Source organism: Mesoplodon bidens (assembly GCF_964165515.1).
Source record: "Mesoplodon bidens genome assembly, chromosome: 17".
Classification (NCBI taxonomy): Eukaryota; Metazoa; Chordata; class Mammalia; order Artiodactyla; family Ziphiidae; genus Mesoplodon; species Mesoplodon bidens.
Genome location: NC_138174.1, coordinates 1,604,392 through 1,730,887, shown reverse-complemented (window position 1 = coordinate 1,730,887; position 126,496 = coordinate 1,604,392). Strand labels below are relative to the sequence as shown.

At 42.5% G+C, this 126,496-nt stretch overlaps 1 protein-coding gene across 2 annotated transcripts; it reads left to right on the top strand.

The window, feature by feature from the left end:
• The first annotated feature begins 36,631 nt into the window (after window positions 1-36,631).
• MICU2 (mitochondrial calcium uptake 2) lies at window positions 36,632-119,534 on the top strand. 2 transcript variants are annotated; one of them, XM_081214533.1, is made up of 12 exons: window positions 36,632-36,881; window positions 66,324-66,468; window positions 80,794-80,825; window positions 80,929-81,004; window positions 88,320-88,367; window positions 89,329-89,411; window positions 102,072-102,137; window positions 106,859-106,956; window positions 111,685-111,856; window positions 116,036-116,144; window positions 116,576-116,733; window positions 118,572-119,534. In XM_081214533.1, the coding sequence occupies exons 1-12, from the start codon at window positions 36,678-36,680 to the stop codon at window positions 118,674-118,676; spliced, it is 1,296 nt and encodes a 431-aa protein (XP_081070659.1). In that variant the 5' UTR covers window positions 36,632-36,677; the 3' UTR covers window positions 118,677-119,534. The 2 variants fall into 2 exon arrangements, with proteins under 2 accessions (XP_081070659.1, XP_081070660.1); XM_081214534.1 differs by lacking the exons at window positions 80,794-80,825; window positions 80,929-81,004.
• Window positions 119,535-126,496: the final 6,962 nt, after the last annotated feature.

Genomic DNA, 126,496 nt, shown 5'->3' with positions numbered 1-126,496 from the left:
GCACTCGGCTTGCGTACGCTTGTCTCGCATCTTCCACGACTACGAACGTCCTCGGTTTCCTCCTCCTTCAGCATCACTTTCTCCATTTCTCGGTTTCCTTTGCCGCATCCCCCTCTGCTTCTCAGCATCCAACACTTGGAGCGTCCAGAGGCTCAGTCCCTGGGCAGTTCTCTATACTCCCTTCCTAGACGATTTCATCTCCTCCCAAATCGCTAAATACAGTCCAGGAACTGAGACGTCCCGAATTACCTCTCTGGACCCCCCTCTCCCCTAAACAATAATGTGTAACCAGCCCCTTCCCTGCCACCTCCACCTGACTGTCCAGGGGGCCTCCAACCCCCAACACTACCACTCCCCCGGAAATCTGGGCACCCAGGTATCTCCTGTCTCAGTCCAAGGCACCAGCATTCACTCAGCTGCTCAGACACCAAATGTGAGTCACTCTTCATCCAAACCCTAACAGTTCTACTTTCAAGACACATCCCAAACCCAGCCACCTGTCACTGTCTTCACTGATGCCACTTTGGCTTCACATCAGCATCCCCCCTACAGGCTGCAACGCCTGCCCCTCTGGTTCCTCTGCTTCAGCGTGTCATCCAGGCCACATCAACACGTCAGATCCTGTCACTCCCCTGTCGCTCTTACCTGCAACACCTGTGAGCGCCTGAGCCCCGACTTCTTCCTGACATCATCTCCTACTTCCCACACGGTCCCTCTGCTTCCCCAAAGCTGGCTCCTTGAGTTTCTCTAAGATGCCACGTACGTTCCCATCTTCTGGCTGACATTCTGCTCGGAACACTTTTCTCAAACACCCCATGGCTTTGTGGAGGTCTCCATGGAATCGCCATCCTCTTAGGGAGAAGTTCCTTGGTGACTCTACCTAAAACAGTGCTCTCTCACCCACTATCGTTAGTTTTTGTCACAATAATTATTACTGGCCAATATGTTTACAATAAACAAAATAGACAAGGCCCTTGCTGTCATGAAGCTTACATTCCATGCAGAGAGGCAGACAACAAACAAGTAAAGAAGGTAATTCTAGAGAGTATCGTGTGCTATCAGAAAATAAGAGTCCTGCAGAGGTGCCTGGGAGCTCTTCTTTCTAAGAAAATGACAAAAAGGAGCTGATCTTGCTAAGACCTGAGTGAAGAGAATTCCAGCTGTACAGAGTCCACAGCAAGAATGAGAGTGAAATGACTGAGGAACAGAAGGCCAATGACAGCAGCAGCATAAGTGCAGGCTGGGGTCGTGTCAGACGAAGGAGAGATGGGCCGGATCCTACAGAACCTGGGAAACCTTGCTGAGGAGTTGGGCGTCGTTCCAGGTGTGATGAACAACCATTGTGACCGATAATGATTCCCTCGAAAGGGTCCACACAATGGACAACACAGTGCAGTTACTTCACTTTTCAAACATAACAAACACTGAGTGGTGTTTAAAAACACAATGAAAGTCCTCTGGAATTTTATTAACTCTCATTATAACCAGTCTTTATCTTTCCCAATACTTCCTGTAACTCCTTATTCTTTCCCGAGACTATATTTTCCCCCTGGTTTCTCCACTCCCACTTGTCCCCAACTTAAGCTTAATTTGTAACCAGGAACCCACTGAGTCATCTGTCCATATTCTCTGCTCCATTTTTTCCACCTTGGCTCTTTAATAGGATGCTGAGCTTAATGGAACATTTATCTGCCTCACTGTCCTGTGCTTCTTTGTGATTCAACCGGTAATTACCAAGTTACCATTTTTATAACAAGTACCTAAAAACACAAGACATAGGAAGAATAGAAAAACTATAAAAGCATGGATTATATTAAGAAGAAAATAGTATTAGAGGTGTGACTTAAATTTCTAGAAGCCATGTATCAAACGTGGTGAAGGATGAGTGAAAAAGAAAAGAAGGGTAAAGAGAAAACTATTAACAAAGAAAGTAAGGGCATCTAACTTCCACTATCTACCTGCTAGCAAAAACTTCATACTTCATTAAAGAATTGCTTTTCCAATTAAATCAGAATTTTTTAGAGTAGGAGAAAATATCCAGAAAAATATTATTGAGTACATATTTTGTACAAGACATTGTACTAGAGTTTGTTTGGGACATGCATACAAAAAAGACAGGATTCTTCCTCTCTTTTATTTTTATACAGTCTATATTCATTTACATTTTTCTTTTCCTTTATTTTCTCCTGCATTTCCCTGCTTTCTTCTGGGAACGTTTTCCTTCTGCCTAAATAACTCTCTGTGGTTTTTCTTTCAGTGAAGCCTATAGGCCACAAATTCCTTCAGTTTTTGTTTGTTGGAAAATGTGTTCATTGCAGTCTCATCTTTTCAGATATTTTCATTGGGTATAGAACTCCTGATTCACAGTCCTTTTATTTTATTGTCTTATAGCTTCTGTAATTTCAGTGGAGAAGTCATCTGTAAGTCTTATTGTTGATACTTTGCAGGTAATGTGTCTTCTACCTCGAGATGTTTTTAATATTTTTCTTTTTGTCTTTGGCTTTTCAGAAGCATTAATATGTTGTGCTTAGACACAATTTTTTGTGTGTTTACTCTGCTTGGGATTTACTGAGCTTCTTAAATCTCTAATTGATGACCTCCAGTTTTGGAAAACTCTTGGTCATGTTTTTGAATATTGCTTCTTCCCTATTCTCTCTTTTCTGGGACTACAGGTATGTGTATGTTAGACATTTTTTGTTTTGTTTCCCATTCCTTTTCTCTTTGTACTTCAGTTTGAGTATTTTCTAATGGTCTCTCTTCCAATTCACTAATCCCATTTTCTACCGAGTCCATTCTGCTATTAAACCACTCACTAAGTGCTTAATTTCAGGTAATGGTTTTGTCAGTTCTAAAATGTCTGTTTGAATTTTTTTAAATAGATTCCCATTCTCTGGTGAAATTTTCCATACTTTCATCTGTTATTTCTATCCCCCTATATACATGTGTGTGTATATATATATATTCTTGAATATTATTTTAAAGTTCTTATCTATTAACTCCATTAGTTTTAGCATGTGGTCTGCTTCCGCTGTCTGGTTTTTATCTCTTTATCATCATTTATATTTTCTTGCTTCTTTGCATGTCTAGATGTTGTTGATTGTAGGCCAGATGTTATATATAAAAAAGGGGAGGATCCTGACGATGCTGAATTCCATTCTTTTGGAAAGACTGGGTGAGGGGCTGATCACCTGAATCCAACCAGGAATTGAGTTGGGTTGGTGCTGGGTTGCACTTTTAGGCAGACTCTGGACCTGTGGTTCACCACTGCTCCTTGGTGTGGGCCCCTGACCCCATGCTTCTGAAGAGGAGGCTGGTGGGTATCAGTTTCCTCAACCCTGAAAGATTATGGGAAATCTCTCTCTACCCTTCAGAGGTATTAAAACCAGCTCTCCAGCCTCCTGGCCCCAGAAAGTTTCTGAGTCTGAAGCCTCTCAAGTTTCCAGTTTGTCCCACTAGCCCCACGGGTGTTAAAGCTTTGCCAGTTTCTCTTTCCTTCACAAGGACCCTCTGCCTGAGGGTGTGAGCCTCAACCTGTGTCCAAAATCAACGAGTACTCCAGGGCCAAAAACAGCTGTCAGTCACCAGCTTAGGGCTTCCCTGGTGGTGCAGTGGTTAAGAATCTGCCTGCCAACGCAGGGGACACGGGTTCGAGCCCTGGCCCGGGAAGATCCCACATGCTGCAGAGCAACTAAGCCTGTGCACCACAACTACTGAGCCTGTGCTCTAGAGCCCGCGAGCCACAACTACTGAGCCCATGCGCCACAACTACTGAGCCCACGTGCCTAGAGCCTGTGCTCCACAACAAGAGGAGCCACGACAGTGAGAAACCTGCGCACCTCAACAAAGAGTAGCCCCCATTCGCCGCAACTAGAGAAAGCCTGCACGCAGCAACGAGGACCCAACACAGCCAAAAATAAGTAAATAAATTTATAAAAAATACATATATATATATATATATATATATATATATATATATATATATATACATAAATCACCAGCTTGCCTTGGAACAATGTCCCTGCTCTGTAATTTTAGTTCCATCTCGTTTCTTCCACAACGTTCTGTGTCTTTAAAGATATCGTTTTTGTAAGTTCTCCGGTTTTTCCTAGCTGCAGTAGGACGACTGTCCTGCCCCAACCAAGCACCTGCTATCCAAAAATATTGGTGAATTATTATGTCAAGGATTCTACCGTCTATTTCATAGTGTCTTCCAGTTTTCAAAGATCTTACACATCCACTATCTCAACTGAACCTTTTCCCAAGTCTGGGACATGGATAAACCTGGGCACCTGCCTCAAAGGAGTCACTGAAGTCCTACCCCCTGGGCATGACTGTCCATGAGAAAAGCCAAGAGGGCTTGTCCAAGTTCTTCCAAGACCTAGCTTGTCTGCACTGATGCTAACTTAAGGACATAAAAATAAATGAGAGGTTATTCACCAGGCTAAAAGCATAGCCTTCAACAACTAACTTAGACTTGCCAGCCTTCACTTATAAGACTGCATGAATGCAGACAGGTTCAAGGTGAAGGTTAAGGTCATCAGTGAATTACCTTCTTAGGTCTTCATAAAGGCGGCTTTACAACATTCATGAAACAATCACCTCAACCAGCATTTTCCACTGAGTTACTGAACAGAGAAAACAAAATCAAAAATTACATTCCAAATTTGTCTAAGGATATATATATGGCCGTAAAATTGTACCCTATATGAACCTCCTGGCACATTAATTTTATGAATTATGTTGGTATGTAAACTCACCTCTAGATAACTATGCTGGCTTCTCGATATTATAAAACAGAGAGAATATTGTTTATCCTTACAATCTCTCTAGAGAACTTTACCAAGCTAGCCTTGTAAGAACATGGAAAGCGCAGCATCTTTAAGCATCTTCTTGTAGATATCTTGGCCAACTCAACAAAGCCCTTTCCCTGGGGCACAGCGGCTGCTCTTTGGCTGAGCTGGTCCTCAGCATGGTGGTGAGCAGGATTTCTGCAGTAGCCTCTGAACGAAATCCAGAAAGTCTCTCTGCCCATAACTTCTCCCCTCACACTAATGCAATTAAAACCAAGCACCACCAACAACAAAATCAGAGGGGAAACGAGAGGGAGTCTTATTCATAAACTAGCCAGACCCAGAAGACTCCGTTAGTATCAAGTGGTGTGTGAGCATTTGTCAAGAATAATTAAATAGCATGGGCTTAAAGAAAAGTAAGAAAATACAGAGACACCCAGAACACTACGTCACGGTAGACAGTTAATGCTGGTGAGGCATTCTTATTTGCAATATACAGGAGCAACTTGAGGGCAAAGGAAGTGAAAGTGGTTTTTTTTCTTTCTGTAATTATTTTTTTAACATATCTTTTTGGAGTATAACTGCTTTACAATGTTGTGTTAGTTTCTGCTGTATAACAAAGTGAATTAGCTATACATATACATACATCCCCCTAGCCCCTCCCTCTTGCGTCTCCCTCCCACCCTCCCTATCCCACCCCTCTAGGTGGTCACAAAGCATCAAATTGATCTCCCTGTGCTGTGCGGCAGCTTCCCACTAGCCATCCATTTTACACTTGGTCGTGTGTGTATGTCAGTGCTGCTCTCTCACTTCGTCCCAGCTTCCCCTTCCCTCCCCGTGTCCTCAAGTCCATTCTCTACGTCTGCGTCTTTATTCCTGCCCTGTCAGTAGGTTCATCGGTACCGTTTTTTTAGATTCCATATATGTGCGTTAGCATACGGTATTCGTTTTTTCTCTGAAAGCATGTTTTAAACACCAGCAGTGGTCGATGTTTCCTTCTCCACAGTGCTGTAATTTGTTCATGTACGTATTTTAATCAACCGCCCATATTTGGGGTGTTTTCTTTAGTATGGCATCATTTACTTCAATACATTAATACACACAGGGAAAGGACAATAAAAAGTTCTTAGTATTTCTAAGTAAACCCTAATATGGAGAGAATGCTATATTTTGAATCAGTTCTCATGTGAAAAACTACAAGGAGATCCATCTGACAGTGCCATTCTTAATCTTTGAACATTTCTTTACCGATAGCTGAATTTTACTTATTTATTTTACTTTCTATCTTTCCAATTGGGTTGGATGCTCATGTAGCACTTTTTCTTTCGGTTTCAAGTACGTATGTGATTATGTGGATTTTGAATGGGATAGTTACCAGTGACTAACCCAAATCCTAAAAACCACGGCTTTTTCCTCTGTAAAAATCATTGGAATGTGAACTAAATTTGAAAATATAAATTGAAGCAAAACATCAATATTCACGCACCTAAAGAAAGGTGTGCTCCCCTTTGTTAAGTTGTAGAAAACCACTTACAGTATATGACAAACTATAGAATCAGATCCTGAATCTCTGACATACTCTTTTCCACAGAACAATATGCAAAGGAATGTCCCCCTACAATTCATAAACCCCTGTATCCACAAAAGGAAAGATAAAGTAAAATAAGCAAAATAAGACACTATAGCAAAGTAGAAAGAGGACAGTTCAGAATCCTGCCACCTGGCAGACAAGACAAGCTCTTTAATGGTCCTAAGACCAACTTCCTCATCTGTACAGTGAAGATGATAATAATGTTTGCCCCGTACTTGTTTTGAGAATAAAAACAGAGAGACCATGTAAAATGCCTGATACCTAAAAGAGGCTCAATAAAAGTACGTCTTATTAATAAGCAGAAATTAATTTTACATAAACAGTAAAGCTATTTTCAACAAAGGAAAAATAAAGAGGAAATGATATTTATGAAGACTAAGTAATAACAAAGGGAAAAGCAAAAAAAGAAAAAACCTTTTAATACAGTATGATCCCCACCATACAAACCCACGTTTGAATGGGGTAGGGGCTCGGGAGGGAAGCCTGGCGGACAAACGGAATGCCAGGCCCTGCTTGTTATGATCGTGAACTTGCCGAGTATTTGTGTTCTAGTTCACAGGCTTTCAGTCGTGTGCTTAATGTTACTTACATAATGAAAAAAGTTGTTTTTGAATTTTGAAAGCTAAATGATGCCCTTTCTCATAAAAATTACCAACTTCCTAGCAGAGACATTCAAAATATTGTTTTATATACTCCAGAGCTGTTTGTGTAATTGCTAACAATAATTTCATTCAATTCATCATTTATTGGGAGCCTGTGGGCCAGAGTCCAGAAGGAAACAAAATAAATGAGATAGGGGTTCTGTCCTCAATATGTCCCTTGACAATAACAATGGTGGTAGTTCTCTTATTGTAAATCAGCTTGTTCATTAGGCTTCCAGGGAAACAGAGAAAGAGAGAGAGAGAGTGGGAGGGGGAGGGGAGGGAGGAGAGGGGGAGGAGAGGGGAGGAGGAGGGAGGGGAGGGGGAGGGGAGGGGGAGGGGAGGAAGGTGAGGGGGAGGGAGAGGGAGGGGAGGGGAGGGCCCGGGAGTTTGATCGCAAGGCATTGTGGGGGCTGGCTTGGCAAATTCAAACTCTGCAGGGCAGGCCTGCAGGCTGGAAACTGTGGGGCAGGAGGAATTTCTTCTACTTCAGGGAAACCTTACTTCTGCTTCTAAGGTTAAATTGATTGGATCAGGCCCACCAGATCACCTAGGATAATCTCATCTACTTAAAGCCATCTGATCCAGATGTTAACACCACCTACAAATACCTGAGAGCAAGCCTGCAGGACTGTTGATTGGATAACTGGGGGCTGCGGCCTCTCCAGGTGGACACTCACACTGACCCCCCCCCTCAGGCACCCAACTTTGCCCTCCTTTATCTTCTCCTACTTCCTCATTTACTTAAACCCGCTGGTGTCTGAGCTCATGTCAGACCCCACCAGAAGCAGGGCTCTCGGGAAGCAAGATCCTTGCTAAGACCCTGTCTTCCCTCCCTAGGCCAGCTGGACACAACACTTGGTTGTTCGGGAACTTTCCACGTAGCTGAACTATCATTAATCAAACACGGTGTTGTTACTACACAGGTATAAAAGCTCTGTCACTGGACGGTGCTCTTATTCTGGGTAAAAACAAAGGCCATTGCTTTGATCCTGGCGAAACCAAGGTAGAGAGGAACCAGGAAAGTTCACGAACGGCAAAAGCCACTTCCTACTTAACCGCACATCACGTGCCAGGAGCCAACACTGCAGGCTCCAGAGGTTCTGTGATTCATTAACCTTTATTTTTACCTTTTTATTGGGCAGTCTCCTGTTTGCGCTTACTGGAGGCTGTGGTCCCTTACTTATTCACATAACCAGCCTTGCTCATGTCTCACGTGTCTACGCTGCGGCCGTTCTGCCCCCGGGGACTCTAGGCAAAAGCTGGAGACCTGTTTGGTGGCCACCATTGCAGTCGGGGGGGTGCGGCTGGCATCTACAGGTAGAGGTGCGTCTACAATGGACAGGACAGGACCCCATGGTGAAGGATTATCCAACCCAAATGCTACTAGTGCCAAGGTTAAGAAACCCTGGTCTAGCATGAGTCCTGCCACAAATTCCAATCAAGTTCCTCAAAAACTAAGGCTGTAAAGAAAATAAACTTGCTAAATTTTCTTAACTTCTAGTTTCCAGACATTGCTGACATTTCCCTTCAAGATCGTATTAGAGTTTTTAGTGATTTTGAAAGAGTAAGATGAAGAAAATATGTCTGCTTTGAAACTAGCTGAAACACACATGTTCTGAGTGAAAGTTACTGTTATTGATTGTAGTATTAAATCTTTAAATATGATCACATGTATGAGATGTCCACCACAGTGCTGTTAGTTTATCATGAAACATAATTTATGTTATTGATTTTTTTAAGTAACATATTTCAAGTGATTTATTCAATTTTCACTTATTCTTTAACAGAACCTACATTAAATATCACGTGCTCCTTTCAAAATCCATTCACCTCAAATGTGGAAGGAGAGGAAGTTTTCTAGATCATAAGTGTAGCATCCTCACGCCCAGTGATTCTAATTTACGTGTAATACATTTTCTGCTAACAATCCAATATATTTGTCACTGAGGGAAAAATAAAGGCTAAAAATAAACTGAAAACTGTGGGTTTTTCATTCCCCATTGTATTAATCAGGATTCTCTAAAGAAATATAATCAATATGATATATGTGAACCCTTCCTCACAGGACCGCAGGACATGATGCTCAGAGGTGAGAGGGCGCCAGGGGTCGTGCAGCCCAAAGCACCTGCCCCTTTAGCACCGTTCGTGGTGTCACCCTTCTCCCCAGGAGGCTTTCCTAACCTGTTCGTAATATTCAACTCTAGCCGATCAACATGGGTTGAGGTCCTACTAAGTGCACAGCCCCATGTGACGTGCTGGGAATTCAAGGCTGCATGTCCCCGCCCTCAGGGGACTCGCCATCACGCTGTCAGGTGCCAACTGGTGATGGAAACAAGAGTAGAGGGAGAACAGAGGTAGGGGCGACGGCCTCCCCAGGTCCCGCTGTCACCCCCTGCAAACCTCCACTAACTATGCCGGCCCCATGAACCCAGCCACTCCCAGTACCTGGCCACCTTTCCAGAGATGAAATCACCCAAGAGCATCCCACACAGTTCTCCTCTGGGAGATGCTGGCTGTACATCTGGCAGTAAGTAAGTAAATAAACAAGCATATAAATATACATTACACACACCTGCATAGGCGGGTGGGTACAGACAACACACCTGGAAGTGAGACCCAGCCCCCCACGTGGATGTCACGCCGCGCGTTCCTTCCGGGAATTTGCATCTGCAGGTCAGACACAAAACGCATTCTCTCTCTAACATGCAGAGCTGTGTGTGGTTCACGTTCTGTGTTTATCTCTCTAAGGCGATTTGTTGTTCATTTATGTTCAATATGTCAGGGCTGTTCCAGGTACGGCGTGTGATTGATCTCCTTGTTTTTCCCCTGCTGGCATCACACTCCACCCCTCCACACCCTCCAGTTTAGATTTCTTTCCTAGTTGACTTGTTCCTTCCGTTCTGTCCTCAGCAGAGACAGTCACTGCCCTCTTCGGATAACAATTCTTCGTAATCTGAATGCCATCAATAAGTCTCATTTCCACCGATTTCCTCATCCCATTTTCATTGTCCTCAATTTCCGACCTTACACTATGTCTTGGATTTTCTCTGCACGTCCCATGCAGTAGGACATGCTCCCAACACCCCCCTGGGGTGAGCCCTGCAAGTCAGGCTTTGTCACCCACATGTCCAAGTCCCCAGAAGGGGCTGCTTCTCCTCAAGAGGACCTGTAACCTTCCAGGCCTTCAGTTCCCCTCTCCCAACACCGCTGTGCTGGCAGGCAGGGTGCCTGACTACACTTCACAAGAGGAGAAGCTTTTGCGTTCTATAGGATCGTACCTATGGCTGCTTTCCAAAATGTGCCTCGTCCGCTCAAGGTATTTTATACTCGTCGGCCTTGACGTTACAGCACTGACTTTGAAGGTGATGTTTTCATGCCAAGCCCCAGCCTTGCCATCCTTGCTAAGTAAGCACGCCCTCTGGCACGATAGGTCAGCGAATGTGGACACCGGGTCAGAAACCAACTTTTGAGCAGGAGGCCAATGCTAACGTCTTCCTTGTCCTTTGTAGGTGATTATCTCCGCTTCACCTTTTGGGGCAGGTGGACCCTCAGGTAAAATACGAGCTCCCCCCTTCCTTTCCCTTCACTGTAGGGACGTTTGCTGTTGTTCCTTAGACCCTGCAGAAAGGAGAGAAAACCCTAAATGAGGGATCTGAACAGCCCTGAAGGCTCCATTAGACCTTGGCAGACACCCAAGGAGACCACCAAGCTTGCTTCTAAGTGCACAGTGTCTAATAAAAATGTGATGATGATTACTGTGATACATTTATTGAGCAGCAAAAATGCGCTACATTTAAAAATGGATGCGCTCTGTTATTCGTACCTCCTGATGGGTGTGTAGAAACTGCCGGCTCTTTATTTTCCCGAGTACTTGCATCTTGTTTTCCTGGCCTGATGACTGCCCGTGGCCACCATTCTGCTCACGTGCTGGGGTTTTTCTGTGGACCAAGGGCTGCACCTGACCGTCACCTCATGTCAGGACCACTTAATTGTGGGGTCGAGCTCCATTCTATGGAGTCAAGGATATTTACCCAGCCCATTGGATTTATTTTTTTTTTCTATTTCTCCAGAGGAAAGCATTTGTTTGAGCTTTCAAAGTGAGGAATTTGCTTCTTCACCCAGAGATCACACACACACACACACACACACACACACACACACACACAAGCACCTTCATATCCTGAATCCACTTCTGATTTAGAAATCACGGCAGGAAATCACTGCCCTCTCAGGCGAGCTCCCAATAAGAAATTAGTTCCTCGGGGAATTTCCCCCAACAACCATTGCTTTACAAGTACTTTATCAACTCTTAGGCAAAGTGTCTTAAAATACAGCAAATGTTTAACAAGTGGGAAACCACAAGTTGCGTTTCAAACCAGAAATAGGTGCTTTGTGAACTGCTTGCTTTCTCTAAATTCTGCAGTGAAAAGAATAAAACCAGTCAATAGAAAACTCTTGTTGTAAATCAGGTGAAGTCTGTTTTCCTTTGTGTCTTTCCTCCCTTAAAGCTGCAAGTCACCAAAATGACTCAGCCAAAGCAGAGAAGGACCATTGCAGAACCCAGCTGGACTGGGCATCTGCACCCAGCACACCGAAGTCCAGTTCTTTAAAGGTCCCCTCCTTTTTTGCACCTGCAATTATTTTCAGGCACAAGTAATAGAAGTTAAATTGGTCACTTGTGAGCTGAATTCAGCACTGACTCCTCATTTCGACTGAACAGGAATCATCTTCTAGTGAAATTACATTTTACGAGCAATTTCTGTGTCTGCATGTTACGGCTGAAACCAACCACCCTAAAGATCACAGCAACCGCCCTCTTTAAAACTTGGTAGTACACTAAAAGTATTTGTCATTTTCTCTCCTCCTGGCTTTTCTAAGATGATAAATCAACACCTATCACACATGCAAATTCAAAAAAACTAAAATAAATTCAAAGCTTCACATGTTTCATTCCCCCCCCCCAAAAAAGCCTGGATTTGAGTCAATAGTTACGCTCAAGAAAAATTCCTATAACAACAACAACAAAAAAACCCCAGCTTATCTCCAAATCCACCCAGTAAAAATACTGTCCTAATTTTTTTTTCTTAGTTGCCGTATTTAAAAATAGTTTGCAATTCATGCAACTCCTGTCTTTCTACACAGAGGAAGTAGTATGTGTGTCCACGTTACAGCAAATTTATCAAGGTGTTAAGTGCAGAAAAGATAAATGAGTGAATTCACTTCGAGAAAGAGTGACTAGACCTGAAGGTCTCTTCCCGGGAGGGCCTGGGGTGGGCAAGGGAGTCGCCCAGGATGCGAGGTTTAGGAGGCTTTGGTGAGCTGACCCTGCCCTGGAGGGGCCCCGAGCGGGAGGTCTGCTTCCTCCCTCCCCGAGTCGAGGTCACGCTGGGGTGGGCAAGGACGGTGGGACCCTTAAAGGACAGTGGCCCTCACTGCCAGGCCTGGAAGCCCCCGTCCGGTCCCCTTGTGGCATTAAACCCGTGATGCTGAGCTGGGCAAGTCCTTTAAGTGGGATCCCCGTCTCCTGTCTCCACTGCTCCTGACGAAATGGTGCAGGGAAATGGAGGAGTAGGCCCAGGGGCACAGGCTCTGTGCTTGTGGGGATGCAGCGATGCCTCTGGGGGAGGGGCAGGGCTCCGCAGGCAGAGCTCGGGGGTCTGTCAGTGCACGAGGGGGCAGCCAGGCTAGAGTCCGTCTGTCTGTCTGGGCTCTCTCGGGGGCTGGAAAGGCACCCCTGGACCCCCAGCCACTGGCGCTGGGGCACTCGTCGCTGAAAGGCCACCGTCACTCCATGAGGCTCATCTCTAACTGGTGCCCACGGCCTCATTGCAAGGGCCTGGCGGTCATTGTCGCCATCAGCGGGGCTGCCATCAGGCAGTTGCTGAGAACTTCCCAGAGGGGCTCGCTGGTGGCCGGGGGCCGGGGCTCACTCATGTGGAAGAGCGGCCGTGCTAATTCCCAGGCCCCCGGCCATTAGGGAGCGAAGCAGCTCATTAGAGGTCCTACCCTCTCAACTCCAATTACCCCCAGATAATGATGGACTGGGTCCCGCCGCAGACCCCCAGAGCCACGCAGCTCTCCCCTCACCCATGATCTCGTCAGCGCATCCTCAGAGCTCAGCCCCAGACCCCGGCCTCCTCCTAACCAGCTGGGAAGGGGGGCCCAGGGCTCTGGTCCCCATCCAGCACTTGCAGGGAAAGTGCAGGGCCTGCAGAAGAGTGTAGAAAGTTTCCCCCAGCTCCTCATCCTCAGAGCAAGGGGCCAAACCATGAGTCGCAGAGCTGTTAATGTCTCTTCTCTTTGCAGAAAACTGTACAAAACAAAAAGCCAACCCAAACCCCTCCCTGTGTCATATTAATTTAGGAGTAAAAGGTGAAGCAGGGAAGCCAAGAGGGAGAGAGGGAAACACTTCCCAGGAAAGCAGAAAATGGCATGAATCTGCTCTAAAAACAGCATCTTCACCAGGTACCGTGTGTTGGACCACTGGACAGAGACCCCTGGGCCTCAGGCACTGCTGTGCACATGCTTTTATCCAGGTGTCATCAAGTTTAACTTGTTTCCTCCATCTCTGAGCTGCTTAGTTCTCTATCTGTGTTGCAATTTCACACTGACTTTGGGAGCCACAATCTTGAATTTCCAGCTTTCCGGCCCCTCAAGGAGTTTGTGTTTGTCCACCTGTGTCCTCACCTGCAGCCCTTTCATTATAGCTGGGTGCCACCTGAAAAGTGTCATGTGACTCACATCTGACCCTATTAATGGAACATCTCCAGAGCTGTAACTGTGTAATCATGAGGAAATGTATCATTCCGTTGTTTCACTATCTTAAATGAATCAACTTGCTCTCTCTGTTATGTCAATATTCTTTCCAATATGCAGCAGCGCAATTGGGAGACTATTATTTTACTGACAGATCTTGTTCATGGGCACTGATGAAGGAGATATTTTCACCGATAACCCAAATAGCACAGAGCTCATATTTTATAGGGATACTGTTTGTTTATAGGGATGCATATTTCCTGATGTCCTAAACTAACATCCCAAAGTCCCGATGGAAAAAAATCACAACTGTTTGGAATGTAACAGAACTGTCAAAGTGACACGCAATCAGCTGTGCAAACAGCAAAACCTAAGTCACTCTTCTGTTTATCCTGTGCCAGGGTGAAAATATAAATGGTGGTTTCCAGGTGGAAAATAAAACCAAAGAATATAGGCGCCCCTTTGTGGACGGAGCCGACACTGCACGTCAGGATGGCTCGTCCACATCAGACTACCGCCCAAATCACGGGTAAGTTTTCCAAGACGTTCACCTTCCTAATTACTGCTCAGATGAACACGCGTCCTGCTAAGCAAGGACCTCGGAGCTTCATGTGCTGTGTAATCAGGGGCCTTGCCTCCCAAAGTCTCCTTAGCAGACCCACTGTGCGTCTCCAGAGCCCCAGGGGCTGCCGGCCCCCGTGCTGGGAGAGGTGCCCACCCTTTTGGGACACCCCGAAGCCGCCCTGGCCTTATTGCTGCACATCTAAGAAACAGGACCCCCCTGTCGAGCACTGTGCATTCACGGAAGCTTCATTACGTGGAAAAGAACACCTGACCTGAGTAAATCTCGTGATCCTTGTCCTCAGAGACATAACAGTGCTGTCCTTATGTTTGGAGGGGACAGCTGTTTGGGAGCATTAGCCGTGGGGCGCTCTGTCCTCGGCCCGTCAGTGCCGCGGGGGCAGCGGCCTTCTCCCCTTTGACTGTAGCACTCGGAGGCCTTGCTGGCATATGCTGGGTGCTTGGAAACTGGGTGTCACACAAATGAACCCCATTCCGATGTCTGAATTTGGCCTGCTAGAAGGTGGGACCTGCATGAAGGACTGGTCAGGCCTGCGAGGGAAAAGCTCCCTCCTCCAGCCACAGGGGAGCAGGGGGGAAGAAGTGCAGGCCGGGCAAGCCCACCCCCTGCCTGCCCCTTTGAGAGGGCGGCAGACTCCCCAGAGCCCCAGGGAGCAGGTCTGGCTGGGGCCAGAGAATGTGCCCCTCTAACAAGTTTCCAGGTGATGCTATTGGTCTGAGGACCACATTTGGAGAACCACTGATGGGAAGTGCAGTGTGAGTCTCACTGTTAGAACCTCCTGGAAACTTCTGAAAATGTGGTGCCCAGACCACCCCCAGGACAACTGAAATCAGAATCTCTGTGCCAGGGGCTCAAGCCCAGATAAGCTATCAGTTTTGATGACAGAAACACACAATAACAATGAGTCTCTTTATTACAAAGGCTCCCCTGACATTATCTCACTGGAACCACAGACAATCCCGGGAGAAAGGAAGGAAAAGGTTTTGGGGTTTTTGTTTTTTGGTTTTTTTTTGTGGTACACGGGCCTCTCACTGTTGTGGCCTCTCCCATTGCGGACCACAGGCTCCGGACACGCAGGCTCAATGGCCATGGCTCACGGGCCCAGGTGTTCCGTGGCATGTGGGATCCTCCCAGACCGGGGCACGAACCCCTGTCCCCCGCATCGGCAGGCGGACTCTCAACCACTGCTCCATCAGGGAAGCCCAGGAAGGAAAATTTTAGCTCAACTCGAGAGAAGAGCAGTCAGGTTATAAGTGGCAGCTCTTGGACTCGACTCAGAGGACTGGTCTTTTAAAAAGTCAACTCCAGAGTCAAATGCACTTGAGATGGAGGTGTTAGGAGGTGACGGAGATTAGCAGTGACACCTGAAGCGAAAGAGAACCAGGGTCCCTCGGTGGCCGATGGGCGCACAGTGGCCCAGCGGGCAGAGGAGGGGTGAGACACGCTTGGCCTCTCCCTCCTGTCTGTGAGTCCGAGCTGAGGACAGGGCACAGGCACTGTGAGAACCTGCCTACCACACAGCCCAGAAGAGTGACACCACGGCTGACCAGATGTGAGGTGTAGACACACCCCCAAATAGTGCCTCCCGAACCATCAGGCTGGTGACCACGAGCTACGGAGTTGACCTCCCTCTGACTTCCAGTGGGGCACCCGTGGGACAAAACATCTTCCAAAGACACTGTCATGGACATGTAGAGCATTAATTTCATATCACGATTTTTTATTGTCAGTCAAAAGAAGGGGGCCTCCCTGGTGGCGCAGTGGTTGAGAGTCCGCCTGCCGATGCAGGGGATACGGGTTCGTGCCCCGGTCTGGGAGGATCCCATATGCCGCGGAGCGGCTGGGCCCGTGAGCCATGGCCGCTGGGCCTGCGCGTCCGGAGCCTGTGCTCCGCAACGGGAGAGGCCACAACAGTGAGAGGCCCGCATACCACAAAAAGAAAAAAAAAAAAAAAAAAAAAAAAAAGAAGGAAACACATCTTCCGGTCACCATCCATTTAGAGAAGCTGGATGCACATTACACACGAATACATCCATAAAGACACATTAAGTAAAAAGAGAAAGTTGAAGGTAGGAAAGAAGTAAACAAGAGTTTGGTCATTCACAACCCGACGCCATAGGCTTCAGGTTTGCTAGTCTGTTCGTAGAATGCAACATTATTAAAGCCTAGTAACAAGATGGTGTTTAAAAAAAAAGTAAAATCTTTACCTAGAGGAAAGTCACTAACTAGGAGTTGGTAGGCCTGGGTTATTGCAAGATCAGCACAAAAACCAACCAGTCTCTGGGTTCATTTACTTCCTTTGTAAAATTAGAGTTAATAAAAAATTTCAAATGTTTCTCCCAAATCTAAAATTATATAATGCCTTTAACAATTGAACAAGAAATTTCAAATTTCACGTTTTTCTTTTCTTAACTCTAGATTTGTGTATCCAATATTTTGCCTTATTTTTACTGTATGTACATGAGTCAGCTATGACCCCACTGAAAATTAGTCAGTTGCAGGAGGGTCAACTCTAAAAAGAGCAGTAAATCCGTAGGGTGGCTCCATGACTTCCTCGCTGCGGGGGAGCACAGTCCCAGAGTCAGGGAAGATGACTGGAAACCAGACTCCCCCAAGTTCGGATCCTCGGTCGCTTTGCATCCAGTTTGGTGACTTACCCTTCCGGCTGCTGGGGAGAGTGAACGGCCTCACACCCAGAGCATCCTGCCAGCCGTGTGGCCATTACACTTAAGTTCTAAGAAAAAACTTTTTTTTTGCTAGTATATAAGAAATTTGCAGAATCCCATAACAAAATTTATCATGAAAAAAGAGTGTTTTTAATTTTCTGCTCAATTAAGTAGTCATTCAACAATAAAATTAACTTCCAGAGAATTCAAACATTCCTATCATTACATACAAAGGTCAAATGGGTCTTTTTCCCTTGTCATTAGTACAAATATTAGAATAATAATACCTTTTCCTCTATTCAGATGGCACCTCTTTTCCCAAGGAGTTTCATGTGTTTTTCAGAAGTATTTTCTTTAAATATCTTGACTACAGGAAATAATCCCAGTTAAAATATGATGTGTTTTATAGGAAACAATAATTGTGATGTAGTTTTACAATCTTAAACTTTATTGAGGAAAAAATTACATACACTTGTTATCTCCAATATTATTTTTTAAAGCATCACATTTTAAGCTAGACTTTACTATTAATTATTATTATTAACAATAATCATATTAATTATAATCATTAGCCTTTGGCAGCTGCTCACACGGAGGAACTAGAGACTCAATAATCTTCTCCAAGTTTAGCATTTTCACGCAACATATAATTTTGAAATACTGAAAACAGATTTAAACACTGGTAATTCTATGCTTGTGTCCTAATAGTGTTGTGACCTAACAGACTTCTTTCCTACTTAAATTGTTTCTTCTACTTAATAGCAATTATCCAAAACTCTGTAATTCACATTAGACTTAGATACAGAGACCCTAATAAATCTTACTGGACTTTGGAGTAAATATATCAATTAACATTGTTAATCTTGACATGATTTATCATGCTTCTTAATTCAGCTTATTTTAGAGCCTAGAGCCAAATATATATATATATGATTTACATATATATAAAATGTCATATTATAACACATGTTACCAAGAAAACGGTCAATAATAAAAGAAGTAACAAAATTAATAATTCTAATAAGAATTAACAAGAACTAATTCCACTACTGTTACACATCCTAAACTTTCTAGAAATAATCATTTCACCCAAGTACCATTATCAATACTTATCAGAGAGGAATCTGGAATATTCCTTTGCTTCAAAGGAGCAGTGTGAGTGATAACATGTGTGCCTTATAATTTTTTCCAAAAACCATTTACCTTTCTCAGTCCTGTTTGACCTGTATTTTTCCCAACGTCTTCCTTTATATTTATATATACTACTCTGTGCTTTCTCTACCCAAATTGATATCCACTATCATCTATTTCATTAAATTTAAATAATTCAAGCATTTGCTCTTGAGTAAATAACATTAGGAACTATCTCATATTCCATACACCTTATCAAAATTAATCAATTGAGTTTTTGGAAACTCAAAGTAGGATTTGTGACATCGCATGGCTCTCAAGTCTTAGCGCACTTGAGAATGTGCTGGGGCCTCCCAATCCGGTGGCATCACAGGCTAGAGAGTCTGAAAGGACAACTCACTGCGGAACAAATGAATTTTGCATGAAACACCACCTTTGCTTCAGTGCTGGGTTTATGGGACTAAGGTATGGTTAGTCGTCACTAAGGCTAACGAGTCTCTGGTCCTCCTTACCCCTCCCCGGGCGTATGGAAGACTGTATTCCCAGGTCTCTCCCCCAGTAAATGTGAGCTGGATGACAAGTGTCACCGGAGGGTTTACGGAGCAGAGTTTTGTGTAAAATTCTCTATGCTCGCTCTTCCCTTTACGTCATAAAGGCAGAGGCCTCCCATGGAGATAGCCTTTCACTTCTTTGCTTAGGTTAATTCCTAAGTATCTTATTCTTTTGGTGCTACTGTTCATTGTTCATGCACAGAAATGCAACTGATTTTTGTGTGTTGACTTTATATCCTGCTACTGCATTCATTTGTTAGTTCTAACAGGTTTCTTTGAAAACTTTAGGGTTTTCTACATGTAAGATAATATCATCTGCAAATGGACCTAATTTTACTTCTTCCTTTCTCATTTGGATGCCTTTTCTTTCTTTTTCTTATCTAATTGTTCTGGCTAGAACTTCCAGTACTTTGCTGAGTAGAAAGGGTGAGATGACATCCTTGCCTTGTTCCTAATCTTACAGGAAACACTTTCCATCTTTTACTGTTGAGTATGAGGTTTGCTATGGGATTTTCATATATGGCTTTAATTACGTTGAGATAGTTTCCTTCTATTCCTAGTTTATTCAGTGTTTTTACCATGAAAAGGTGTTGAATTTTGTCAAATGATTTTTTTCACATCAATTGAGATCATAATGTGTTTTTTTTCCACTTCATTCTGTTGATGTGGCAAACTACATTGATTAGCTTTCATATGTTGAACCATCCTTGCATATCATGAATAAATCCTACTTGACCTTGATGTGTAATTCTTTTAATATGCTGCTGAATTCTGTTTGCTAGTATTTTGTTGAGGATTTTTGCATTAACGTTCATAAGGTATATTGGTCTGTACTTTTCCTTTTTTGATTGTGTCTTTGTCTGGCTTTGGTATCAGGTGTACAACACTGTGACTGTGTTTAATACCACTGAACTGTACACTTAAAAATGGTGAAGGTGGGGCTTCCCTGGTGGCGCAGTGGTTGAGAGTCTGCCTGCCGATGCAGGGGACACGGGTTCGTGCCCCGGTCCAGGAAGATCCCACATGCCGCAGAGCGGCTGGGCCCGTGAGCCATGGCCGCTGAGCCTGCGCGTCCGGAGCCTGTGCTCCGCAACGGGAGAGGCCACAACAGTGAGAGGCTCGCATACTGCAAAAAAAAATAAATAAAACTTTAATAACAAATACTTAGTTGTACCTTGGGTGTTCATATTTCTTTAAATTTTGCTCTAAATCACATATCATTCTTATGTGCAATATCATAGAACAGAAGAGGAATATTAAAAATAATTGAGCCCTTACATGTTACCTTACATTTTCTATAAGTAAAAGGAGACTCAAAGGTATTAAATGAGTCCATTAATTGTTGTTCTCTTATTTTAATCAAGATTTTAGTTTAAAGAAAAACCTTAACAGCAGTTAGATTTTTATGTGGTGGTATGAAATTGAATTTAGCTTATTTAGAGAGAAGCCTTTGTTTGACGGTGGTTGGCACCAATCTGGTGACAAACACCCAAACCGCAATGCTTTTTAAGTGACATTTAAAAAGTAAAGCTTCATGAGTGCTAGCTTTGCAAATGGAAAGCTATAAAGTGACTACAAACATCTTACTGTAAGTCCAGTCAATTCTTCATCTTCATTGGGGTGTTTTTCCCCCCAGAAGACATTGTCTTGGACATCTAGGGGTAATCACACTTTTGAATACTTTTTAGGAAGAAATTAGGCAGAAAGTACGCAGCATCTTTTTTTGAAGTCTCGGATACCTAGGGTTTCAATGATCATTCTGTTCCTAAACTTCCCTCTTTTTTCTTTCCCAGAACTCAATAGCCAATTATATAATCAAAAATATAAAATCAATAACAAGGCTCCCTTCAATCAACAATTTTTTAAACTAGCCCCTGGGGAGGACTAACCCTTTTTTCCTTAGGATCCTAAGTCTTTTCTTATCCCTTTGGTGTTTTTCCATTTTATATATTTTTCCCTCTCTAGACACAGTTATGTTTAGTAAATAATAATGCTCTTGTTTCTAAGTGTTTTTCCGACAGGATAAATTTACTTTAAGCGTACAGTATTTCTACAGTATAGAAAGGCTGGGCATCACCTTTCTCTCTAAAATCCTTTCTTTAGTTAATAATATTCATCCCTAACTCTGACTGCTCTTCACAACTCCAAACATGCATTTTTCACCCCCTTCTGGACTTCCCTACATCAATGGTTCAAAAATACCAGAAGACCACAATAGATTCTCCATGGCCCCCTCACCACGTCCTTGCACGAGGCTCCTCCTGGGCACTCTGTTTTCCCTCCTCGTCAACATCCTGTCCGCTGCCAGGTTCTCGTGATTCTCCTTCCACCTGCGCCTCGATTTCCCCTGTTCTCCACATCCTCCACCCCTTTCCTAGGTCAGATCTTTACATCCTGACTCACGGACCATTTCAACAGCTTCCCAACTGACCTTCTGGTCCTCCAGTGAGACACTTTGATGATTCTCCATTAAATATGGAATGACGTCCAAATACTTCAATCTGGAATTCAAAGAAAGACCCTTGTCTTCTGGATCGTTCGACTTCTTTCCAGCCTTATTTCCACTTCACATCCCTCTAACCACACCCTCCTGTTGCTCCTTCCCCCAGGACCTGCCCGCTCTGTACAAATCAACACCTTTGCCCACGTATTCCGAGGACAACGTCCTTCAAGGAACAGCTCTAGCTGACACACTCTCCATCCTGAGTTCCCAGTACAAACTCCTGACCTCTTCCAAGGCCCTCCCAGTCATTATCAACCCCTCTGTCCCCAAACATTTGAACCTGGATTGCAGCATTTATCACATTTTACCTTATATCATAGTTATTTATATCTGAGTCTTTTTTCCACCAAATCGGAAACTTCCTGAAAGCAGGACTATGTCCTAGTTATTTCTGCATCATCCACAAATTCTAGCAAAATCCTTTATTCATAGTGGGTGCTTTATAAATATTTGTAAGAGGAATGGACAAACGTTTCACGAAAATCAGAGTAGATTAACCTATAATATGAGTCAGCCCTCTAGGAAATGTTAAGAGAAGATGCCCTGTTTTATAAATGTCTTATGTCTATGTATTGATTAACAAGATACTGTATGTTGCTACTGTGTGCTATGGAAATTAGTAAGACAGGAGAAAAGAGAATATTGGTTGAGAAAATCAGTTCCACCAAAACTTGGTTGAAGGCCAACGTAATGAAATTTACAAACCCTGCCCTATGATTTGTGCTCAGAATGCTGGACTAAACACTTATAACCTAATGGGGAATAGGCTAGTGTCCCTCGGAAGTTCTTTGGTCACATAATATATTTCTTCTTTGCTTTGGGGCTCAAAGAAAAGGGGTGACAGAGAGACTGAATGGAGAAGGGATGAGGCAAGGGCAGAGGAGGGCAGAGCGCAGGGTAGGAGGAGAGAACGACGGGCAGACGTGAGTTACAGCCCGCTCGGTGTCCGCGTGCTCAGCACTCTGCCCTCTGGGCCCCGGCAGTCTTTGATCTTCTTTACGGCTCGTCCCATCTGCTCCCTAGAGAAGCTGGAAGGACCAAGGGTCAGAGCAATGTTACTTCTTCTCTCGTCGAACTTCAGGCTCTCCCTGGAGCCCTGCTTCCTTGCTGCTTTTACTGGGGCTAAAATCAACGACCTGCGTGTATACATCTGTGTGTCTGTATTTAAACGGACTGCGGTGGGTGAATTGTGTCCTCCGAGAAGATGCTCCAGCCCTGGCAAGCGTGACCTTATATGGAAATAGTCCTTGCAGATGTAATCAAGTTAAGATGAGGTCATAGCGGAATAAAATGGACCCTAACCCAGGGACTGGTGCCTTTGTCATAGAAAAGAGAAGGAGGTTTGGACATGGACACACAGACACACACAGACGGAAGACAGCACGTGATGATGGAGGCACAGGTTGGAGGATGCGGCTGTAAGCCCAGGAGTTCTGAGGATTCCCAGCAGCCACTCCATGGGAAGAGGCAAGAAGGATTCTTCCCTGGAGCCTTCAGAGGGAGCACGGCCCTGCTGACACCTTGATTTCAGACTTCTGGCCTCCAGAAGCATGAGAGAACGTGTTTCTTATGTTTGAAGCCCCCCAGTTTGTGGTAATTTATTATGGCAACCCTAGGGAACTGATACAGGCCCTAAGGATGCTAAGTCCTCAGAGGGGATCTCAGACCCGAGGAGAACGCTATAAACGTTCTCTCCTCCTAAGATCAAACTTAATCCATTTGCCCAGATGGTTAGAGTGTGGTTTGCTCCACTTAGAACAGATTTTGTTATATTAAGTTCTGGCTGGGAAATTTCATTTTATTACTGTTTAAAATCTCAACCAGAAGAAAGAAGCTGTCTTGGGAGAAGAGAAGAAAGAAGAAGAATTAACAGATGCCTAGCACCTAGGAGGTATTTAATAAACACTCATCAAATGAATGAGTGAAGTGAATGGGAAGAGAATTATCAGAAAATCTCGTAAGACATAAAGGCAGAACCTCTGATCCACCAGCATAAAGAGCTTTCACAAGTTAATCGGAGTTACACAAGAACATGGGCTCATGACTGGGCGTGGGGGACCCCCAAAGTCAAGAGCAGTTTACACAGCATAAACTACGTGTAAAGCAATACACGACGGCACTGTAGAAAGCACTATACAGTCAGGGAAAGAAAGTATTTTCTAAGTGGATGGGTTCTGTAGTGTGTACCCACTGCTCAGGAAAAAAATGTAAAAAGTCAAAATAATTGGTTATGATGTGAGCAACTCATTTTATCCTTCTTCTCCCTTCCCCCCAAACTAAACCTGCCCCATTCCACTACCCTGCTCTCCAGCTGAAATGCTGTCCTTGAGCAATCTCTGTCTAGTTGAACGTTTCTTTGATAACTTCCAGCCACCACACGAATCAAGCTTTTCTTTCCTTTTTTGCCCCTTGCGTCCAACAGAACTTTCTGGGATGAGGAAAATGTCCTGTATCCGCACCGCTATCCCACACAGTAGGCACTAACCATGTGTGTGCCTGAAATGTACCCAGAGCAACTGCAGGACTGAATTTACATTTTTCATTTAATGCTAATTAAACAGCCATAAAGTGGCCAGTGTCTCCTGTATGGGACAGCACAGCTCTGGACTATTTTTGAGACAATCCCAGGCTTTTTCATGGCTTTCATCTCCTGCTTCCTCACCCTGAAGCTCCCCAGTCTAACCAGGAGACAGTGAATAGCCATCCATCTGCACACACTCTGCCTACCGGCCTCGCGATCTGCAGAATGTCCCCAGGCAGTGAAGAGACGGCCTGCCCCTGCCCTGCCTGTGAAGGGGTGAGTTTGGGGGGAGTTGATGAAGTTGCAAAGAAACCCACCATCCAGCCATTGGGATAATCCATTACTGAAAGGAATTTTATCACGAGACTGAATGATCCGGTTCCTCTTGGAATTTCCATCTGGTATTTGCAATGACCTGTGATGACAGGTAGTTGGCATTTCTTAACAGCTACTATGTACAGAGTGATTTTCTAGACACTCTATAAAAAGTAAAAAAAGGAGCTGGCCAGGAGGGACATTCAGCGAATTGGGAAAAATCTATCACTCAGAAAGAAATAATATACATTTTTTAAAAATCAGATGAATTCAAGTTATATTTATTGTTGTCTTACTTCTGTTCATTTGTCTCATCTACTGCTATAAGTGGGAGTTTTCTAAAGGCAGGAAACTTTCCAAGGGTGGTAGGGTCTTCCATGCTCAGTCTTAACCCTGCTGGTCAGGCTGCATCAGAATCTCTAGTGAGCTTGTTAGAAATGCAAGCTCCACCTCATTCCTGCAGAAACTGACCTGCATTTTAACAAGACATCCCAGTCATTTGTTGGCACATTACAGTAAAAAAGCACTGATCTAAACTATTCAGAATTGTCCACACTGATGCCACTAAATATTTGTTCTTATTAGAAAAATGGTAATCGGCTGGTCTTCAGCCAGTATTATATTTGGGGGGATATTTAAATCATTTGTGAAAAGCTCATCAATTGACTAATTAATGGTAATTTTATTTTCTTTTCTTATTGACGTATAGTTGATTTACAATGTTGTGTTAGTTTCAGGTGTACAGAAGAGTGATTCAGCTATACATATATATGTATTCTTTTTCAGATTCTTTTCCCATATAGGTTATCACAAGATATTGAATAGAGTTCCCTGAGCTATACAGTAGGTCCTTGTTGATTATCTATTTTATATATAGTAGTGTGTATGTTAATCTCAAACTCCTAATTTATCTGTTCCCCCTTCCCCCTTTGGTAACCATAAGTTTGTTTTCTATGTCTGTGAGTCTGTTTCTGTTTTGTAAATAAGTTCATTTGTCGTAATTTAAATTTGAGAAGTAGTATATTGTTGTGAGAAGGGTGCTCCACTGAGAGCAGAAAACCTGAGCTTTTTATTCTTGATGCCATCCTTATTTTGTGCTAGAACTTTGGGCAAGCCATTTATTTTGTTAGGTTTCAGTTATTTTGTTTTTGTTGTTTCATTACTCTTCATCTAAATATATGAAACTAGGGTTTTCTCCTTGTTGCTCTCAAACTGGGACCCACAGTCTCTTTGGAAGTTCACAAGAGTAGTGATCAGACCTCAAATGGTCTCTTGTATCTAAAGAGCTTGACGCTGAAGTCACACGTCTAAGCCCAGTAGGGTCACCCAGAACTTACTCTTCGCCACAACATCTTCATGGCCACCCAGGTTAATGTCAAGAGTTAAGCTGTCTCAGACATAGGAGAAATTCTCTCATTTTATAAGCCTTCCGGAATTACTACGGGAGTGATATTTAACAGTCTCCACTGTAAAAGAACCTAAATCCTTCCATCCTTAAGCTGTAGTTTGAGCCTGATTTCTCAGAGTCATGGGGATTAGGGTCAGCAAACCCCCTTCTTCGAACGGGACCCTTCACAGATCCCTTACCCGGATTAGCTGGCCGTCGGGGGGCCAAGCCTCGGGGACAGGCGCTTGTGGGGGGCGGGAGGTCGCGGAAGGAGGACGGAGAATAAGACAGAAATGTGGAGCCCCACTTCGCGGGGGTGCCCAAGGTCAGAGGCCTTCCAAATCAAAGACAAAAAGGAGGCTGGACCCAGGGCTTCTCGCTCCTGCTCTGTGGCTTGTCTGTCTTCCCTGGGATTTACCATGAATTGGAAGCCTTTTTTTTTTTTTTCTTTTGGTCCAGCTTCAGTGATTTCATACAGTCAGTACTTTGTAAAATCGAAAGCAGATCTGTCTCCAGTAGGGATACCTGAAAATGTTCCAGTCCCTCAATGTTCTAGGGACTTGGGGCTATATTTAGACACCACACTGCATTTCAGAGAAAATGTGGTTTCCCTTGAAGGGTCTGTCACACAGCCCTTACTTAAAACAAACATACTTTCAAGTTAATAAAAGCTCTACCTGCCGAGGCAGCGAATCTGGCTATAATTAAAAGGGAGGAAACATTTAACACAAGAAAATGTGTTATTTGGTTAAAGCATAAATACAAAAACCCATTAAAGGTGATAGCAACATATAATTTGTATTGCTGTTTTTTATTTACCGAATAAGATGCCGGAAAAAAATTGTTTTAACTATTAACTTACTATATTCTAATAACTTTTTTAATGTTTCATATAGTGACTGCAGTGGAGCCTGTAAAAATAACTTTAAATTCCAATGTCAAGTGGAGCGTGAAGATTTGGTTTCATTTTCAAAACTGCTCTGTTGAGAAATACGCCCTAAAAAGCAATTCTCATTTTACCCCATTATAGCTCCGACAGCTGCAGGATGAATTATAAAATGTATTTAACCGGGCTTCCCTGGTGGCGCAGTGGTTGAGAGTCCGCCTGCCGATGCAGGGGACACGGGTTCGTGTCCCGGTTTGGGAAGATCCCGCATTCCGTGGAGCCGCTGGGCCCCGTGAGCCATGGCCGCTGAGCCTGCGCATCTGGAGCCTGTGCTCCGCAACGGGAGAGGCCACAACAATGAGAGGCCCGCGTACCGCAAAAAAAAAAAAAAAAAAAAATTAAAAAAAAAAAAAAAAATGTATTTAACCGAATCTGAAATTTAGAATTTTGATCTCTGAGGAAAGTAGTTTTGAAGAATCTCACACATGCTAGAAAAAGGACTTAGAACTTTGATAAGGCTTCACAAAGAAAGAAGCACTGTGAAATTTTAACAAAGGGCACCTTTTTTATTTCACCAAGAATGCTTCAGATCTATACTATACAGTTTACTACTTTATATACTGTATTATACATGGATAAGTAATCCTTCATTCCTGAATTTGACACCCTCTGGATGCATTATATTATCATTTACAAAAAGATACTTCACATAAACAAATTCAAACAAACATTTGTTCACAAATAAGCAAATGTAACACACACACGCACACATACACACTACATAGTCATATATATTTGTCTTCTGGCAATTCACCCATGAAAACCATGCTTTCAAACATCGTGTATCTTTCTGATGCTGCAGGTAGCTCTTTAAGGAGTTACCGTTAACAGGGACCCAGAGCCTTGGAGATTTTTCAGTGCCTACCCCAGGGGACATCACGGCTGTCCAAGGAATGAAGGAACTGTCTGCAGCACCTCCTCTGTGTCCTGGCGGCCGTTACTCTAGCTGAGCATAGCTGCTGTTCCACCTGACGTTGGCAGGTAGATACGGCTATTGTCAGACTTCTTCTTCACTCACTATGAAACTCATCATTGCTGTCATCTTTTTTGAAAAAAAATCATAATGCAGCGTTTCAGTATCTGTTTCTCTGCAGCCATTGTGCTCTTGATATTTGCACTAGGGGAAACTATACTTAAACAATTCTTACATTAATAAAAAAATGTCCCACGTACTATCTCACTACTTTTCTCCTTTTACTTCATAAAAAGGTATTTAATGAAATTTGTAAACACTACATTTCTGCCTGAATGTTATTATGCTTCTCAATATCTACATTTGAGTGAGAAACAAAATGTTTCTTACAAAAAGATTGTAATACACACTGAGATCATTGGAACTGAAATATAGAAAAGCATATATGTCACAAAATACATGTGCACCATATAAATATATCTACAGTTTGTCTGATCTTTAATCATTTAATATTATAATATCCCTTCTCCTAACTTCTGTTCCATTTATTCCATCTGATTCCATTTTAAATTTAAAATGGAATTTTAAATCAACACATTTTTTGTGTTTTTTAAATCAACACATATACTAACACCTTTATTAATCAATCAACCAAGAAATATTTATTATGTGCTATTGGGAAGGCTACCAAAAACCTAGAAAACCTGTTACAAACTAGTGTATATTCTAACTGAAAAATAAGACAGATAACTGTAAAAGTCTCCATATTTCTTAATGTGTTCATATCAACTTCTTTACCAACAAGTATTTGAGGTATTTAAAGAAACATTAAAAGAGTGATTTATTTTTATTTTTTTAGCAAGAAAGTATGGCTCGCTGGCTCTCAACTCGTCAGCTCGGAGTGGACGGAAACCAGCTCCCCTGATGTAGCGCGGCCGGACCTGGTGGCCCAACGCCATCTCACCGCAGCTGCCTGAGTGGCCCCCGCAGAGGGAAACACTGGGGTTTGGCGGATCTATGAGGTTGTCTTTCCCACCACTGGGAACGCTAAGCTGGGAGGCTGGACTTGCTCCAAGATGCACCAGACCTTCTGTTCTCAAAGGAGAGGGTATACACCACGGATGACGCAGGAGCGAGATGTTAAAGCTCCCACGCGTTGCTTTCTTTCAGTCCAGCAAAAAGGTGGGAAGTCCCACAGTCCCTGTGTACGTGGCTCCGTGTCCCCCGGGCTCCTGCTTGGCTCTGCGATAAAAGCTGCCCTTTCCATCCCCCGGAGGCAGTGGGCTGGCTTTCTGGGCACGGGGGCGCAGACCCGGGCTGGCTCGGTGACAGGTGGGACTCTACGTAAATGTCACGGTGAAAATCCGGGCCACGCGGTCGGAAGCGCCGATCGTGCGATGTCCCCACTGTCTTCACGCCACCCCAGGCCCCAGCCGTGGGCTCATAGCTCATCCACGTGGGACTGCGTGTAAGCAGCCGAGGGCAGCCACTGGCCCACAGAGACGCCACCAGCCAGCAGCCCTGCCTAGAGTCGGCCATCCTCAGCGTCACCCCAGCAATCGGAACACACACGGCGGCCTCCGAGCCTTCCCCGCCCGGACTCAGCATTCACACCCTCTGCTTCCTGCAGCCCCTGCTCACTTGCCCCCCTGGCTCTGGACGCGTCTCCCACCCCAGGCCTCCTACTGAAGGCAGGTGGCCCTGCCAGCCCAGCCCTGCAAAACATCTCAGGCGCCCCAGGAGGCCCAGGGGACCCCCAAAGAGTAACAGCAAATCAGCCACTTGAGCTGGTGGGCAAGGTCAGAGGGCCCGGGGGAACCAGCAGGCCTGCCCCCCACCCCATGGCTGTCTCCCTGAAGACAGGCCTCCACGGTCACCCCTTCCCCCAAGGAGCCCAGAAGCAGCCCCATCCTGCCCCTGTGCCAGCTCTTCTACAAACCAACGTCCGCATCCTGAAGCCCACCCCCAAACGGGATGCTGCTCTGCACTTCTCTTCACAGACTCGGGTTATTGGCTCAAATTCTGAAGCTGTCCCCCTGGCGTGGCCAGGGCTGCTGGTTCTCAAGAGCCACCCGGCTTCCGCCCAGCTCCTCTTAGCCTCAGCGTCCCGGCCCTACCCTCCCCCCAGCACCCAAAGGTCACAGCTGAAGGCCTCACAACTGGCAGAGGTCACTGTGGTCACGGCCAGGAGGACATAGCCAGACCGAATCCCTCAAGGCCACCGGCGTCACCTCCCTGCCACCAAGCAGGTCCCCGACATGCCCAGCCATCAGTCTGCTGTCTCACGGTGATTTACTGGAGGGTCACTTGTCCCCCAGGCCCCACCCTCCCTGCCAGATCCGCAATAAGTCCCAGCACCTTGGGATCAGCATCATCTCAGGGGAACCACTGAATGGTGACCATCTCCGTGTGTTTTTCTGAGTCCCTGGAGCACAAAAGGAACTCAGGAAACCAAGACAAAGAGAGAAGCTTCTGGAGGGACCTGAGATTCTACTGTCAGATGACCGTCCTGCACCCTGCCGGCCTCCACTGGACAAGTCACCTAAGGCCACATGGTCACATAGCGTGGTAGCCTGAAGACAGAAAAAGAACAGATCTACCCTTGGGGGAAGGGAAAGCATAATGAAACTGAAATTTGTTTTATTGTGAAACAGTGAAAGTAGCAAAGCTTTTGCACTAACTTAACGCCTTAGTTTTTTACACAATGGAAGACATCTATGGTATTCTGGGTGTCTTGATCACATAAACACATATCACGGACTTGGAAATTTCTGCTGAAATCTTGCGATCGAAGAACATCCCGTTAGGTTTTTCATTCCTGTCCGTCTTCCCTTGCTCATCTGGACAGACGTGTCATCTTCCTTAACTCTTCTTCAGTCACCATCTTTGATTTGCTTGAGATGTGTGGTTTACAGTTGAAAAAGGGCAGAGGAAAAAAAAGTGTTGATTTTCTTTCTTGGTGGAATATACAGAACTTTGGAGACATTATAAGTGATTTGAAAACAATCAAATATCCCGGACATGCACCGTCTGTTTCATAAATGTGCTCTCTGGAGAAAATCCTGCTTTTTGCAACTTCAGACGTTGTGCCATCATGCTTTCACTAGTGCACTTCATCACACACAGACAGCTCTCCCAGGGATGTGGAAGTGTGACACACGCTTATACAAGACTTTTCACTCACTCTTCTTCTCTCCACTCCTTGGTGTCCCCTAACTTCCCAGCATTTTTTTCTCGGTGAAGTTTTGTGTGTTCATTGGATTACAAACATTATTAAGAAATACAAAACAGGGACTTCCCTGGTGGCGCAGTGGTTAAGAATCCACCTGCCAATGCAGGGGACACAGGTTTGAGCCCTGGTCTGGGAAGATCCCACATGCCACAGAGTAGCTAAGCCTGTGCACCACGACTACTGAGCCTGCGCTCTAGAGCCCACGAGCCACAACTACTGAGCCCGCACGCCACAACTACTGAAGCCTGCGTGCCTAGAGCCCATGCTCTGCAACGAGAGAAGCCACTGCATTGAGAAGCCCGCGCACCGCAACGAAGAGTAGTCCCCACTCACTGCAACTAGAGAAAGCCTGCGCACAGCAACAAAGACCCAACGCAGCCAAAAATAAATAAACAAAATAAACTTAAAAAAAAATTATTTTAGAAAAAGATTTTCTAAGTTAATGAAGCCAATTTAATCACACCGATCTCACTAAAATAATAACAGTTTTAGAGAGAGCAAAACATTAATTGCACCTTAAATAATAAAATTTAAGTTTTATAAATACTATTTCATCTTTTATCTCACCATTTAAGTTTTTATTATGTGATTTTTAACATTTAGTTGTAAATGTGTAGATTTGGGAAAAAACATACACAAATGGGGGTAACACACTTTCACAAGTTCTAAGCATAGGGGCACAATCCAATGTGTGGAGACCCCTGCCCATAACAGGGCACCGTGGCGGCAGGCTGTGTCTGCATCTTTAAGAGGTGGCACTGTGCTTGGCATGGATTCTACACTCAGTATTATTTGCCAAACGAAAAAAAAAGCCACTCTGGAGTGGCATAGAGTGAGAATTTTAGAACTGGAAAAATAAACTGAAAGCAATCTCCTCATTTTCCAACCAGGAGACGGAGGTTTAGGAAGGTTAAATCGCACAGCTAATGGAAGTATGGTGAAAGAACTGTTTTCGGAAGATTGATCTGACATAGATCTATGGGCTGCTTCAGAGGAGAAAAGGAGTAGAAGCAACAGTCCGTGGTAAGAGACGACGGCGATCATCAAAGCCTGCAGTGACGAGAGTGTGAGCTGGGTGATGGGGGGGGAATGAGAAGCAGAGGAGGATCTGAAAGACGTTGAAAATGCAGCTCTCGGCACTGCTTTGTCACTGTCAGGAAGATTTCATCTTGACCTATTTCTACACATGCTGGTATCAATCACGATACCCAGATATTTTTACCCATGGCCCCAAGCTGCACAAAAAAGACATAATTAGCAATTCTTTTGACTCATCTAGGGCCTCTGAGGATGATTCATACCCTCTGCTACACAATTATCCACCATAAATATAGATTAACCTCTGTCTATTCCAAGCAATAGTTCTTTATAATGTCCGTTCAAATACTGTTTATTACTACAGGACTGAGTTCAACATCTTTAACTTATCTGTTGAGACCCTCCATATTTTTTTCTCCTCCACCTAAGACAATCAGTCTTAACACCCATTATTCTGTAATATAACAGTAAATAATCTTTCAGAATCAGGATAGCAATTTTTTTTTTTTTTTTTTTTTTTTGCAGTATGCGGGCCTCTCACTGTTGTGGCCTCTCCCGTTGCGGAGCACAGGCTCCGGACGCGCAGGCTCAGCGGCCATGGTTCACGGGCCCAGCTGCTCCGCGGCACGTGGGATCTTCCCGGACCGGGGCACGAACCCGTGTCCCCTGCATCGGCAGGCGGACTCTCAACCACTGCACCACCAGGGAAGCCCAGGATAGCAATTTTTTTTAATCTTCCCCACACATGCTAGGATTAAAGATGCATTTGAGTTAATAACTTCATCTTTTTAAATGGAGATACGATAGAATAAATGCCTTCAATAAGAAAAGCTAGGTGATCTCTTTTGTTCAAGACCAGCAACCCAGAGAAAATCAAAGTCAGGTTGTAGGCAGGAAGGAAGATAATTTAGAGAAGTCCATGGGACAGTGGGCGAGAAAGGCCAGGATAAAATCTGGACAGGTGGAAGACAATCACTGGGCAGAGAGGGTCTGAGCTGCAGAGGAGGCCAGGCACGAGGTGGGTGGGGATGCCAGAAAGGAGGCGTGAATACCCCAAAGACAAACGTGTAGAGGGATCAGGAGAGCTGACAAGCGGTCCATACATTGGTGGAGATGATTGCATGACCCCCTAATGGCCCTCAAGCTACTCCAGGGCAGCCCTGAACCAGCCCTTCTGCTCCAAGCCATGGAAACACCCACCATATCTACCTCGTGCCCAGGCTGTCAACCCTAGTGTTCCTCCAGTCTTGGAGGATTCTACCTGTAGCAACCCTTCTGGCTTCCCAAGTTCTAGATCGTCTCCCCGCTTCCCTAGATACCTTCTCCTCTATTCAAGCTCTTCCTCCTCTGTTCAGTACATAGTTCAATGCCATCCTGCATTGTTTTGAAATTCAGGCTTGGACTCTCCAGTGAAAGTAATGCCCCTGGAGCACAGTTTTTCTTCCATATAAATTTTGTCCCTCCTACAGAAAATGAGCACAGAGTAAGTGAATTAAGAATGATACTTTGGGGCTTCCCTGGTGGCGCAGTGGTTGAGAGTCTGCCTGCCGATGCAGGGGACACGGGTTCGTTCCCCGGTCCCGGAAGATCCCACATGCCATGGAGCGGCTGGGCCCGTGAGACATGGTCGCTGAGCCTGCGCGTCTGGAGCCTGTGCTCCGCAACGAGAGAGGCCACAACAGTGAGAGGCCCGTGTACGGCAAAAAAAAAAAAAAAAAAAGAATGATACTTTGAAACGATCGGTGTTTATATTCTGTCTTTCTCCAATCACCATTTAAAACAGCAGAAATCTGATAGCTTTAGAAGCCGTTCCTTATTTGGGGATTGGTTTATAAACTACATGGTTGAAAATACATCCCAGCCAGGGACTTTCTCTACAGCTGGTGAGGAAGAAATGAACAAAGCCGGAGCCTAAAAAGACCAATACATTCAATGTGTTCAGACAAATGTCAGCAGCTGCCAGGGAAGATTTCATACTTAGAATGGTTAGTCGGCTAGAGATTGGCTCTATTATAAGAATGTGTTTCCTCTGCAAAAGAAAAGTTGGAACGCATTAAGTCTTAATGAGAGTTCTAGAGGTCTGGGCACATAACACACACAAAAATAATAATAATAATTACAAAGCACAGTTTTTCAAGTAGTTTCAAAGATTTTCAGGAAAAGAAAATAATTAAAAATGAGGCTTTTGTCTTGGAAAATAAATAACACAATAGTAATATTTCTGTATGTTTGATGCCCAAAGAATGGAAATCGGCACAGCAGTGCTTCATTTGTGCCGTCCTCACTTGGTGACATATTCACTCCTTCACTGAATGTCTAATATGTGCGGGGCATTGTGCTCAGAAAAATAAGATATCCTCGCCCACGAGGATGTCAAACTGTGGGAGAAATACAATGTTTTTAAAGACACCAAATGCTCTCATAGGATTATGCCCCTATTTGGGGCTTGGAACCATGACTACATGATAGATGCCAGCTTTCATTAAATGTGTAGAGGAACTGTGAATTAGGCGGCGTGTATACACACAACCACACAACTACATCTTGTAACTGTGGTTCCTGGAAATCAAGAATAAGCTTTGGGACTTTCCAGGTGGTCCGGTGGCTAAGACTCTGTGCTCCTAATGCAGGGAGCGTGGGTTCGATCCCTGGTTGGGGAACCAAGATCCCGCATGCCAAAAAAAAAAAAAAAAAAGAATAAGCTTTAAGGTAAGACGTCCAGGATGTACAAACATGTCCTAGAAACCCTATAATCCACAGGGACAGAAACGAGCTAGATGTCAATAACCCAGAAAAGCAGGACATATGCCGAGAGCTACCAGAGTCAGCAGAGGTGGAAAACGGACCAGAGGTCTACGGGGTCAAGTCCGGTAAGAAAGAGCGGGAAGATCTCCGGTTAGAGAGGCCAGCCCTCTGGACTCATTGGCATTCGGTCAAGCTCATTTGTGATCAGAAGGCAGCAGTGAGGCAAATCTTGAAGAGGGTAAGCTGACATCTGCGGTGAGTCTACAGGGCACTTGACTAGTCACTTCCTGTGGGACATCTCATGTAATCCCCCAACCCCAAACCCTGAGACAGTGTTTACAGTTGAGAAAATTCAGACTCGGAGAGTTTAAGTAATTTGCCCCTAATCACAGTGATCATCCCGGTAGAGGCAGGATGCAAACCCTGTGGTCTGGATCAGACAGCTGTGCACTGAGTCCCTCTACTTCCTGCCTGGGACGGACACAGAAAGTGGTTCCAGCAGGTGGGAAAAGTGAGGAAGCTCCAACTGCAGATCAGTTTAGACAAGCTGGCTAAGGAAAGGGAGCAAGAACGAAGGGCGGATCATGACAAGAGGATCCAAGGGATTAAGTGGTCCAAGTAGATTTAGTGTGGCACTTGTTCTTTGTTTTTGGTTTTTAGTTTGTTTTGCATAACTTCAAGATGGCAGTGATTATGTGATGAGGACTCTTGGCACCTTTGACATGGGCTGTAAGTTACTGCATGCCCCAGTAAAGCTTCTGATGGCTTAGGGACATTTCAGAGGCTGAACCAAGTTTATTAAGTAAATTTACTCTGAAAAGTAAAGACCAGTGAATGGAGGATCAGAGACTACAAAACAAAGCCAAGCCATCTGCCTCAGCTAAATCATTTATTATAATCAGTGGAATGGCCAGGACTGAGGTGTTGCCCAAGCCTGTGCTGGGGAAAACACCTGGGTCCCTGATGCTAGAGACATGGGGAAGGTGTGCTGCTGCATCTGACTCGGGGCCAGGTGGGATAATAGACACCATCAAACACTTTATTAGAAGACTTTAAAGCCAACACTCAGCAAATAGTGATTGCCTGAAGTAAAGAGACTGACTCTGCGAGTTCATTAAAAACTGCTTCACAGGTTCAATCCCTGGTCCTGGAAGATCCCACATGCCACAGAGCAACTAAGCCCATGCACCACAACTACTGAGCCTGTGCCCTAGAGCCCGCGAGCCACAACTACTGAGCCCACGTGCCACAACTACTGAAGCCCGCATGCCTAGAGCCCGTGCTCCGCAACAAGAGAAGCCACCGCAGTGAGAAGCCCACGCACTGCAACGAAGAGTAACCCCCGCTCGCTGCAACTAGAGAAAGCCCATGCACAGCAACGAGGACCCAATGCAGCCAAAAATTTTTAAAAAATAAAAAATAAATAGAATACATTTTTTAAAAACAGAAAATTTTATTTAAAAAAAAAACTACTTCGTCAAAGTTAGACGGCTGGGAAAGAACATGATTTAGCAAAAACCAAAGAGCAGACGAGAATGTAAGGACTGGAAGGATTTAAAAGACAGCGAAGACGCTTTTTTTTTTAAGTTCGCCAGTTTTGCAAGACAAAAAACGTCCTGGAGATGATGCTGGTGATAGTTGCACAACAACGTGAATGTACTTGATGCCACCGAACTGTGAGCTAAAAAATGGCTAAGATGATAGTGTTATGTATATTTCACCACAATTGAAAAATACATTTTTAAAAAAGTTTGCTTAGCTGCCACAGTGAGACAACAGAATACAATTTTTTTAAACCAGGTTGTGTCCTCGAGGTCTGTGCGGAAGCCTGTAGAGCTTGAGCAGCTTTCTGACTCAGGTAAGTGATTCGGAACGCAGCCCGTAGGATGCCAAGGCGACCCGGTTCCCAGGACCCACAGGGCGTGTCCGTCAGCGCCCAACACCAGGGACCCGGTCGCACCGCCTTGATCACGCCCCCCGGGAAAGCGGCTCCCAGCTCACCGCGACCGCCGCCCGGCGCCAGCCAGCCAGCCGCCTCGCGCGACCCCGGCCCCAGGCCCTCGACCCCCGCCCGGCCCTGGCCCCACAGGACACGCCCCCCCCCCCCCCACACACACACACGGCACGGCGATCCTGGTGCCACACCCGGCAGCGTGCCCACTCTCTCCCGGCCACTGCGTCCCGCCCCCGCCCAGGCCCCGCCCCGCCCCGCCCCGAGGCTCCGCCCCGTCCCCGCCCGCTCACAGCGCGCGGGCTCGGGGGCGGGGCGGAGACCGCCTGGGTCTCGCGACACCGCGGCCGCGCTCGAGTTCTCGGGCCGCCGTGTGAAGCGACGCGGACGCGGCGACTGGGCGCTTCCGCAAAAATGGCGGCGGCGGGAGGCTCCCGGCTGGCGGCCTGGGGCGGAAGGCTGCGGCGCGGGCTGGCTGCTGGCCGGCGGGCCTGGCCAAGCTCCGGGCCCGTGGCGGCGGCAGTGGTCGGCGTGGCCCTGGCGGGAGCAGGAGCAGCGTGGTACCACGGCCGCGTGAACATGGCGGCGCCCCAGAGCGGCCTCACCGTGGTAGCCCAGGTACGGGACGGGCTCCGTCCGGCAACCCCGCCGCGCCCCTCAGTCCTCGGACGCCCGGCGGGTGGAGGGTGCGGGTGAGGAGTGGGGTGCTGGGGCGGCCCCCGGCAGCCTGCGCCGCCCACCCGCGGGGACGGTGGGGGCGTGTCCCGTGCGCCCGGGCCCGCAGGTGCGCCCCGTGGTCCAGCTGTCCTAACAGGTGACCTTTTTAATAATAAAAGAGGCAATCGGCTGGTCGATGCTTGCCAGGTTTGATGGTCAACTGTCAGGAACAGTATCACCTGTCGTAAACCTTCATGCTTCCGCGGACTCTGAGTACCACGCAAAAGACGTTTCTTTTAAAACTACCATGTTTGAAAGTAAAGGTCATGTTCCCTGGTTCAATATCAAGTTGTCACGCAAAACATTTGAACATTTGAAAAAGAGTACTACTTTTTAAATATTTAAAGGACATTTTAATTCTTTTAAGTTTATGTGTGAATATTTTTGAAAATTAAAAGCAGTATTCTTTTTCTGTTGGTTAGATTTACATTATGCTTTTCTAAGTGCCTTGAGTTCTGAAAAACTCAACGGTCAGATAAAACAAAAGAGAGGAAAGCAGGCCTTGTGAATAAAAGTATAGGATTGATATACAGTATTTTTACTTGTATTAAATTAAGATGCCACAAAGTTAAAACAATAACTCTCCCCTCATTCTCATACCATTTCTGATTACAGGTGGAAGGATCTATCTAACGGTGTTTTTTGTGTCAAGCAATTCAGTTTATTATCCATCTTTGGTTTCTCTGCCTCTGTTCTCAACAGCTTAATTCATCCTGTTTAGTTAATCTTCCCAAGAGTATCACTTTAACCACATGACGTACGCTTCTTCAGAAACCATTAGTGCCTCGTGCTCCTAGGATAAAATCCACATTTTTAAATTTTGTCCTGCAGAGCCATCTGTAGTCACGCTCTGACCTAGCGCTACTCAGACACACCTTCTATCAAAGGGGTTCACTCCGTGTGCCCAGAAATGGCTTCAGTTTTACCCACTCAGCAATTTGTAGATTCCAGGTTCAGTCCGTCTGTGTCACTGTGTTTTTGTGGCCCACTGCTAGCCTGTTTGTGTTTTCAATTCCTGACAGGACACTGAAACTTTACACCAGTGTGGTGTTTTGAATTCTCCCCAGCTCCCTTCCCTCCCTGCAACCTTTGGTACTTTCAGTCCAGCTAAAGTAATACAGAAACCATTGTATTATCAATGGGTTTACAAGGTCTGTTGACACAGCATTGGCTTGATCTGCTGTTGGACCACTTTTATTAAAACAGTGGTTTTCGTCCTTTTGCCACCCCAGTGGACTTGAAGATGACCTCACCTTCCTCTCAGCAGCAGTGGCTGAATACAGCAGGAATTGAGGGGCCTGTAGTTTGAAAACTCCCTCCACCTTACTGACTCGGGTAACATTTCCCTAAGAGGGGGCCTGTCAATCCCGCCGCCGCCCCGGCCGTCAGTGCCACCGCCGCTTTGGAGCCATGTGTGCATGGTCGAGAACTACTGAGATAGATGTGCCCTTGGTACACTTATATGTATTATATAGTTATTTTACTTAGCGTTGCAAGGTGGTACAGTCTTCCTGACATGGACTGAATAATAGTGATAATGTCCTTCATTTTCAGTCATCACAGTAAGTGATTTCTCCAATAAAAATAGTGAATTTATACTCACTGACTCATACACTTCAGATTTCCATTGTGACCAGTGCTTGCATTTGTGAGGGTCAGTCAGGAATTAAGGGTAGAATTCAAGCTCATGAAACAGCAGATATGTTGGCATTTCCCTTCTTTCTTTCTTTCTTCTTTCCACAATTATTGAAGTGCTACCTCTGTGCCAGGCAGTATGCAAGGAGTGGGGAATTCAAGACACAGTTCAAGTGCTTACAGCTTGGTGCAGGGGCCTTTTTTTTTTTTTCGGTACACGGGCCTCTCACTGTTGTGGCCTCTCCCGCTGCAGAGCACAGGCTCCGGACGCGCAGGCTCAGCGGCCATGGCTCACGGGTTGCTGCTCTGCGGCATGTGGAATCTTCCCGGACCGGGGCACGACCCCGTGTCCCCAGCATCAGCAGGCGGACTCTCAACCACTGCGCCACCAGGGAAGCCCGCGGGGGCAGTTTTAATAGAGGGCGATAGGGGTGGTAAGTGCTGGGTGCTCTGGGGGCACCTGGAAGAGCCCCTCCCACAAGCTTGGGTTCCTGAGCAATGACCTGTAAACTGACGCCTGTGGGATGAATGGAGTTTGCTGGGCAAAGAGAGGGGGAGGAATACTGCACGCAAGGGAACAGTGTTGCAGAGGTCTGGAGGGAGGAGTTGGACTCAGTAGGATGAGAGCTGCACGCGATGAGGTTCAGAACAGGTAGGGGTGGCAGGGAATCAGGTCATGAAGACATTTTTATCCTGAGGACAGCAGGGAGCCATCATAGGGCTTAACCTTCATGGTCCCCCAAGAATACAGGCATAGAATTAAGGGAGTCTGAATTTAAATAGAAAAAGATTACATTTTTGTTTTCATTGACCTATAACTTAACATTTTCTTCAATTGTGAATGTAGGCAACTAGCTACAGAAGTATTAACAGTAACCGACAGTATAACAGCCTCAACCTCAGATCTTGTCCTGTTCTGATACAGTTGTGAAAGATATCTCAAAGAATCACGTCTTTGAAATTACAGTGCTTATTAAACATGCCACCATACCATGTTATTTAACGCATAAATCAAGAATTACACGTATTACTGTATTGCAGATTTGACTTGGACCTTTGGAAAGAGTATGGAGACTTAAGTGACTCCACTTTCAATGGATTGAAAGTGAGGTCGGGAGCTGTTGAAATAATTCAGGAGAGAGTTGGTGATGGCTAAATTAGTGGATGAATTTGAAAGAAGTTTAGAAGATAAATTTGCAGAGTCTAAGTTGCAGGAGTCTTGTGTAAAATGTCATTGTATTGTTTCAGAAAATATACAGGTTCTCCCCCACTATCCAACAGTAAAGCATTCCTATGAAACCTTTTGTAAGCCGAATTGGCATAAAGTGAAGGAGCAGTTAGGACATGTCTTGCTAACGGATGCACAGAATAAATGGAGATGAAGCACAGATGCTCACAGACGCAGTTCAGAGCTCTGGCATCTGATGCTGAGATGCTGAGTGTGGTCCCCAGGGCCGCTCTTGCTGCCTGGGCTGTGCACTGCCCCTTTAACGGCTAGCTGAAAAATAAAGGCTGAGCACTTTTTTCGATTTTTGCCTTTTTTCGTAAAAGCAAAAATCTTCTTCAGGTTTCTTTGGGTTAGCGGAAGCGGGTACGGTGTAGGTCTTTGGTGAATTTGGTGAAAGTGAAGTGGCCTGAAGCGGGGGATCCCTACAGGAGCCCTGAACAAGTGATTACATCTGGACAACAACATATTGCTCCTACAGATATCCTTTAGGGCATGACTTGCTTTAGAGCATGTCAGCCTGTCAGTTATTTGTATGTAACCTGCTTCCTCTGAAACATTTAAGTATATTTGAAAACTGTTCTAGATTTTAGTATTACTCTCTTTAAGTATTATTATATTTGATTCTGGCATAGTAAAATCAGATAAGAAATGATAGAAGGGAGAAGACAAAATTATTCTATTATTCCAGTCCATTCTGCTTTAAAAGGATAGCTGCATTCTAACCTTGATATATTAAAAAATATAGAAAGTTATTTCATGGAGAAACAGGAGCTCTAGAGTTTTCAAGTTGCAATGGCAAAATAATTTTCTTTCTGCAGGAATTTCAATACTATGTAAAAGTTTTTTTGCTATTACTGTATTTTGTTATTGCAAGCTAGAAATAATATATTGGTAAACCAAAAACTGATGAAAACAAACATCTCCATATTACTAAGTAAATCCTCGATGGCATGTAAGATCAGACTTAAGAGTAAAGCTTTTCTGAATCATTTTGATATTATAAATCCTTGTAAATAAGGCCTAAAACTGAGGGGGGAGAGAAGTAAAGAGAAAACCATAAGCCAAAGTTCAGTGCATTCCAGTTTGCAGATGACAGCAGTGATAATATTTTATTTGTTCTTATTGATTTGTTGAACGAGTATTTCATTTATTCTCTAAAGTTTTATAATTTTTGGCCTTATATTAATTTTCAAATTATATGTGATATTGAATATGTGTTTCCCTGACTTCATAATAGGATTGTTTTGGTTTGCTTTTTAATGAAAAATTTGTCCACCATGTTTAAGGTAAAGTTGTTTTGTATAACCTAGTCTATAATACTGTATAAATGTTTTTTATTCTAAATAAATCCAAATTTTTTATTCTGTAGATTCATAAGTGTCAGATTCCCTTTGATATGTTTATTTATATTTGTATTTATAAATCCTTGAAAGCGTTTCTTAACATTTAATTCATTTTTCTTTTCTTTTGTAGAACTTATCACTCCCTGCAATTATTTTATCTTCTTGTTTATTTTGTCTCCCCCGGAAGAATTGCCTCTTGTCTTTTTCATCTCTATATTCTTGGTACCTGAAACATTCACAGTCACACAATGGCACATAATAAATGTTTATACAAAAAGTAAATAAATGAACTGCACTATGTAATGAAGTGACCTTGTCTAACTTTGGTTTGATTAGTCTTTGTAGAAATAATAGGCAGGCAGTTTCTAGAAAGGTTCAGAATCAGCTCAGTTACTAAATGTCCTATGTGTACTCAATTACACACTTAGAGTCATAGAGACATATGCCATTTTCCCAATAGGAAACCTAAGTAAATAAGAAACCTTGCTCTTTTCTGCTATATCCCAAGAGCCTAGAAAAGAGTCTTGTGCATAGTAGGTGTGCTAAGTATTTATTGAATGGGTAAATAAATTGATGAAATCTATAATGAAACAATAATTGGTATACCTTTGTCTCAAAAGTTTAAAGGTGGGTCCATTTCACCTATTACTGTGTATGATATTTAATTTTTAATTCATATTGTTAATGTTTATATCTGTCTTTATGCAGCAAGGTTTTGTCCTGAGCTATCACATTAAAATATCAGAATAAATTTTAGAGTAAAATAAATTGCATTTTCATTCCAATTATTGAGATGCTTCAACTTGTAAACCTCAAACCAATTAAATTATTTTTAAATTTGGAAAATAATCCTGACATATGGCTAAAACCAACTGGATTAATAGACACTATATTTTGGTATTGTAGTTAAATGCATGACACACACTTTGTGTAGTATTGATTACACTGACTAAAGATTTAAATACAACAAGGTCTGTCTGTTAACAACTGGCTGAATTCCTCTTGGGGGAGAATGGTTTGGGTTTGCATGGCCAGTGTTTCCGTGAAGAGTCAGCCCCCTAAGGATGTGAGTGTGGCTCAGGCTCCGCGGGTGAGGGCGGGCTGCTTGCCTGAGGGCAGGAGAACTTGGAGCACACAGGCCAGTCTGGGCGTAGGAACGGAAGGGAGAGAGAGGCGTGGGACTGGAAAGGGTGTGTTCTCTTACAGCCTGCTGATCTCCCCACCTCCCACCCAGTCTAAAGTCTGGTGTATTCTCAGGGCTTAGGCAGAGTTACGCGCAACGCCTGTGGTTTAAGCAGAGGCGGCATCGGATGGAGCGATGCCCAGGAGGGGCGGCTGGAGAATGCAGTCCCTCCCGTTCCCAGGCTTTTAGCAGCACTCCTGGAAGGGGTTTTTATTTGTTTATCCTTCAGTTTTGTTGAGGTGTACTGTATATATTCAAGGTGTACAACTTGATGTTTTCTTTGTGTAACAGAGATCATCAGCACAGTCAAGCTAATTAGCATCCATCACCTCATGAAGTTACCATTGTGAGGTGTGTGTGTGTGTGTTTGTGGTTGGTGAGAACACTTAAGATCTACCCTCCTAGTAGACCTCAAGCATATGATATAGTATTGTATGTATGGTGTATATGCATACTCATTGTGCTGTCCACTAGGTCTCCAGGACTTATTCATCCTGCGTAACTGACACTTCTACCCTTTGATCAGCATCTCCCCAAGCCCCAGCCTCCGGCAACCACCATTCTACTTCGTTCTTCTGTGAGCTTGACTCTTCAGATTTCACAGATGAGTAAGCCATGTAGTATCTGTCTGTATCTGGCTTATTTCACTGAGCATAATGCCCTTCGGGATCATCCATGTTGTTACAAATGGCAGGACTTCCTTTTTCAAGGCTGAATAGTGTTCCATCTTGTGGGTAAGGGTGTGTATCGATCTTGTCTTTATCCACTATCTGCTGATGCAGACAGGTTCTTTCCATAGCTTGGCTCTTGTGAATAAAGCTGCAGTGGCCCTGGGAGTGCAGATGTCTCTTAGAGATAGTGATTTTACTTCCTTTAGATACATACCCAGAAGCAGGACTGCTGGATCATACGGTAGTTGTAGTGTTAATTTTTTGAGGGATTTTCCACAGTGGTTTCACCAATTTCCACTCCCACCAACAGTGCATGAGGGTTGCCTTTTCTCCACATCCTCACGAGCACTTATCTCTTGTCTCTTTGATAATAGCCATTCTGACAGGTGGGAGGTGATACCTCATTGTGGTTCTGATTTGCATTTCCCTGATGATTCATGATTGTCAGCACTGTTTCATATATCTGTTGGTCTTTTGTATGTCTTCTTTTTTAAAATGCTGATCAGATCCTTTGCCCATTTTTTAATCAAGGTTTTTTCGTTTTGTTTTTTTTGCCATCGACTTGAGTTCCCTATATATTTTGGATATTAACCTCTTATCAGATGTATGGTTTGTAAATATTTTCTCCCATTCCATAGGTTGTCTTTCACTCTGTTGATTGTTTCCTTTGCTGTGCAGAAGCTTTTTAGTTTGATGTAGTCTTGAGAATTTTTGCTTTTGTTCCCTGTGTTTTTGGTGTCATATCCAAAAAAAAAAAAAAAAAAAAAAGATCATTACCCAGACCAATGTCAAGAAGCTTTCCCTATATTTTCATGTCATAGTTTTACTGTTTTGGTTCTTACATTTAAGTCTTCAACCCATTTTGAGTTAATTTTTGTATAAGGTGTGAGATGAGGGTCCAGTTCATTCTTCTGCATGTGGCTGTCGAGTTTTCCCAACACCACTTTTTGAAGAGACTATCCTTTACCCATTACGTGTTCTAGGCACCCTTATTGAAGATCAGTTGACTGTAAATGCATGAATTTACTTCTGGTCTCTTTTTCTGTTCCATTGGTCCGTATTATCTGTTTTTATGCCAGTACCATACTTTTCAGCACCTGCTACTTCTGGTTTCATTACTGTAGGTTTGTAATAGATTTTGTAATCAGGAAGTGTGATGCCTCCAGATTTGTTCTTCTCACTCAAGATTGCTTTGACTCTTCAGGGTCTTTTGTGGCTCTATATGAATTTTAGGATTTTTTTTCTATTTCCATAAAAAATGTCACTGAGATTTTGATAGGGATTGCTTCAAATCTGTAACTCACTTAAGTCTGTTGCTACTGAGCGGGTGAGGACAGACAGTTGAGCTTTGGGTGTGGCGGTAGGGGAGTTGTTCTTAACCTTGACAAAGGGCATTTCAGTGAAATACTGGGGGCAAATTTAATTGGAATGTGTTGAGGAGAGACTGAAGTGAGGAAGCAAAGAAAGTGAATAGAGGTGCTTCTTTCTAGAAGTGTTGCTGTAAAGGGTATTAAAAGAGACACTGGCTGGGAGAATGATATAAGGGGGCACAAATTGGTCCACCTCTGGGGGGGGTGATTATAGGTGGAAGTCTTTGAGGAAGGAGGTTACCTGGAGTCAGACCCCAGGTAGAAGGTTGGGCTTTGAGACTAACAAGTTTTCCTCCTTCATCCAGACAGGAGTGAAAGCAGAGGGCATACTTAACCCTAGCAGCTGGCTGTAGACAGGAGACCCTGATGGTGAGCTGCTCTGGAAAACTAGGAGGTAGAATCAGGGAAACGTGGGCGGGTCAGAAGGGTCAGAGCAGTAATGACTGCTGCCGGAGAGAAAACCCAGAGAGGGAGGGGGTGACGGGTTAACGCGTTCATGAAGAACGAGAGCTTCAAGACAGTAGTTAGGATGAATATAGGACCACTGGCCACAAACTTCTGATGGCTGGCTTTTGGTGAGTTTTTCCAATGTAGCTAAAAAATCTTACCTAACGAATTATTTTAAAGAAGCCTTGGGCTTCCCTGGTGGCGCAGTGGTTAAGAATATGCCTGCCAATGCAGCGGACATGGGTTCGAGTCCTGGTCCAGGAAGATCCCACATGCCACGGAGCAACTAAGCCCGTGCGCCACAACTACTGAGCCTGCGCTCTAGAGCCCGAGAGCCACAGCTGCTGAGCCCACATGCTGCAACTACTGAAGCCCACGCGCCTAGAGCCCGTGCTCTGCAACAAGAGAAGCCACCACAATGAGAAGCCTGTGCATCGCAACGAAGAGTAGCCCCTGCTTGCCACAACTAGAGGAAGCCCACACACAGCAACGAAGATCCAATGCAGCCAAAGATTAATTAATTTTTTAAATGTCTAAAACAAAAGAAGCCTTGGTATTATGAGTTTAATGAGAAGAATATATTGCATCGTGGCATTTTAAAATTCTAAAATAGTAAGAGAACATCAAATATGGTGTTTCTTTGATATTATTATTATTATTATTATTATTATTATTATTATTATTTTGCTGTACGCGGGCCTCTCACTGTTGTGGCCTCTCCTGTTGCGGAGCACAGGCTCCAGACACGCAGGCTCAGCAGCCATGGCTCATGGGCCTAGCCGCTCCGCAGCATGTGGGATCTTCTTGGACCGGGGCATGAACCCGTGTCCCCTGCATCGGCAGGCGGACTCTCAACCACTGCGCTACCAGGGAAGCCCTTTGATATTACTTAAATTCACATTTTGAACTCATATTTTGTGAGTATAACCTGACTAAAACAAATGGTGGTCACAAATTTTAAATAAATAAAAGCAAGGAATGTGGATCATCATGTTTAAATAGTCAAACAGAAATATGTTAACTGGGAAAGCGATTTTGCAAGTGTCATTAGATGCAGGACTCTTTTTCTATTGCATATCAATGAGTATTTTAAAAGCTCAAATAATGTATTTAATGAAATGGAACTATTTTAATTTGCTATAAGAGCCCTGAACAATTCATAAAATTAAGTTGGCATTGCTTTCTTCTATTTCAAGTTGTCTGAGTATATTTGTGGTCATTATTTTTGTGAAAAGGGGAGGAAAGGACATTAGTAAGACATTAGCAAGAGTAAAACAATAATATATTGGAGTCTACTTGGTTGGAGTGTATTTGTGTGCCGTGCATTGGGTTTAACGATAGTACATTTAAAATTGGTATGCCGAGGGCAATGAACTTTATAGTAACATACAGAAGTTTAATAACCGTGAAACATTGTAAGCCTAATGAAGACTAAAGCTTTCTTGCAGCAGTACAGCAAGAATGCAAAGAAGTTTTTACACTTTATTGCCTCAGGTAAAAATGTCTCTAGAAACACATAAGTGATGACAAAGCTTTGATGTTAATAAACCCAAATGGAAGTCCAAAATCAAAGTGTGTAAATGGCCAGATTATGAAAAAAAGATGACAAGTTATACCCTGTAATGAGATGTAATTTGTGCTTTTGGCACAGCTATTTGTCCTGCATGAATGCGAGGTGGTCTTTCCTTCCTTGTGCGATAGGACATTCTTTCTGTATCTTACTGCAAGTCTGCGGAGGTGCTTTTTGGGGAGGGGGGACAAAGGGGCCAAGAACGGAAGAAAAGCAAATTGTAATGTAAAAGCAGAAGCATTTTTTAATCTGTCCTTTTGCAATTATATTTATTTAGCTGAACCTGAGTAAAAAATTACTATTTACTCTTATTCTATAAAGCATATGTTCTGGTAGATAATGCATTCAAATTAATGCTTTTGTTACTGTGAGTTTGGGAGTTTTATGAATTATAACAGTGTATAAACATATCTTAAGCCATCAATAGTAGCAGTATATGAACTTAAAATTTACATTAAAAAGCGGTAAATATTTGGTAAAGTAAGCCATAGCAGATATCTTCTCTTAATGTGCTCTCCATAAAAAAGATTGTTAAATGTTTCAGATTATAAATAATTTCAATATAGAAATAATACTTAATGGATCGTATATTTAAGCACAGCCTGGTCTATATAGAAACTTTTCACTGACATCTGTGAAAGTTTCATGAATGTGTGGTATGCAGAATAAAAGTTGTGATTACTCTGCATTAAGAAATACAGCCTTATAAAATCTTCAGTTTGTCCACATGTGTATTGTATGATTGATGTGCCTGTGCTAGCAGTTGTGCAGCTTCAGTGTTTCCTGCTACACAAGCGTAGTTCCAGGCGGCTCCCTCCTCTTTCCTCATCACTTGGCTGCTGTGCGCCCTAGACGTGCAAACCATCTTTAAAATTAGACAAAATGAGCCTTAAATAGGAAAGCACAGTTTTGTCACAAATTGTTTTATCAGTAGATATTCCAAAACAAAATATGATTGGCTTAGTCTGTCTGCTATTTGGGAATATCAGTCATTTTTCTCATTTGCTAGTATGCACAATTAGAAGATTATACATAATAAGAAAGTATAAATGGGTTAGTTTCTGTGTTTTTGAGTGTGTGCAGTGTATAAATGCCAAGAGATTAAATCACACTATTAGGTGTTTTAAAGACAAAATCGGTTTCAGTTTAAATTTGGTCGTAGTTGACCAGTTACGAGCCAGCTCAGATCAGAAGCAGATCCCTAGTAGGACTTCTGCCTCTGTTCAGACCCACGTTGGTGGGGCGTTCTGGAACGCTTGGATTTGCTCCAGGGCTGAAGTCAGGGTCAGGAGCCTGCTCTTGTGGTGCATCCTGCTCTGAGTGCGTGGCTTCGGCCGCTGCCGAGGAGAGGCAGCGAACAGCCTAACACCTCCTGACGTTCCTCCAGTGACAGTGCCGCTTGCGCTGGAGTGTGATGTGAAAGGCTCCGACTCCCCGAGTGAGCTACTTTAGTGTGCAGCAGGAGGGAGTGGTGATAAGGGAACATTGCGGTTTAACCAGGAACTGCTGCGGTAGAAAGACGACAGTGAGGGTTATCCTGTGAGCCAGACACACTTTTCTTTCTTAAAAACTTAATACTAACCATATTTTATTTGTAATTGAAGCTTGACTTTATTTAATACTGCAACTGTTTTGTTTTTAAAGTAGGACTTTGTATTTTATTAGTACTGCCATTAGGCAGTGATTAAATCCGTCTTCAATTACAGTCATGAAAAGATTGCTCCTTAAAACACTAAAGAAATGCTGTTTTATTATGGTTATTGAAATTTCTTGAAATATATTAGGAAGGGAGTTCCAGCTGTTGGCTCTTTCTTAATTCTTAAAGATTACTTACTTATGTTGGCTTTTTTCTTATTGAGATATGTGTATATTATAGAAAATTTAGGAAAAGTGGCCAAAAGAAACACATAAGAACCATTTTGCCTCTTCATGACTTGAAGAGACTAGTCACTGTTAAAGCTTTGGGTGTTGTATCTTGAGTGAGAAGGTTTTTATTAATAAAATAAATAATAATAATAATAGTAATAATATTATTATTAAAAAATAAATAATTTTTATTAATAAAACCCTTCTCACTCAAGATACAACACCCAAAGCTTTAACAGTGACTAGTCTCTTCAAGTCATTTAAAACTTATTTAAAACTTTGCAAGGCAGTGTTAAGGTATTAACAACTATCGTTCTCTCATGTTTTAGAAATGAAGCCAATGGCTGTGAAGTTAAGAAATGAGTGTGGGGGCTTCCCTGGTGGTGCAGTGGTTAAGAATCTGCCTGCCAAGACGGGAATAAAGACACAGACCTACTAGAGAATGGACTTGAGGATATGGGGAGGGGGGAAGGGTAAGCTGTGACAAAGTGACAGAGTGGCATGGACATATATACACTACCAAACGTAAAATAGATAGCTAGTGGGAAGCAGCCGCATAGCACAGGGAGATCAGCTCGGTGCTTTGTGACCACCTAGAGGGGTGGGATAGGGAGGGTGGGAGGGAGATGCAAGAGGGAAGAGATATGGGGATGTATGTATATGTATAGCTGATTCACTTTGTTATACAGCAGAAACTAACACACCATTATAAAGCAATTATACTCCAATAAAGATGTTAAAAAAAAAAGAAAAAGAATCCGCCTGCCAATGCAGAGGACACAGATGCGAGCCCTGGTCCGGGAAGATCCCACATGCCGCAGAGCAACTAAGCCCGTGTGCCACAACTACTGAGCATGTGTTCCACAACTACTGAAGCCCGCATGCCTAGAACCCATGCTCCATAACAAGAGAAGCCACCGCAATGAGAAGCCCACGCACCCCAACGAAGAGTAGCCCCCGCTCGCCGCAACTAGAGAAAGCCCACGCAGCACTGAAGACCCAATGCAGCCAAAAAATAAATTAAATAAGTAAGTTTTTAAAAAAAGAAAGAAAGAAGTGTGGTTCCAGAGAGGTCGTTCTAGTGACAGTGAGATGTCGCTGCCCTCTTGGAGACCACCTCTTGCCCCTGTCTCCTCGCTCTCCAGGCTCTTTTCGTCTGTATTGCTCTTTAGTTGTTTCTCTGTTAGAGGCTGTATTTATTATGCTTGCTTATATAGGGCAGTGCCTGGTTTGGGGAAGGCAGCCTACATGGCTTTAGCCCATATCAGCGAAAAGAGAAAGTGATGTGAAAATCAGAATTGTGCAGATACACATATAAGACTTTATTAAGACCAAGCTTTTATTCAAATTTTTTATACAACGATGATGTCCTTTAGTACTTTGCTTTATTCTGGCTATACAGCGGTTGTGAATTTTTTATTTTAATTAATATGCTTTAGCTGGTGGAAAATGTAAGACATTTTTAAAGGACTTGGAATTAATTGTTTTCTCATTTTATATTTAGTCCTGCTGGAGAAAACTTTTTCTGTTCAATTTTAAGAGTCCTCTACAGCCATGTGTTGAGAACGTATCATCTCAGAGTTAATTAACTGTACACTGTTCTAACATGAGCAGTGCTTAGAATTGGAGCTTTTTTTTTTTTTAACTAATTGTTATTGTTTTTTTTTTTTTTTTTTTCCCCGAACCGGGGCACGAACCAGTGTCCCCTGCATCGGCAGGTGGACTCTCAACCGCTGCGCCACCAGGGAAGCCCTTAATTGTTATTGTATTTTACCATATTATTACTCAGGTTTGCTGATTCATCTTTGTCATTTATTCTTTTTTTATATTTATTTTATTTATTTTTATTTTTGGCTGCATTGGGTCTTAGTTGTGGCATGTGGGATCTTTCTGTTGTGGCGCACAGGCTCTTCATTGCAGTGCGTGGGCTTCTCTCTAGTTGTGGCGCACGGGTTCCAGAGTGTGAGGGCTCTATAGTTTGCAGCACGTGGGCTTAGTTGCCCCGCAGCATGTGGGATCTTAGTTCCCCGACCAGGGATCGAACCCACGTCCCCTGCATTGGAAGGCGGATTCTTAACCACTGGACTGCCAGGGAAGTCCCCTGTCTTCCTATTCTTTGAATAGGTTGAGAATATGATAAAAGTTATGTACTGTCTCCCAAAAAGCTCATACAGTGTTTTCACCTATAATTTCCAGGAGTCACAAGCACCAGGAAGCATTGTAGTGTGGGGTTATGAGGCTCTGCTCTAAATTTTTAGGTTACATTCTTGTCACTTCTAGGTTCTTAGTATTTGTCCTTCTTTTTTTTTTTTTTTGCGGTACGCGGGCCTCTCACTGTTGTGGCCTCTCCCGTTGTGGAACACAGGCTCCGGACGCACAGGTTTAGCAGCCATGGCTCATGGGCCCAGCCCCTCTGCGGCATGTGGGATCTTCCTGGACCGGGGCACGAACCCGCGTCCCCTGCACTGGCAGGCGGACTCCCAACCACTGCGCCACCAGGGAAGCCCTGTCCTTCTTTACATTACAAAATGTTTCAGGTGTTATATCTAAAATTATTTTCAAGTAAACTGTTTTGATCCTGTCACTGCGTTACTCTTCGGTTTTGGATATTACCCTCAGATCAGATAATTTACAATATTTACCTTTACTTTATGGTATTAACTCTTCCCTTTTACCAGTACTTCACTTCTGTTCTGACTGTACATTCTCTTTTCTAGCCCAGTGTGCCTTCTGTTAGCCCTGTTGTACTAGCTTACCCTGTGTACACCTTTATAAATGTCACAGATGCCTTGGTCTATTACCACATCCCTCTCCTTTAAATCATAAAGATCCATTATCCAAGAAAGTGTCTTCAGGTTTATTCTCTTTACCCTCTAGCATGCGAGTGAGGTGGGTCATTCAGGAACTCAGAGCGTAAACTATGATTTCATAGTAACATTTTAAATATTGGTAATAATATAACTATATACAGTTTTTTTATTATAAGTTAGAAGAGTATCTAAACAACAGCCATGAATATTTAGAAACTAATTTTGCACTAAACAAAGTGACAAAATTCATCCAAGTCTTTAAATATTCAGAGTAACTCTTTGGGACTTCGCTAGCAATTCAAGTTTGGAGATTAGGGTTGCCTGAATCATTTCAGAACTTCAGGCTCTATTTTAGCCTACAAATATCTGTTCATTCTTTTTCCCTACTTTCTTCCCTAATCCTAGTTAAGATTCAACTAGGATTATTCTCTTGATTATAAAGAGCACAGGAGTAAATTCACCACCAAATAAATTTTAAAAGGGAAAGATCACCCAAGTGCTTGTTCTGACCATGCCAACCCTTAAATATGTATGTGACAACTATCCTGAACTATACGTTTTCACTGGTTTTGTTTCTCATATAAGATTCTGAAATTCTCAAGGGTGAAGATAAGGATTTTTCTGAAACATGCAACCAAAAACTTCGTATTTGGTTCAGCCCTCACTGTTGCCTGGGCAAATGCTAACAATTCTGCTCACTTAGTATATGATTCACTGGCACAGTTTTATCCTGCTTCTGCCCTGTACGTGAAGGCGAGATGTGGAAACTCGGGTATCCTCGTTGGATGCCACCTGTCGTTAAAGGCAGAGAAGGGTGGTGAAGTTGAAGGGAAAAGGGGCTGAACACTAGCAGTGCTGGCAGTAGAAGTGGGAAAGTGGAGATTCTCTTCAGCTTGTTTATTTAGTGGTTGTTTACTTTAGTTATGTTAGGTGATACCTTAAAGCAAATAGCAGATTCTATTATAGAATCTTTTAAAATCTTCACTGTTAAAAGTATCTTCAGAAATTACTAAATGAGAGCGTGGATGTCTTACGAGCATGAAATATGTCCAAAGAATCAGGTAAAAGCAAAAAGGGAGATTTTGGCAAGTCCTTGCCAGTTCTTAAACGATTTGTTCTATGTTCATGTTTTACAGATAAAAAGCAGAGCTTTATTGAACAATAAATTAATTTGCCAAAATGTGTAATCATATATGTGCATTACTTTTTGTATCATGTAATCTATGTATTACTTTATTTACCGGTGATTTAATTTTTAAACAGAAATGACATGCATCTTAGTACCTTTTTTGTGAAAGTAGTGTCTTTATGTGTTTTGTCAATGCTTGGTAAAATGTTCAGCTCATCCCCTGCTCATTTGCTACAAATACATTTTAATCAAAACTTTTATCTTAGACATACTGTATTGTTATGTCCACGAACTCCAAGCGGAAGCTGAAAAAATCCATTACAACCCAAACCAAACATGATATAAGGCCTGAAATCCATCAGATTCTTCAGATTTACAGACAGAAAGTGCACAGCAGCTGGTGCAGCGCAGTTTCAGAGCATCTGTTTCTGAGATTCCATGGCTTGTGCAATAGGCGCAAAATAAGCAATATCCTTTTGGTACGGTTAACAGTGCCACCCCCTGTCCACAGCTTTGCCTCTGTGCTCCTGTTATGAAGGCATTTTTAAAATCTAAAGTAATTAACAGTATGCAATAATTTGTGGTTGTAATAAGAGGAAATAATTGTGTGCACACTTGGGTGCACTTGTGCATACCTAGCTACCTAAAGATATTTTAATAAATTAATAGGGTTTAAAATACAGAAGCACAAAACCCTTTCGCATATTGGTTCAAGGACTGAAATCTATTTTTAAATTGTTATTTTTTAATATCACACTTCAAGTTTGGAATTGATTCCCATTCATAAAGATTCACTCATTCCTGGCACACTTTTTTAACCATTTAACATATTAACCAAAGGAAGGCATGCCGGGGGCAGACAGACGCAGTGCAGAGTCGCCAGGGCTTTGATAAGCGTTTACTGAGTCCTGTACACTCGCTCTAGGACACCCTAACCCAGAATGGACGCTGGGGGAGGGCTCTTAGAGGAGGGAGTACCGGAACCCTAACAAATGAAAGGGCCAGAAGCAGCTAACTGTCACCCCGCTTAGCTTTGTGAGGTTTAATAACCATCAGAAGCGATAAGTGGTTATTTAATCTGTCTTCTGGAAAGATGTGCAGCAAAGGTTTATTAAAGCTCATCAGAGGTAGCAAGGTGAAAACTGAAGCTAAGGACGCACCAGCAAACCTTGTCAGTTTCAGGAAAATTATGTTAGCAAAGACCAAAACTAAGGTTGACATTTAAAATTAGTACCGTATTTGTTTTGTACAAGACCGATTCATAAAAATAATAGTATCAATGGACTTTTAAAATGGAAATGTAACTTTCGTTTTTAATAGGAAATTGCATATCTGCCCCTTCCTTCAAGCTTTCATTATTTTTCCATTTATCTGAAGGTTTTCAAAAAATTTGTTCTATTTTTGGGATAAACTTTGTATGCAAGCAACATGTTGCTGTTTGGGGTTTTTTGTTCTTACTGTTTTTTAACTAATTCCAGTCTTTGACCAAATTTTGTGTAGGGTTAGGGTGTGGGGCTTAAGGGACTTGGTGGTAGAGAGGCAAACTGCCATCAGTATTCAGCCACAAGCTTTAAAAAGCCATCCTCACTATGTGCTTCCTGTAAACCGAGGAAGCATGTAGCGGGGACAGTCTTGCTGGGGACTGGGGGTATGGAAGCCTGAGCGGATCATGGAGAATGTGGGAGCACGGGGGGAAAGCAGTGCAAAATACTGTATGGATGAATCACTTTCCTTCTGGAATCCTAAACTATAAAATACGTACAGCTACAGACTGCAGCTGTTGCCCGTGGAGGGATGGGAGAAAGGCGAGAAGGGATCCTTTAATCCATCCCCTCTTCACTCCACACTGTGTGTGTTGTAGGATATGATATCCTAAATGTTGTTAACCCTCTTGGTAGCCTCTGTTTATGACTCAGCCCTTTGATAGCAGCACTTTCCCCAGGCATACTTGAAGTTCTCAGTTTTGAGGAGACTTTTTTGCATGGGTTTGTAAGGGTCCTGAAATTAGATCGTAGCTTATATCACAAAAGGCTCCTTGTTAGGCTCTGCTGTACTTCTCAGTTGCCTGAAGAAGAGAGATCACAACCGAGATAAATTTGCTGATACCAGACCTGTTAGGCGTCTTCTATTTAAATTTAATTATATAATAATGAAAAATATTAGTTTGGTGCATCTCTGTCTCTTTTTTTTTTTTAGTTCCCTGTGCTATACAGTAAACCCTTGTTGTTTATCTATTTTATATATAGTAGTGTGTATCTGTTAATCCCATACTCCTAATTTATCCCTGCCCCCTTTCCACTTTTGTAACCATAAGTTCGTTTTCTGTGTCCGTGAGTCTGTTTTTGTTGTTGTTGTTTGTTTTGTTTTTTATTTATTTTTGGCTGCATTGGGTCTTTGTTGCTGCATGTGGGCTTTCTCTAGTTGCGGTGAGCAGGGGCTACTCTTCCTTGTGGTGCGTGGGCTTCTCATTATGGTGGCTTCTCTTGTTGCGGTGCACGGGCTCTAGGCACGCAGGCTTCAGTAGTTGTGGCACGCGGGCTCAATAGTTGTGGCATACGGGCTTAGTTACTCCGCAGCATGTGGGATCTTCCCGGACCAGGGCTCAAATCCATGTCCCCCGCATTGGCAGGTGGATTCCTAACCACTGTGCCACCAGGGAAGTCCCTGTTTCTGTTTTGTAAACAAGTTCATTTGTGTCATTTTTTTAAGATTCCACATATAAATGGTGTCATATGATATTTGCCTGTCTCTGTCTGGCTTACTTCACTTAGTATGATTATCTCTAGGTCCATCCATGTTGCTGCAAATGGCATTATTTCATTCTTTTTTATGGCTGAATAATATTCCATTGTGTATATATACCACATCTTTATCCATTCATCTGTCGATGGACACTTGGGTTGCTCCCATGTCTTGACTGTTGTGAATAGTGCTTCTATGAACATTGGGGTACGTGTACATATCTCTCATTTTGAAAAGAAAGAAGTCAAAATGTCATGATTGATAAGTAACATTGGAAAAGTAACAGAGATTGGAATTTATCATTGTGGGATTTTCATGTTTGCTAAATGCTTAGTGCTCCTTTTGTACTTCTGTCTAGCATTCACCCACTTGTGTTAGGCCTCCCCCCACTAGAAAGGGGGTGTCTGTTCATGTGTCACTTTATACAGTGCTTGGTCGTAGGAGACATGTAATATTTATTAAATAAGTTGATGTTGAATGGTTGTAGGAGGAGTTCACAGAGTAGTACTTCCCTTGCGAGTAGGGCAGTAGGCTAAAGCAACTCCGTCATTTCTCGGGAAAAGCTTTACTTAGTTGTGATTGCAGTGAGTGATACTGATGAAGCTTCAGGAAGGTACTGAGATTTTAAGTTAGGGCTCTAGTCTTTTTTTTAATCACTTGAAACCTAATTTAAACTTTCTGGTTAGAACGTAAACAAAAATGTATGTGGTTATGATGTACCTCCTGAAAAGTAGTTATGGAGAAAGGGAAATGAGTATTCTGCTTAGCAATCTCATCTGGAGAGAGAAAGCTGTTACTGGAAGAGAAGATGCTTCTTTCTTTACTCATCAGCATCCCTAACAGTGGCCACTCCTCTTCTGACAGATTACTGTGGTCCTAGGGGCTATTTTTAAATTCATATATATAGAGAGAGGCATATGTCATTTCATTTTACTGTGCTCATCTAAGAAAAGCCACACTAGCTTTCTTCCCGTCTCTGGAAGGAAGTCTAGGCTAGGCCATCACTAGATGAAACAATATCCAGAAGCCACAGAGAATAGTTTCCAGAGCTCCCAGTTTTCCCAGGAATGACTTTTGTCTCCCTCACTAATACTCTGTCATTTTGTAGAATTTATCGTGAAGCATAGCTTATGCAGTGAATAGTTCTAATTTACTCTGGTGGTATTTTGTTTCATGTACAATAAGAACTCCCTGATTCAGAGTGAAATGGAAAAGTTCTGTCTAATGACTGAAAATTTCCAGTTGTGAAGTTTTCTTTAAGAAGAAAAGATATTCGTTAATTACACCACCGAAAGTTCAAAGACAACAAAACAATTACATTTTATCCAGATTACTGCAAATTCCAAAATAAAAACCCCAAATGAATAGGTTTTACTACATTTTGCCTGATGCAATGTATATCTTGGACATACTGAAAGCATTGTAAGGAAGGCCTTTTCTTTTACCACTTTTTTCATGAGAAATGTAGAGACCAAAGAATGTTCAACGAAGAACAAAACACTTTCCAGTTTGTCACTTCGTGGATAGAAAGTAGAGACAGACTGGTGAAGCACCTGTTGCTTTAAAGGCAATAAACGAGTGAAATGTTTCAACAGAAGTCATCAGCTTTCAAAGATCTCTTTGATCCAGTTCATATCACTCATTGCTCTTAATTCCTTTGTCACATTTGTTCCTGCATTACAGGTAATCCTCGAAAGCCATGGAGCATTTTACGTTTAACCAGAACCATGTGGACGGTTCTCCCATGTGGACGAGAGCTCCAATGCCAGCTTGTATTCTGCCCCTCCTTTCCCATCCATTTAGCTTTAGAGGCAGGTTTGAGAAGCAGATCGAGTGATACCGGGACGGGCTTATCCCCGCTCCCATCGCTTTCCACCCAGTCCCGGGAGGTTTAGGGGCAGAGCCCCCAGCAGACCCTCAGCAGTGCCTTGATCTCCACAGGCACATTCCACAGGCTCCTCCTCTTCCTGAGGCCGACAGGGTTGAGTCCAAGTAACTTAGGATATCTCCTTCGGGTAAACGTTAAGATTGGTACCGTTTGGTCCATTCCTACTGGAATAGGTCTCCTGCACTGCAGTAAATAAGTTGGAGTGAAGAGGGGCAAAACAAACTCTCCCCAGCCTTTCGGGTTGAACAGCTTGAGTATGTTACCCCCTCACACTGCTTCCATTTCCTCACTTAGTATACAAGGGTGATGTGTGTCTTTTAAGAATTATCTTAGAACTACATCTTGCTTAATCATTTTCTGTGTCCTTTTTTTGTATTATCTTCTCTGAGAACAGCTTTTAAGAGGTTGAATCCAGCAGTAAGGGCATCATAGTTCTAACCTTACTTAGATTTTCTAACATCTGCCTTATTTAGGTTTTCTGAAAGAACTAAAACTGACCAATCTCCCCCGAGGTCTTCTAGGATTATTCAGACCTGAGTATATTTACATAGGGCAGTGGCATAGGGTAGTAAGTTCAGGCCTTTGAGGGTTTCAGTGAGCTTTTTCCCACTCTGTGTTGGAAATGGTTGCTGATTTGTTCTCTGTCTCCCTGAAGTACAGCAGTTTTCATGTTGAATCCTTGGTGTCTGTCACACATGTGGATAGTCTTTTCCCTAAATGCTTTTCTCTGTGCTTTTCTTCTGCCTTCTATGTGATTTTTTTTCCTATCAGTGGTTTGTATATTTTCTGCAATGTTGGTTCTAGTCTTTCCTGTTTCTTAGAGCTTCTCAGTCCACGCTGGCATCTTTCGTCTCTGTTCCTCTTGTGCAGCTGGGCTGGCTCCCCTTCAGAGGCCTCTGCCATCTCGCATCTTACCTTTGCTCTCGGATGTTTAAAGTCCATCGATCACGTCTTTTGTTTCCTGTGATTTTTTTCTGCTTTCTTTCAGAATGTGATTTTCATTGTTGTTTCCTATCGCTCTTCATTTTCCCGGAGACTTTGGATAGGCCCGACGTCAGGTTTTGAAAAGATGGTCTGGCCAGGTATGTTCCTTGCCGAGGACAGTGTGAGTGTCTTAAGCTCGACCCCTTTCCATCTTGAACTGAGCACTCTTTACCGTTACATCAGAACATACGCTGCAGAGAAGGATGTTCGTAGTTTCCATGGCCTGTGGGTCAGTCTGCTGCCTGCGGGACTGGAGGAGGAGCGAGGCTGTGTCCTGGCTCTCCTCTGGGCGTTCTGCCGTCCTGCCACGCTGGGGGTTAGCGCGTCCCCAGGGGTGGGCTTTGCCATTCCCTCTGTCCCCCTGTTTGGGGTGCCTGCCCCTTTAGAGAAATGCCCTCGGACATAGTTGCTGGCTTTTTGGTCAGCATGCTTGTGGACGCAGGATTTTCCTCTGCCCAGCCGTGCCCGGCATCCTCTGCTGATGCCAGCCCTCCTTTGACAGGACGCAAGAGGGGTAAGAGGCACGTGCTGGGTCTCTAGTGACGTCAGCGAGTGACAGGGGTTTCCGGGGGGACTCCCCACGGTCCTCTCTGGCCTGCACATCCCTGCACTTGGGAGCTCTCAGTGACAGCGATACCCCTGCAGGTTAGAGGAAGTCACCTTCCACAGTGCACCTTCCTGCCATCTGCTCCACAGCTGTCTGCAATCCCAGTGTGAGGGGCCCCCGGAGGCGTGCAGTGCACACCCAGGCCCGGCTGCCCCATCTGCAAGGGATTCCAGAATCTCCTCCTCTCGTTGCATCACACTCTGAGGGACAAAGCTAGTTTTCATTCCTAGTACTGTCGTGCAGGTGGGTCAGCATTATCAGTATCTATCCATAGAAGATCTTTCTCGAACGAGTTTAGAGTGGGAGATAGGAGCCAGCATCCGCATGGCCGTCCTTACTTTCTGGTTTTCATCCTGGTTCTTTGTCAGGTTTTGGGACAGAGATTTTAAGAAGTTTTACTTACTGCTTTCTCATCAATGTATGGGGTTGTTTTTGTTTGTTTTTGTTGTTTTTAATGACCCTTTGATTTTATTAAGAGTTAACTCAGGAAGGTACATTATACCTTTTTCTTTTTTTAGCATAGAGAAAGGACCTTCCCAAATTTTATTTGCAAGTGGATTATCATATAGATTGAGAGTGAAAACCAAAAATCCAAAGGGAAAAAGAAAACTTGTTTTTTGTAGCAGAGCCTATAAAAGCTGGAGGTTCCGGGACTTCTCTGGTAGTCCAGTGGGTAAGACTCCACACTCCCAGTGCCGGGGCCTGTGTTCAATTCCTGGTCAGGGAACGAGATCCCACATGCATGCCACAACCAAGAGTCCACATTCTGCAATTAAAAAAAAAATCCCACATGCTGCAACGAAGATCCTGTGTGCTGCAGCTAAGACCCGATGCAGCCTAAATAAATAAATAAATATTTTTTAAAATTAAAACAAAATAAAAGCTGGAGGTTCCGAGTTCCTACAGTACTGGTATTCTCACCATACCCTTGAAATGGCCCCTGGAATTTAACAGATTTTTAGACGTGAATAGCAACGTTTCTTTATATCCTATATAAATTACTTAAAATTATGGTTTGCCTTATGATACCTTTTATCTTTGAAAGGAATTGATTTAGCCCTAGGAGATCACATTCAGATTTCTCTTGACATCCTGAGACCTAGGTGTCAGCATACTGAATTGCTATTTGTATAGATGCTTTTCCTGTAAGTGAGAGCTCATCATGACTAAGAATACACTAGTAGTAGGTTTTTTTTAAAGTGACTGTTAACAGTGTTGGAAAGATGAAAAGATTTGTATCCTGTGGTCTAATTTTATTTGACATGTAATAGTATTTATGACGAGCCCAAGCTATGTCTTCTTGTATTTTTCTGAAAGACACTGTGCTTTTACTCACAGTTCTAATCATTTTCAGTTTATATAAACGTGGCCCTGGTATTTTTATATAACATACATTCCACAAAGTGCTTTGGATATATATAGTAGATTAGAGAGTAATGCTGAGTTTATACAGCATCAGTGGGGTATGAGTTATGCCCTGTAAGTGAATCTTCCAGACAACTAAAATGACCCTCATAAGTAATAAAACATCTTTTTTTAATGCAAGATTTACATTAAAAACAGTTAAGCTACATTTTTAACAAAATGTTTCCTACATAATTAGCAATTTCTAAGTGACTGGAGATCATCATCACATAAATAGACCTAGTGGCTATTTATTGGTCGTCATAACATTGATTGATCCAGACTCTTGTGGCCAGGTCTGGCTTGTTTAGTTTTTCTCTCCTGTCTCACTTTCAGGCTGTAAGATCTCCCTTCTGCCATTAGTATACTTGACTCTAGCATTTGTAATGTAATGTTTCTAATATGCTGAGATTTTGAGACTGAAAAGCCAAGCGTATTGGATGGATGTATAGACTAAGTGCTGAATCATGGTATGAGATATCCTGCAGCATCAGCTGTGTACGTTCCAGTGTCTTCCATCTACGCTGGCTCTTGTGTGAATTAAAAGAAAATGCCCACATCCAGGACGGTCTTCCTGGTGCACTGTGTCTGCCCTTCTCCCCTTCTGCCCATTTTTGTCACGTCCCCCAGAGACCCTCTGCCAGCCCTCGGGACTGGCTGCAGCGTGCTTTGCTCTACTGTTGCTCCTGGTCTTGGCGGCTCCTCACGTTTGCAGCCCAGGTCCCGTTTCTCCTGGCCTGGGATGCCTTTGTGAAGTCTTCCAATTAACAAGGCAGTTAACTGGTCCTCCCTCTGCCTTCTCCTACAATTTTTTACATATTTCTGTTAGAGCATTTGTTTAAATTACAACTATCATGATAGTAATGGCTGACCTTCCAGAGCACGCAGTATGTGTATTATTTCATTGAACACACGGTTTATAAATTATAGATCCTTTAAGTAGATACCACTGTCTTCTTCATTTTACAGATTAGTTAGGGAGAAGTCACAGTAGGAACTTGGCCATGTGACAGAGCTGGGATTTAAGTCCAGGCAGCTTGATTCCTGTTTCCTCACTGTTCGTGAGTCAGCTGATAATTGGTCCGAGGTCACATACCTAGTGAGTGACAGAACTGGAATTTGCATCCCGGGTAGTTTGACCTTGGAGCCGGTGCTCTGAATTGTTTGTTTGCTCTCCAGCACTCCCTTTTGTGAGCTCCTCAAAGCCCGAGACCTCACAGTGTCCATCTGTATATCTTCAGAACAGTGACACATAACAGGTTCTTAAATGTTTGAAGATGAATTTGTGAACTTTTTCACCGCCTGCTATGGAGCAGTACTAACGGTACTAAGCTGGGCATCTGCCCTTGTGTTGTCTCAGACAGAATTTTAATACCTTGACCTTTGTTATTCCTCCCCATCCTCTGCATCCAAACTCATCCTCTCACTGCACTTAACCAAACTCAGAAAGCCGTTGCCTTTGCCCAGACTCAGTTTACCAAGCACAGCTGACCACAGATACGCCACATGTACACGTATCTGTGAGAGAGAGAAAAATGAGTGCCCGAAACCATATGGTCAGTTCAGGGAATACGCAAACAGCAGCAACAGAAAAAAAGCCACCTGAAATGTGCGGGGGAAGGAGGGGAGAGACAGGAGGATGTGGGCAGAGAGGGCACGCTCACGTGAGCAGGAGAGCACCAGGGGAGAGGATGGAAGGGTTGGGGACAGAGAGACAGGGTTAATTCTTGATGTTAAATCCATCCATCGGAGCTCTGATCATAGTGGTCGTACATGTGAAGTATGGCAAGAATAAACTTTATAGATAAACAAAAGATTCAAAATGCCAAACTGATCTTCCAAATTCTGTGAAGTAAGCATAAATATATAATACACATCAATTTGTGGTCCTTTAAAATTCAACTACTGTATGACAAAGGGGACTTAAAGAAAATTGATTTGTTGGTTCCTCAACTTGGAATTAGAAAGGCTCTGGCAATTTCAGAACAATACCCTTCTTTCCTCTGCGTAAAGTTTGACGTAGCGAAGAAATGTGTTCATAACATCCTACTTATTTTAAATTTTATTGAACAAGGGAAATAATACATGTCATTTAGGAAATGGACAACTCTTAGCCCAGGTCTTAAGGATGGCTAATTCTAGTTCTATTCTTTGTTATTCTCTAGAGCCTAACTTAAATCCCACTCTTTTCATGAAAACTTTCTCAACTGTCATTACCCACACTGCTTTCTCTATTTTCCTAGTTTATGTAATCCTTAGAGGAGCTGCCATAGGATAGTGGTTGAGCTGAGGTGGTCATATTGCCTCTGTGCTATCCGCGGACTTGCCATGTTAACCCAGGCAAGCTGGTTAACCTTGACAAGCTTTGGTTTCTTCTTTTGTAAAATGAAGCTGATAAAATGAAGTCTCCCATTAGGGTCATTGTGAAGATTGAGTGAGACCATGTATGTAAAGATTTTAGCACCCTACTTGGCATGTGTTTAATTCACATTAGCTATATTGTTAGTGTTTATTACTGTATTGTTGCCCCATTGATTAGTATGTGTCCTGTCTCTTCCTGGAGTGCCCTCACACTAGTAGATGCTCGATTACGTATTTACTTGGGAGGTCGGCGGATACGAGTTAGGATGAAGGGAAAAACTCTAGTAGTAAGAGGTGGTGACTTGGGGGCTTCCGCTGTATATTGCATAAGGGAAATGGTGGGATTAGTATCTGCACAGGTGATGGCCTCCAACTGAGGGCTGTGTCCTCAGTAAGCAGTGTGAGAGGTGGTGGAAAAGATGAGAAAAAGGAGAGACATTGCTAGTGCTGGCAAAAGGAGTTGCAGGATTTGGGGGTAGTAGAATAGGTTAATTTATACCACGAAGTAGCAGAAATTAAAGGTACGACACCAGGTTGAGTTGTGAGGATGTTAGTAGGGGGTCGTTAGATAGTTTTATGCCACATCGCCTACTGGTAGAGAATCGTGGTGGTGGGCAAATGTGGAGGTCATTTGTTTGTAAGTGACCTTCTAAATTCATGGTCTACAATTCATATGGCAGTTTCAAGCTCAGAAATCAACCCAGGAAAGGGAGCTTTAGTTTCGCCTCCTCTACCTTTTCTTGTTCATTGGGGAGGATATTTAACCAATATTGGAAGGGATGGCAACCCAATCAGCCATTATCTAAAATGGCACTTCCCAGGGGACTTCCCTGGTGGTCCAGTGGTTGGGACTTCACCTTCCATTTCAGGGGGTGCGGGTTCAGTCCCTGGTCGGGGAGCTAAGATCCCACATGCCTTGCAGCCAAGTAACCAAAACATAAAGCAGAAGCAATATTGTAACAGATTCAGTAAAGACTTTAAAAATATTTTTAAAATAAAAATAAAATGACACTTCCCAGAATAATTGACTCTTCTCAAGAATCTTCAGAAATGTTACGCTTATGCAAGTTATAGACGCATACAAGTATATAGAATATGGTAACTATGAGATGATGAGATGGAGGAATAGTTTTCATATCTTGCTGCAAGAGAGTGGGAGGTTTGCGTTTTTACTTGTTGGTCATTTTCAGTATAGGTTAGGACCAGGAAAGAGGAAGATTGCCACAAGATAGAGGACAGCATGAAAACCAAAAGATACATAGAATAACGATCCATCCTGTTATGAGAGCACTTGAAGAGGATAAATGAGTAATGGCCCCTTTTAGTTGGTTGAAGTTTAGAAAGAAGAATGTGTTTGTTTGCATAAAAGGGATTAAGTGGTTGATAAAAGGTATTTTTTTAACTAGTCATGAACAACTTAGATACAAGATAGTATAAAAGAGCCAACATTGGGACTTCCCTGGCGGTACAGTGGTTAAGACTCCGCACTTCCACTGCAGAGGGCACGGGTTCAATCCCTGGTGGGGGAACTAAGATCCCAGATGCCGTGTGGCATGGCCAATAAATAAATAAATAAATAAATAAATTTTTTTAAGAACCAACATTTATTTAAAGATTTGGAAATACATATACCTATTTCTGTATAGATTATTTACTTTTTAAAATCTAATAGACTATATATTAACATTAGTATAATAAACATAAATATTCTTTAAGCTAATAATGTATATATCCGTGTTTGACTTCTTTAGCTCTTCAACACACTGTATTACTCTTGTATCTAGGACTTTGCCAGTGCTGTGACATTTACTGAGAAGACTCTTACCCCTCTCCCTTCCCTATCCCATCTGTATACTTTCTGTAAATTCACTGCCAAGGCACTTAGTACATTCTAGTAGGAATTACTGTTTGTCTTGTTTACCACTGTTTTCCTATAAATACTATCCATTTGATAATAAATCAAAGGATAATTTATCTACTTCATGTATAAAATGTTCAGGAAATATTAATAAAATTCAATTTTCTGATGACTGAGATAAGAGTATGGACTCATACAATTAAGACATGCCCCTTGAGTTATTTTTATAGTAGTAATTTAAGGGGAAAGAAAAGGAAAGACATGAACAGGCAAGATCTGGAGAAGACGGCACCATCAGTGCAGTATTATTGAGTGTTCTGTATACGGCCAGTATTCTGGTAGGCACTCAAGGAAGCCAGTTGTCAAACTGGGGAGAGAGAATTAATACTGGTTAGAGGACTGAGATCAGCTAAAAGGAGCTGTTGACGGCTTTGAATTTGGAGGTTTAAGCAACTGGAATTGCTGTTTTTCCCCCTTTCAGTTCCACTCAGCACTTACTGAACATGACTTGTGTGTCAGCATGGAAAGGAAGCGATGTGTCCAGGAAGGATGTCCTGGTCTGATTTAGCTTGTTACCTTCAGGAAAGCGGTCTCGAGTGCCAGTGTGCTCTTGGATTTCACAGATGACACGTTCTGAGTCAAGGTTCCTATTTTGACCTTGGCATGTGTGCTGACTGGTATGTCGTCTTCTTCCAGTCTGCCTAGGGCACAGTGCCTAGCCGTGGGTAGGAGGATAGTTGTGGTAGTTAAGAGATTGAAACACTTTTGAGTCAGACACACCTGGTTTTTTATCCTGGCTCTGCCATTTACTTTACGGTTTTCATATCTACTGTTCAGTTATTCTGAGGATTAACTAAATAATCCATGGAGGGTACTTAACTAGTACAGTGCCTAGCACATAGTAAGTGCTCCGTGAAAGGTTAGCAATAAATATTTCAGTATCGTCTCTATCAGCATTTGGGCCAAGGCCCAGGTCCCATTGTCTAAGGTACAGATTCTGACAGTAACAATATCTTAGCCATTCTTTTTTTTTTTTTTTTTTTTGGTACGCGGGCCTCTCACTGTTGTGGCCTCTCCTGTTGCGGAGCACAAGCTCCGGACGCGCAGGCTCAGCGGCCATGGCTCACGGGCCTAGCCACTCCGCGGCATGTGGGATCTTCCCTGATCGGGGCACGAACCCGTGTCCCCTGCATAGGCAGGTGGACTCTCAACCACTGCGCCACCAAGGAAGCCCTATCTTAGCCATTCTTGTTCTCTTAGCACTGTGCACCCATGATGTCAATATATTCCTAAAATCAGGGCCACTGATCAGAATGGATGTACTTCATCTTTACATGATCTGCTGCCGTCCTGTCTCCCTGAGCTTCTCTTCCGCCATACCACCCTTGAGCACACCACGCTTGTTCCCGTCCCATGGTCTGTATTCTTTCTTTACCTCCTCCTTGGAATGCTCTCCTTCCAGAGCCCAAGCCCACAAGGCGTGCCTCATTTAGTCTCGTTGAATGTCACCTGTTCGGAAAGACTCTCCTTGTCCATCCTATTGAAAAATTACTTTTTAAAAAAATTTATTTATTTTATTTATGTATTTTTGCCTCCGTTGGGTCTTTGTTGCTGCACAGGCTTTCTCTAGTTGCGGCACAGGCTTTCTCTAGTTGCGGCGAGTGGGGGCTACTCTTCGTTGCGGTGCGTGGACTTCTCATTGCGGTGGCTTCTCTTGTTGTGGAGCACGGGCTCTAGGTGTGCGGGCTTCAGTAGTTGTGGCACACGGGCTCAGTAGTTGTGGCTCGAGGGCTCTAGAGCGCAGGTTCAGTAGTTGTGGCACACGGGCTTAGTTGCTCTGCGGCATGTGGGATCTTCCCGGACCAGGACTCGAACCCATGTCTCCTGCATTGGCAGGCGGATTCTTAACCACTGCGCCACCAGGGAAGTCCCGAAATGTTACTAATCACTTTCTTATCCTGCTTTATATCTCTTCATGGCACTTTTTAGTGTCTTACATTATTTTATACATTTATTCATTAATTGTCATTCTCCCGTTTGGGAATGCAGGTTCCTCAGGTTAGCCTCATCACTGCTCCATCTTCAGTGCCTGTGCACTCAGTAAATATCTGTTCAGTAAATGACTTCAAAGTTTGGAGGTTGTTATATCTAAACACTAAAATTACTCTTTAAAGATTATTGTAGAAGTAGCTAAGTTGGGGAATGATACTGAAAAAAATCTGCAATTGCAATTTCTTTTTCTTTTAGAAAAGTGTGGACTCTGGAGAGATGAAAGGGAAACCGTCTCCTCGTAAACAGCGCTTCATGCAGTTTTCCTCACTGGAGCACGAGGGAGAGTATTACATGACACCACGGGACTTCCTCTTCTCAGTAATGTTTGACCAAATCGAACGTAAGTTGTGTTTTCGTTTTTTAAGTTAAAAAAAAAATCAAATATTAGGGCTGAAAAACCTGTTTTTTAGAATTGGTAACAGCTTTTCTTCATTTTAATTATCATCATTCTTTGTACCATGTGTTTACTTAATTATTTAGACTTTCAACCCTTGTGACATTAAACTTTTGTTTATTTATTTATTTATTTATTTATCTAAGAAATAGTTGCTTTGTACGTGGGTTTTTCTAAAGAAAGGAAAAAATAGGTAAGTTTTTAAATGTCACTAATTAAGTTCTTAATAGGGTAACTAATTTATCCAAGATGTTACGTTTTGGTGGTGTTGATGTTTTAAATTGGGCAAAAAAAAGAAACTAGGTTAGAGCAATTAGGAGGGTCACACGGGGTGGGGTGGTGGTGGGATGAACTGGGCGATTGGGATTGACATGTATACACTGATGTGGATAAAATGGATGACTAATAACCTGCTGTATAAAAAAAATGTGATCAAATGTATTCTATTGGAAAGAAGCAAAAATAGAGCATATTTACAGTCTAAAATATATATATCTATATTTGATCTTTGAAAAAAATAATCAACAGAAATTAAAAATTCACCTTTGACCTTACTCAAACCTAGATCCCTCTCCTGAGTTAACTACTGGTTTATTATGTAGCTTTTAAAGACCTTTTCTAATGCATTCCTATGCTTCTGAATGTTTGAAATATTAAATACTATTTTGTTTTCTTGCGGTGGGTCTTTTCATATGTATGGATACTGGATGTATTTCTGGAAATTGTTGAACACACAGCTTTACTCTGTCTCAGATTGTATTTTAATCAGTGCAAAAAGTTGAAATATTATAAGGAACAATGCTTGGAATACCAAAAAAAAAAAAAAAAAAGGTTGAGGAGAGAGAGGGAGACAGACAAAGAGGGAGAGAGAACAGGAATCTTGTGTGGTCAGACTGGCTAAAAATTGAATTATTATTGTAACAGTTTAAAAAATAAGCTTTAATACCTATACTGTACTTATATAAAACTAAAACTTAATTTTCTTTCATCTGCTAAAAAGAGAAAGCTTCATTGGACTAATGGTCTGCTCTTGATAAGCTATTGTGAGAGGTTTCCGTTTTTAAGTAATCTGCCTAGAAAGTAACAATTTTGTGGTTTATCAAAATAATTTCCTGTGCTTTGTGTTATCTTTATCACCAGGTCTTTGATTACTTGAAAAAACCTAGTTTTCTCAATATTAAAGTTTTGCTCAGAACTAAAAAAAAGGAGGGTCATACAATAGAGTCATGATGCCACTGGTTTAAAAAAAAACCTGAAAAAATAGAATGAGAAGCAAAAATCCAAAAGCTTTAATTAAATAATTTTATTTTGTAGACTGTCTGCTCCCAGTTATCCCAAATTGTCAGAAATTCTTAGTTTTATTTATCTAAATCAGTCCCTTTCACTTTGCAGAGAGTAGACATGGCCTGGTCCTCTGTGCCCAATATTGCAGAAGTGTTCTTTGAAAAGTTCTTGGCTTCCTGACACCTTTCAAAGTGTGCTGACAGTTTTGCCCTGTGGATAGGTGCATATGGAACAGATGGAATGGGACAGGGCAAGGTGAGCTGGAAGAAGTGTAGATTGAATTTGGGAAGACATTATTGATACTGAGGGATGGCTTGAGCAAAAACAAATGATCATAATGTGTTCCAGGGACAGTAAGTTCACCAATCACTAGCACCAAAGCATGGCGTTGGGGGGTACTGAGAGATCAAATTGAAAAACAATAAGGACCAAATGTACAGAGGATTTCAGTGACGCTGTGCAACCACCAGAGAAATGTGTATTTGGTGGAGATAAGGGGACATCATCTCGAACCAGTGAGGGATCAGTGAAGGTTTATGAGAAGGAAAATAAGGTGGTAAAAATATATTTAGATTATTTTGGTACAGCTTCTGTTAATCTAAAACGCTAAAACAACCAATTATTTTACCAGCAAAACGGTTTATTTGGGAGGAGCAAAGAATTGCAGTTCAGAACGTGCATCAGTGACAAACCACATGCAAGTCCCTTAAAGCAAAGGAGAGAAAACTCTTTCATAAAAGAGAAGGGAAAATTGGGAGGGGCTGTTATAAATGAAAAGTGCACTGGAGGGAAGTGGGAGTTTGAAGTAGTGGCTTTTCATTGCCCGGCAAGGAGCACGTGTTTCTCCCTCTTGCTGGAGATGCAGGGTGTGTCTCCCTGGGGGTCGCATTGAGCACTGGAGGTGTGTGCACGAGCGCTGCCCTCCTAGCCTCCCGACTCCCTTGCAGTAACGTCTCCCTTTATTAGCTTTCACACTGTTTTGGACGGAAGCTTAACAGTATATATCAGAAACCTTTAAAATATTTACTTATTTTGTTGCAATAAGTTCCCTCCTAGAAAATTTGTCTAAGTAAATAATTGGAGAGATACAAAAAATTTTCTTTTAAAAAATAGTTTAGGGCTTCCCTGATGGTGCAGTGGTTAAGAATCTGCCTGCCAATGCAGGGGATATGAGTTCAATCCCTGGCCTGGGAAGATCCCACATGCCGTGGTGCAGCTAAACCCATGCGCCGCAACTACTGAGCCTGCGTGCTAGAGCCCACGAGCCACAACTACTGAGCCCATGTGCCACAACTACTGAAGCCCGTGTGCCTGGAGCCCGTGCTCTGCAACAAGAGAAGCCACAGCAATGAGAAGTCTGCACACCATGACAAAGAGTAGCCGCTGCTCTCAGCAACTAGAGAAAGCCCACACGCAGCAACAAAGACCCAACGCAGCCAAAAATAAAAACAAATAAATAAATAAACTTATTTTTTTAAAAAAGTAGTTTCGCCTCTTCAACATGTAAAGAGCTTGGACGTTGTCACTCCTGTTCTCACAGCACAAAAGAAGCTGAAAGATTGAAAATCAACAGCTCTTCTCAGATCCATGAGAGAATTGAGACCCCAGGGCACACAGAGCGAAAACTGGAGAAGGTAGACACAGAGAGAAGCCACCGCTGGAGCCACCATCTGGCAGAGTGTTATAGGAGCTGCTAGAGCCTGAGCATGGGCTACCTTCAGAGATAAAAATTTGTGAAAATCCACCCTGAGGGCCCCACCAGTCCTCACAGTGAAGGTCTGAGAAAAATCCTCTCCTGCTTCCCCTCAAGGGGAGGAGAAAAGTAACCATTTTGAAATTCCCAGAGCATTCTGTTCTCCTTAACAAAGCCCTGCACAAAAAGGAAGCTGTGTTACCCAAGTCTAACCCACAGCCTAACCAACCTGGGGAAATGGAAGAACCCAACTCCAGCCCCATTCCTGCCTCACTTAAGGAGGAAAAACAAAAACAAAAACTGAAAGCACTTGCGAAGATCACAGCCTAGGGACACGGGCTCACTAACAGACTGAGACCCATCATAGGATCTCCCCACACGTCACCACACACCATCAGTAGGGCTCCTATATAGCATGCAGATACAACTGAAAGAACTATGCCTCTCAGACCTTACTTAAGAAGGCTCTAGGGAGACAAAAACACAGCAGAGGAGACAAACCAGGACATTAGGAAGTTTTAGCTGCTGACATCTAACTACAGCAAACAGTGAACACAGCCTAATGCTAGCCAAGTAAACATAGAACCTCATACCAAAGGCCTATTTACTGCAGTAATGTTTACCCAGCACATCATATCTGGCTCTCAACAGTAAAATCAAGTGGCATGCTAAATGGCAAAAAGCGTCATCTGAAGAGGCAAAAGCAAACATGAGAACCTGATTCAAATGTAGCAGATATTTTGGAATTTCAGACCAGAAATTCTGAATAACCATAATTAATATACTGAGGACTCTAAAAGAAAGAGTTCACAACATATAATAACAGATGGGTAATGTAAACCGAGATAGGGGAACTCTTAGAGTCAAAAGGAAATGTTAGAAATAAAAAACTCTGTAACAGAGATGAAGAATGCCTTTGATGGTCTCATCAGAATAATCCTCTGGGCCCGGAAAATAATTGGTGATCTTGAAGATATGTCAGTCAAAACTTCCCAAACTGAAAAGAAAAAAGACTGAAAAAAACAATATTCAGAAACTGTGGGATAATTCAAAAAGTGTAACATGCCCGTAATGGCAATACCAGAAAGAGAAGAAAGAACAGAAGAAATGTTTGTAGTATTAACAGCTGAGAATTTTCCAAAATTATTAACAAACACCAAACCACAGATTCAAGAAACTCACAGAATACCAAGCAGGATTAATAAAAAAATAAACTCAAAATGGATACCAAGCAGGATGAATACAAAAATAAACTCAAAAGGCCTAAACGTGGGATTAATACTATGAAATTCCTAGAGGAAAATGTAGGCAGAACACTCTTTGACATAAATCACAGCAATATCTTTTTAGATTTGTCTCCTAGAGTAATGGAAATAAAAACAAAAATAAACATGGGACATAATTAAACTTAATAGCTTTTGCACAGCAAAGGAAACCATAAACAAAACAAAAAGACAGCCTACAGAATGAGAGAAAACATTTGCAAACAATATGACCGACAAGGAATTAATCTCCAAAATATACAAGCAACTCATGCAGCTCAATATCAAAAAAACAAACAACCCAATCCAAAAATGGGCAGAAGATCTAAATAGACATTTCTCCAAAGAAGATACACAGATTGCCAACAAACACATTAAAAGATGCTCAACATCACTAATCATTAGAGAAATGAACATCAAAACTACAATGAGGTATCACCTCACACCAGTCAGAATGGCCATCATCAAAAAATCTACAAACAGGGCTTCCCTGGTGGCGCAATGATTGAGAGTCTGCCTGCCGATGCAGGGGACACGGGTTCGTGCCCCGGTCCGGGAAGATCCCACATGCCGCAGAGCACCTGGGCCCGTGAGCCATGGTGGCTGAGCCTGTGCATCAAGAGCCTGTGCTCCACAACGGGAGAGGCCACAACAGTGAGAGGCCCACATACCGCAAAAAAAAAAAAAAAAAAAAAAAAAAAAAATCTACAAACAATAATTGCTGGAGAGTGTGTGGAGAAAAGGGAACCCTCTTGCGCTGTTGGTGGGAATGTAAATTGGTGCAGCCACTATGGAGGACAGTAGGGAGGTTCCTCAGAAAACTGAAAATACAGTTACCATATGATCCAGCAATTCCACTACTGGGCATACATCTGGAGAAAACTCTAATTCGAAAAGATACATGCACTCCAATGTTCATAGCAGCACTATATACAACAGCCAAGACATGGCAGCAACCCAAGCGTCCATCCACAGATGAATGGATAAAGATGTGGTCTACATATACAGTGGAGCCTTAGCCATAAAAAAGAAGGAAATAATGCCATTTGCAGCAACATGGATGGACCTAGAGATTATCATACTAAGTGAAGTAAGCCAAAGACAAATATCATATGATACCACTTATAGATGGAACCAAAAAAAAAATACAAATGAACTTACATACAAAACAGAAATAGACCCACAGACATAGAAAGCAAACTTTACCAGAGGGGAAAGTGGAGGGGAGGGATAAGTTAGGAGTTTTAGATTAACATATACACACTACTATATATGAAATAAATAACCAACAGGGACCTGCTGTATAGCACAGGGAACTATACTCAATATTTTGTATTAACCTATAAGGGAAAAGAATCTGGAAAAGAACAGATATATATATATGTATAACCGAATCACTTTGCTGTGCACCTGAAACTAACACAACATTGTAAATCAACTATACTTCAATTTCTTAAAAAAGAAAGAAAAAGAAAATACTTTGAGATGAATGAAAATGAAGACATAATACATCAAAAATTATGGATTGCAGCTAAAAGAGTGCTTAGAGGGCAGTTTACAACTGTAAATACCTATATTAATAAAGAAAAAGGTCTCAAATCAGTAACCTAACCTGTCATCTTAAGGCATTGGAAAAAGAAGAGCAAACTAAACCTAAAGCAAGCAAAAGAAAGGAAATAACAAAGATGATAGATAAAGAAAAAAGAGGCTAGAAAAAGTAGAGGAAAATCCATGAAACTGAAAACTGGTTCTTTGAAAAGAGGTGTCAAAAGTTGAAAAAACTTTAGCTAAATTAACCAAGGAAAAATAAAGAGAAAACTCAAACTATTGGAAAACGGTGAAAGAGGGAGCATTACTAACAACCTTAACAGAAGTCAAAAGGATCATAAAGGAATACATAAAGGATCATAAAGGAATCATAAGGATCCTAAAATATCATAAAGGAACACAGCGAACAGTTGTGTGCAAATAACTTAGATCATAGAGGATCATAAAGGAATACAATGAACAACTGTATGCAGATAACTTAGGTGAAATGGGCAGATTGCATTTTTCTCTCATTCTGTGGATTATCGTTTCACTCTTTTCATAGTGTCCTCTGATGCACAAAAGCTTTTAATTTTGATGAAGTCATATGTATTTGTTTTACTTTTGTTGACTATATTTTTAGTGTCATAGTTGAGAAAATATTGCCAAATACAAAGTCATAAAGATTTGCCTGTTTTATAGTTTTAACTATTGAGGTTAGGTCTTTGATCCATTTTAAGTTAATTTTTGTAAGTGGTGTAAAGTAAAAGGGTGCAACTTCATTCTTTTGCATGTGGCTCTCTGTTTATTATTTATTATCTAATTATTTTAATCTATTATCTATTATCTAATGATCTGATTATTCATTTGTTGAAAAGTGTTGTTTCTCCCATTGAATTGTCCTGGTTTCCTTGTCAATATCCAACTGAGTATAAATGTATAGGTTTATTTCCAAACTCTCAATTCTGTTTTGTTGTTCTGTATGTGTATCCTTTGCTAGTACCACACAGGCCTGATTACTATAGCTTTGGATTAGGGTTTGAAATCAGGAAGTCTGAATCCTCCAACTTTGTTCTTCTTTTTCAAGATTCTTTTGGCTATTCAAGGTCTCTTGCAATTCCATATTAATTTTAAGATGGCCTTTTCCTTCTTTCTTTTTTTTTTTTTTTGTGGTACGCAGGCCTCTCACTGTTGTGGCCTCTCCCGTTGCGGAGCACAGGCTCTGGACACGCAGGCTCAGCGGCCATGGCTCACGGGCCCAGCCGCTCCGCGGCATGTGGGATCTTCCCGGACCAGGACATGAACCCGTGTCCCCTGCATTGGCAGGCGGACTCTCAACCGCTGCGCCACCAGGGAAGCCCCGTTGGGAAGTTTTTGATTACTGATTCACACTCCATACTTGTTTGGATACATTCTTCACATTTCCTGTTTTTTACTGTGTTCCGTAAGTTTCATCATGTTGGTTTACAGTGTTGTTCGCATTCTCTAGTTCTTTACTGATCTTCTCTGTAGTGGTTCTGTCCATTGTTGAAAGTAGAGTATTGAAATCTATTATTGTCGAACTGTCTTTTTTCCCTTCAAGTCTGTCAGTTAGGCAACTTTTTAAAAGCATATAAAGAGTGAGATCCCATTTTTTCCTTGTTTATATATATGTATGAGTAAAATACAGTCTTGAAGGATATTCGCCACATTGCTAATGGTTCACTCTTACTTTTGGAATTACCAGTTTTTTTTTTCAAAGAAGCAACCTTGGGAAAGGACAGTTTAAATTTTATTTATTTATTTATTTATGGCTGTGTTGGGTCTTCATTTCTGTGCGAGGGCTTTCTCTAGTTGTGGCAAGCGGGGGCCACTCTTCATCGCGGTGCACGGGCCTCTCACTATCGCGGCCTCTCTTGTTGCGGAGCACAGGCTCCAGATGCGCAGGCTCAGTAACTGTGGCTCACGGGCCCAGTTGCTCCGCGGCACATGGGATCCTCCAGACCAGGGCTCGAACCCGTGTCCCCTGCATTGGTAGGCAGATTCTCAACCACTGTGCCACCAGGGAAGCCCGGAATTACCAGTTTTTGTATTTTCTTTTTGTCTTGTAATTTTCTTATTCATCAGCAACAAATATTTATTATTTGCATTAAAAAGAAAAAGTTAAAAAGATGTCTTAAAGAAATCTACATTTAGAAGGTGAGTGAAGCAAGAAGAGCCAGTTACAGAGATTCTTTAAATAAGACCATTGGCCACGGATGGCAGTGCAGTGTCATGGGAGCAGGAAGTGTTTGGTCAGTAGTGTGGGTGTCCAGAAAGATCCAGTAGGATGGGAATTGGGGAGAGGCTGTTGGATTTGGTCATCAGCATGGGTCACCAGGACCTTTGGTAGATAGGTATCAAGAGAGTGGTGGACAGTTAAAGAAAGAATTAGAAAGAAATGAAAATGACAGGTATAGATTGCTTTTTCTAAAAATTTTTATCTGTAAGGTACAAAACAGAGAGGATGATATTATGAAAGAAAACAAAGGATAATGAAAGAATTTTTTAGAAATACTTCATAGCCAAACAGTTCTTGTTTATCCGAAACGTTTGTGCTGTGACCTATATTGTAATTTATTCTAATTTTTTCATTTAGGGTTTCAAGTGGAGGTTGTAAAAGCTTGATTAGCAGAATATTAACATATCATATACTTGTAAACAGTATGTGTTAATGTCTGTTTTCTCTTCACCTGACTCAGTGGTTCACTCCTTTGACTTTCTCTCACAAACATTTGTATTTTCTTCCTCATGTAACATGAGCTATTTACTCTTGTGCTCAGTGTCATCAAAGAATTTTCCCCCATTTTATGTTCTTTCAAGAATTTTCCTGGGAGTTCCCTGGTGACCTAGTGGTTAGGATTCCGGGCTTTCACTGCCATGGCCCAGGTTCAATTCCTGATTGGGGAACTGAGATCCCACAAGCTGCGCAGCACAGCACCCCCCTGCCAAAAAAAAGAATTTTCTCCCATTTTATGTTCTTTCAATTGAATCGAACTTTTACTTCGCTCTACTTTGTTTTAGCCATAGGCCCAGGTTCTTCTAATGAAGTTCAAAGTTTACATGGCTTTTTCTTTCTTTCGTTGTTTTTTTTATGCAACCCTTGATTCAACCAATTTAGGTTCTTATAATGTTTCTACTTTATTATTCATTGGAATGCAGTTAAACTCTGTCAGAAGGCATTTAGCTAAATGAAGAATTGAGTAATTTTGAAGGCTGAATAATACATCCTTTATGCATATGATGTCCTTCATCTTCATTTTTCATCATGGATAAGAAGAAGAAGAATCTTGGTTGCATTCCTACGGATCATGATGAACAGCAAAACAAGGAAAAACAGAGCCAACCCAATGACCCGTGATCCTCATGTGTAAACAGAAAGAAAGAAAGCAGTCTGAAATGTATTAGCTCCTAAACTCATTTTTACCTGGTATTTATCTTCCTGGACTTCTTACAAATAATATACTTTATTAATAGTAATTGATGGTGCTTATTTGAACCGTCTCCCCATGCCTCTTTCAGGTGGATGCTGGCTGTTTGTTCTCCTTCATTATTTGTTAGGTTTGGGGGAGATCAGTGTCATCGTAATCCCTTGTTGCACACTCAGAAAACCATAAAAACGTGCTCTTTCAGAATTAGGTTATCTAGCTAAAACACCATTTCCCTTATTTAAGTTCTTTTCTATTGAATTCCAGGCTTTGATGCTGTTTTCTACTAAATGTCGTTAGCCTTACAGTACTTAGTCCTCAATTTTAGTGACCTTCGTTCTTATCATTCACCTCCCATGTCCATTACCTAGAATTGCTCCAGTTTTGAAATCCCAAATTACAGAATCCCACTCTCTGGCAACAATTTAATTATCTTTCCACTTTACCCGGGCTTCCCTGGTGGCGCAGTGGTTGGGAGTCCACCTGCCGATGCAGGGGACACGGGTTCGTGCCCCGGTCTGGGAAGATCCCACACGCCGCGGAGCGGCTGGGCCCGTGAGCCATGGCCGCTGAGCCTGCGCGTCCGGAGCCTGTGCTCCGCAACGGGAGAGACCGCAATGGTGAGAGGCCCGTGTACCGCAAAAAAAAAAAAAAAAAATGATGTAAATGTATTTCAAGAAGCGACTTATCAAAGTTGGCAAGGAGGCCAGTTTTAGGCATTTCAGGGCATCACATTTGTCTTCCTCTAGAAGAAATGCCAACCAGAGGTCATCTCTGGCTCTCACTGTTTAAATATTCCAGCAAAATAAACAAGCCATATGCTTTGTTGAAAGAAAATAGCACCACTGAATTTGCCTTCCTTTTTTTCCTCCAGTTATCACTTTTATTAGTGATATTTGGTAGCTTAGTTGCTTTGCTGATGTGCTATTTTCTGCCTTGATTTCCATCATAGCTGAGACTGGATTCAAGCAAGTGTGTAATCAGCTCTTATACCAATTCTAATATTGACGCTAAGTTGTTCCATATATTTAGGCGAGATGTGAAATGATGTAAATGTCTCTATTGTCTAATTTTTATGTGTCAGAAGTCCACTTATCTCTAGCAAAATGAAGTTGAATTAGATACAGTTAGCAGTGTTTTTATAGTTATGGTTATCAAATAACTTTATTTTGGCTACAGGCAAAGATTTATTTGACCTATAACAACACTTAATATGTATTGTTGCAGTTTTACTTACTTTAAGTATTAAAATGGCTGTTTGCCTGTAACAAGACGTGCTTGTTCCTGGTTTTTAACTTCAGAAATCCTCTGTAAACAGTGAAAACCACATGGTGGAATCTCCAGAGTAGGTGGAGACCTTCTAAAACACTCTACTTCTTGAGCCAAAATCCCATCATAGTGTTGAAGATTTATCCCTTCCCCTACCGAGAAAAGCTACAATGTATTTTCCATCCTTTCATACTGCACAGTGAAGCAAGGCAGCCTCAACTCTAGATCTGCCTTTTTTGCTGTTGTTTTTCCCATTCTGTTATTTTTATATGACAGCATAAATATATATGAAATAGCTATGAAAACAATAAGAATGCATTTCTTATGTGTGTGAAAGTATTTATGGCTGATTAGGGATTAATATCCAAAATATATAAATAGCTCATTCAACTCAATCTCAAGAAAACAAAAGACACAATTAAAAAATGGGCAGGAGACCTGAATAGACATTTTTCCAGAGAAGACATACAGATGGCTAACAGGCACATGAAAAGATGCTTAACATTGCTAATCGCCAGAGAAATGCAAACCAAAACTACAATGAGGTATCACCTCACACCAGTCAGAGTGGCCATCCTCAAAAAGAACACAAATAACAAATGTTGGTGAGGATATGGAGAAAAGGGAACCCTCCTACACTGTTGGTGGGAATGTAAATTGATGCAGACACTGTGGAAGACAGTATAGAGGTTCCTCAAAAAAATAAAAATAGAACTACCATATGATCCAGCAATTCCACTCCTGGGTATGTGTCCAAAGAAAACATTTGAAAAGATACATGCATCCAGATGTTCATAGCAGCACTATTTACAATTGCCAAGATACGGAAGCAACCCAGGTGTCCATCAATAGATGAATGGATAAAGAAGATGTGGTGTATACATACAGTGGAATAGTACTCAGCCATAAAAGAGAATGAATTTTTGCCATTTGCAACAATATAGATGGACCCAGAGGGCATTATGCTAAGTGAAGTAAGTCAGACAGAGAAAGACAAACACCATGTTATCACATATATGTGGAATCTAAACAGTACAACAAATGAATATAACAAAAAAGGGACAGACACAGATACAGAGAAACAACTAGTGGTTACCAGTGGGGAAGGAGAAGAAGGGGGGGGCGGCAATATAGGGATAGGGGGTTGAGAGATACAAACGACTCTGTGTAAAATGAGCTACAAGGATATACTCTACAGCAGTGGTCCCCAGCCCTTTTGGCACCAGGGACCGGTTTCGTGAAAGACAGTTTTTCCACGGACCAGGACGGGGCGGGGGGTGGGGGGGGGATGGTTCAGGCGGTGATGCGAGCGATGGGGGAGCAGATGAAGCTTCACTCCCTCACCCGCCACTCACGTCCTGCCGTGTGGCCTGGTTCCTCACAGGCCGCGGGGCCGATGCCGGTCCGCAGCCCGGGGTTTGGGGACCCCTGCTACAGCACAGGGAATATAACCAATATAATAACTATAAATGGAGTATAACCTATCAAAATTATTAATCACTATGTTTTATGTCTGAGACTAATATTGTACATCAACTCTACCTCAGTTTTTTAAAAAGGGGGGGGGAGAGGACTGGCAAAAAATGAATACATATATTTAAGTATATTTAATGTGTCTTTGTGTTGTTACTGTTGTCGGATGGACAAAGGTCATGCCCCTCGTGTAGCCGACCAGACCGCACCCCTCTTAAATCTGATACTTGGTCTCTCTCCTTGGGGAGCCCATAAACGAGCGGTCTAAAACCAGGCAGCCTGGGTGAGAGGCACTAAGAAACCCCAGCAGAGCGTTCTGGGTTGGAAACACCACAATCCCCTCTCTTACTCAGAGAAATGTTTATTGACTTAGGAGAAAGGAAATAAGAAAGACAGGGTGTTTTCCTAGGAGCTCTGCCTTGTCTTTTTTTTTTTAAACCTAAAAATGAATTTTCTGAAAGAGAGGTACCCCAGACTTTTTATCAGCAAAGGTAATTTCTTTTTTTTTCTTTTTTTTTTTATTAGTTTCTGCTTTATAACAAAGTGAATCAGTCATACATATACATCTGTTCCCACATCCCTTCCCTCATGCATCTCCCTCCCTCCCACCCTCCCCATCCCACCCCTCCAGGCGGTCACAAAGCACCGAGCTGATCTCCCTGTGCTCCAGCAAAGGTAATTTCTTTATCATTTTCTAATTATTGATTCCATTTTGAAAAATTTTTTTTGCAAGACAAGTTCATTTAGTACATGGATTCTCCATTTTTGATAATCAAATACATATACAGGTATCGGGCAGAACTTGTAGTCAACATGAAATAACCGGGTAACTTCTATCTATTTGATGATCTCATGTTATAATAGCACGTAACATTAGAATCGTTATTTGTCATTGGGTAACACTTAATAGTTTATCAATGACAAACAATTTTTCCAAAATAGTAACTCCTAAGCTTACAGACATGGTCATAGATGTTTCTAAAAATTATATAGTCATGTTCACAATTAATGTTTTAATTATTAAAGCAAAAATAAAATCTTGATAATTTATTAACAGTAAATAATAGAATTTGTCCCCAGTAGATTTATAGTCCAAATTTAAGCATCGCAAACTGCAAAAAGCCACATCTAAAAGTATTCTTTTTTTTCAACCTGTCACCTGAATTTTCACACACCATGTAATTGCACTGAACGAACTTTATGGATAATTTTGAGAGCAAGAAGGGAAGTTTGTGACGCATATGGCTTACGTAAGAAATAAAATTAACAAAATATTTTTCAGTGTTCTAGGTGTGTAAATGGCTTGAGGCTGTCTTCAGAAAAAGTCTCAACAAAAGAAGCAAGGTGATTGCTTTAGAATTACAGTGGATAAGAGGAAAATGAGGTCAGCCTAAAGAAGATGGCGGAAAGCCTGAAAGAATTTTAATCTGTTATCCAGTAGGCAACTGTTAAAAATAACATCACTTTAGAATGAACAGCCATCTTGGCCAGCCTTTACTTTTATTTTTTTTACTTATTTATTTGTTTATTTTATTTATTTATTTTTGGCTGCATTGGGTCTTCGTTGCTGCGCAACGTTGCTGTGCGGGCTTTCTCTAGTTGCGGCGAGCGGAGGCTACTCTTCGTTGCGGTGCGCGGGCTTCTCGTTGTGGTGGCTTCTCTTGTTGGGGAGCGTGGCGTCTAGGCGCCCGGGCTTCAGTAGTTGTGGCTCGCAGGCTCTAGAGCGCAGGCTCAGTAATTGTGGCTCGCGGGCTTAGTTGCTCCGCGGCATGTGGGATCTTCCCATACCAGGGCTTGAACCCGTGTCCCCTGAATTGGCAGGCGGATTCTTAACCACTGCACCACCAGGGGAGACCCTGACCAGCCTTTAGATCTGACTGCAGATCTGTGACCTTAAGAACTTTTCAGTGTTAAAAAGGTAGCTTTCTGAAACATGAATGTGTATTTTTTTAGTCAGTGAAAGCAAAAGGAGGCAGATTTTAATAATCATGTAAAGAAAGAAAGAATGTTTGGCACAAATTTATTTCTCTTAGACAGCTACAATGAGTGAGAGATGGTTAGAATGTTCCATGTTTCTGGAAGGGAGTGAGTGAAAATGAACATAGGTCTTACAAAGAACTACATACAGTGTTTGTGTTTACACTTAGAATTCTCTGGCTCATAACTTTTGTTTAAAGATATTAGGTAAAATTGCCAGACTTCTATTTTTTATAAATATTTAATTATTTGTTTTGTCTTTTAAGTGATTTTCTTCTTAATGGAAGTTGAATTTTACCAAGGTATATGGGTACTAAATAATATTTCTTCTTTGCTATAGGTAAAACTTTAGTCAAGAGGCTGACAAATAAGGTAAGCAATGGAGGTGAAGGTCTTTTTTCTTTTTCTTTTTTTTTAAGATAGAAAATCAACTATTATAAATTAAATTGAAAGACTTTAATTTGTTTATTCAAAGGATATTGAGGACGTGCTGGCAGGAATCAAAAGAGCTGGTTGTGGATCAACTTTTTTTAGAGACCTTGGCGATAAAGGTAATTTTTATTTGTATAACTTGTGTTTTATTTAACCAAAGTATTATTAAGGAATTCAGTTATGAGGTTTGCAGCTGCATATTGAAGAACATACATTAGAGAATCTACAGAGATACTGTTATAACAGTGTGTTATTTAATAGATGTTTTTAAATCATAATAAACTCATTACATTTGAAGCAGCTTTTTCTTAAACTTTTTGAGCTGTCACAGAAAAATTATTTAAACATTGATTTCAGTAAACTTGGAGAGAAGGGTGAGGCACAGCATCTGGAATGAGGAGAGATGGGCCTCCCTGGTGGTGCAGTGGTTGGGAATCCGCCTGCCAGTGCAGGGGGCGCAGGTTCGATGCCTGGTCCGGGAACTAAGATCCCACATGCTGCGGAGCAACGAAGCCCGTGTGCCACAACTACTGAGCCCGTGTGCTGCAACTACTGAAACCCGTGCACCTAGAGCCCGTGCTCTGCAACAAAAGAAGCCACCACAGTGAGAAGCCTGCACACTGCAACGAAGAGTAGCCCCCGCTCACCACAACTAGAGAAAGCCCACGCGTAGCAACGAAGACCCAATGCAGCCATAAATAAATACATACATACATTTATTTATTTATAAAAGAAAAAAAGAGAAGAGAAAGGACTTGGGACTTCCCTGGTGGTCCAGTGGTTACGAATCCGCCTTCCAATGCAAGGGACTCGGGTTCGATGCCTGGTTGTGGAACTAAGATTCCATATGCTGCAGGGCAGCTAAGCCCACGTACCGCAACTAAGAGCCTGCACGCTGCAACAAAAGATCCCGAGTGCCACAACTAAGACCCAACACAGCCAAATAAATAAATATTTTTTTTAAAAAAAGAAGAAGAAGAGAAAGGACTTCCCTGGCGGTCCGGTGGTTAAGACTCTGTGCTTCCACTGCAGGGGGCGCGGGTTTGATCCCTGGTCAGGGAAGTTCTGCATGCCAAAGGGTGCAGCCAAATAAGTAAGTAAGTAAAGTGATTATTCTAAAGTAAGAAGACAAAGCCTCAGAGAGAACGCAGAGGACACCAGCATTCACGGGAGCAGGGGAGGAGGAGGTGCCCGTGGAGGAGAGGAGGCAGAGACATCAGAGGGGGAGAGGGAGTCGCGGGAGCCTGGGAGGGAGGGAGCATCAGTGTGCAGGGCCCGTGAAGGAAGCGGGTCAGAACGTGGTTGGGGCTGGCGGTGGGGAGGTGCTCCCGCGCTTCAGCAAGGGCAGGGGCGGTGCTGGGACGGGTTCTGGGGGCAGATTGTAGAGCGTGGAGGACAGTGGTGCAGGGCGGGGCGGGTGTGAGCTGGAGGCCGGTCCTGGCGGTCTGTGTTGCACGAAGGGCTTTGAGTGCGCGTCTGGGTGTGAGGGGGCGGGGGGCGCGCCCCTCAGCGGGGAGCTTTGCGTCGTACCGCGTGGGGAGGGGTGATGTGCGGGTGTTTACCACACATGTTTGCAGAGCAGAGCTGAGAAGTTGAGGCAGGTTTGGGGGTGGCCCTGATTCCTTCGTAAAGTGGAGGGTGTGGAGAAAGGAGGAGGTTTGAAGTGGCGTCTGTGACCAGTAAAGAGAGCTGACAGAGAAACGTAGGAAGCTTTCTGGGAAGGCCAGAGCTCATAAGACAATGTGGGTGGTGAGGGAACAGCCACCAGCTGGTTCTCCCCCGGCCGCAGGCAGGCGGGGAAGCGCACAGAAGCGTGCGGTTAGGGTGTTACTAGGCAAACGCAGGGAAGAAAAGTCGTGGGCTTGGGGGTTAACGGTGCGAGGGCAGCAGTTTTACTTACAAACAAGAGAGGCTTTAAGTAACAAGCCTTGGAGAGAAGAAAGATGGGAAGAGCGATGGAAAGAAAGTGGGAAGTCAGGAGAGAGCGGACGGTGAGGGTGGGAGCAGGGGGGCTGGGGACCCGGGAGCGGGGCCCACCGTGCGCGCAGAGCCGGGGTCTGCGCTCCGCTTCGGAGCGGAAGCCGCTGCAGGTGAGCTCGGCCTCGGGTGCGGTCGTGGAATCGGCCGGCTGGAGCAGAGTGAGTGGCAGCGTGAATGTGACAGGGGTGACCCCGGGTCTGAGAGTAGAGTGTGGTCCTGTGTGCTGGACGATGGACCAGGCGCTCAGGCCTCCAGCGACGGAAGGCTAAAGTAAAGAGAGGGAGCCAGGTAGGTGACCAGGAAGAAAGTCGGAGGTGGCCAGCTCGACGGCATCAGCCTCGGAGTAACAGGTTTCTGCGAGAGGTTGGAAGGGCAAAGGTCTGGGATGAGCGTGGCGTGGGGACAGGAGTCACCACCTGAGCCGTCTGCAAGGGTGCCGGCGTCCCGAGCGGAGAAGCCGCTTGCGGGTGCGGCAGGGCTCAGCACAGGGCGACCAGTTAAAGTGTTTACTGAGGAAGGCGATTGCGGAGAGCGTCGCAGAGCGTCCGGGGAGAAGCAGAGGCATGGAGGTGGGTTGGGTCCGAAGGATGAGGTGCAGACCAGCTGCGGGCGTGTCAACAAAGAGGACAGAGGCCTCTTGGAAAGCGGGTGTGGCCGCTGAGGGCGGTTGGACCTAAGCCAGAGAGGAGAGCACAGCCTCAGCCGTACGCACGCAGCGTGGGGGGGCGTGTCCAGGAGCGTGGGCCTTGTCCTGGGAACGGCGGGTTGCCGTGGGGGAGTGGTAAGAAGGCGGCGGCAAGTCGGATGAGAGAAGCCCCTCTCGTCTGGGCAGAGGGGGCCGAGGCGCCTGAGGAGGGCGCAGAAGAGGAGCCGGCGGGAGGTTCCGCAGGGACTGCAGGGGCCACGCGCTGGGCGGCGCGGTGCCCAGAGCGCAGAGCCGCTCGTCAGCCCTGAAAAGCCGGGAGACAGTGTGGTCTCCCAGGAGACGCCGAGGTTTAAAGGCAAGACTTAACAAACTCTGAGGAAGTGGGAGGCCCCCTGGCAAGTGAGGGGCAGTGTTTGTGAGGCCTCCTGTACGAGGCGGGAGTGGAGGTTTCAGAGCAGCGAGCGGAGCGTCGTGTGCTCGGCTCGGAGATGACAGCGTGGAGTGGCCAGGCTTCCGGGCTCCGCGTTCGTGGAGCCCTGAGAGCAGCAGTGCGACCTGAGGGGAAGTAGACAGTTGGTGCAGCTTCCAGAACTGTGTTAGTTACAGTCGTAGCGCTTCAGACGGGCTGGGGGGCGGGGGCGGGGGCGGAGTTGTCCCTGGAGCTGCTCAGTTAGAGGTTCTGCTGGGCCCGGGCCATGTCCGCAGTCACGGTCTGGTCTCGGGAAGGAGGGTTGTGAATCTGTGTCGTTACCAGCTGTGCTGCTTCCATACCATAGGAGATGCAGAGGGTACTGAGGAAGATGGGTAGTAACTTCTTTTCTAGGCTCTGTCTTTAAGTGTCAGTAACAGACACATATACATGTGTCTGGATCTCTAGCTCTCTCTCCATCTGTACGTACCGCTTTCTAACCATGGGAGACAAATCCATCAGCCTACTCACACTTCTCACTCCATAGCTCTCGTTCCCTGTTCTTTATGTAACTGGAGGACTACTTATATTCTCAAAATGAACAGGGGCATCACACACATTTCTTAAAGAATAAAAAGTCAGTGTTTCTGGATGACAGGGGAGAAGGCCCTTAGTGACGGACTGTTCGAAAAATAAACAGAAGATGGAAGTCCACAGCAGGAAGTTGATTTTTTTTTCCCCCTTTAGGCAAATCTATAAGGATGTTAGTAGGAGAAATAGAGCAAAGAGAGGCTTTAAGGGGAACTAGAAGGAAGAAGTGACTGCAGGGAGCGAGACCATGGTAGCATTCACTTCAGAGTCAGAGAGGACGAATGAAAATGTGCGCTGGGCAGCGGCAGGAGGAGAATTCAACCTCACTTCCTGCCGTTCACACGGGGGTGTATTAAAAACGGCCGTCACTAATTAGGACTGGTAAGGAAACGGGGACTTAACGGTAGAACTTACTGATGACAAGGAACTGAAGCCACTGACGGAAATGCAGGAGAACAGCAGAGCCACGTGGTGGTGAGGGATCCGAAGGAGAGTGAAGTGAAAAGGCCAAGTAAGAGCTACTGGAAGCTGCCGCTTCCCCAGCCGCCAGCTGCCTTGAACCCAGGCTTTGTTTGTGTCTTACTGGGTGCTGGTACTTTTCACCCAGCTCACTGAAACCCGGAAATAGCTTTGAACACTTTCTCTTTGCCCCTCCATCCTTCATATGCAGCCAAACACAGATCTTCCTAATTTTGCCTCCTAAATATTTATTGAATTCATCCTCTCTTCTCCCACCTCTAGAGAACTTACAGGACAAGAAAAGATGTTGAGGAAGGACTTAACAAGACTTATTTTTTTAGTTTTTCTCTGAAATACATGAGTTGAAATGTACATTCCAGGTTAAAGAAAAAACACTGAATATTTTATAGGAAAGATTCAAGATACACTTTTTTCCAGATATACTCCTTTGTTGATATTAATGAAGCCATTTGAAAAAAAAGAATGTAAATTTAGCTACATTTGGAACAATTTAAAATATTCTATTTTACCACCTAAAACAACTATCAGAATGTATATTATATCATAACTAACAAAAGGGTAGTATACTCTTGAAATAAGAAAATAATCCACCTCCATGCCTTATTATAAAGAAAAGTAAATTATAAGTTATAATTATTATTTTTTTTTCTTTTTTTTTGCGGTACGCGGGCCTCTCACTGTTATGGCCTCTCCCGCTGCGGAGCACAGGCTCCGGACGCGCAGGCTCAGCGGCCATGGCTCACGGGCCCAACCGCTCCGCGGCATGTGGGATCTTCCTGGACCGGGGCACGAACCCGTGTCCCCTGCATCGGCAGGCGGACTCTCAACCACTGTGCCACCAGGGAAGCCCCTATTATGTATTTTTTGAAACTGAGCAGAATTCTCAACATAATACCATCCTCAGGGATATACTGGATATAAATTATAACATATATTGTAAGATATAGATGTGTTCTTATGATACATGTAGTAATTTCTCTTTGGAGAACAGAGTTCTCAAAATTGCATTTAGTAGCAAGTCATATTTTTCAACGGTTCCAAATTTAAAATATTTCTACAGAAGCATAGTAACTAACAGAATTTAATCATCTCTTCTAGTGGCCCTTAAGGATTCTTTAATAAATTTTTAAATATAGGGACTCTTCTGGTGGTCCAGTGGTTAAGATTCCACGCTTCCACTGCGGGGGGTTCAGTCCCTGGTCGGGGAAGTTCTGCATGCCGTGCGGTGTAGCCAAAAAGAATTTTTTTTTAATATAAATTTTTAAAAATACTTTCCTATTTGACATGCAGTTTTGAAACATTGACATTTAACAGCATTTATTTTACAATTCAGTGCAACAAATATGTATTAAACTGTTTCTCCTATAAATATTCGGAAGTGTCAGTTTCCTTTAAAAGCATTTTCAGAGGCAGGTGCCTAGAATGCTGTTTGAGAGCTATATTGTCTATAATCTATCTTGAGAGTGTAAGGTGCTGTTTTTACACTGTCTCAACTGTGTTTATTCAAGCATTTTTTTAAGTCAGTATTTCAAAGAATTTTCTTTTTCAAAAAGTTGCCCTGTGCACAGGACATGTACCTATGTCTCGAGAAAAGAAAAGTGAAGTCTTCTTTTGGCACCAAGCCCAGTTCAGTCCAGCAGTTTGGCCATTTTTTCGCATTGCTGTATTCCTTTGAAAATTAGAAAAAAGCTGTTCACTTTTTTGAGGCTGCGAAGATATGAAATACTTTGATCCTTCAACTAACGTTAGAGCATTTCTCTCAGGTATGAGATATGACAAAACACATTTAATTTATTCTCCCTTCATATAAACACTGAATATTTCTAGGAAAAAAATACCTGAAGACTTACTCTAGGCTTTTTATTAAAGGGAAGCACAGCTGCTCCAAAATAAAAATGACAGAAAAATTGCTGATGTAAAAAACTGTTAAGTCATTAAGAGCATTTAAATACATACTTGAAGTTGCCTGTTAGCTGAAGCACTGAACTACCTGGGTGTCAAACCCTTACCTGCCTTGTTTGCTCTGCACTGCTTTCGGCCCTGCGTCTCTGCTGTATCCGACCGGGGGCCCATAGGGACTGGTCCGTCTTCACAGCAGGATGGTGCAGGTCCGCTGCCGTCACCCTCTGCCAGGCTGCCTTCCTCATCTCTGAGCCACCATGTAGCTGTGCTTCCCACTGACTCTTCCACAGGAACATCCTTGCAGACAAACCCTCACTTTTCAGTGTTCATATGCAGCTTCATCTCTCCTATACATATGGCTTTCCCACTTATACCACCCCTGCTTCATTGCAGTTTTCACCCATCATTCAAAGACCGTTTTTTTAATTAATTTTTATTGGAGTATAGTTACTCAACCATAAAAAGGAACAAAGACCATTTTTAGAACTACTTCCTCTGAGACATCTTCGGTCATCTAAACCCTGGAAGACTTCACCTTTTTTTAAGTCCTGGAACTCTTACTATCAGTATCTCTCAGTGGTATTTAGCAGTTTCTATAAACATTTACATTTTGACCTCCTGGTGAAAGTATGCAGCACCATCTATTAAGAATTCTTGGGACTTCCCTGGTGGTCCAGTGGTTAAGACTCTGCGCTCTCAATGCAGGGGGCACAGGTTTGATCCCTGGTTGGAGAACTAAGATCCCGCATGCCGCACGGCACGGCCAAAAAAAAAGAATTGTTGCCAGAAACTAAACTTGAATCTGAGCACAGCTCTGGATCTAAGTAAGTACCAGTTTGTAGAAAATATAGACGTTAGAGGAACATGTGAAATGACACCAAAAAGATGCAGTTAGCAAATCTTCTACACTCTTATTAAACTTTACCGGACAAATGACCAGGCTTCTTCAACAGTTAAGTTGAAACTGAGGGGGAGAAAGACCAGGGAGAACCTATAGATTAAAATCAAGTCACTGCTACAGAAATTTAATTCCTTCATTTTAAATAACATGGTTTGACCTTTGGTATATCCAAATCTCTGTCACTCTACTGAATTTATAAGTTTGCTTCACTTGAGATGTTATGAATAGTAAAATTTGAGATGAAATTATGCAAAATGCCATGCAGATAAAACCTCTAGTGGAGGCTTGTACTTGCTGACCAATGACCATTCCCCTTCCTTCCTAGTAATAGTGACCTAATAAAAGTCTCCTTTTTTTTGAAGTATTAGTACTGTACTTAACTCTTATGAAATTTTTCTGCTATACCAGAGAGGTAATTTAAAGTAAACGTGTGTGTTTTTAATTAGGTGAAGGTTCCATATAGTATGTATATGGTTACTTCTAAACCATCTAAAACTTACTTTCTGATGTCTTTATCTCTTTCAGGGCTGGTTTCATATACCGAGTATCTTTTCTTGCTTACAATCCTCACTAGTAAGTATTCCACAGTTTTTCTCATCGATCATGTGGAATTCTCTCGTCTTACCAGACAGGGTGTTGGAAGTTTGGTATTTATATCTTTATCGTGAAGAATGTTATTGGTGCCTTGCTTTCTGTACCTACAGAATGATTCTGTGGGGTGAGATTATCCCTGAAGTCTCACCACCTCCCCTGCACTCGGGCTCCCCACAACTTTGTCTCCTTAACTGAAGGCTTATTGAACTGAAGAGTCAGACGCAGCCTTCACTTGGGAATATTAAAAATCCTTCACGTGACATTCTGCAAAACTCCTGACCAGTTACTCTCTGCACACTGTCCGGGTCATGAGAATCAAGGAAAGACTGAGAAACTTTCACAGCTCTGAGGAGATAAGGAGACATAGCAATTAAGCGCAACAGGCTTCCTTGTGTTTGACCCTAGAATAGAAAAACCATGGAATCCAAATAAAGTCTCTAGTTTAGTTAAAGGTGCTAATTTCTTAGTTTTTGTAAAGGTACTGTGGTTACATAAGATGCTGCCATGAGAGAAGGCTGGGTGAAGGGCCTGTGGGAACTCACCGTACCAGCTTTGCAGTATTTCTGTAAGCCTAAAATTATTTCAAAATAATTTTTACAAAACCCTACTCTTGGGAAAGGGAAATAAAGAGTAGTAATCAATGTGAAAATAGAGAACGTACTGTAAGAATGTAGGAAAGCCCCTAGTAGAGCGGAAGAAATACGTTAAGTTCTCAAATGAATTTTGTTTTGAAAGGCAGAACACTTAATAGCAGAACAGCACACCATGGAAACATACCAGCCTTTGAAAATTGTTATCCTGAGGAGAGACTGTTTTTCCTCTACTTCAGGCACTTACTCATGTTGTTTCTGGTGGCTTATTTCAAGTTTGAAGACCTATAGATCTTCAGGTAACTTGCATTCCACCAACATTTACGTAATTATTCATTTTTCACTTGCAGAACCCCATACTGGGTTTCATGTTGCATTTAAAATGTTGGATGCAGACGGCGATGAGATGGTTGAGAAAAAGGAATTTTTTAAGGTAAGTAGATTGTAGTTATTTTTGGTTTATTATAAAACACCTGGATGTTTGTGTGATAATTTTACATTTCCATTAAAATGAAAATTATATTTACTGCTTACATATAAAATGCCAAGAAATCATTTATACATTCAAAAATATTAAATTTTCTATAATACGGCCTTGAGGAAACAGTTACAGAACAGAGCATGAGATTCCAAAAGGAGAAATGAGCTTAAGCATCTGCATGTTTTAGAGTTTGATTTTTATGATTTCAGCAAATGATAATACAACAGAAAGCGCTTTATAGATGGGTTAAAAATTATTGATACACCCCCACCAAAAAAAAGAATAAGGAAAATAAAACCTTAAGCCTTCAGGAAGAATAGGGAAGGAAAATGAAAAAGCCACAAAAGGTATAAATTGGTTCAAATTCTCTAGGAATTTGTGAAGGCTCATAATTGAAAAGGTGAAATATGTTTAAATGATATTTCCCAAGACATAACTCTGTAACACGCCAGCAGTACATTTTACTCCGTTCCAAGGAAGTCGATGGTACTGTTAAAAGTACGTCAGTGCATGTAAACAGCGGGGAGTATGCCAGGCAGAGCTCACTGTTCCCGATCTAGAGGAGCGCTTTATGGAGAAGATAAGTCAGTTCTGTCCTCTGTGTCTTTCTCCCAGTCCCCAGTGTACTGGGAAGACAGACCACAAGGCTTGTTGAAATTATATTTAAAACGAGTCGTACTTGGTCTGTTCGGTCAAGTAGCCAGTGGCCACATGTGGCTGTTAAATATCTTGTGACTAAGAAACTTGAGTTTCCAAATTTTAATTAAATTTAAATTTAAATTTAAAAACTGACATTCACTTCAGGTATTGGCAGATTTTCAAGTATATTTGAAACAACTTGAGTATGTGAATCTACTTTTTAATTTTTACTTTTATTTACTTTTTATTTACTTTTGTAAATTTTACAAAATCTAAATATGGTTCAAGTACATGTACACATTGGAGAAATTGTGGGTTTGGTTCCAGACCACCACAATAAAACAAGTCACACAAATGTTTTACTTTCTCAGGGCAGATAAAAGTTATGTTTTAGCACAGGGAGATCAGCTCAGTGCTTTGTGACCATCTAGAGGGGTGGGATAGGGAGGGTGGGAGGGCGGGAGATGCAAGAGGGAAGAGATATGGGAACATATGTATATGTATAACTGATTCACTTTGTTATAAAGCAGAAACTAACACACCACTGTAAAGCATTTATACTCCAATAAAGATGTAAATAAATAAATAAATAAAAATAAAAAATTTGAAACATAAAAAAAAAGTTATGTTTTTACTATCCTGTAGTCTATTAAGTGCGGAATAGCATTATATCTTTAAAAAACAATGTCTATGCCTTAATTTAAAAATATTTTATTGCTAACAAATGCCAACCATCATCTGACAATGCAGGGTTGCCACAAACCTTCAGTTTGTAAAAAACACCAAATCTGCAGAGCACAATAAAACGACGTGTGCCTGTATTTCCAATGAGATACATTATCTGAATGTCTTGTAATGTAAAATTCGCACTGGATTTTGAAGAAAAAAGAAAGGAATGTAAAATATCTTGATTCGTGGTAATGTCATAATTTTGAGATATTAATTTCACCTGTTTCTTTATATTTTTTGCTGCACTTTAACAAAAATGAAACTGGAAACTACAGATGATAAATTATCTTTTATATACTTAGACAAGAAAAATAACCAGTAATTTCAATCAGTGGCTTTACTCCAAAGAAAAAAGCCTTTGGTTCTAAAATGGATGTTACTTCTTTAAGTTAATTTAAATGTTTGTTATGTAGGTATCTATTTTTTCAAATGACTCCCCAGATAAACAGACTTTTTTTTTTTTTTTTTTTTTGGCTGCGTTGGGTCTTCGTTGCTGCACGCAGGCTTTCTCTAGTTGCAGCGAGCGGGGGCTACTCTTCATTGCGGCGTGCATGCTTGTCATTGCAGTGGCTTCTCATTGCAGAGCACGGGCTCCAGGCACACGGGCTTCAGTAGTTGTGGCACGTGGGCTCAGTAGTTGTGGCTCACGGGCTCTAGAGCGCAGGCTCAGTAGCTGTGGCGCACAGGCTTAGTTGCTCCACGGCATGTGGGATCTTCCCGTACCAGGACTCGAACCCGTGTCCCCTGCATTGGCTGGTGGATTCTTAACCACTGCGCCACCAGGGAAGTCCCTAACAAACTTTTTAAAATAATTGAACAGGGCTTCCCTGGTGGCGCAGTGGTTGAGAGTCCGCCTGCCGATGCAGGGTAAACAGGTTCGTGCCCCGGTCTGGGAGGATCCCACATGCCGCGGAGCGGCTGGGCCGTGAGCCTGTGCGTCCGGGGCCTGTGCTCCGTAGCGGGAGAGGCCACAGCAGTGAGAGGCCCGTGTACTGCAAAAATAAATAAATAAAATAAAATAAAATAATTGAACAACTACCGCCACTGGCCGCAGTAAATGGTTTCTGCTACACTTCAAGCTGAAACACTGAGAATTTCACCTGCTGCTTTACTGCCCACTCACATATGTGTTCTTGTCATTTACTTTATGCTTAGATTTATACACTATACACCCTCTTCCAGATAATTTCTAAAGATGTTAAATATTTATAAACCTAATTTTTATAGGATCCCACTGATTTATAAATGTATTCCCTACTTAAGACCTTTTTTGCTATATTGTTTGTTTCTAATCTTTGAGATAGCTTCCTACATAAAAAACCAAATATTTTAGTAATTAAATTTGCAAAGCCTGTGGATGGATCCTTATCAAAGGGACCTGAGGGATCCTTTATATACAGTCAGATGTACCTGTTTAAAGAGTCCACTTGCTCATGTCACCACCAGCCCAGTCAAGGTCTAAAACATTTCCACACTCCACAAAGTCCTCCTGTATCCTTACACTCAGTTCCTCCCCTCTCCTGGCCCCAGGAGACCAGCCAGTGGTCTGCTTTCTTCCAGCATAGATGTGTTCCTTTCCTGGAGTTACGTATAAATGGAATCAGAAAGTATTGATGTGTACTGTTTGTTTGACTCAGATTCATCTGTGTGTTGCGTTTGTCAGTAGTTTACTCCTTTTTATTGCTGAGTAGTATTTTATTGTGTGGATGTGATCTGTTTATCTAGTCACTTGATGAGCATTTTGGTTGTTTTCAGGTTGGGGCTGTTATAAATAAAGCTGCTGTGAATATTCATACGCAGGTCTTGGGTGAACATATGTTTTCTTTGACTAAATATGTGGGAGTGGAGTTTCTGGGTCATATGCTAAGTATAAAGTAAGAAGTTGCCAATTTTGTTTTCCGAAATCTGTGTTCCATTTTACATCCCCACCAGCAATGTAAGAGAGTTCCATTTGTTTCGTATCTCAAAGGCTTTTTTTAAAAGTCATAAATTAGTCATTTATGTGAATACTCATTAATTCATCAGTGATTTGTCTAAGTAGTTAGTATGTGCTAAGCACCATGACATAGATTTGTCTTTTTACTTTTTTTAATGCCCTACTAAAAAATTTAAAATCACTGTGTGGCTCCATTATATTACTGTTGCTCAGCACTGCTTTAGAACATACAAGGCTATAGATTTTTAGAAACTTTTTAGTATATTTTATTACATGCTCTTTATGACATTTGTCTCAAATGCTGAAAAGGTTTTTCTTACTTCTGGGTTTTCAGCTTAAGTAAGAAAGCTGGAGGATTCCCAAGGATTGGAGTTGCCTGAAGTGTTCCTCTAGATATGTGAGGTTTCACTGTACTGTTCAGAGAAACAGGTCGTGATCTTGTGGAATTCATTTTCTCAAAAGTGGGAGAAGTTAAAAGTAATAGAGGGGCTTCCCTGGTGGCTCAGTGGTTAAGAATCCACCTGCCAATGCAGGGGACACAGGTTCGAGCCCTGGTCCTGGAAGATCCCACATGCCACGGAGCAGCTAAGCCCGTGCGCCACAACTACTGAGCCTGCGCTCTAGAGCCCGTGAGCCACAACTTCTGAAGCCCGGCGCCTAAAGCCCGTGCTCTGCAACAAGAGAAGCCACCGCAATGAGAAACCCATGCACCGCAACAAAGAGTAGCCCCCGCTCGCCGCAGCTAGAGAAAGCCCACACGCAGCAATGAAGACCCAATGCAGCCAAAAATAAATAAATAAAATAAATAATAATAATTTTTTTAATGTAATAGAAAAACTATAGAGAAAACCATACCATTTAACTGCTTAAAGAATCTTTGGAATGTTTCATGTATTCAAAATATGTTATATGTAAGAGACATGGATTTGGAAAAAAAATGTGTTTCATTAAGTCATTGTGAACAAACATTACCAAATCTGTTTGTTTCCAAAGAAGCAGTGTGGGTAAAGTTTATCACTGTTAACCAGTTACCAACTGGTTTATGAAAGCAGCCTGGAATTCCACCAAGAAGTTGAAGGTACTTGTAAACAGACAAAATGGAAAGAACCAGGAATTTCCAGGTATCACACGTAGCTCTGCTCAGGACCGTGGGTTAAAAATGCTCGAAAAGCACGAAAGACGGGAAATACTAGGTAGTCGTCATAAATTTATCTTTGAAATCAGTTCCATTCAGGTGAAGGAAAGCAGAAATAGCATTGCTCTGTTTGGCACAAACAGTGATTAAGTGACCGTCATTAGTGTTCCCTTGGGGAGATAATACCTGTAGGCCGCTGTCTGAAACTGTGGTGGAAGCTGTGCAGCTGAAATGTGCGCAGACACGTAGGATGTGAATTGCACACCCTGTCGGGGAGACCAGCCGGCTCGTCAGTGTTCCAGATTCATCTCTGGCCGCAGTGTGAAAGGCCAACCAGAAGTGGAGAGACTGGAGGCCAGGAGGCCCATAGGCTGTTGTCATTGTCCAGTTTTCAGCTGGGAGTGAGAAGTGGGAAATCCCCCAAGAGGTGCTGCGTGCAGGCTGTGTGGGGCCCCGCTTCCAGCATGAGGAAGGAATCAACGGTGGTCACTGCTTTTTCCGGCCAGCCTGACCAGGAGTCATGATAGTGCTAACTGATCAAAGGGCACAGAGGACTCCTTCTCTTGAGGATTGGTTATGACATCTGTGCTATATTATTAGATCTTTACAGCAGCCTACAGAATCAGTAGTAGTATCCCCATCTTAAAGATGAGGGAACTGGTGTGCAGCACGTGATTTGACTCTGAGTCTGTCCAGCTCTGGAGCCTGCTCTTTCTTCAGTGTTACCCTGCCTCATATGTGGGAGAATTCAGAGGAGGACTGGGCTGAGAAAGGTCTTAACTCTGAGCTTGGAAATGTGAGCTTGATAAACTGGTAGGACATCCATGCAGGCAGCTGTCAACTAGAGAAACTCACCGCAACTAGAGAAAGCCTGCGCACAGCAACGAAGACCCAACGCAGCCAAAAATAAATAAAATTTTTTTAATAAAAAATAAAATAACAGCATAGAGGAGGAAAAACTATGCTTACATTAATTATTTAAATAATTATTTCATTTCCATGGTCATTGTGTTAGGAAACCTAAGTTTGTAGCATCTTCTATTTGAAAGTTTATTGAAAGCACCAAACAGTTCTTTTCAGATCAGAAAAGCATATTTAAAAGGCAGGGTTTTGTGGGTTTGTTCTTTTTTTCAGCTTATCTGAATGTTTCCCCTGTGCATTTTATTTGTTGCTAGAAAAGTAATGAGAGTTACTTTAATACCCAAAACATAGATATAACAAAGTGATTTGAACAGCAAATGCAAAAGTAATGAAGGAATGTATTAATATAAAGTCTTGTAAAAATGTCCTAAAATATAAATTGCCTTCGTTTATTACTTTTGTGTTTTGTGATACATTCCTGTCTTATTAATATCCAGATCTACAAACTGTGTTGGAAAGTGTATTGCTTACTTCTTTATCCCAAGAACAAGTAAAATAGCAACTAAGTGTATAAGCCATTCTCTGTCAGATAATAACAAACAATACCAGCAAAGATCAAAGCCAGTAATAGTAAATCCATTTAATTTTTACCTTGATAGATAGTACATCTGCTTATTGGGATAAGTGCCAGGGTTTTAGTGCAACTTCTTTAAACAATAAATAGATAGACTGACAAGTCTGTTTACTAGTATAAATTTCTCCTTAGGTGGTCCTCTGGTTTCACATTGTTTCCATACTGGTAGGAAGAACTGCTCTTAATGCAGTCAGGTTATAATTTTATCATGCTAAATACACCTGCTAGAGTTATTATTAAATATAAAGGCCTTCAGTAGAATTTATCCTTCTTGATTTTGGAACAGTGTTCTTATTCCGGAATTTAAACTATTATGATCCATCCTGAAAGCAAAAATAAGTTAAATTGACCCTATGTACTTTTCTTCATTTTCAGCCTGAAATTGAAAATATGGATCAATATAAAGTTAGTCAATTTGTTGGTAGTTTTTTAGACATTCAGAATTTGTATTTGAATGTGTCTTCCTGCTTCTTTTACCACTTACGTATAAAAGCTTTACCTTTCTTTGTTTCTCTAAGAAAGCACCCGTGTTTGTGCCAGACTTTGCTCTTACCTCCACCTAGAATGCCCTTTCCCCATTCCTGTGGTAGCTTTTAGTTATTCAGATCTCCACCCAAATGTCACATCCTCAAAGAGAACTACCCAGAATAAGCCTATGTAACAGAAATCCCTCCCCAGCAGTCTCTGAATCCTGTCACCCTACTTTATTTTTTCTAGTCATAGTACTTGACACTATCTGAAATTCTCTTATTTATTTGTTCACTTGTTTGTTACCTCTGGCCCACTAGAATGTAAGTTAAGAACAGCAAGGATGTTATCTTTCGGTAACCACTATATCCCAGCACTTAGAATGGTCACAGGAGAGGCACTTAGTCTGTTGCTACCATGAGTCAGCAACATGCACAAGCCATCTTAGAAAGTATCTTGGTAGACCAGAGAGACCTTTTGGCCTAAGAGGATACCTGGATACAAAATAGTTTCAAAGGGGGCTATTATAGAACTAAATATACAGCACTGTAATTTCAACATGCACCAGAACCTGGGTAACACTCTCCCTGAGTCCAGACCAAAATGTTCTAGATACGACTCTGACAGGACAAGCTTTATGTGGCACTAAATCCACATGGGTAGACTTCAGCACAGACCCTTGTTCTAAATTACACAAAATTGGAATAAGCCAGTACTGTAATAAGCCTCCTAAAAAATTCTTATTTCAGTGAACTAATCCTATTTGCTTTTTTGTTTTGTTTGTTTGTTTTTAACTATTTATAGTAACTGTGTGAAGATTATTGTAACAATATTGTGTCTTATAATAAAAAAGATGTTTTGAATTTTCTATACAAATTTATCATTTTATGACTAACATCTGTTTTTTTAATTATATGATAAATTTTGACTAGTTTTCAGTACTTGATCTAGCAAAAACAAACAACAAAAGGAGATCCATATTATCAGTATTAGCAATGAAAAGAGAGAAATCACCAGAGATCCTAGGGGTATCAGAAAGATAAAAATGGAATATTGTGAACAACTTATTCATATGTGACTGTTAACCTGATAACTCAGATGACTGGACAAGTGCCTTAGAAAAGCAAAACTTAACAAAACAAGAGGTGGGATAGAAATCTAATTAGTCCTGTATCAAAGGATTGGGTTTGTTATCAAAAACTCTCCCACAAAGAAATGTCCAGGCTCAGATGGTTTCACTGGTGAAATCTGTCAAACTGTGCCCAGTTTGCACAGTTTCTTTCAGAAAATACAAGAAAAAGGAACATTTCCCTCATGTTATGAGACCAGCATATCCCTGATAACTAAAACTTGGCAAAAACCTAACAGGAGAAGTAAATTATAGACCAACTTTCCTCATGAACAGAGGTATGAAAATACTTAACCAGATAGAACAAAACACATCAAGCACCATATAAAATAATACATCACAACCAAGTGAGATTTATCCAAGGAATACAAAATTCATTTCATGGTTGAAAATCAGTCAGTGCAGTCCATCATATTAACAGAATAGAGGAGAAACCAACATGATCATATCAGAACATGCAGACAGAGCATCTAACAAAATAAGCATTTTTGTGTAAAACTCAGAGTAGGAATAGGAGAGAACTTCTTCAAACTGATAAAGGGCATTTACAAAAAATTTTTTTTAAATATCATCATGCTACAACACAAAATACTGAATGCTTTCCCCTTAATCAGGAACAAGGCAAAGGATGTCTTTTCTTACCTCTGCTGTTTAACAGTTTACTGGAGATTCTAGAGATAACAGCAATACAGGAAAAGAAAATAGAGAGATAAAAATATTAGAAAGGGAGAAGTATATTTGACTTTATTCACAGATAATATGACTAAGGAACCAACAACAAAATCAAAGCGTAGAAGATCAGTATGGAAAAATCGATTGTATTTCCATATAATTAGTAGCAAACATTTGGAAAATGAAATTAAGATCAGTTCTTTTTGGATGGTATAAAATAAGTAGAAATAAATTTAACAAAAAACATACACTAAAAACTTCAGACATCGCTGGTAGAAATTCAAGGAGGCCTCAGTAAATGGAGGAATATACCATGTTAATGGATTAGAAGATTTAGTTCTTCCCAAATTGGTCTAGAGATTCAACTTTGCCAAGCAAAATCCCAGCAGTCTTTTTTTATAGAAGTTGACAAGCCGATTTTAAAGTGTTTGTTAATTTATTTTTGGCTGTATTGGGTCTTCATTTCTGTGCGCAGGCTTTCTGTAGTTGAGGCGAGCGGGGGCTACTCTTCGTTGCAGCGCGTGGGCTTCTCCTTGCGGTGGCTTCTCTTTTGCGGAGCACGGGCTCTAGGCTTGCAGGCTTCAGTAGTTGTGGCATATGGGCTTAGTTGCTCCGCGACATGTGGGATCTTCCCGGACCAGGGCTTGAACCCGTGTCCCCTGCATTGGCAGGCAGATTCTTAACCACTGTGCCACCAGGGAAGTCCCTAAAGTGTATCTTTAAAAGCAGAGGACCTAGGACTTGCCTGGTGGTGCAATGTTACGAATCCGCCTGCCAATGCAGGGGACAAGGGTTCGAGCCCAGGTCCGGGAAGATCCCACATGCTGCGGAGCAACTAAGCCCGTGCGCCGCAACTACTGAGCCTGCGCTCTAGAGCCCACGAGCCACAACTACTGAGCCCGCGTGCCACAACTACTGCAGCCCGTGTGCCTAGAGCCTGTGCTCCGCAACAAAGAGAAGCCTCTGCCAGGAGAAGCCTGCGCACTGCAACTAAAAGTAGCCCCCACTCGCCACAACTAGAGAAAGCCTGCACACAGCAACAAAGACCCAACGCAGCCAAAAAATAAATAAATAAATTTATTAAAAAAAAAAAAAAAACAGGAAAAAGCAGAGGACCTGGGAATTCCCTGGCGGTCCAGTGGTTAGGACTCTGCACTTCCACTGCAGGGAGCCTAAGACCCCTGGTTGGGGAACTGAGATCCAGCAAGCCACGAGGCATGGCCCAAATAAACAAATAAAAGCAAAGGACCTAAAATACTCAAATCACTCTTGAGAAACAGGAACAAATCTGGTTGACTCTCACACTACCTGACTTTAAGACACTGCAAAGCTATAGTAACAGTGACACTGTGATGTTGCCCACAGGATGGACAAGTAGATAGTGGAGGATAGTAAAGAGTCCACACTTACATGGTCACTTAATTTTCAATAAAAACACCAAATCAGTTAATGGGAAAAGTCTTTTCAACAAATGACACTAGAACAAACGGATAGGATATATATATGAAAAAGATTAGTCATAACCTCTGCCTCACACCACATACAAAAATGTATTTGAAAAAAATATGTATTTGAGATGTATTATATATCTAAACATAAAAACTAAAACCACTAAGCTTCTGGGAAAAAATACAAGAGAATATCTTCAGAATCTAGGGTAGGCAGAGTTGCTTAGGGCACTAAAAGCAGTAACCATAAAAGAAAAAACTGATAAAGTAGTCATCATCAAAATTAATAACTTCTGTTTATTAAGAAAATGAATAGGCAAATTGTAGGATAAGAGAAAATATTTTCCAAACATATCTAACCAAAGACTTGTATCCAGAATATATAACAAATGCTTACAACTTAATAGTTTAAAAAAAATTTTTTAAGTAAGCAAAAGACTGCAACAGAAACTTCACGAGAGAAAATGTACAAATGGGAGATAACACTTGAAAAAGTGCTCCACGTGAGTTCTCAGGGAAATGCAAGTTAAAGCCACAGTGAAGTAGTACAGTACTTCCCCCGCTGGTTACTCAGCAGTTTTCAAACTGTTAAGAAAGAAGTAGCCTAGAAAAAAATGGGTGAAGGTTTGTCTCCTAATTGATTTGAATCCATAGTTTGAATGGCTGATATTAAAAAGACTGATCACACCAAATGGTGAGGATGTGAGGGAACGAGAATTCACTTTGGAAGAGGGTTTGGCGGTTTCTTGTAAAGTTGCACAGACCTAACTGTTCCCCTCCTGGGTATTTATTCAAGAGAAATATTGAAACATGTCAAAAACAAAGATTTGCACAGGAAAGTTGATGGCAGAGCTGTGCTGTACAACATAGTGGGTGTAGTTAGCAATATGGTGCCCTGCACTTGAAACTCCGTTAAGAGGCTGAGAGTCTCATGCTAAGTGTTCTTACCACCAAAAAAAACCCAAACAAACAAAAACAGAGGTGATCGATATGTTTATTATCTCGATTTTGGTGATGTATCATGGGTGTATGCCTAGGTACAAATTCATCAAAACGTATACATTATTGTGTGCAATGTTCTGTATATTAAGTATACCTCAGTAAAGCTGGGAAAACGGAAAGTTTATGGCAGCTTGATTCACAGTAGCCAAAAACTGGAGACAGAAATGCAAACATCTATCAGTGAGTGAATGGATAAATCTTGGTGTATTTATACAAATGGGATACAACTCAGCAATAAATGAGAACAAACTACTGATACGCAAACAACATGGATAAATCACAAAATCATTATCCTGAGTGAAAAGAGACACAAAGGAACACGTACTACTTGATACCATTTATTTGAATTTGTAAACTAAGTGAGACTAATTTGATTCTACCTCTGTGGGGATGCAGCTAGAATGCATTGCCTGGGAATAGACACAGGAAGCTTTCTGAGGAATGGAAATGTTCTGCTCTGTGACAGAGGATTGGTTACTCAGGTTAAAACTGTATGGCTAAGATGTGTACGTTTCAGTTATCAAAATTTTTCCAGAAGAGATATAAATAATAATTGAGAAGGGAACCGGGAGTAGGTAGTAGAAGTATAGCTGGACCGAGAATGGCAGGATACTGTGAACTGTGAAAGCTGAATAGTGTATATATGGTGGGTTATTATAGGAGTCTCTTTGCTATGTCTGAAATTCCCATATTAAAAATTTTAAGAGGAGGTGTGGAAAGCAAAGCAAGAAATGTTTGGGTATTGAACTTGGCAGTATGTTGATGGTCAATTTAAAAATAAAGGATAAAACAAATGAAAGCTTTTCAACTTTATTCCCTAAAATAAGTGGGAGTGGGAGAATGTTGAAAAGTTTGAGGGCTTTAGAGAACTAGAGATAAACCATATGCCTAAAATAAATAAAATAGAAGCAACTACTTTATTAATTTGGAATTTACTGGCAGCAGTTTTCAAACTATTAAGAAAGAAGTAGCCTAGAAAAAAATGGGTGAAGGTTTGTCTCCTAATTGATTTGAATCCATAGTTTGAGATTTTGTCTGCATTTAATTTTTTTTAAAAACTTTTTTTTTAATTTGCTTTCCATGTGAGGATTGGTACAAATGACTCTGAAAGGTAGGTAGGTTTTTTAATATACTGAGTCTGAAGGTATTGTTTTTTTGTTTATTGGGGGTTTTTTTGAAGGTACTATTGATAGTTTATAATTAGTAGAAATGTAGGCCTTTAAATTATTTTAATGCTTTGTAAATGCATAAGGAGAAAAGGGAAGAGCATTTATATGATACAAATAGCTTTTTAAGAGCTAAGTACTTGAAATGTGGCCATAAAGCACCAGAGATAGGAAAAGAAGAGATAGAGAAAAAAAAGAAGGGAATAAAAATTCTCTTGAAGAATGAGGGTAATCATGAAGTTTTTATACAGTGATGCCTTTAGAATATATATATATGTGTGTGTGTGTATATATTTTAGATAGATAGATAGATAGATACACACATAAAGTAAGCCAGCTTTCTTAGGAGAACAAATGATCCAAATCATAATAATGTTAATACTTGCATATCTGTTTTCTCCTTTGATTCTTATATGATCTAAGGAGTAAAAACTAATATTAGGGCTTCCCTGGTGGCGCAGTGGTTGAGAGTCTGCCTGCCGATGCGGGGGACACAGGTTCCTGCCCTGGTCCGGGAAGATCCCACATGCCGCGGGGCGGCTGGGCCTGTGAGCCATGGCCGCTGAGCCTGCGCGTCCGGAGCTCCGCAAAGGGAGAGGCCACAACAGTGAGAGGCCCGCGTATCGCAAAAAAAAAAAAAAAAACTAATATTAGGAGTTACAATGCAAAAATAATTTAATATTTAACAAATAACTAGTAAACATTTTATAATAAAAACTTAGCATCTGTTTTTTAGGTTGTTTTTTAAAATCCAGTAGAAATGCATCTAAATTCGTGTTTGCATTCTTTCTAGCTGCAGAAGATCTTAAGTAAACAGGATGACTTGAAGACAACAATAACTAATGAAACAGAATGCCAGGTATGTGCAAATAAACTAAATATTTCCAAGCAGATGTTATTTACAATAGCTTCTCTATTCTGTTTGCTCAAATAAGTATTCCCAAATAGTTGAGGAAATTAACAGTAACTTAATTTTTCTAAATATTTTAAATAGGTTTTCTACATTCACATGATCCAGACCTCAAAAGACTCACAAGAGGATGTATGCAGGGTAGAACTTTCCTCCCCATGACTCAGGTCCTGGGTATTCTTCCAGAGATATTTCACATGTATATAAGCATGTATGTAAATAAGCAACTAAACATTTCCATGTGTTCTTTTTACCATTTTTATACAAGCAGTAGCATACTATACACTGTTCCATACCCTCCCATTTTTTCTTACCATATCCGAATATCTCATTCTTTTTAATGGCTCCATAGTACTTTGCTGTATGGATGGATGTACCAGTTGATGTAACCATTCCCCATTTGAAAGATATTTAACATGTATCCAGTCTTTTGATATTGCAAATAATGCAGTTAATAATCCTGTAATCATATGACTTTATATATATGTGAATATATCCAAGGGGTAACTTCCCAGAAATTCACTTGCTGGGTCAAAAGGTATGAACATTTCTAAGGCTGTTGATAAACTTTGATAAATATTGGCAAATATCTTCTGTAGAAAATGAACCAACTTTCATTCCCACCAATAATGTATATCCTTAAATTTTCCATTGATAATCTTTTAATCAGTTGTAATTCCACAATTTGCTTTCTGTGAGATTTTCTTAAATTTCCAAATCATTTCAGCTTTTAGAGCACGTCTGCTTCAAATTTTGCACATTATTAAAATCACAATTTTTTTATATTTCATTCCCTTTGAGCAGCCCTATGCTGGACTTGTTTCACCTGTATCCGGGTCCTCTGATGGTGCCCCGCTTCCCGGGTGTGCACCTCCTCCGTGTCCTCGGCTCCCTGCGTGTCCTGCCACACCACCTGCCCCTCCTTAGGGTAGTTGTTTAATCGTCTGTGTCCTCTGGAGCGTGCGCACCCTTATTCTTTCTGAGGTCGTGTGAGGTTCGGGAGCAGGCCACGCGACCACCCTTACCTCTGATGCCAGCTGGAGGCTCAGGGGGCCCCCAGTATCACCTTGGGTCTGATAATTCATTGGGAGGACTCATAGTACTCCCCGAAAGTTGTTAGGTCCGTGGCTACGGTTTATTACAGTGAGAGGATGCAGGTTAAAATCAGCCAAGGGGAGAGACTCGTAGGCAGAATCCAGAGGTTCTGGTCGTCCTCTCCCAGGGGAGTGTAGAAAGCGGCAACTTTCCCAGCAGTGACTGTGCCCACACGGAGTAGTGCCAGCCAGGGCCTTGGCGTCCAGAGACTGTTGGGGTCGGCCATGGAAACCTGGTTGGCTGTCCTCATGGCCGACCTCAGACTCTAGCCGTTCCACAGGTCAAGCTGATACCCCATGGCCCAAAGCCTCCACCCCACATCTCATTGTTGGACTACCTGTTGTGGCCCAAGGTCCCCAGGTAAACAAAGACACCTTCTCTTAGGGACCACCTCCTAGCAGCCCAGGGCAAAGGCCAGACATCTGGGTAACGCTAATTCCTTACTACACAAGTTGTATCTACATAGCCTGGTAAAGCACCAGGCATACCCTATATACTCCATAAATATTTTTTAATGAATGAACAAATACCTAATCTTATGGATATAACACTATTTTTTAACTTTTTTTAAAATAGATTTATTTATTTATTTTTGGCTGCGTTGGGTCTTCGTTGCTGCACGCAGGCTTTCTCTAGTTGTGGCGAGCAGGGCTACTCTTCATTGCCGTGTGCGGGCTTCTCATTGCGGTGGCTTCTCTTGTTGCAGAGCACAGGCTCTAGGTGTGCGGGCTTCAGTAATTGTGGCATGTGGGCTCAGTAGTTGTGGCTCACGGGCTCTAGAGGGCAGGCTCCGCAGTTGTGGGCACAGGCTTACTTGCTCCGCAGCATGTGGGATCTTCCCGGACCAGGGCTCGAACCCGTGTCTCCTGCATTGTCAGGTGCATTCTTAACCACTGCGCCACCAGGGAAGCCCCAGATATAACACTTTTAACCGTTGACCTGTTCTTGGTCATTAAGACTGTTTCCAAATCTTTGCTGTTAGAAGACACGATGCAGTAAATAGCTACACGTGTAAATTTAAGATAGAGATCTAAGAGTCAGGTTGTTGGATGAAGACATGACTGCTTGTAAGGCTTTGACCCATATTGTCAGGCTGCCTTCCGCAAAGGTTGTAACAGTTTACGGGCCTGCCGGCACTCTCTCCAAGGTTAGTATCTTTTTTGTTTTGTTCTTAATCTGTGTCAGTATGACCGGGGAAAAGGTATTGCAGATTGTTTTTTAAGATAGTTATGTACACCATTCATGTTTCTTATTTTATAAATTTTCTGTTTCTTTTTTATTTAACATCTTTATTGGAGTATAATTGCTTTACAGTGGTGTGTTAGTTTCTGCTTTATAACAAAATGAATCGGCTATACGTATACATATATCCCCATATCCCCTCCCTCTTGTGTCTCCTTCACACCCAAATTTTCAGTTTCTGTTCTTTGAGAATTTCTTTAGGGTTTTTCTTCATATACTTGAGAATATTAACCTAGTGTCTGTCAAAATTATTGAAATATTTTTCAGATTTGTTTTTGTTTATGATGTTTTGGTTATAGATGTTTTTATTTTTAATGTAGTCATGTTTAGCTGTCTTTTTATTTATTCAGTTACTTTCGTTCTTTAAAATGCCTTCCCCACATCAAAATCAGTTGTGAAATACTAACCTATATTATCCTCTGATTTAGTTGTGGTTTTATTTTCTTACATATAACGTTTTCATTCATCTGAAATTTGTTTCTTAAGGGCATCCCTAGGGATATTTCATTACTTAACTTTTTTACTATTATAAATGGACTCTTTACCCTCAAGGGAAAAATTATTGCTGTTAAGCAGGAAATTCACTTAATTTTTAATGTTTTTGTACCAGTCTATCTTACTGAATTTTCTTATTTTTTCTGTTGATTTTCCTGGTTGTTCTAAGTATAAAATTATTTCTAAATAATATTAATCTTAGTTTATTCCTTTATGTATTGGACAAAATTACCCCCAAAAATGTTTAGTAATAGTGTTCTTAGTAGACACCCTGATCATATTCTAACCTTAACGAGAATACATACGGTTTTGTATTTTAGTGTATCTCCTGGGCATTTATATGGGAATTAAGAAAAAACTCCAGGCATGACTTCCTGTCCACACTTGTGTGAAAGTCCAGTTAAAATCCACATTTGTATTTATAGTGGCTATTTTATAAAATTATTAGACACAAAGTCAAGTGTTTAGGAGTCAGTACTGTGGAAGGCTCTGTGTCAGTCAGCCCCGCTGGGACCACCGCTTCCTCCGCATGAGCTGACCCCGTGGCAGAGGGTTGAGATGTGGGCGAGCCCCCTGTGGCCCCTGGGCCGTGGCCGGCTGGTTGCTGGATGTGTGGGTGACTTGCCTGCGCTGAGTCTCTGCAGTCTGTCCCCTCCAGAACCTGAGGCTGCACTCGTCTCTGGCTGGCCTCCCGGGAGCTGTCCCCGTGTCCGCACGGCCGGTGTCGAGCAGACACTGAGCAGGGAGTCCGCTTGCGGATGCAGCCCTGCTCACGGGCTGAGAGGCTGGGCCCCCGTCCCACCTCAGGCTCTTTTCAAGTCTGTCGCTGCCTTCCCCGGGCCAGCTCTGGTTCTGAGCTGCAGGTGGTCACGTGTTGGTGCCCTGCCCTGCAGCCCTTGCTGGAGGACTAAACTGTGCTCACTTCCTGTGCTCCCGTAAAGGCCCTGGACCACAGCCCACTCCGCCCTCCAAGGGGCATTCCCCTCTCTGGGCTCCGGATCACCCTTCAGGTGAACAGTGCCCAGAAGGTTCTACGTCCGGAAGCCGGCCCGCCCTCTGCCTGAGCCCACACACTGTCTCGGAGCCTCGCTGGTCCCAGCCACCTTCTCGCCCACTACACCCAGGCTTTTATGAGTTCTCACCATGTGACAGTCACCCCACCTGCTTCTGTATCTGGGAAGTGGGGACAGGATTGGGGAGCAGGCTGGACCATCCAGTGCCTGAATTTCTTTCTCCAGATGCTCTTTTTCAGATTATTTGGTTTAAGTTTGTACCCCCATTTGTTGTTTAGTTGCTGCTGATAATCTTTTTAGCAGCTCTGTTTTGTTATTATTTTTGTTTATTTTATTGGAGATTTTAAGGAGGAAGAGTCTATGAATCTGCTTCTCTCGTAGCCTTGAATGGAATCCTCACCTGGTAACTTTATAATTAGGAAAAGCTAGTGCTTCTCACATTTCTAGCATTCAACAAAAGGTCCAAGACTTCCCTGCTTTAATTCTCTCAGTCCTGCTTTATTACAAAATGCCTAAGGGTCACATTTTAAAATAACTCATCTCACTATTCTAAGCTCTCTTTTTGGCCTGATCCAAAATGTCGTTCACTGCCGAAGTCCACCTTGGGTCCTTTGAGTATTTTAGCCCTGTTGTTTTCCTCCTGCTTGAGCCATGATATAGAATAGTGTTATGTAGAGTAACAGACAGAATGGCTACATCTGTTCTCACCCTCTTGTTGTTACAAGAATCTTTTGTGGGTATTGTCCTAAGAATTCCAGGCTATGGGATCCATTTTTTGTCCTTGGTTATATAATTACTTGAAATTATTGTATCATTTTTTTACAGGAACCAGCAGTGAAAGAACCTGAAATTAACACAACCCTTCAGATACGTTTCTTTGGAAAAAGAGGAGAAAGAAAACTTCACTATAAAGAATTTCGAAGGTAAATGCAAATATTTATATTCATTTAGGGAAATTTTTTTTTTTTTTTTTTTTTCTTTTTGCGGTATGCGGGCCTCTCACTGTTGTGGCCTCTCCCGTTGCGGAGCACCGGCTCCGGACGCGCAGGCCCAGAGGCCATGGCTCACGGGCCCAGCCGCTCCGCAGCATATGGGATCCTCCCAGACCGGGGCACGAACCCGTATCCCCTGCATCGGCAGGCGGACTCTCAACCACTGCGCCACCAGGGAGGCCCTAGGGAAATTTTTTTATAGGTAAGAGGTAAAGAAACAACTGAATACCTTTATTTATGTCCCAGAACTGCAGGCCATAAAACCAGATATAGTATCTCTGAGAGCAAAACCTGGGAAATGTAAACTAAAGTAACTATGCTCAAAAATACCTCTAACCTATGAAAAGTAGTATTCATTTTACAGACTACAATAATTATTCTTAGTAACTTACTCTTTGCAGCTAGAAGAGAGAGATGCCCCTCGTATCAGTTAGTTCTTAACTCACAACAAACCAGTCCAACTTAAAACAGTGACCATTCGTTATTGCCATGAGTCTTTGGGTCAGCTGGGTGCTTCTCCAGCAGGGGCCAGAATCGGGCCTTCTAGACTGGACAGGCCCCTGCTGTTGCCGTCTGCTGATGGGTGGCTGGAGCTGGGGCCGGCGCTGCTGAGACGGCACAGCCGGGCCAGCCCAGCTCTGCTGCCACCGCCCCCGCCCGCAGCCCAGGGGTCGGCAGCTCTTCTTTGTAAAGGGCCAGGCAGTGAGTACGGTCTCTGTCCTGGCTGCGCAGCTCAGCCGTCACAGCGGGAAAGCGGCTGTGAACAGCACAGGCGTGTTGATGCGTTGGTACGTGGTGGGCGTGTCTGTGGTCCAGTCCAGCTTGCGGACCTCGCTGCACTCACGTCTTCATCTGCAGGGAGGGAATCGCACTTACATCTGTGGCATTGTAAGCACCGCGGTGTCGTGTCCTGTTCACCTCGTCCCCGGCAAGAACAGCTCCATGTGGAACCGGACCCTGTGCTCGCGGGCCTCCCCGCTAACCAGAGTCGTAGGACAAATACCAGAAAGCAGCTCAGAACGGTGGAAAAGCACTGATTTGGGAGGAAGGAAACGCCTCTTGTCAACTCAGTGCAGCTAACTAAAGACTGAATGTATTCCACGTGCTGCTATGTGCCGGGCTGTGCCTCAGACGCAGGGCTGGTCCCTCCTGGGAACCATCTAGTAAATGTGCAGAGAACATTTGAACGCATTCGGTCAGTGCTATCACAGGTGGATAGGGTTTTGGGCAGCACAGAAGATCACTTCTGGAGTGGGTGATCAGGAAGCTTTCTGGAGGAAATAGCCCTACGCTGATCTTGACAGATGAGCAGGAATTAGCCAGGGAGAAATGGTCGGGGAGGGAGGGACGGAGAACAGCACGAGGAAGGACACGCAGGAGAACGTGTGGCTTGTCCAAGAATCAGAGAGGGCAGGCGTGCTGGAGAAATAAACAAGCATAAGGGGCGGGCAGAGGTGAGGGTGGAGGCCTGGGAGGCATATGCTTCCTGTGTGGGGGCTCACGCACCAGAAGGTCCAGCTTGAGTTAGGCCGTGAGGGAGGCCCCGCAGGGGTCCCGCGCTTGGTGCCTGGTCAGATGGGCGTCACTCTGGCAGGATGGTGGGCAACGACAGGGGGAATCCGATGCGACATGAGGCCGCTGGGCTACTGCAGATGAGGAATGACGGGAGCCCTGAACCACTGGGGTGGCGATGAAGACTTTGAACTGGGAGTTTTCAAGACACATTTAGGAGATAAGATTGTAGGGCTTAGTGATTATTTAAAGTTGCTTCTAACTTTAATTTTCCTTAAAGGGAATAATTTCATTTAGAATTCTTACTTTAAACTTTTTCTTAGAGTTTCTGTAATTAATGGGCCCTGTGAAATTTGTAATACCATTATGCAATTTAAGAAAAAGATCCAATTAACAAAGAATGCTTTAAATGCAGTTTTTCAGGGACTTGGCTCTTGGATGGAGGAGGCCGCCCCTAAAGTTAACGTTACAGGTGTACTGGGCTAGAATTCAGTAATCATAACATGTCTTTAACATTTTGCGTAAGTGGTAAAGTAACAGAAAATAGCTTCCATATACTATATTATGTATATATAATGTAATATAAAATTATATATATAATTTTTAACCAGTCACCATTATAGTGGCCAAATTACTCATTGAAATTGCACAACACAAGAAGTTCTTTCACTATGTGTTATGTGGAGCTTATAGTTTTGTTTTTATGGGAGTATAATGTATAATCCTTCCTTATAAAAAGATGTTTGCCTTTTCTCTTCTGACGTTTGTCTTAGCATCCTCTTTACAGCTTGTCTGATAAAGGATATTGTTTTATAAATTACAGCTTATAAGTCTCAAGGAAAGGCAGGGAAGGTGACACAGAGTTAGTGTTGTGGCAGCTAATTATGGTATTTGCCTAGAGATATTAGTTTTCTCATTTAGAGAAACAATATTATATTTTGAAAAAAACACATATTTATGATTTAGACAAACCTGGGTTCCAGTGCGGAGCTTGACCGTTTGCTAAGTATGATTTGATTTGACAAGCGATTGGACCTGAGTGCCGGGTCTGTTCCTTCACCAGTGAGACCCACTCAGTGAGGCTGTTCACAAGCTTATCTGTGATGCAGGTATAACTATTATAACAGATCATGTGACTGGAAATTGGAGAGGTGAAATTCAGACACAGCTTTTGTCTTAAGTTTCGAGCAGTCACAGAGTTTCTGAAAGAGGTGGTCCTGCAGTTGCCTGCTAGGTGGTTGGGGGCACTGGGTGGGCTTTCAAGGAAGTAGTCCCCCCAGGTGACCAGAGGGACAGACGGACTTAGTAGATGCCATCAGGTGTCAAGAGAAACTTGCCAGTGACTGAGGGAACATGTGGATAAATTGGTGGCTTGTTTGGGGGTTTTGTTTTGTTTTTTACTTCTACAACTAGTCAGATTCTCCAGCTGAAATACCACTTAGCCATTTCAGTAAAAGCTAAAGTATAATTTAAGTTCTATCTCCTAGAATTTTGGTGTCTATTCATTGTTATTTAATTGTGAAAATTCAGGTAATTTAATTGTGAAAATTCAGTTCTTTATCAGCATATATATAGTGCAGGGGAAAAAGTACTGAAGCTCAGACTACGCAGGCAGCTGCGATGGTGTTTACCCGCTCTGTGCCAGCGCCTGTTTGTCTTGTTTGGTTTTCCTGTCTTTTCCTCCTTGTCCTCTTACTTTACTGGGGACTTGTCTTCTACATTTCTTTTTCTCTTCTTCTAAACTCAACGGTTAGCCCTAAAACTAGTGACCAGAAATAACCCCTGTGTTTATTTCCTGTGTGGTATGTTTGACCTCGTTTTTTATTCCAATAAATAGCTAAAACTTAAAATAACTTTGTGACTGAAGATAGGGAAGTGGTTGGAAAGGGAAGAAAATTGGTCTCAAGTTTTCTCATCAGGAAAAATTAGGAGGATATTGATGCAGATGTACTTTTTAGGACTGGGATTTTTTTTAATTCTGAAATACCAATTATTAGTTGAGGATGTTCTAAATTCATGAAGAGCTTTTATAAATTCAGAGATGTCTGTAAGCAGTGCTGTGCTGGTAAATATATTCTGCGATCGGCTCTTGGGAAGAACGGCCTTGATTGGTAAACTTGCAAATTAATAGTAAATACTCTACAAGACACCGTGGCCTAAAAAACCCAGATAAGCAAAACAGATTTTTCCCGTTGTTTCCAATTATGACACTGTCTTCCAATTAAGACACTAATTTATAAACTATTTAATTTGTTCAGGATGCATTTGGTGGCCTTTTGTACTGTAACTTCTTCAATTCAGATATTTATGTCCAGTATCATGTACCCAGACTTTCATGTCTTGACAAGACGTATAATTTGAGACAAGATTTTATCATTAAGCATATTTAATGTTCTTCAGAAGTAGTATAATTAGTTAAGATGAAAGAGCTAAAACCAGACAATGGATAGTTTAACAACAATTAAGTTTATAATGTTTCAGCCTCAGGTAGAGCCCAAAGAAAAAGAAAAAGGAAAGGAACAGTAATGTTTTTATACCATATTTTCTACTTCCCTTATCACTGTATACTCATTTGCAAGTAAAACACCCTTTTAACAATCCTTATAAGAATCAGTTGATGCCATCACAGTACTCAGTACAGTAAAACTCAGTAAAACGGAGGACAAAGCGTATCACTAAAAGAGTTAGTTGATCAGCCCAAACTTGAAATGCTTCAAATTTTAGATAAAATTCTGCTTTGACCCAGAGACACATGGCATTGATAACTAAATTCATGTATCCAGTACATTCAGAAAATGTTGTAGGAAACCGACTCTTACCTGTCACACAGGTAGAAGCCTGAAGTCAAACTCCCCCTTCATACTTTTAAGGTCTGCGGAATAAATGCAGGCTCTAAAGCAAGTACATTTTTAACAGTGACGGTTCTTCTCCCATTGAACGAGAATATACCTCTTTTGCTCCCCATGTATATTTCTGTTAAGTTGTGACATGACATGTAGTACAGATCTTGTAACACGTGGCAGGTACGTAAGGGAATCTGCAACATATTGAAACTCATAGAGGTGCTGCTTAAGGTGCCTGCAATCCATTTATAGCACTAAGGCGAAGCCATGAGTTACTGACACCATCTCATATTTTAACATTTAGATTTATGGAGAACTTACAGACGGAGGTCCAAGAAATGGAGTTCCTTCAGTTCTCTAAAGGTTTGAGTTTCATGAGAAAAGAAGACTTTGCAGAATGGCTCCTTTTTTTCACCAACACTGAAAATAAAGACGTTTATTGGAAAAATGTGAGAGAGAAGCTGTCCGCAGGAGAGGTTGGTGTGCCTTTTTACTATGCTCATGATGAAAATGAAACAGTACGTTAGATGTGTTTATATAATTCAATAAAGTAACTTCCAAATTAATGAAGACTAACCTACTGTCTATTACATAATTGTGTGATGCATGAAATGATGATTGCCAAACTGTTAATAATGATTAATGGACAGTGGTAAGGTTCTGAGTGATTTTTTACTTTATTGTTCCAAAAAATTTTTTTTCAAATGGGGATGTGGTTTTTTGGGGGGTTTTTGTTTTTTAATTTCCCTCATTATGTGTCCCACTACCCCAAATTAAAACCCAGACCTCGGGACTTCCCTGGTGGCGCACTGGTTAAGAATCCGCCTGCCAATGCAGGGGACACAGGTTCGAGCCCCGGTCCGGGAAGATCCCACATGCCACGGAGTAACTAAGCCTATGCACCACAACTACTGAACCTGCACTCTAGAGCCCGCGAGCTACAACTACTGAGCCCGCGTGCCACAGCTACTGAAGCCCGCGTGCCTAGAGCCCGTGCTTCACAGCAAGAGAAGCCACCGCAATGAGAAGCCCGCGCACTGCAATGAACAGTAGCCCCCACTCACCATAACTAGAGAAAGCCTGTGCAAAGCAACAAAGACCCAACACAGCCAAAAATAAATAAATAAATAAATTCATTTTTTAAAAAAAACCTCATTTTACCTCTTAGTGGGCATGTGTTTTTATATAATTTTTTAAAGCTATCTCTATAATGAGGAAAAAGATAATAAAATATAATGAAGATCTCATTTATAATTGCAATAGAGATATATAACAATTAGAAATAAATTTAACAAGAAATATATAGAAAAAACTTTAAAGCCTTGACGGATAGAAAAGAAAACTTATCTAACTGTAGAGACACACCCTGGTATTGACTAGAATGTCTTACTATTATAAACATAGCAGTTGTCCCTTAAATCAGTCTGTAAATGTAATGTTGTACAGTCTGAACAGCCTTGGTTTGCTGCACTTTCACATTAGCCCTGGAAGCCCAAGGCTGACACGGGAGAGCTTCCTTCTCAGTCATGCTGCACATCCCTTGTGGGCTGGTGGGAGACCCTGCCCACGCAGTTGCTGGGGGACCCACACTCTCTGAGGCTCCACCCCTTTGGAGCTCCCCCATCTGCTAGAAACACCAGCCTCAGAGGCAGGAAAAGAAAGGAGTGAGTCACATTCCAGCAATTAAGTCTTTAGGCCTGGAAGCATCACACTCGGCCACTGGCCGGACTGATCGCATGACCACATGTTACTGCAAGGAAGCCAAGCAGCATGGTCCTGACATGTGCAGGTCTCAGGAGAGCACCAGATACTGGTGACCACCAACAGGCATCCATCAAAAGGCCTTGGATTCTTGAGAGGGAGCCAGAGAAGCCACAAGTCTGTGTGAAACTGCCGATGAGGGGGCAGGGGGCACATGGAAATCTCGCACCTTCCCCGGACTTTTGCTGTGAACCTAAAACTGCTCTAAAAAAATGAAGTCTTTAAAAAAAGAAAACAGAGATATGAAAATGCATCACCAAACCTTGGAACTAAAACAGTGTTACTGACAAGGAATTTGACAAATCAGTTGAATGGAATATTAAGTCAGAAATAGATTACAAATACAGAAATTGAGTATGTGTAACCTCAGATTGCAAGTTGGTTGGGTAAAAGAAGAACCATGAGTAAGTGGCACTGGGGTAGTTCACTGGCCCTCTGAGGGAGAGAATGAAGGAAACCTCCACCTCACTCGTTACTCTAAAATAAATTCTAGGTGGATCAAAGAATTAAATGTTAAAGAGAAAACTGAAACTGAGTACAGAAGAAGACTTGGAAACAATGTCTTAGAGTGAGGTATATACACTAAACAAAAACCTAGAAGCTTTCAATGAAATTGATTAAATTACTACCTAAATGTAGAAGTCTGTTGCCTCCCTCATCCCCCCAAAATTATAATCAAAGTCAACAGAAAAAAATTAACAAAATGGGGGGAAATACTGGCATCACATGTAATAGACCAATTTCTTTAGTTTATAATGAGATCTTTAAAAATCAAGAACGTTGAAGGGTCTGACATTCTACCCTACTTAATATAGAAAATGGGATCTCAGATATCAATGTGTTAATTACTGAAGTGTCTGAGATTTTGTCATTTGCAAGTTAGCCTCTGCCGCTTGACGGGTGCCGGCAGAAGACACAGCCCGTTGGGTCAGAGCCAGAGAAGCTCATCATCTGCAGCTTAGAGGCAGCACGAGCACCACATCTGCGTCCGTCCCCCTGCCCCCAAGGATCACGAAGTGGGTTCATGCTACCACCAAGGAGCCTGGGTCTCTCATGACGGACCGTAGGCAAGGCTGCCCTCTGCTCCGGAGACACCGTCTCTCTTCAAGGCTGTTCACTCTACAGACATCCTGGAAAGGCCATCTGGAGCAGAAAGGTGGTTGGGCCTCTGTTCACAAGATACGCAGAAACGCCAAAGACCATGGAGAATTGCCTCCTAGTAACAGGTCACCCGCCAGCCCCTCAAGCCCCGGAGCAGAAATCCACAGATGATGGATGCGCATAGAAGTGCAAAGTGCTTACCTTCACTCACAATTACAGACATGCAAGTTGCAGCATTGACGACAAACCATTTCTCACCAGCAGTAAAGCCAAAATCAGAAAGGTGGCCCCGGTGCCTGCTTTGAGACCACAACGTAGAGAACCAGCCACCCTCTGATGTGTGCTGATGAGAGTACAGCGGGGAGGAGACGTGGAGGGGGGCATGCCCGCCGTGGACAGCAGGCGCGTGTGCGTGTTTGACAGGAGGAGCGCCTTTCTGGAAGGACGCAGAAGGGGTGTGTCACAGGTGAAAGAAGAAAGAAGACTTTTCATTTTTTACTTCTAGAATTGTTGGATTTTTTTTTTACCATGTATACATATTACCTCTTCAAAAATTTAAATTTAAAAAAATAAAAATTCGATAAATTCACAAAATCTGAAAGCAGTGAAACTTGAATCAGCCTCACATGTGCAGAGGGCGTGGTCCCGAAGGTCTCCACAAAGAGAAAGTTTTTCAGGCAGGGAAGAATCTACTTTCAAAACAAGAATTTTCATACTTTTTTTTTTTCAGTGGAAAAACTAGGTTCTTTAACTTATTTTTTGTTTGAGTGCATAGGTTTTAAAATCAGATGGGCCAAGGGTCAAGTCCTGACCGTTCTGTTCAGTAGCCTTAGAGGATGAACTTCACCCCTGAGAGGCCCCTGGAGGCTTAGCGATGCCTGGACCGTGCACAGAGGAAAGGGCAGGTCCCTCTCACTACAGAGCCCTGAGCTCCCGGGGCGGAAGAGCAAGGAGGCGGCCGGCCACGTGACAGGATGTATTCGTCTCCTGGGGCTGCCATAGACGAGGGCTTAAACAGCAGTTCGAGGTGGTTGGGTGCCAGCGTGGTCAGTGTCTGGTTTGCTGCAGACGCAGCCTTTCCTCTGCTCACACTCAGACCCTGGTGTCTCTCCCTCTTCTCATCAGGACCCCAGTCCTCTCAGAACGGGCCCCACCCCTGAGACCTCACTCAGCCCTAATGACCCCTGTCAAGGCCCCCTCCACGCACGGCCATGCTGGGGGTTAAGGCTTTACGTAGGACCTTTTTTTTTTTTTTTTTTTTTTGCGGTACACGGGCTTCTCACTGTTGTGGCTTCTCCCGTTGTGGAGCACAGGCTCTGGACGCGCAGGCTCAGCGGCCATGGCTCACAGACCCAGCCGCTCCGCAGCATGTGGGGTCTTCCCGGACCAGGGCACGAACCCGCGTCCCCTGCATCGGCAGGCGGACTCTCAACCACTGCACCACCAGGGAAGCCCCACGTAGGACCTTTGAGGAGATACAGCGGGGCTGTAACACACGCCCCCGGCCCCACGCTCACAGCCCCGGGGCCCCCAGCCGTGCACTCAGGCTCACACAGTGCGCAGTCTGCACGGTCACACCCAGGGGCCCTGCACTTAATCTCTTGGGGTTCCTCCTAATCTCTAGAATCTATAGTTCTGTTGTTATTCTGCATCTCAGATTTTTCAATAGACTTGCTTAGAAAGATGTAAATGCACAGGCTTTATGACAGAAAAGAGGACTCACAGTTGTATTCATAAAATTATTTAATGTGTTTACAAGATTGTAATAAAAACTCACTTTGTTATTTTATTAGAGCATTAGTTTGGATGAGTTCAAGTCATTTTGTCATTTTGCGACCCACTTGGAAGACTTCGCTATTGCCATGCAGATGTTTAATTTAGCTCATCGCCCTGTCAGACTAGGTAAGTTATATGAATCACTTAATTTTTATCATCTGTAAACAGTGTCACTCTGTTCTTCACCTGGTTGATACCAGTCAAGGGACCACTTACCAGAAAAAACAGTTGATTGGCCTTTCAATGAATTCAGTGTGGTTATTCCAGATTTACAACAATTTATTAACAATTACCTTTTTGCTTTTACTTTACCTTTCCCCTGAGGAGTAGAAGGAAATATTTAAATATCTGTGTTCAAAACACTGATTACATTAAAATAGCATGCTGACATTTCTCAGCCAAGTTTATTATTTGAACACATTCTTGATGAGTATTTTTGTTCTTGTTTTACTTCCCAAATGATAAATATATAGATTTGTTTTTACTTCTCAAATAATAAACATTTAGACTTAGACTATTTTACACTGTTGATGAGTTTTTATATTTTCTCCTTTTAGCGGAGTTTAAGAGAGCTGTGAAGGTAACAACAGGACAAGAACTCTCCAACAATATTTTGGACACCGTCTTCAAGATCTTTGATTTGGATGGTGATGAGTGTCTTAGTCATGAAGAGTTTCTTGGGGTGTTAAAAAACAGGATGCATCGAGGTTTATGGGTAACAGATTTTGAGTTTTTAAATAGTTATATGTTTATATGTAGTTAAATGAATGGAAGTAAACCTAGAATTTGAGCAAATGTATAGTCTTAAATGGAGTTTTTATCATTTTTAAAGCGATTATAAGCTATAGTTACAACACTGAAGTATCTCCTACAGATGGGATCCACCGTTTTTCTTTGCTTTTTTTAAAAAAATAGTCTGAATCAGGAAGCACTACTCAGAAGTCATAGCCTATAATTTTACTTAGGGCTTTGTAATTAGACACCTAGACTCAAACCACAGCCCTATCACATATTAACTGCCGAATCTTGCAAAGCCACTTAATTTTTCTGAGCCTCAGATTCCTCATCTGTTACAGTGAGAAACAGAATCTACCAGAAAAAATTATTATGAGAGTTAAGCATAAAATATTTAATGTAGTGGCTGAGACACTTGAAGTAGATGTTAGCTGTTATCATTATTCACTCAAATTCACATATTGGTCTATAACTGAGGGACAAATCAAACTCAAAATTTTGTTTAGATTAGAATCTGCTAGAAACACTCAAGAAAGCCGTCTGCAGGTTGAAAACAAGGTTCCAGGAGATGATAAGTAGGTAATGAGTCCAGAAGAAAGGCAGGAGGGAGAACAGGAGAGAGACTGCGGTAGGTTCATGTAAACAGAGCTGTTCATTTACAACTTAGAAGAGCACATTCATTTTCCTGCTGCAAACATTATTTATGGGAAATGAACAAATACGATTTCCACTAGCAGACGTGATTTACAAGCTTATGGTCATCCAGCACCTCATAGTTAATGATCATATTCCTGGAAATTAAACCAGCCTTTCCAGTTAACAGTTTAACATATCCAGCAGCCTCTTTGCCATTTCTCAAAAACCTATTAAAGAGAAGAGCTTCAAATCAATGATAGGAAAAGGACATAAATATAATCTGAAATCGACTTTTGCTTCCACTTGGTAGATTTCCAGCAATGCTGTGCATATGGTCACCAGGAGCCAGATGTTTTCTAACCTTTGCTTTTTCTCCTTCAACTGAGAGAAATCATAGCCGCACAGTACTTGTGTGAATTATATTATATTACATATCACTATACCATTGGGTTGGCCAAAGAGTTCATTCGTGTTTTCCCAAACGAACTCTTTGGCCAACCCACTGTTTCTTCTTCTTCTTTTTTTTTTTTTTTTTTTTTGCGGTACGCAGGCCTTCACTGCTGTGGCCTCTCCCGTTGCGGAGCACAGGCTCCGGACGCGCAGGCTCAGCGGCCATGGCTCGGGCCCAGCCGCTCCACGGCATGTGGGATCCTCCCGGACCAGGGCGCGAACCCACATCCCCTGCATCGGTAGGCGGACTCTCAACCACTGCGCCACCAGGGAAGCCCCACTGTTTCTTCTTAAGGCTTCTCATCAAGTATATTGTGACTTATGGTTTCTTTCTTTTTAATTTCAGCCAAGGTTAGGTCAAAGTTTTAGGCTTATAATTTTTGTTCCACATAGCTAACTGAAATTCACCAGAAAACCAGAAACATTATAAAATACTATAAAAGAAAACATTATGAAATAATTACATTTTAAAACCAACATATGAAAGAAAGCCACGTGAAGTCTTTGTTACCTTGCTGGGGAGGAGCCTCCATTCTCTCGGTACCCTGGGATAATCGTACTCACATTCACTTCTCAGCCTTTACCTTTAGTTTACAGTCTGCCGCAGTCGCCTTCACAGCGTCATCACCTCCAGTCCTTTCTGGAGGAATGCGGGACTGTGCAGCGACAAGCACGTGTGAACCGGGTTTAACTCGCAGACCGTGACCCTTGGTTTTCATTTTTGGTTAACAGGTGCCGCAGCAGCTCAGTATACAAGAATACTGGAAATGTGTGAAAAAAGAAAGCATTAAAGGAGTGAAAGAAGTCTGGAAACAAGCAGGAAGAGGTCTTTTATAGAAAAACATAATGTGGGAATTACATTGCTCCAAGTGTCGGAACTGGGGATTTCTTAAAGTACTAGATGGTTATCTTCTTAAGTCTTCATTGATTTCCTTTGTAATATAAAGATGCCTTGTATTGCTTTCTGATTCAATAATTTCTTAGTAAGATTTCATTACAGAACTTCGTAAAAAGAAAGTATTCTTTTACAAAAACAGACAGTGGACTCTGTCCAAAGCCTAGGATTGAAGTGACGCTTTGACTTTGATAAGATGGAAAACCTGGTCATTCACTGGTGCAACACAGCAGCACAGCACGTTCTCTGGAGCAGTCAACAGGTGCACAGGAAGAGTCACTGATGTGAGGCCAGGATCAATTCTGCAGACCTGATGCTCCTAGTAGGGCAAATGAAGTTAAAGCATTTCAGGTTTTCTTATCTGTACCTTACATCTCATAGACTTCTTGTACATTTTATTTCAGTGAGCTGTATATTAGTTGTCTTTAAAATTATATGTAAATTTCAGTATTCTGGAATATTCTGGAAACAATAAAGTATTTATAAAGATAAAAAAGTTACTGAGGTGCATTTTGTTTTATATGTACTGTTTAAAACTACATTTTGGGGGGCTTCCCTGGTGGCACAGTGGTTAAGAATCCACCTGCCAACGCAGGAGACACGGGTTCAAGCCCTGGTCCGGGAAGATCCCACATGCCGCGGAGCAACTAAGCCCCTGCGCCACAACCACTGAGCCTGCACTCTAGAGCCCATGAGCCACAACTGCTGAAGCCCGAGTGCCTAGATCCCGTGCTCCGCAACAAGAGAAGCCACCGCAATGAGAAGCACCAAAGATCCATTGCAGCCAAAAATAAAACAAATTTTTAAAAAAAGTGTGATCGGGAGAACCTTGATCACATGATAAGGGTCTCTTGGGATATAGTGGTTTATGGGTGAACGTTTAAAATGGTACTAGAATTTAATTGGCATTAAATATAAATATTTTAAATATGGCAAATAAAAATTATTTTTTAATATGCTTCTCAAGAGTAGTGCAAATATTTAAAACATGTTCCACTCTCTGGATAAACAGCTGATTCCAAGACAGGTGCAGGCAAACCTTGGAAATATTATGCTAAGTAAAATAAGCCAGACACAAAAGGACTAGTATTGTATGATTCCACTTATGTAGGTCCCTAGAATAGGCAACTTCATAGAGACAGAAAGTGGACTAGAGGTTGCCAGGGGCTGGGAAGGACGGGGGATGGGGGATTGCTGCTTAATGATTACAGAATTTTGGTTTAAGGTGATGGAAAATTATGGAAATGCATAATGGTGATGTTTGCACATTTAATGCCACTGAATTGTGTACTTAAAATGGTTAAAATGGCAGTCTTTATGTTTTGTGTGTATATACATATATATGTATATATCCTTTTTAACGTAATTTTTTAAAATCAGTATTGTAATACACCAATAGACGCTGAATTGTTTATGTGGGTAAACTATGGTATGTGAATTATATCTTAAACTTTTTAAAAATAAATTTATTTTTGGCTGCATTGGGTCTTCATTGCTGTGCGTGGGCTTTCTCTAGTTGCGGCGAGTGGGGGCTACTCTTCATGGCGGTGCATTGCGGTGGCTTCTCTTGTTGCGGAACACAGGCCCTAAAGCATGGGCTCTAGAGTGCAGCCTCAGTAGTTGCAGCACGCAGGCTCAGTAGTTGTGGCTTGTGGGCTCAGTAGTTGTGGCACACGGGCTCTAGAGCGCAGGCTCACTAGTTGTGGTGCACGGGCTTAGTTGCTCCACGGCATGTGGGATTTTCCCGGACCAGGGCTCGAACCCATGTCCCCTGCATTGGCAGGTGGATTCTTAACCACTGCACCACCAGGGAAGCCCCTTAAAGGAGCTATTTTTAAAAAACAATGTATGATATGGTCAGGGTTAACCAGTGGGTGAATAGTTAAGAAAGTATTTGGAAATGTCAAAAACCAAGAAGGGATTCATATCTACATCCTGGTTCTCCACCAAGTGAGACCTAATATCCTTTCCCCACCACCACGATTTGTTTTTAAATTTCTTTTTGTAACGCCCTTATACTATCCTGAAAGGAAATTTATACGTAACATAACCTTACATATTTTTAATAACATAAAGCACTAACCTATATTTTTTAATTTATAATAGCATATAATCAATATGCACATGTTCAGACACTACTACACTAAAAGACCCACCGAGGCCCACACCACCGTTTGCTCTGTGCGTCACTTCCATCCTCTCTGGCTGCGCCAGGCCCAGCGCAGGACCAGGGAAGTGCTGCCTGGCTGCCGCCAGGACCGGGGTCCACCCCTGGCCAATCACATGTGCCCCGAAGGGTGGTGTCTTGTAAGAAACGCGCAGCTTCCTTGACCCCACCCAGGACTGGAGGGGGCAGGGGAGGAGGCTTATCAAAAGGGGGTTGCTGCTCCCAGAGTGGGGCGAGGGTGGGTGCTTCCTCCCCACGTGGAGAGTCTAATGGCTGAGACCAGTTTGGGGGTCTCCGGGGGCCCGCAGGTCTATGACTCAGCGCCAGAGATCAAGGGGCGATTTCAAGAAGTCGGCTGCCCACTGAGGACTTGCTCCAAGAATTCTCCATATGTAACCCTTTGGCACCAGTATATTTGAAAGTGTTCCCTAAATTAACAGCTATGGAAAAGATTCTCATTTGATTTGTATATTTTATTTTCTCCTCCTCTTACTGGGGCACGTTTTAGACTTCCGGTGAGACTTGGCTGGCTAAGCAGAGAGGAGCCGGCCTGGCCCTGTAGCCCCGGGTCTTTTCTCTTTTCTAAGCCTCCGAGTGTCCCGTATCCCGCCACCCCTCACCTCCGCCCGGTGGTGATGAGCAGGGGGAAGGAGAAGGGAGAAAAGGCGGCACCTGCCCCGCAGTACGGGCGCCTGAACCTCCTCTCAGTGACCCGTGAGGCCTTTCTCCAGACGCCGCCCTCTGCCGACCTTGTACGGAAGGAAAGCACAAGGTGAGCAGCTGCGCCGACCTCCCGTCAGGCCGGGACGGAGGCTGGAGCTCAGCGGAGGGTTCCTGACCTCTGGAGGGCTGTTCAACTCCACGGTCTCCCCGCTCTCCTCCTAAGCTGCAGGTATTTCCCTCTAAATCGTAACGGTTACGTGGATTTTTAAAGAAATTTCCCCGATCTTCCCTGGGGAGGTACGAAGCAAACAGCAAAATCAGAGTTTGATGCTAAGAAGGAAACAGAAGTAGATAAAGGCAGCACAGGGCAGACGAGGAGCTAAGGTGTGTTTAAGGGAAACGGCACGTCCTCAAAAGCTGGGGGCAAACTGACACCATAGCATCCCAGTGCCGTAGAATAGATGAGACAGAAAGATGAGATTCAGGGAGAAAATGAGGAGAACCCTGCCCGTCCGGTGACGTAGCCCGGCAGCTCCTTTAAAATAAAAGAACTGCAACACAAATATTCCACAAGATGGCACTCTCGCCTTTCCAAAAATAGTTTACAAATGTTCCACAAGATGGCGCTCTCGCCTTTCCAAAAAATAGTTTACAAATGTGCCACAAGATGGCGCTCTCGCCTTTCCAAAATAGTTTACCTTCCTTGCGCACCAAGCGTGACCTTTAACAGAAAAACCAAGCAAATACCCAGAAAATTACAGAGTATTTCAAAAATGACTTATTGAAGGAGCCCCGTAGGAGACTTTGGCCGGGCGAGCCTTGGTTAAATATCCACCAGCTCGTAGAGAAATGAACAGAGGGCGCTACCATGGTGCCCATTCACATGAAATTTGTGTTTGGTTATGCTCAGTGAGGAAGGAAAGTAATCTTTGGAATCTCTAGGTGACGCATCGTATTTTGGGTAGGTATTTCTTCAGCAGCGTTAGTATCAAATCTCTATTGAACCTGCTCTATCCAGTGCACTCTGCGAGGTGCTAGTCTTCCTTGTATGGAGGCTTTCTTTCCAAGAGGATGAAACGGGAGAAAATATTTTCCTTATAACATTTATAACACCTGGATTTACATAATATTTAGACATTCAATCTTGGGAGAAAATAGTATTAATTAATAACTCCTTTATGGTTTACATCATGTCATACAAGCTCTCCCCAGTGACAAAATGTTACAATCCAAAGTGAATTGAAGGAATTTTCATTGCAGCATCATTTCAATTAATACAAATTTAATTTGTATTCATTTGAACTAGCTTGAATGTCCAGCACCATGAAAGTGATAAATAAACTGTGCTAGAGTTGTACAATGGAATTCCAGGCAGCGGTTAACGTGATGAAGGCAACAAACTAAGTTGCGTGATTTTGCTAGTTGCTAAGCTGTTGTCTCTGTTCCCAGCCCTCCCTCCCATACACAGTCAGCCTTGTGATGCTGGGTTGGGCCATGCTCCCATCTGCTGCTGTCCTGCCAATGTCCCCAGAGCCCCAGCCAGCACCCTAGCAGCCCTTGGTACCAGTCTCCCACTGTTCTGGTTGCTGTGAACGTTCTGGCACTCCCAGAACCAGATTGCTGTGTTCTCCTGGAGACCCAGCACCACTGGCAGGCTTCCCTCACTAAGCATCCCGGGGCGTTTCCTTCAAGCTTCTGGATCCTAACACACTGCCCCTCATCTCTTTGTGCCCCAGCCTCAGGGGTGGGGGGCCCTTCCTGCAGGTGCTTCCTCTGTGGGACCTCAGTCCCCTTTGCTGTTTGCTTCTCTAACACCTGTTTAACCACGTCCTTGTAGTAAATTTTCTCTGTCGAAATACTTAATGTGAATCCTAACTGATAAAAATGACCATATGTCAGGAACTATAGATACACAAGATAGATAGGTAGACGAGCATACGTAGATTCATACTAGTATATATACACACAGTAGATCTATAGGTTCACGTATACATACAAGTACATATACACATGTTTTTACATATATACCTGTATATACATACAGTGTATATAAAATTTCATCTAGCCCTCCCACCGTGAGATTGATGCTATTATCCCTGATAGACAGAAGAAACTGAATCTCAGGGAACTTAGATAAATCCCACGATATTATATAGCTAACAAGTGAGGAAGCTGGGGCTTGAATCCAAATATCACTGACACCACAACCCATCTTTTTTCCACTATGCCCAAGTCAATTTATCCTTACTAGTGTTCCACATCATCATAGTTCCATCCCTAGGCTGGTCCACAAATGTTTCTTCACCTCATAATATAAATAAGCATTAACGCTATTCTAATAACACTAAGAACATCACCACCGTATACAAGACTGCTTCTGTGATCAGTTATGGGGAGTTTGAGAAAACTCCCCATAACTTTGGGAAAAGCATGGACACCCCTGATTCCAGGTTATGTCAATTGATATGACTCAGTGCCTCTTCTGTGCCTGACTGTGTGCTGGGCTCACCATGGGAGCAAAACAGACCTAGTCCCTCTTTCAGAAAGCTCACAGTCTGGGGAAACTATCTTTAATTAAATAATCATACATAAGAGAATTACCTGAGTGTATCATACAGGGGTTTAACATAGAGAGGCTGAATGACTACAGGGCAGTTCCAAATACTGACACACCCTCACACACACACACACCTACACACACACAGACACACGCATAGACACACACTCAAGAGCTTGGCCTGTGCCCCTCTCCTGTCTGGAATGGCGTGTCCACTCTGCCTTTGTTTGCCAGAAACTTGTCAGTTCTCAATCCAGAACAATCATAGATCACAGCAATGCAGACAGTAGAGCTGCGTAATGTTTCCTAAAAACCTGCTCTTTTCTGGTAAGGAGTCAATGTTTCCTAAGGCAGCAGCCAAGCCCAGGCTTTCCCTGGAGCCTAAATGCAGTCAGTGACACGTGCCTGGACCGATCAGTGAACCAGTGGCCCGGAAGCTTTCTGGGGGCAGATTCCAGATGAGCAAACACAGATCTAACCAAACCAGAAACTCTTGCAGTCATCAGGGTCAGGAATCTATTTGTCATCCCACCGTGACAGCTGAGTCTCTGGACACACTTTTTGGCTGTATTTCATTAGTCAACAAACAGATCATTAGTCAACTACACAGAAAAAAAAAGAAAAAGGCCTGGTGCAGCCAAGGTCCACCAATGGATGTTCAAATTAGTGGGAGAAACTTTGCAGAGAAGCAGGATTTGCATAGCCTCAAAGTACCTCCCCCCAAAATGAACAGATGGCCACAAAGTCCTTGACATTCCTCCCTGCAGGAGATAGAATTTAGTTCCTTTCCTTTTGAATGTGGCTGGACTTGACGACTGTTTTCTAATGCATAGTGCAGGGAAAGGGAAATTGTGACTTTACAGTGGACACAGTACCTTAAGCGAGTGATGAAGGCTAATGTCAACAGTAGGCTTGTCAACATCACATCCACCTGCCATGATGAGAAAGGCACACATCTCTGTGCTTTTCTTCCCCAAATCCACAACTGCAGTCTAGTCATGGGAAAACATCAGACAAACCCAGATTGAAGGACATTCTGAAAAATACCTGACCAGTACTTTTTGAAAGTGTTTTTCCATGCAAAGCAAGGAAGACAGACTGGAGGACACTAAGAAGATGTGGCGACTAAATGCGAAGTGGGATTCTGGGGCAGAAAAGGATATTCATGGGAAAACTGGTAAAAATCAGCCTGTAGTTTAAAGTGTTGTATCCATGTTAATTTCTTCGTTTTGATAAATACATCATGGTTTTATAAGATGTTAGCATTAGGGAGGCTGAGTGAAGGCTATATAGGAGCTTTACTATCTTAAAAACTCTTCTGCAAACTTAAAATTGTTTCAAAATAAAAAGATTAAAAAAGAAAAGGGTGGAAAAGGCACCATAAACTGGAGCCCATCTCTGCTGACGGATGGAGCGTTTCTGACGTTTAAGGGATGGCTAGTGGAAATGTTACTTTTACATTCAGTAAAGTCAAGGTCTGGGGATAAGTTGGTCCTGTGAGATTGGGACCAATTCCTTAGCAGCCAGGCAAGGACAGGGATTAAGGGAAGGCTCCCCTGAGGCAGAGATGGGCCAGGTCTGACAGAGGGGTGGGAGATGCCAGGGTGAGGGGAAGGGCCAGTTCTTTACATTTTCTGCAGAGCAATCCCTTATCAGATATATGATTTGCAAATGTTTCTCCCATTCCATTGGTTGCCTTTTCACTTTGCCTTTGCTCTTAAGCGATCATTTCTCTGGTTATAAAATTTAGGGATATTAATTACTTTCTCTCAGCACTGAAAATACCACTTTGTTGTCTTCTGGCATCTGTTATCGCCGAGAGGAAGTCAGCTGCCAGTCTAGTTAGTGTTCTTTTGATTACCAAAGGAAATTTGATTTCTATCTCTGGAATCTGAAAAATCCTAAAGATTTTTCTCTTTATTCTAAATGTTTATAGTTTCACTACTGTGTGTCTAGGTTTTAAGGACTTATGTCTCTCTTCAGTTCTGGAATATTCTCATACTTAATCTTTTCAAAACTCATTTCTTTGACATTCCTCTCATCCTCTTCTTCTTCTTATCATAAATGTATGTTTAAGTCTGCCGGTATATCTTCCATGCTTTTCATATTTAAAAATTATTCTCTGTGTTGTGTTCTGGATGAATTAACCATCTTCTAACTTGCTAAGTCCCTCTTCTCCAGTGTCCAGATTAGAATCTGTCTATTCAGAGTTTTTAATTTGACAATATTTTAATATTCTGAAGATTTCTAAATAGTTACTTTTAAAATCCACCTGTTCTGGGGCTTCCCTGGTGGCGCAGTGGTTGAGAGTCCGCCTGCCAATGCAGGGGGCACGGGTTCGAGCCCTGGTCCGGGAGGATCCCACATGCCACGGA

Coding starts and splice junctions, on each gene's coding strand:
- MICU2 (XM_081214533.1), top strand. CDS start 36,678: ATGGCGGCGGCGGGAGGCTCCCGGCTGGCGGCCTGGGGCGGAAGGCTG. Junction 66,469..80,793: donor AATGTTTGACCAAATCGAAC/GTAAGTTGTGTT, acceptor TCTTTGCTATAG/GTAAAACTTTAGTCAAGAGG. Junction 89,412..102,071: donor AGAAAAAGGAATTTTTTAAG/GTAAGTAGATTG, acceptor CATTCTTTCTAG/CTGCAGAAGATCTTAAGTAA.